Source organism: Rhea pennata, chromosome 1 (assembly GCF_028389875.1).
Source record: "Rhea pennata isolate bPtePen1 chromosome 1, bPtePen1.pri, whole genome shotgun sequence".
Taxonomy (NCBI): Eukaryota; Metazoa; Chordata; class Aves; order Rheiformes; family Rheidae; genus Rhea; species Rhea pennata.
Window position 1 is genome coordinate 122,708,147 of NC_084663.1, and position 144,179 is coordinate 122,852,325.

Genomic DNA, 144,179 nt, shown 5'->3' on the forward strand with positions numbered 1-144,179 from the left:
ATGTCACCAACTTTATTTAGCTTAATACATTTCTGAAAGAGGGAATGTAACTGATGATTTTGGATTCTTTTGTTTATACAATATAGTCTTGTTGCCTACTGCCTGGGTACTACCCTTTGCAATGCTACTTTTTAGAATAAGATCAATATTTTTAGCAACATTGTTGCTCCCACCTCCTCCTTTTTCTCCAGAAGCTCATGACTGATATAGTGCAGCTGGTCGTCCCAGAGAAATGCACTTCTGGGAATCTCAGCATCAAGTCTTTTGCAGTGGTTCAAAATGGAGCTTCTAACTGTGTTTCATCCAGGGATGAAACGGATGAGGACAAGCCCCATTTTAATTGTGTGGACATCCTTAGGAATGCAAACATCCTAAGGGCCCTAGCTGAAGTAAGTAAACCACCTCATCACGTCTTTTGTTTTAAAGCCTTAATCACTGCTGTTCCTATATAGTCCCCTTCTCCAGGAGAGGCGAAGGCTTTAAGGACTGTAGGGTAGGGTGACGTTGCACACCTCCCCTCCCAGCAACGTGCAGTCCAGGGCTCGTTCTGGCTGGGACAGGTCTTCTTACATTGGGGAGCTGCATGAAGTTGGGAAAAGGCTCCCTCACGTACATTAGTAAAGGGAAGGTTGAAACTCTTTTTTGTTAGAGCACATATGTGTTAAAAATGACTCAGCTCTCTTCTATTTTGCTGCAAATAATTATCGCTATTGGGTGTTTCCCCTTGAGCAATCCAGCAATTTGACTAGATTAGGGAACAGAGAGATGATTTATACATAACAGTGAACATAAAAGAACTCTCTTTAAAAGCCGGTATAGGGGGTCTTCAAGTGGGACCTCTGCTCTCCCCAGAAAGATGACCCTGCCCCGATGAGAAAATGTAAAATGAACATGGGCTGTGTACATGAGTAAGTGATTTCCATCTTTGATCACCTGCCGATCATGAGGTGCTGAAAAAATTATAAAAAGAGATGGTGCAAGTCCTTTCAGGACTGGCATTTTGAGACCCACATTGCTTTGCCATCCTGGGAAAGCAGGATGCAGTGTTTCTTTTTTCCTCCTTAACCAAGGAACTGTGCTTTTTAAAGAGCTCGCAGGCTGAATAGTTTTGCCTTCTGTGAGTAAAAAATAAACATATGTGGGATAGGGATAGGGGTGGGGGTGTTTCTATCTAATTTGTAATGAAGGACAGGGTGAAAAGTGAGTATTTGGGCACTTGTTTGCTGCTGTCTAGAAGGCATTACACTGGTCTCTTCAATAGGAATGGGAGATGCAGAAGCATGAACTACTTCAAATGAAGCCCTTATTTGGGAGGGCAGCTGGACAAGTTAAATAAAGGCTAGAATTTATATACTGGGGAAAATAAATCGTGTATATTAGTATACATAAAACAAAAGAAAGAAGAGACATGATAGTGAAATCGTACGATGAAAAAGATGTCTCTGTAAAAGATAGCCTGTTTTTTAATTCTATAAAAATGCACTAAATAGTCACGGTGTTGCCTGCTCTCACAATTTCATACAATATATATGGTGCTAGAGCTTATCTGCTGATGTCATGTGATTGTGTGTTCTAGGCTGTTTTTATATAAACAAAAATAAACTTTCAGGTTTTCTTAGAAATATGAACTATAAAGACTCAAAATTAAACAGCTAATAAAAATAACCCACTTCTCTCCCCAAATTATCTTACTTTGCAGTCCATACTTTCTCCATCACTGACCTTGGGGAGTCAACTGTAGGTACCAAAGGTGGGGTACTCTTCTCACATCTATTTTATGCTGAGGCAATTTCTTTGGTTTCAGTGGTATCTCTCCTCACTTCCCATGGTGTAAGTGAGATAAGAATTGGACCCCAGTCTCCAGCTGCAGAATAGTGACAAAGAGCAGAGAGTCTGGTTGCTTGTAGTTAATCAATGTAGTGACACTGTATCTTACATATTTCTCTCTCCTGCAGTATTGTCCAATGTAGGAACAAGCAAAATAAATAAATAAATAAAAATAATGGGTAGGAAAGTGAAGTTTCACATTTCAGTTACTGCTTCTGAAAATTTCTGGTATTCTGTTGGCAATAGAAAAATATTTGCTATTTTGCTGCTTTTAAATGTTAGACTAAAAATAATATTAATGCTGAGCCATTATATTATATATTATATTAATTAAATACTTAATTGTTTCTAGTTGCTGTTTCATCTGATGCAAGATAAAGGGATTTATACTAGCTATGCATATTTATTTACAGATTTGAGAGTGAGGAGGGTTTCTACCTTGATCCATGTTTCTAATTGGATGCATTTTATAAGAACCTGATTTCCTGGGAAAAGATGATGACCTCAGATTTCTTTAAGCTTTTTCTTTTTGAGAACCCAAAACACTGACTGCTCATCAGTCTTGCATGTTGATTTCTGTATTTCTTTTAGCCATTTATTGAAGGGAATATAAAATAACTCAAATACAATATGGGTTAATGTTTTTAAATGATTATACTACTGTACTTAATTCATGAGGAATTAAAGTAAATAGCTCATACTGATCAGCATTCATTGAAATAAATTTCTGGAAATAACAGAGGCCAGGTGAAAGAGAGAGAGAAAATTGAGACTGTCTAAAAAGTGGCTTGCTGGGACAGCTGCTTTCCCAGAAACATTTATTCAGGAAAAGCAACCACAATCTACAACCTAATATGTGCCTCTTACAGGTTCTTTATGTGGGAAACAGAAAAGAGGTTAATTTTAAAAGGAAAAGCCCATACAGAGGAAGTTACTGTCTGCTCTTGCATCCTTTGTATATGACAACCCCTTCTTTTGACCTCCAAAATTTTGCTCACCTTGCAACAAATTTGGCAAATGGGCAGCTGTAATTCTGGGAGTGAGGGGAGTCCTCCGGAGTTCAGGTGACTGCGGTGCGTTGCCGTGATTCTGGCAGTGAGACAGGCTAGTTTTATGCTGAAGAAGCACATATGAAGTATGTATGTAGCTAAGAAGTTTTACAGTTCACAGGGGAAGGAACAATGCCATGTTTTTAAAAACCCTGATGACAGCACAGATAGGTCAGTTCATTAGCTAGTGCTAAATACTTAGGAAAGAGCCAAGACAAGTGGGCATTTTAGAAACTCATTGCTGCTATATTATTGAATTTCTTTATTATTGAATATTTATTACCTTATTGAATATCTTGAATAAATTCAGACAGTCTGAAGACTGAAAATAGCTTGTTTGTTTACACTGCAGGAACATTGCAAAGGCTGTCTGTTCCAAAATTCAGGGTACAAATTGTTTTTCAGCTAAGGGTCAAGAGGAAAATACCCTCTTTTTCCCCTTTCCACATCCTGCAGGACACTATAGAACAATTAGGTTCATTGGGAGGGGGATTAATCCTTTCACGGAAACATCTGGAAGTGGTAAATATCTGAGGCAGGAGACCCTCTTAGAACAGAATATTAGGGATTTCCACTGTGGAACAAACCATCTTTTATATTCTTTCCTCTCTACTGTTCTCAGCTCTTTGTTAAAACAAAGATTTTAAGATCTTAAGCGAAAAGTGTGCCTATGCTTAAAAAGGAGATTAGAAGGAAGGACTTCAGCCAAAATGGATATTATGGACCAGACAAAGGATTTGTTTATTCTGGGTGGGATGAAAGAAGAAAATGTATAACAAAGAGTATGAGATTGCTCAGTCTCTCAGAGACGAAGGAATAACACTAGCAATGGCAAAATAGAGCTGAAATTTCTCCTAGAAAGTTAAAAAGCAGGAGAGGAAAGGAGTTGGTGTATCTCAGGAAAGAGGCTTCCATAAATGGAAGTTACTTTTTTGTTGCTTACTTGGAAATAGCACCTTTTTTGTCTTTATTCCTCTACAGTGGATTTCAAAATACAGGTAACATTTATGTATTCAAAAGTGCTGATTTTTTTTCTTGACCCTCATAATTCCTGATTGAGAAGTTATTTCAGAGAAGAAAGCTTGAAACTTCTCAAATCTCAAGCAAAGCAGAACTGCATAAGAATAGCTCCCCTGGTACTGTAACTTCACAAGGATAATTTGACTTGTGCTCACTGAGATTTCTGCATGTTTTTCAGATGAGTCTGAATAGTAGAGGTTGGTTATGTGATAATACTCTCTTCCAGTAGAGAACAATTAGTCTTTGTAGAGATATACCCAATATGGTAATTTTCCTGTTGGAAAATGGTTTATCTTGATGTCTTTTCATCCAGGGCAGGTGGTAAGAAAGAAACCGAGTTCTGTCTCAGCTGATGTTCTGAACGAACTGAAACCTGCATACCAGACTTGGGGAATTTATTAAATGCTACTTGTGTGGTATATACTATACTTCTAAGGTTCCTGCATATCTCCTGCCAAAAGCAATTTCAATTGGAGAACTTCATTCCAAAGACTTCCATCCCACCCTTCTTTTTAATATATTTGTATTTTACAGTGGTATTATTTTGTAAAATATACATTTCAACACAAACTAAAACTGAGCTGATGGTTCTGGAAAAGCTAGAGTTTTGTTTATACATCTATTAAAAGCCTTTTTTATCCAAGAAGTTATGAATTTGATCTCTGCTGAAATTCACTGTATGTGAAGCCACTGTATATGGCTTCAGTGGTAAAGAGACTTGGTTTACTTTGGGTTTGTTAAATAGTGTTTCATTTCTATTGAAATTGTAATGCTGGATGCAGCCTGGTTCTTAAAATATCCTATTCTCTAACTTCTATCCACGTGTTTATTATAAATTACTGTCTGTTATCAAATTAAGATTTTACAATATGAAAATGTCAAAGGGGGGGTTTATGTGTAATATAAAAATTGTGGTAGCTCTCTAACTCTAGCCATCTCCATAATTCTCATTGTGGGATGCCATATTAGTGAGTTTTTTTCTGCCTCTAGGTTTGACTTCATGAACATAGGGCTGCCCTGGTGTCTGGCAGGATATAGCTATATAGCTACTCAGTGGCCGGGCTTACTCCTATTAGCTTGGGCACAACACCTGGCTGCGCATGTACCACCTCTGGATGGGAACTGACTAGGGGCAGGACAAGGAAGTTGGTGCCTATCTACAAAAGACCACGAGGACACGAACAGCATCTTCTCCTGCACATCTGCTGTGAGATCCTGTGTGACACATGCCACACTCTGTCAGCTATGACTTCTGCAGGGGGTATAGACATTTCTATCTGACTAATGACAAGGCTTTTGTGAGCCTCTTTGGCCAAAGCTCTGGCAAGGATGTTTGCTCATCTGAGATACAGCTGTAAGACTTGACTGATATCCAGTCACGTAAGACTCCAGCTTGTCTCTGCCTCCTAGAAGCTTTGCTTAAAGCACTTCAGGAAAGAAAAATACTTTTCTAAAAGATTATCTGATCCTCTGAAGACCAACGGGTGTGGTATCAGTAAAGGGTGGTTAACTGTAATTACTCCTTACCAGCTCAGTAGAGTATGAAGTCATATCTCTGTTTATCAACCATTTTCAGAAAAAGTGTAGTGATAGAAACAAGCTGTAAAATTGCAGTGAAGTAAAGTATATGTATTCTTATTTCTGTGCCTGTGAGAAGTCCTATGGATATGGAAGAGAATTTTATATTCTTAGAGATACAGTTAAGTCTCCGTGCATGTTTACAGAACCAATTTGTCCATTTCCAGATACCTCTGTTAGCTGTGATAGAGACTCTTGTGCCCACTTACAAGAAATATGATCATTTCAACCTCATTGAAGAAAGAGGAAAGCAGTTCAGAATAAAGCAAACAGCAAATGGAAGAATACAACTGCCGTTTCAAAACAGTAGCTAGAAGTAAATTCCTGTTCTGACTGAAGCATTCTAACCCAGTCAGTCTGAATCTGTGGGGCGAGACGAATGCTGATAACTAAAATCTATAGTGACTGAAAACCAGAAGTAGCTAATAAAACATAATTATTGGCTGTGGTTTGTTATAATGTCCTAAAGCAGCAATGCTAATCTGACAAGCTGAAATTCCTTCAGAAACCACCTATAATCTTTTTACATTCCCACTAACACTTTGCAGTACTTAGCTAATAATTAAGAATTCCTCTGGTTTTCACTGCCATTCTATGAATCATTTGGTTTTAATGGGAATACCTTAAGTAGGTCTGTATGATTCCACTGGAATCAGCAAATTAACTAGACCATTTAATCTTCACAACCACATTTACATGGCTGTAGGAACCTGTGGTACAGACATTCTGAATGTTAATTGGAGGCTTATAAAAATGAGGTTCCTCTTACTTTTGTAAAGATCAGCAAAAAGAATGGTACGATTTATATCACTTGAAAAAATGGAAATCCTTTTAAAAAGTGTCACAAGTGAAAAAAAATTGCATGGAAATGAATAAACATACGAAGGAATTGAGTGAAATCAATATAGAATTTTGTCTGAGGGTTGGGATGAGTGACTAGTGGAATTGGTACAAGGAAATCTTCTGAAAATGAGGAGGTGAATCTAGAGCAGGAAAGCTAACTCTAAACAGACAATTGCTCTGTGATATCTCACTTTTTGTCTTTAAAGCATATGTGGTTGTTAGTCAGTCAGCATTTTTGATGAGTAACAGTATATATTAGACATGCTAAAAAATCCATTTGTGAGGCACAAACAAAGTAAACCTTATGACTATGTCCTGAAGGTAGAATATGTTGATATATTGCTAGCTGCAAGGCATTGAAATCCCATCACTTTTGAACTGGTGGTAAAATAGGTGGTTCTGGCAACTGTGTGAAAGAATGAAATGTAAAATGTGTTGAATTATTATTTAAGTATCTATTTCAAAGTAATTACCAGTCTTTCATTTAATATGAACGAACAGCTTTTCTGTGCTTGTCTTCTGACAAATCCCTTTGAATGTAACATTTTCCATTGGGTTCCTATTTTAAAGATTTTTAAAATCATGCTTGAAATGTTAGTTCCCCAATCTTTCATGCAACTGCTTCCCTGCTACTTACCTCCCATGCTTTTTCCCAGTTTCTGCAGCATTTCCAGATCAGCTGTCCTTTGTGCAGGCAAACACAGAATTGCTGTAGGCAGCAGAACTGGCTTCTTGTGTGGAAGGAAATACTGCAACAGTTTATTGAAGCAGCTTACATTTCTCACCTAAGGGAGTACCAGTGATTAACTGGGTTCAGTCTAGATGTCTGTGTGGTTGGAGTCCTGCATTTAGTCAAAGAGCTCTTAACCAGAACCAGCATTTGGCTTTCTTGCTTATTTGAAATCTAGGACTTTGAGACTATCTGCTCTAAATGAATCTTCAGATATCATCATTGCTGAAATGTCAGCAAGGAATTTCACTCAGGATTGGAGTCCTCTTGCTCTAGATTCTGTGAAAATACATACAAAAAAGAGAAAATCCCTCCACAAAAGAAAGACATAGGTAAGAGACAAAGCAAAAAAAAAGCACCTGGAAGGGAAGGAACTTGGTTGCAGTCAAAGAGCAGATCAGTTGTCAGTAGATCTGGTGAGCGATCAAACCTCGAGGTCTCTTGTTTTGTGTAGTTCATTCCTACAATAAATGCAATAATAATTTCAATTAGTATCCACAATGCCAGAAATTCTCTTTTTATTTTTTATTATTAGACCATAGCTGTAAATACCCCTTCTGCTGTATCAAGAGATCTTGCAGACTTGCAGCCGTTCATAATATCTGTCATCTGCCCCTCTTCCTTCTTCACCTACCCTGTGATCAAGGCAACGAGTGAAAGAATATAGCATTTCTATCTTGCTTCAGTTGCCATTTATCACAGACAGATGAACTCCAAAGGGAAAAAGTGGTGAGATGCCTTACAACAGCCTAAGTTCCAGAGACTGTAACCCTTTTGCTAATCAGGAATTAGTCAATTTTCTTTAATAATGCATATTTGTTTCTTAACCGATCTTGTTGTCTCCCATGGTGGTATTTTGAAGAATTACATCTTTATGCAGGACATCTCTGCCCAGGTGAAATGAGTGGAACAGTAGAGGAAATACCACCCAACCTGCCTCCTGTTGAGACTTACAAATCCTACTGCCTTTGGCTCTGCCGTATTCCCTTATCTTTCATATTTGGCACCCTCTCCCTCCCTTAATTGTGTGGAAAGAAAATGCCTCGTGCACTGACTGCCAGCTAGGGAACCTTTACATGCTCTTGTGCTGTGTGGCAGAGACATGCTGTCAGGCACTTCGGACAGCTGAAGCTGACACAGTGGACTCGCTTCATAAGTAGTCCAAAAAGGGCTTTCCATCATCTCCAAAGGTTCCCATGGCTCAGTAGGAGAACTGCTTGACCCACACTCCTGACAGCTCAACCGTTACAAGCTAAAACCAACAGTTTTCCATAACACAGTTGAAACGGAATTTGGGGCCTGCTCCATGTAAGTGAAAATCTTCAGGTACCATCTACTTAGAGATTATAATATTCCCATGAGCATTTTAACATTTCTGGAAACAGTTCAATAGTAGTAACAAACTAGCCCTTAATTAAACAAGTTTTGTACTATCTGGGCTCACAGCAGCTGAAGTGGAGTAAGGCAGATGCTTCTAGTTTCTTTATTAAATCTGTAACAATCATTTTAACTTATGTAATCACAATAGACTTAGTATTGTGGTGCTTTGTCATATCAGTGACTAGTTCTGTCTGTTTTACAAACAGTCTTTCTCTGGCAGTGATCTGCATTTTCTATGTTAGTACAAGGCTCCACTTGAAGCAGTGAATACATTCAGTCATTTTTCAATATATAAGTGATGAGTTTTGAATTTAGCAGCACTTACAGGTCCAAGTCCAAAGTCCTGTTGCTTAAAAACTCCCAGTAAGAGCAAGCTTGAATGGAAATCTCTCTTATCTAAGTAAATGAGAATAGCAAAACTTAGGAGATGAAATAGCAGTGCAGAGATGGAACAGCATTTGTCATGTGTCAAGACAGTAGAAGATGGAAGAAACTTTTGTCCTCATTCAGTGCCTTATCCAGAAACTGTTGTTTACTATAATTAAACTAATAAACAGCATGATTAAATATTTAAAAGAAGACAAGAAATAAAGGAGAACTGTCTGTCCCAAATCAGCTTTCTGGTTTTTGTAATGGAGTTCCAGAATGAAGCGAGTAATTTCAGCTTAATAACGTTGGAGACTCTATGCTGACAATTCTAGGCAGCATGTATAGCAACGTCAAACCCAATGCATGCATGTTGTACAATTTCTTGCTGGACTTGAAACAAGACAGTGCCTGCCCTGTGGGCCCACCTGCCTGGCTTCAAGCCTGTTCTGCGCTGGCAGTGAGATATCAGGAGCACAGAAATGCTTTGTGCTGTCCCAGAGACATTTTTCCTTCTGTAAAACCTAACAGTAGTAATTGCTTGCATGAGTTACGTTAAGGCTGAATATTAAATTTTTCACAAGAAATATGAAGGGTTTAATTATAGTTTTATTAATGCTTTCATTTTAGTAGTTGATCCAACATCATTCAGCAATTTATAGTTGATGTTGAATACAATACATTCCGGCTAAGAGCAAGAGAAGACCACTTTCTCTTTTTCCTTACTAAAACTCTCTTAAGAGAATGATTTGCTGAGCTGCTGATACTACAGCCTGACTCCTGCCTTGTGCACATGCACTAACTTCCTGGCACTCCCCTCCAAATTTATTTTTTGGCTACAGCTGGGGTTCCTGCCTTGAAACTCCAAGCTTGCTACATGTGCTGCTTTCTGATGGGCTTAGGGTCTCTCTCTCTGAAGCTGTTTGCCTGGCAATTAGGCACAGAGCTGCTTTGGGGAACATGGCCTTTCATGCCTCTCAATTATGATATCTTAAATCTTCCAGTACTTTCAAGCCCGAGGCCTTTTGATTGCCTATCCATGTCTTGCTGATGGGAGAGCTCGCTGCTGCTTTGTTAGAGAACACGTGCTCTGCCAGGTCCTCACGTCGCTTGTGTAACTTGCTTTTTTTTAAGGTTCCAGCTCAGCCCAGCTGCCTGCTGTGGTGCTTTCCCCTTGCCATGGTTCTTTCTGCCTATGTGCTCAAACTTATTGGCCTCTGCTTCCCAAATACCCTCACCTGCCTGATGTAACCCACGTCTCACTGCAGACTCAGATGGCACCTTTTCCATTGCATATTTGCCGATTTGTTTTGGATCCTATTTCCCTTTTTTGTGCAGTGTCCTTGGGCTGGGGCTCCTTCACTGTAGCGAGGTGCCTGTGTTTAGGGCTTGGCTGGTGCTGGATTCTACACCTGCAGGTGACAAGGAACAAAATCAAGGTGCTGCTGTCCTGGAGCTGGGTTGTCCCATTCCCCCCAAGATGGGGTCCTAGTCCTGTATGCTAATTAAGAAAGCATTCCAATATATTTTACTGGACTAGCTTGACTCTCCCTTGTTTTTAGGCCTGGCTCTGCCTTCCTTTTGCTTTGAACGGCATCAGAGGTGGTCACTTAGGATTCTTGCCCTTGTTGCTCATAGACCTTTTTTTTTCTCCTTGCTTTTCACATCACTTCACATAAACTATGTTGTGGACTGTGGTGCCTCCAATCTCAACCAGTCATTGGCCCTTGATCTTGTTCTGTGCAAGTGTTTGTCCATATTATGGTCTCTTTCTGTGAGAGTTCAGCTGCTCTTGCTATCTTTGTGCCTTGGTTAGGTCTCAGCTGTCTGCTTTATAAACTCGAACCTTTCCTGTTGGCTGGAGTAAGTGAGCCACAAATGTTCCTTCCTATAGTTAAGAAAACTTTCACATCTCCAACTTACACATTGGTGTGTGAGTTCTTGGGTGTGTAATATGAGTATCCAGTTTATATTTTGCTGCTTAGTGTTTAGTTCAAGGCCTCTTTGCAGTCCCATTCGGTTTCATAGCACATCACAGCTGGTTTTCTGTTAACTCCTGGCAATACTGCTTGTTTTTTTGTCCTTTCTTTCCCCCAAAGATATCAAAAGCTCTACTTTTCTTTTCTTTTTGTGTTCCCTAGCAGTATCTTTGTTTATGAACATCATTGTTATTTCTCTTGTTTCAATGCTTGTACAGATTTGTCAACCTGGAAATGTAAGCACAGGTTGTTTGCCTGTTTAATTATAAGTTCTACCTTGATGTATTTTCTGCCAGGCTGACCCCTGCACTGTATTTCTCATATATTTATTAGGGAATAATAAAAGAGTCACAGCCTCTGAAACCATATTCTCTCATTTACAGAGATGGTGCAGCTGTACTGTTAGTTTTCCAGTTTTGTGTATGCAGATTGTTTTTTTTTGGCCTCTTCTATCCAGCTTTTCCATTTGGAGTTTTACAGTCAATACAGTAGGAAAAAATAAAGGGTCCTGATGAGTCCTTATCTACTGTGCATGGTAGCTCCTTCCTTTTTAAAACAGAAGAGGGTCTGAAACTACACAGGAGTGAACTAGTGGTGGCAATAAAGACAAAAATAGGAGCAGGAATACAAAGCAGAAAATCCTATGCAATGATGACTGTAACATGACAACTTCCAGAGTGTCAGCATTGCCAGCGTCTGATTGCCAATACCTGAATTAAGAATTGAAGGATTTAGGAAGGAAAATATTCCACAGTAGTTGATCATTATTTCCCTATGTATTTGGTTTCTTATGCTGAACTGACAGGTGCCTAGTTTTGATAGCAATAGTAGCAAAGCCAAAATTATACCTTTTCATCTACAGTTTGACATGTTATGTTTTGTTACAGCGCAAGTAACTAAAATAAAACAAAAATGTCTGCAATCATTTCTCCCTTTGAGTGAAGTTTTGTGTTGTTTTGTCAGATAGAGAGTACGATGATACAGACTTCTCCAAGAGCACTGTCCTTACACAATGCAAATGCTGAGGAATTGCTTCCAAAAAGGCATCTCTGGAGAAATATTGCCTTTTTTCCAACTCAGGAGACTTAACTATGTTGACCTTTCCATTGATGGCATTTTGGATTGGGTTTTTTTCCTCATGCATAGCCTTTGATACTTGTATGTCATCTGCTAGTTTCAGAAAAACAGGTATAGTATGGTGTAGATAGCCAGTATGTTACTTGACAAGCAAAGCCAGTCAGAGGAACATAATGTGCTAGAATTAAGAGAGAGTTCCATCTGGGAGTATCAAATGTGTTTCTAGTTGTTGCTCTCCGCTGTCATATCCATTTCTATTTGATTATTTTCCTGTACCCCTTGATTGCTGAGTGTAAAGAGGAAAGCTCTTATCTGGCAACAAGTGCTGCCAGGTCAAGGCCCTGCAGAACCATTCTGGCCAGCGATGTCTCATGTGGTCAATGATGAGAAAAATGGTCTTGATCTCTGTCCCTGGGTATGCTCTGGCAGCTTACTGTGTTGAGAGGTCCTCAGTGTGACTCCTGAGCTCTGAGCCTGCTCTGGTGCAAGCGGTGTCAGACCTAGTCAGCGTGCATGGGGGTATGAGAGCACTGTAACGTTCCTGACTGGCATAGACTGAATCTAGGCTTTATTATGTTCCTTTGTAAGAGTCATTAAAACAATATTAATATCTCACGCAGCCTGGATTTCATGGGCACTAAAACGAAGCAGACCAAAAGTAAAAGAAATCTTCTGTGGGAAACAACCTAGGAATCAGTTTGCCTTGCGTCCTCAGCAGCTTCTTCCTAAGGAGGACGTTCATAGAAACGAGCAGGTGCTGCTGGTACTGTGCTTGCTCTCTCCCGCGGTCACTCACAGTGGGCAGGAACACTCACCTTGGCATTTTATGAAATGTAGCTGTAGTGACCTGAAGAAATGCAAGAAAAGTGGATGCTACCATTATCAAGCAATCACAAATGCAATTGTTGAGACTCTGACAGTGCCAACTGAAAACACGTGTGTTCTGCCACCCGAAGTGTATTCACATGGCTTCAGAAATAAACAGATGTGATTGTGTGATTTCACAAACAAAAAGAAATGGGAGTTCTAGAGAGAGCAGGAAGCCAGACATCAGGGGTAGATCTGGGCTCTGGGGAGGAAGATAGGTGTTCGGGTGAGAGTGCAGCCGAGGCTGCTGAGCCCGAGCGTGCCAGCGCGCAGCACCTGCAGCCCACTTTGCACACAAAGACAGCATTTTGCCTCTCTTGTGGGAGCTGCATGCTCTGCCAGCTCCCTGGAGCAGCACAGACCTCTTCCTGGCAGAGCCTTAGCAGCCACCGGGCTTCCGGCGGCAACAGGAGGAAGGACCTGGGATTGTCCAGGCAAGGGTCCAGGTAGATACAGTATCCTAGTTCAAGCAGTGTATGATCTGAGAAGTAAATGTAAAAGACTGCATTGTTTGCCATCCTTGTTCCTTTTCCTCCTTTTTTTTTTTTTTTTTTTTTTTTTTATGTGTAATTTCCATGTCCTTTGGAGTCAGTCTCAAATGATGGGGGCTTAGTCATTTCATGTCATGCCCACCTGCTATTTTCAGCCATTTCAGAAAATGACTAGTTTCACAATAGAATTGCAACATATGTCAGAGAGGTCAGGGACATTAGGATAAAATTGGAGAGGGAGGAAAACATAAATGCCTCCAGAGCTGTTATTTCATGTTAATATGCAGGTGTTTTTTATTATACAAGACATGTCGAACTGTGCAGAACTTGCTCTCCTTACTCATTTTGTCCTACTTCTGTTCCCCAATTTTTTTTTCCCTGATTGTTGCATCTTCTTGTAGCCAAGACTCTGTATTATCTTTGAGGGACCATCTGTTTACCTTCTATTTATGACACAACACCATGGGACCTGGCAGTCATGGCCTCTGAATGCTCAGATAATGTATATTAATTGATGCAGCACAGTCATCCTGAGATTCCTCAATACTCCTGGATATAAAGGGTAAGTAAACAAACTCCAAAACAGGGAGCTCCGAATTGTTCTCCAGGCAACAGGAATTGGTGATGATTTGGAAGAAAGGTGAACATTGTGATAAGATGTTTTGATTGCTACAGAAGGTTTCGATGGAATATATTTGGAGAGAGTTTTTCTCATGTAATGTAATCTGAAAAAATGCAGTTCTTATTGCTAATTTCAGTCAGAAATCTGATATAGCTGTCTTTAAGATAGAACTGGATTAGGTCCTAAATCAATTATACTCCACCTTTGAAGTGTGGCAGGAATCCTGTTTTCTCTGATGTTTCTAGCCCATCATTAGTAACTCAGCATGAGCTTTTATAAATGCATGGTAAACTCAAAATTTCCGCATTACGACTTAGAAATGGCTTGTCTGAGCAACAATATTTTTTATCAGACAATTTTTCTCATTTTATTTTGCATAGCCCCAAAATCAAAGCCACAAAAGAGTAATCAACAATATCCAGGTTTTGTGGAACCCTCATTATTGTTGGTGTGTATGCCAGCATCCTTCTTTTCTGCAGTGCTGTAGAACACAGCTGAGGAATGTCTGAGGTTAGGCTTATCATGGAATCATAGAATCATAGAATCGGTAAGGTTGGAAAGGACCTCTGGAGATCATCTAGTCCAACCTCCCTGCTCAAGCAGGGTCACCTAGAGCAGGTTAGGCACGATTGCATCCAGGCAGGCTTTGAAGACCTCCAGAGAAGGAGACTCCACAACCTCTCTGGGCAACCTGTGCCAGTGCTCTGTCACTCTCACAGTGAAGAAATTCCCCCTCACGGTCAGGCAGAACTTCCTGTGCTTCAATTTCTGCACATTGCCTCTTGTCCTGTCACACGGGACAACTGAAAAGAGTTTATCCCCGTCCCCTTGACATCCTCTCTTCAGATACTTACAGACATTGATAAGATCCCCCCTCAGTCTTCTCTTCCCCAGGCTGAAGAGGCCCAGCTCCCGCAGCCGTTCCTCATAGGGCAGATGCTCCAGCCCTCTGATCATCTTCATAGCCCTACTCTGGACTCTCTCCAGTAGCTCCATGTCTCTCTTGTACTGGGGAGCCCAGAACTGGACGCAGCACTCGAGATGAGGCCTCCCCAGGGCTGAGTAGAGGGGCAGGATCACCTCCTTCCTCCTGCTGGCTACACTCTTCTGAATGCACCCCAGGAGACCCTTGGCTTTTGTGGCCACAAGGGCACACTGCTGGCTCATAGTCAACTTGTCATCCACCAGCACTCCCAGGTCCTTCTCTGCAGAGCTCTTCTCCAGAAGGTCAGCCCCCAGCTTGTACTGGTGCACAGGGTTATTTCTCCCTAGGTGCAGGACTCTGCACTTGCCTTTGTTGAACCTCAGGAGGTTCCTCTCCGCCCAGCTCTCCAGCCTGGCCAGGTCTCTCTGAATGGCAGCTCAGCCCTCGGGTGTATCAGCCACTCCTCCCAGCTTGGTGTCATCAGCAGACTTCCTGAGGAGGCATTCTGTCCTCTCATGTGGGCCATTGATGAAAAAGTTGAACAGGATGGGACCCAATACTGAGCCCTGGGGGACGCCACTAGCCACAGGCCTCCAGCTGGACTCTGTGCCACTGATGACAACCCTCTGAGCTCTGCCTTTCAGCCAGTTCTCAATCCACCTCACTGTCCACTCGTCTAACCCACACTTCCTGAGCTTGCCTAGAAGGATGTTATGGGAGACAGTGTCAAAAGCCTTGCTGAAGTCAAGGCACACAATGTCCACTGTTCTTCCCTCACCTACCCAGCCAGTCATGCCATCACAGAAGGCCATCAGATTGGTTAAGCAGGATTTCCCCTTGGTGAATCCAAGGGGAAATCAAAGAACTTAGCAGTTAAATAAAAATATATATTAAAAGAACAGTGTATCCTGAATGGAAGCTGAATTTTCTTTTTTCCAAGCTTCCCATTTCCTTTCAAAACTCCCCTGAAATTATAGCTATAAAAGTAACCAGGCAGCATTGTGGAGCCCTCTAGTAAGAGAAGAATAGGAGACCACTTGAGGGCAGCAAATACTTAGCTTCTCTCTTTCACAATCTAACAAAAAATCCTAAAGAGATAAGAAACTGTACTTTTCCCTATTTATTTATCATGTAGTTTTTGACTTGTCTTCAAAATTATGGTACTGGCAGAAAGAATTTTTTTTTTTTGATATCTGCAAATGTTAGGAATGATGTTCAGTTCTGGATATTTATTTTTTCTTTGGAATTCTGCAAAAATGAAAAGGTTCATGGAATTTTTTGAGGGCAGAAAAAGGGTTCTAACAGCAGTGGCTCATTTTCACCTAATGTCTGCTTCTGAAAGCTGTATGACAGAACTTGCATAAAATCTTTATACTAGAGTATGCAGGAAAGCATAGAAACCTGAAAAAAACCCTCTCAGTCAGTAAAAATGATAATATGAGTTCATATAATTTTCAGATCCATACAGGATGAAGACAATGTCAAAATAGATATGTGCAAGGATGGCAGATTAAGCCTGCACAACGACCTTTAATCCTACCATTCACTAAACTCCTAAAGCACTTGACTTTCCAACTATATCTCTTCCCATAAAATGCTCAGGTATAAAAAACAGCCAAAGGATGAAACAAAACCCATCATTTGAAACTAAATTTATGTCTTCCTGTTGCATTGGCAGGATTAAAATTTGGATGTAAATCAGACAATCTTTACTGTTTCAGGTAACAGAGTAACTGACCATGAGATTGTTTTGACAGTAATAGGAGAAGTACGTTTTGTTGGTGTGCTTCACCACCGTCTGATGATGATGAAGAAATAGTGGATTCCAGTCCAGGTTTGGATCTTCTGCCTGGTGCCATCTTCCCTCAGCCTAACCCATTTTGCCCATTCTCTTTTGCCGGTTGCTATCTTCTCTGTAGCTCCTTTGTCCTTGCTGAAGTTCTCTGTGCCTTCAGTGTGCGGCATGGCCTGGGCCAGCTCTGCCCCTCACTAGTATCTTGTCACTCTTTCCTTCTCCACCAGGCTGTCTTCTCCTCTGTGTGGCACAAGCACCAGGATGGGGGCAACCAGAGCGTATGGGCGAACTTCTGGTCTCAATTGCTCAGCACTATGCTGCACCATCCTTGGACTCCTGGAAGAAGTGACTAAGGGGGAATTCTCGCTCAGCCCCACCAGCTACAAGGTGCAGCGTGCTTAGTACGCATGAAAGCATGCCAAGTTTATATGACAGGCTCTCACATCTCTTGTGAGTGTGTGTGTGTAGCTTGGGACCTCAGGAGCCTCGCACAGCAGACATCGGGTGGACTTTCACGTGGGTTGTAAATACTGACACTTCATGCACATCTTTGCTGAATTTTTAGTCTCTGGCTGAATGCACAGAGTTACTGGAGAGTTTTTGTTTTATGGCTATACTTATTTTAATGTTGAAGTTAGAGAAAAGAATAAGCTGATTTACCATTTTCAGCAATGGATGATCTGTACCAGTTGAAACTAAAAATATATCTACATGCAAAAATGAGATTCCAATCCAGCTTAATGCAATTCAGCACTATAACAGACAATTTCAGTGCATGTGAACAAAGTTGTCAAGTCTTAGCTGAAGGCAGGCTCATGTAATGCAAAATGTAGAAGATAATCTTAATTGTAGGTATTGATACTTGTGCTACCTCTGTTCTGTTTCTCTTGGGCCTTTTATTGAGGGCCTTTGTCTTGTAAATATACATGAATATTGGAGGGTTATAAATTAAAGAATGTAGCTGTTTTAGAAGCAGCAAAACCCATACTTGGAGAGCATTGTCAATCAAAAATTTCGTGAGTTGGCATGTCTTTAAAATTTTAAAGCTTTCAGCTAGGTTATCCAACCTGAAAGAAAGAAGCTGTGTTTTCAGAGTGGCTTTACATTTACTTCTCACTGGAAGTAAACTAGGACTTCAGGTCCACCTTTCTTGTGAAGTTCGGGCCATTGGTGTTAGGCCTGCAAAAACTGGTCATTATTGAAATGTTGTTTTTTGCCCTATCTTGCACAGGAAATCTGTTGCAGAGCCAGAAATGCAGTTTGGATCTCAGGACTTCTACACCTTTGATTCAGCAACAAGACTATCTGTCACTTGTAATTCCTCCTATGAAAAAGACAATCTATTTAACTTTGCTGGAATAATTCTGAATTTAGAGGCTGCATTCTTCTGCTTTTTCCCTGTTTAGATTTTTCTCCCTGTATGCATTACAGAATTTCTCTCTGAAAGTTCAAGCTTAGGTGAAGGTAAATTCAAAATGAATAATCTGGTCTAAATCACTATTTCCCCAATGGACAGGATACAAAGATGCAAAACACATTAACCCATTTCAGCAAAATAGTCTTGACCTCAACTTCTGATTGGTGAGAATTCTGAAAACAGGTGAATTGTCTGTGATTTTAGATTTCATTAAGAATATGCAGAACTTTTGTTCTATTTTAAGCTAAAAAAATGTATTGGGAGGTAAAAACTACATAAGAAGGAGCTGGATATGTACTCAAATGTCTACATTTCAAGTGGCACCTGCATGTCAATACTTTTTCTCATACCACCGTTAAAAACATGGCTTGCTTATAATGAGCAAAGAAAACCAAGTTTCTTCTCCGGAGAGAACCAGATTCTTCTGGGTAAAGAATATGCCTTCTGAGATTGTAGTGTGTTCAGTCTTTAACATGTATGTTTCTGTGGCCTAAACTATAGATAAAATGCATGTGATAAAATTTCATCATTTCAGTGGCATTATTTTTCATGGCTCTAAGTGAGGAATATTTCAGGTAGCTCCTTCCATCAAGTTATTATCTTTCCCACCCATGTATACTTAAATACATTCCTGAGGCACAGACTCAGTTATGTTTGTATAGTTCAGAGCATGTTATCACTGTTAAATTTTAATAAAAATATGATTGAAATTCTGAGGATTAATGACTGGTTGGCAATAATTCAGCTGATATCTACTTTATCTGCATCAGTTCTTCCAACCTTCTTTTTACAATGAATAAGGAAAAAGCACTGAAGAACTGAAAGCTGTTTCTAGGATACGATGTACAGCACTTCCTACTCTTGGCTCACTCTAGCTTCAACCTCTCAGCTCTGTCATTTTTTTCTGTCTATGAATTTAGAATAGCTTTTTGCCAACACCTAGTTAGGTGAAAGCAATAGCATTTGTCCTAAACGTGGGTGGGATCACCTTGCTACCATGGTAAAACTGAAGGGATTGATCTTCACAAGGATTTTGCAGTAGAGTAATTTCCACACATTACTTATCCTGCTGTTTGAAGAAACACCTTTACTGCAGTAAATTCAGAGCCCTTGTATATGTATGCTGAGTGCATATAAGTCCATATGCAAAGCACGACTTCTCCACATTGGCATTCCAGCTGGCAGTTCCTGGAAAGCTGTCTGGAAAGTCACCATGTAACTACAAAAGCTACTGCAAAAAGAAAATCTCAAATGACATGGCCTTTGCATTGCTGTTTGTACTTGTACTGTTCTTGCTCAGTTCCAGTGCTTGTGCATGGGCAAGAATGGGCTTTTCCATAGCTCTTATTTGTGGAGAAAACAAATTGCTTTTAGGGTTGCTTTTTGGCAGGGGAGAGATGGGTGGGTGGGGAGGCATGGAGAAAAAGTCTTTAAACTGTGTTGCTACAGGTTGATCTGGATATAAACACGGTACATTGATCCATTGTAAACTCCTGGAACAGGAACAGGATGCAGGTATAACAGGCAATTATTATAAAACAATTGCTACTCTATAAACAGCCAGCTTACAGCTTTCTGGTGTCCCCAAGATATAGGTGTTGGTTTCACATTCTTGGCAGCCCTCCACTCTGTAAGTCAAGGTCCTTCTCTTTGACGAGCAGCTGGCAGAAGGCTTACAGGCCAGTGGTAAAGGGCTGCTGGGGAAAATCTGTCCTCAATCTGAGCCTAAGGCATGAAACACTGAAGAGATTTCTTGTCATTTAGGTTTGGGAGACAGATCCCCTTTCCAGGCATTTTGCACTTTCAGTACAAGGTTGCTATGAGATTTAGAAAGCAAACAGTAATCATTAAGAGCGGTATATTAAATGAAATAAAATTCTCTTTGTACTGTTGACTAAAGAGTGGGCAATTTAGAAGTTCTTAATTGTGGGGCTTTGTCTGGATTTTTCTAAACTGTAATGACAATTTTTATATACAATTTTTTGAGGTAGGCATGTTCTCTTCTAGGATTTTACACAAATGAGCTCTCTTACCTCTCCTCAGTCCACAGATGTAATGGTGTGCAAGCAACTGGAAATGGTGGTGTAAATCCCAGTGCTGCCTTTAGCCGCTTTCAGTGCTTCGAATACACGGGACATACCCGTAGACAGAGATCTGCCTTGTTGTTAAGTAGAGGGATGTTTTTTCTCAGCCAACTCAGGCAGGGCAGATGCACACATTCACTCCAGGCCTATGTTTGGGATGGTGAAATAAAATAGTTCCCATAGTTATTCCTAGAAGTTAATTAGCTGTGACAGTGGGAAAGTGACAACCTCATGATTCTTGGATATTTATAACAAGGCTGTCACTTGCTAGGTTAGTCAGGTCATATAGGAGACAAGTGTGTGAAGTCAGGTTTCTGGCAATACATAGAGCTGAACCTGCATCGCCGTGTTTCTTTGTTGACACTTAGATATTAGCAGAAAGCATCTCTTGGTGCCCCATCTGTAACAGTACACCAGTGTGTGATTCATATCTTCTGGGAAACATGGCCTCACTGTGCTGCAGAGCTCTGTAGGTGCACATGCACTGTCTTCTTCACATGCCTTTCTAGTTTCATCTGGGATTATTGAAATCAATGAATGTTTTCTGCTACTGCTTTAATGAGAGTAAGGTCAGGCTTCCAGGGGCAAAGCAAAGCTGTGGCATAGGAAGGTAATGAGAGAAGAAATGCTGCTGTGCCATCCCTTGGTGTGCAAGTTTGCTTACGTGGGTGCTCCAGTGCCTGTCGCCTCTGCACCATGGCTCCATTCTGCACCATGCCCCAGTCGCTCCAGCCCATCCCTCCTGACCACTACATGGTGATGTGGGCTCCTCATTTGGCATCGTCGGTCTTCTGCCTTTGCTTTGTATATTTAGCAAGCTGCACGGATACTATTGTGCTTTGGGACTCACTGTAACTATGGAGCTTCCTAATGCAGAAGGAGACATAAGACTTTGTCTGATTCTCCATTTTTACCATGTAATAAAAGTTTAATGTGCTAAATGTGTTCACTGTACACTGGTAGAATGTCAGATAAGCATGCCTTCTTTTTTTCACACCTGGAGAATTACCAGGTCCAGAAAGGCTACTGGGACTATTTCTGAGAGCCTTTCATGTATTTGTGAGTGTTAAATGAAAAAACGAGTTACTCTAGGGGGGAAAAAAACCTCTCAAATTTTGTATTTTGTACAAAACACGGGCTTTTTATTGGCAATGATAGGCTAGCTTGGAACAGATTATTTCTAAAACCTCCTCCATTCAGTGTATGTTCTATTAATGTTGCTACTGTTCAGAAAAAGAGTTATCTCACACTAAGAAATATGAATCACCACCATGATAAGGAGAGATCACAGAAGTTGGTTCATTTCTGTCTTTGTCATTCCAGTCCTTTGCTTGCCTGGCTTTTATTTGGAAAAACAAAACAAAACAAAAAAAAAACATACAACTTTAGAGTGATATCTAGAGCGTTATATCTCCGTGAAAATATCTCGTCCATAAATAGTGCACCAAATTTCGTGGTGGCTTTGTCGTCTGCCCAATATTCTTCAGAAAGAACAATTGAATGTTGGCTTTCCTATTTTTTTCCTTTTTTTTTTAGTATTGTTTCTTCAGAGATACTTTAAGGGGGGAAAAAAACCCACAAGCAACTAAACCCAGGCATTTTATTCAAAAGATGTAAAGCTTTGAGATGAACAAAAATAGTTTCATGCGAATGTATCTCTCAGAAATTCTTGCTTACTGGCAAGAATTCAGTAAGCATTTTGAGAAATATTTTCCTTCACTGAGATTTGGGACACTAGTTTTTTGCATTGCTGCAAACCCCCACAGGAGAGCAAAGCTGGGAAACCGCCAAACATCTTATACCTGCTGTGACAATGGGAAGCCATATCAGCACATACAAAGCCATATTTAACTAAATGAAATCTAATCTCTAGCTAATCACTAAGCTTAAAAAAACCCTCCCTATTCATGTTTTATTTCTGAAAAATACCTTTATGATGTAATGCAAATGAATGAATGGATGAGAGACTCAAGCACAATACACTATCTACAAAGCTAAATGAGGTACAAGGCTAATATTCTGCTAAATATTTGACCCGTGAAACTCTATGTTGAATAGCACCTATAAAAGGAGATTGTGAAGTCACTGAAGAGCTTTTCTTAGAGATCCTCAAGACAAAAGGTGATACAGAGATACGTTTTGGGGTTTGTGCTATGACATCCCAGTGAGAAAGCGTTCAAAGCCACTCCTCCAAAGCCTCTGAAAAGTATGAACCATCACTACTTTGTGTGCAATAGGTATACTTTGTATTTGAAAGAGAAATGCAGTCTCCTGAATGAAGCGTGTGTGTGTTATAAGGGATAGGGAGGCCTTTTGCCTTCCTTCTGCCTCCTCAAGACTATTAGGAAAAGAAGAGTGTGTGTCATCTCTGAGTCTTTGCCTCAGACTTGGGATCTCTTGTGTGAGTGCCAGTGTTCAAACTCATTTCTTTTCAGTATTTCTTTATATAAGACATTCTAAAAGTGAAAGGTGCTCCTCTTTTAACTTTTTCTGGGGGATATTTTGACATTAATAATGAGGGAAATGTAGAGTTAAAACATGCAGTCTGTAAGTCAGGGCTTGTAACCCAGGCTCTTGGTGTCATTTAAAAGGATGAAGGAGTACCCTGCCTGCATTTACCCAGGAAGTGCTAATGTTTCTAATACGAGCCAAGCCCCTGGAGAAGATGTCCAACCGTTACAGAACCAAAACACACAATAATCTCATGTGAACATGCTGTGGAGAAAGCGTGCAGAGCAAGACATTTGTGTCCAACCAGTTCTCAAGCACCACCCTCCCCCCACCAGGTCTTCCATACACGTGCAACAAAGAAAAGTATACCTTGGACCTTCTTGTTCAGTATCTGAGCTTGTCTTCTGCTTGCATTACCCACTCCTCCTTTTTACAGACCTGAACAGGGGTAGTCTGAGCTGTGCTAGTGTTTGGTTGGGACATCTAGCAAAAGTCTCTGAAAATTTCCCTTGCAGAGGCACCTTTCTGCTGCTTTTAAGAAATTCTTTGGAGGTGGCTCATTCTCATTCTGTTTTCCTATCCAGCACAGCAAGGCTGGGCGTATCCTTAATTTAGCCTGGCAGTGAGAAGTACTGGCATGTACTTTTAACTGAAATGACTCTTGATGACCCAGGTTTTATGCTTGTGTAGAGAACCTTTTGGTGAAAATAATTTTCCAGTGTCTTTCCATTCGTTCTGTTATAGTGTGTCTTCAAATCTCTACCTTTTCGGTGCAAACAGGCCAATGTGACCTTCCTACTAAATGATTATTGAAGATTACAGCTAACAAAGTGTTCTAGAGGGCTATCAAATGTCTCTTAGGTAAGGCATGCATAAAACATGAGCGCGTAGTCGTAAATAACCAGGCTCCTCTTCATTTATTTTAAAATAATGAAGGTTGTTTAACTGACTCAGAAGGGTTACTCTTTCACCCCTAGTTTGTTCTGAGCACCGTGGGAAAATGACATGAACACTGTTTAGTTTAAGGGAGGTAGTCATGCAAAACCTTTGCTATACTTGTGGAGGAAGCTGTAGTGTTTCAAGAAATAATGAAGGTGTGAATCATCACAATTCCTGGTTGTCTGATAAGAAAATCTTTTAATCTCTTGTAGTAATATAAGGACTCAAAGTACTGCAACTCTTTTTAAAAAATGTGCAATAAAATATGGAATAAATCATTGAAAAAGAATCCAAGATTATCAGCAGTCTCTTCCTTTGGTATCAGTATTTCTGAATGGTGTTCTTTGATGACTTTTGCTTGTTAGTTTGTATTCAGAAGACAAATAAACTAATTAGTTCATTTTTTTCACTTTATGGTCTGCTCTTGTCATGCTTACAAAACATTTGAGCCCAAATAGTCCTTTTTCAGTTGTGCCCATTAGTAGGAAAGATTTCCATTTTTTGAAAACAACTAAAGAAAACAGCTGGGAACAGATACTGCTTCATTAAAAGTAAAGGCAAAAGATGAGGGCTTCGAATATTTCCTTTATTTTTTTTTTTGAAATGCCATTCAAAATGCACCAAAAAAATCTTCAAGTTTATATGCCTGTGCATATGTTCAGTCAAAAAACCCTCAAGAGCTCCACTTTAAAAACTATTTTTATTTCTCATGGTTTCCAGAATTTGGCTCCATGTGGTTATATAGGATGAGATCTATGGTCTTTCACCAAGGTTTTATATTTTTATTTATACAAAAATCACACAATGCAGTAGGAAGCCGAGAAAAGTGAATAACGTGATAAGATTCAGGCTTTTGAGGTACCTTTTATGATCAGAAAAGTATAAAATCTTGCAAGTATTTCAGATTGGAAGCCCCAGAACCTAGCTTTTATATATGACTCTTGTCGTAATATACAGCTAGACTTTGACTACAACTTTATCATTTAAACTTCCAAAGAAGCAGCTGCCCATTGGCTAAAAAGGAAATCAAACGTTTATCCACTGCTGTCTTTGCCTGTGGACAATAAAAAGATATCTACAATGTACGACAAAGTCCTGCCATAAAAAGTTAGAATAATGGAGCTTAAAGGAGAAGATGAACAGCAGCAATAAAGAAGTAAGTTAAAAAGTGTTCGGGTCAGATGGTTTTGTGATTTGCCCATAAGCTCTGCAGGCTGCAGTGTGTGTCTCGTCACACACATAGTGCTCAGTGTAAGAGTGAGGTTGCAGCTCCTTACTGGCTGCTCATGGACATTTTCCATTCACACTGTTTTCACGAAGCTGTGCAAAAGTGGTGAAGCAGTTTTCAAAAATAGCATGCATGTCTGCATTTTGAATGATCTTGTTTTTTATCACTGCAATAAGTTTTATAAATATTTGATGAATGCCTGAAAAAATGTGAAAAGTCACATTAACGGGAAGATTGCTTACGACCAAGGTAATTGGTCTATTTACCTTCCTTAGAAAGTTATTAGGTAAAATACTTCTGTGCGCAGATTAAAGATACGTGCCATACTTTGGCTAATTGTCTAGATGTATAGCTCAGACAAGGGGAAGAAGCTGCCCAGCCCTTTCCCTGTCACCTCCCTCACTGTTTACACAGCTGTTTACAGCCAGTAATTGCTTGGGAAACAACATATAACAGAGCTACTGTTCTTTTGTCAAATATGAGTGATTTCTTTCCCTGTATAGCTCCCAATCTAGCTTACAAAGATGCCAAAATAAAGCTACTTGAGTGTTCATTTAGCCCCAGCTGCTTCCCTTCCTGGGTTTTGGACACTGATGGGAGGAAGACAAGTGAGTGTGAGTTACTGAGGGGACCAGTGGAAAGCAAGAGGGCTACTAGTGGTCCTGGGATGAGGCTGCCTCCACCAGAGCTCCTAGACATGTTTATGTCTCCAGGGCACGAGAAGTAGGGCCTGAGGCGGTCTGATGGTATATTATCTCTAGGGGGAGGAAAGAGGGCTCAAGGGCAAGCTCAGACCCTTTTGTAACTGAGTAAGGGGAACTCAATAGGTGATGGTGAAAGCACACTTCTTCAGCAACAGGAGACAGGTCTAAGGAGAAGAAGGAAATGAGTGAGAGACAGGTCCTAGCTGTTCTACAAGGTGCTCATAAACTGAACCCAGAGGACTTGATGGGCCTCAGCAACAGGAGACAGGTCTAAGGAGAAGAAGGAAATGAGTGAGAGACAGGTCCTAGCTGTTCTACAAGGTGCTCATAAACTGAACCCAGAGGACTTGATGGGCCTCAGCAACAGGAGACAGGTCCAAGGAAAAGAAGGAAATGAGTGAGAGACAGGTCCTAGCTGTTCTACAAGGTGCTCATAAACTGAACCCAGAGGTCTTGATGGGCCTCAGCTCTTCTCACAGCCTCCCAGCTGGCGACATGGAGAACAGTGCAGCTGGACGTGGGATCAGGGAGAGGTAGCTCCATGTTAGCCTCTGCGTAGATCTTGACTGCTCCCTGATGAGGCAACCTGACCCCATTTGGCACTGTGTAGTGCTGGTGCCAGAACATGAACCAAATAAATAGTGTGTTGTGGTCCCTCTAGCCCAAGCTAGTCAATGGCAGGAATTTAAAATGTCACATTGATTTATTTTTCATTTTCGTGGCCCTCTGTTTTCATGTGTCACCCTTTCTGTCCTCCACTTCTAGATACATTATTGAACATGTGGTCCCCACCATACAGAACAGTGAAGGAGTTGTGTTGCTGCACAACTGATATGAATATCCATGTGTGTGTGTGATCATATTCCAGCTATAATGAACTTCAAATATGTTATGATTTAGATATAATCTAATACAGAATTATGGACTGTATGTGAACTGCTTGATTTCCCCTTAGATTTCCTTAAATATGAGGCAATTGCACAGCAATCTAGAGATAACCTATTGTAGAAAAATAATAGAGATGCTTCTGTTGTTCCCTTGCTATTTTAACATCCTTTCTTTTTCTTGGAAGCCATCAGTTATTTCCCTGTAGAGCTATGCAGTAACAGGAAACAAGAACCCCCTAGCAAAGCAAAGACTTCTGTAGAACTGCAGGAGATCATGTCCTATGGAAAGGTTAAAGAGGAACTGAGGTCTGTGCATGTCAGGGTAAAGAAAATCACTCACTTTTTAGTGCACAAGAAATATTAGTGAAACATTTCAGGAAATGGCCTAATGTATTTTTAGTGTAAGATAAAGCTAGAAAAAGGTTGCAAAGTGCTGAACCATCAGACTTGGATTTGATATATCAGAAACTCAGCAACTCTATGTTCTTTGCTTCTTTATTTCATTGAAAACTAATGCAAAGGACTTTAGAAAACATACTTTTTTTTCTCATTTACTCATCAGACTCTCCCTAGATGATGCAGGCATCTCCCTAGATGAATGTCAGCCAACGTGTGTGAACCAAGTTGGTGCTGGAAGTGGGACACCAGGCAGAGAGTGCAGTGTGGCCCTTACTTATCCATGTATAGGATGATCTGTACTGCTCAGTGCCTGTTTCCGTTTCCCTGCCTCCCTCTCCTGCTCTATGGTGGCTGCTTCCGAAGCTGGTAATTTGTGCCTGTAGAGATTTTTTTTTTCAATCTCTACATTTTAATTACACCTCCTCCATTTCAAAAGGCTGAATGTTCTGAGGTAACAAAATGTTTCCACAAGTCATGCTGCTTTCTCTTCCTCTGGATGTGCTCGCTCACAAAGCTACTGGTTTCCGGAAGAAAATGTCTTGATTTCTTTATAGCTGAATCTGCTCTCACTGAAGCCATTGGCAAACCTTCTGTTTATTTTTCAGTGATACAAAACTAAGCCAAATGCCATCAGGCAGAGATTAGTGCATATATTGAACTGTGAGCAAGGCCTGGGGAGTCTAGTTAAGTCATTCATTAGAGCTACTTTGAAATTCCTCATTAAATAGATTTAGGTTTGTTTTTTGCCTAAAGTACTGACTCATTAAAATGGAAACACTTCATGGAAATGTATCAGTTTTTGTTATCCAGAAGGTTTTCTTGGGTCTCATTTTACGGGGAGCAAAGGAAGCAACAGGAGAAGGACTTATCTGTGACACAATACTGAGCAAATATAGCTACAGGGCTTCTGGGCTAGAATTGCTTGCAATTGTCTGAACACATCGGGTAGATGGACTTAATCCTTAAATTCAAGTGCTTAAAAATAGATGTGTGTGTGTTTGCAGTGTATAATTTTAAAAGGTTGCTATTTACATCTCAGTTCTGAAAAATAAAGTAGGACTCGAGAGGACCATCACCTTGTAGAAAGTAGAAGCAACAGTTAAGCTCATGCTTTTTGGAAGGAGTTGGCATTCCATGTCGTAATTAAGTGTCAAAGGGCGCAATGGATGCTCAAATCAACATTCAGAAAGCAGTTAGATGCATCATGGAAAAAAAGTTTGTCAAGTACTCTCAAGTAAAGACTATTTGGGGCTCAAGAAATTTCAGAAAGCTGGGAGAGCATGTTAAAGAAATAATCAGGTAACTTTGCTTTGTTGTTATACCGTTCCCTAGGCACATTGTCACTATCTGAGCCAGGTTACCAGGCTGGCTGAATCTTTAGTTCAATCTGGTATAGCAGTTCTTTTTATACTATGTTAAAGTAGATTTGCAAGATGGTACTAGAGAAAATCATTCCTGTCTCCTTTCAGCTGTGCCTGCTCTGCAGTTGGTCTACTGTGCCTGCAGCTTCATTGGCTTTTTCAGTTGAGATCTTCCACAAGGCTTTGATGTCTGCAGTGAAGGAAAAATGATGGAGATGTGAGAGGTGCTGAGGCTGGAAAAAGACCAAATACCCTTTGACATTCCACAAGGGCAGTTTCTGATCCATGGCTGTTGGTAAACTGAACTCAAGGATCCATATTGTTAAAGGCACTCAAATACCTAAAGCTCTCTGAAGTCTCTGGGAATTAAGTGTTCAAATACTTTTATAATCCGTGTCATATGAATAGTGTTTGTGCTAAATCAGAGGGGTGATTTGATTGACGCTTGACCCTGATGCAGAATAATGATTATTCTCAACATTTAGAAGAGTTCACATGAATATCTTGTATTCAAAATGTCACTATAAGCTTACTTCACTGTTGTGTTACATTGTGTTGGTGTCACTAGTAGTGCACAGGCATAAAAATGAGGTAACAAATGATGAACACATCCATGATTCTTGTACTCCTACAAAAAAACAGACCAAGATTTGTTTTGTACCTTGATTACAGTTTTCTTTATAAATAGGGCACATTCTAAATATTGTTAATATTAAACAAGCTAGTCTGTTCAGCACTATAAAGTTGTGGATTTTTACTTAAATCTTGAGTCCACATCAGTTGTATCCATGGTGATAGTAAGACTCTTGTTCTGATTTCTTTTCAAGTCAGTGCTGTGATTCTTAGTGATTTTGAAACTCCTTTTCAGTAATTTCAAAAATTAATGGTTAGGCAAATATTCTCAGCTCTAGCTCAGTCTTCAGGGTGCATGCACCAGTTATTAAGTAACCATCTACAGCATCAAACCCTTTCATTGTGGTTTGGGTTCTTGTGTTGTGTTTGTAGGGGAAGGATACTCTGTTCAAACAAAATATTATGATATTGCACCAAAGCTTGTTAGATGCTTTATTGGGAAAATAAAGGTCGAGACTGCTGACTTTATATAGTTTCAGTAGAAGTAGTTAAGAATGAGAATGAAGCAATGGGGAGATAAATCAGAGGAACACTTATTTCAGTAGATACATCTGTCTTCTTACAGTAATCTACTCTTGCTAAGATATTTAGGATTTATTTATCTTTGTTCCTTTTCTGTAGGTCTGCAGCCTGGAAAATCTGGAAAAATGCAAGGCAAAAAGATGGGACTATAGGGAGAAGGCAGGTTTTATAGGTAGGCTTGTCTATGTCTATGTTGGAGAGGAGAAGAGTAAGGAGTGCTGGTGAAGGTGCAGGAGATATAGTAGGATGTGCAGAGGCAATACCATGGAGAACAAGTGTGAAACACTAAACTTAGGAAATACTCTCAATTTTGGTAGCTCCAGGATAGGGGAATTTTGGTTGGCCAGCCCAAGAAAAGGGGCTATGGGGCATTGCCCCAAAATGTACCAACAAAGCCTAGGTAGCTCTAGTGGATTTGAAGACTGCTGGGAATGCCAGTGGGAAAGTGGGTGCATGACAGCTACCAATCTGGCTCCTGGTGATAGCTGGTGTGTAGAAACTCTTCCCAAAACTTGGACTGAACCAAAGTAATACACATCTCTCTGGAAGCTTGAAAATCTTCCTGGTATTCATCAGGAGCTGCAAGTTTCCACTCTGTGTTGCTGAGCTCAGCCTGAACAAAATATGGAAGTGCTCCAGAGGTTTGCTGTGCTGTGCCCTTGAACAAGGTGAAGCTTAAAAAAGCTTTAATTGACCTTTGTGCTTTTCAGTGCTTATCTGGAGCTTCAGCCTCCTCTTTTGCTGCATAGACTTGAGATGCACCAAGAGAAGAGCCGGCACCCTGATCATTCCCCTTTGATGAGGACACATGGACAGAATAGTTTTTGATAGGAAGAGCGCAGTGAAGGGTCTGTGCTGATGCTACCTGTATGCTTTGTCATTAATATACAGTAATAATGACTTACAGTTACTTGGAAGTCTTATTTGTTTCCATGATTATGCAGCACTTTTCAGAGTTCAAGTATACAGCTGAATGTTCTCTTTTTCCTCTTCAAGTGAATGTGCAAAATGTTCAGCCCCGGCAGTTGCTCACACTCGCTGTGAATGAACTCCCATTTAAGCCAATGATGACAGAACATAGTCCATTTTTTTAAATTGGGGATTTGCAAACTCGAACGCTTTGGCAAATCAGACTCAGTCAGAGATTCCTTACATTCTTGCCCTGAATGGTCTCCAGAATCTATGAAAAATATAACTTTTCTGCATGCCATATGACCACATTTCTTTTTTGTTTTGCTCATGGGAATATCTAAAGATAAATGCTGTCAGACAGTTTCACAAATGCCTAGAAATTCATTTCAAAAAAGAGAAGACAGTCAGTACCATCAAGCTAGATGGCATCTAACACATCTTATGGTACTTCCCGTGTAAAATGGATGCAAAGATGTCTCTCAGTTTTACAAACAATTTAACTGATGGGATAGATTCTTATAATATTTGACACTTAGTTGGTGGTGTTGCAGGATATTTTGAAGGACATGACCAGAGTTTGGAATGAACTTAATTAGACAGAGATGAATAGAGATAAACAAAAGGATGTTCAATGTATCAACTGTTACATTTAGGAGGGGGAAACGAATTGCCAAATGGAGTGTCTGCTAAACAACCATGTAGTAGAGAGAGATTCAGGGATGAGAGGGGAACAACAATATGTATTAGTAAGCAACATGATATTGTTGCAAAAAAATGGAAATATCTCTCCAGGATGATGCTGAGATTTGAATAATTCAGTAGACTTGGAGGCCTTTACAAGTAATTCTGTGACAAATGCCTCTTTTAGGTCTGATGGCCAATTATTCTTTGCACAGTTGCTCCATTTATTTTTACAAATTAAGCTCATTCATTATAGCTAACACTTATGTACTAAAGTAAGATGAAGCATTCAGCAAGGTAGGTTGGCTTCTGAAAGTCAGCTCAAAGACGTTCTCAAATTCTGTCTGATTCAGGCCAAATAGGCCCAAAGTAACAGCTCACAAAACCTATTTGTAGCATAGAGAACCTAGTTTCTTTAAATTTACTCTGTGAGAGTGAATTGTGCAGTGGAGAGAGGAACATTCTCCTACAGACGACTGCTCCGGGAGTTTTTGTATGATTCCCACAATCGACGGAGGAGCCCAAGGAAACCGACCCAGGCTAGGGTAATGTTTTATGGCTGCTTACATCCAAATGATTTGGCTAACATACAGATTGATTGTGAAGATGTCTTGTTTCAGATTCTTATGTTAAATTCTCCTAAATCTACACTCTATTAACAGTAATATGGACCACGTAAGAACAGACTTGCAGTAACTGATCCTAACTGATACATAAAGTCTTTTCTTAGAGTGCAACAAATACAGTTATCTCCCTTGGTTTCCCAGGTCTTTCCTTATCTGTATAGCACTCTTCAGCTGATACATACTTAAAGAGAAAAAGCTTCTTCTCTGTGTACCGTGTATTACACAGATCTGCCAGTAATTTATTTTTTCATTTTAGTTTCTCCGAATCTGGTTGAAACCTTTCCACATTAGCACTGCAATCTACTGAAAAACAAAAAGCTCCATCACAGCTACAGATGCACAAATTACTTGTCAGGCATGTCACATAGAAGGTGTGCTGATGTATCATTTGCCTCAAATGATGCTAGTGATGGAGCTGTATATCTGGTGTAAGTTATACAACTTTAAGAAAGTCAAACTGAACTTTGAGAAAGTCAAGGGGAGAACAGGAAGACTGGTGGGAGGATTAGCTAAAACGGCCTGTGAGAGAAGCTGAAACAACTGGCTTTATCTGGTCCGGAGGAGGAAAACCAGAAAGCAAGGGGCAGGAGAAGTTATAAAATTTGTAAAAACTTTCTATAAAGAGGATGGTGATCACTGATTCTCCATGACTACTGAGGAAAGAAGGACAGAAAAATAGCAGTTAGGTTTGCAGTGAAAGCAAACTTAAAGTGGATTTTGGTGGGGGCAGAACACATGCACAGTTAACAAGACATGAGAAAACAAGTGAAATAACTGAGATATGAAAAGCTAATGAAAAATCATTGCCCTCAGTATGGTTCTCTGTGAAGCTTTAAAAGCATGTTTAAGTGACTTTAGCTGACAAATCCCCCATTCATTCCAAATCTTGTTCCTGGTGCTTTTACCCTAGTAACCAGGAAGATGTTTCCCAGAGAGATTATTGTTCTTTTTTCTCCTACCAGTAGTGCACAGATTAAACAGACCTGCAACACTTCTGTTCTGAACAGTCACCCGAGGTCAGGAGCATAACCTAGTCCCCATTCCCCACAGACAGTCAAAGGCAGGAACAGCTAGCTCTTGAAACGTGTTGGGACCCTGGGCAGTGCCAGCACATCGGTTATGCCAGGGCTACTGCGCATGACTGGCGGCAAGGCTGTGCTGGGTGGTGGCTACGGGGTGACACCCGTGCCCAGCTGTGGGCAGGAAGTGAGCAAGCCTGGCAAGAGGAGCAGCTGAGGCTGATGTTCCTAGGCTGTCCGTGAGCCCCATCTCACACTGGACCGGCCAAATCCCCTGGAAACTGCAGTCATTTCCTGCCTCGGAGCCATTCCCAGAGCTTCCCCTCACACACCTTGGCTTTTCAAGGTATCAGAAATATGTCTTGTGGGGTTTTTTTTTTTTTTACCCTGCAAGAGAAATGTGAGATTTTTCTGAGAGCCTTTAGCACAAATTATTACTTCTCTGCAAAGTGCAACTGGTTGGAATATTCTTAGGGTCTGTGGTATATAGATTGATCCTCCCCAGATCAATCAAACCTCCTCTCTGCGATTCAACCCTTCCAGTCTGCAGACTCCTAGCCAATTAATTCTTGAGCTCTTTGCCATTACACTTGTCTGAGCACAATAGCCATGGAGAATTCTCTTGATATTTTGGATAAATTACAAGTACTTTTTCCTATATTTTGAAATAAGCATGAATTACCCCTAAAACCAAGACTTCTTTTGTTTTCCCCAAATGCAAGTTTAATATTTATTGAAATCTTCTGCTGATTAAATGCTCTGAATAGTGTATCCAGAAAACTAATCGATATTTTAAATGCACTCAGACATATTAGCTGCTTACTAGTTACACAGAGAAATAATGAACCTGCTATATGAGAAGGTAAAATGCATGAATAATTCATAGCTATTAATTTATTCAGTTTTGCCTTTTGAATTGATTTGGCAATTATTCTTGTACTGCACATCATTTACAAATGCTTAGATATAAATATTTACAGTTGCAAATTTGTGGTCGAATCACTTCTATTTGCTGTTTGAATGGCAACTGTGCCATTCACAACCATTTGCTGTGAATGGCAACCATTCACAGCAGTGCAAACTGTGAATTTTACTGTTAAATGTACAGCTTTGTAGAATGTAGGTGCTTGAATGATCAAAGAAAGCAGATATATAGTGACTGTAAATATCGTCAAACAAATGTGTTTCCAATCTGAATAAATATTTGCAGACAGGTTTTTCTTCATCACTTACTGTAGTAAAAATGAGGGAGAGATCTTGTGGGTCACAGTGCCACAGACAACGGTCACAGCCCACTGTCCTTTGGCACTGTTATTTTTGTTGTTTATTCAGCTCTTTTCTCTTTTTCCTTTGTTTGCAAATTCTTTCCAGCTGATTGTGTTCTACATATTTCAGGGATGATTACAACCTTCAGAAAAATAACAGTTCACCCAAAATGTGGAAGACTGGCCAAAAAGTCCTCTGTTTCCCTTAATCCCGCGGTGGGGCTGTGTAGCTAGAGGAGCCATAAGCACAATGTTACAGATCTTTGAGGGAATTGATGGTCTCAGTGAAAGGGGCAATTCACGGTGGCTTACTTCAGCCAAGGGAGCTGGCCTCCTAAACTCCCTCTCTAGTTACTGGAGAAGGAGAGACTTCTCTAGAGGGTGATTCAGAACAGGAACTGATTTTAAGTGCTCTGAATCACTCTGCTGGTTTGCTTATTTTGAATAGTGCTGTTTATCTTCCCTCCATTTCCTACTTGCTGCCCTGATTGATGAGTCAGGATTTATGCAGAATGAATGAATTTCACCTGTTATGAACAAAGCAGTTTAACATTGCATTGTAATCATTTAGAGCACTTGACTTCAGACTAAACTAGTGAAAGCATTAAGGTGTATTACATATATATTTCACCCTCTGAACAGTTAGAAGAATCTTGAAAAATTCCAGTTTTAAACATTTCAGTCATTTGATACTTAACAATAATTCAAAGTCACTTAATGTGATTTTGAGTTTTCTTGGAGCACTCTAGAAAATTATTTTCCCAAAGTTCCTGCACTCTGAAATGCTTCCACAGAAGCATTTGAGGCTCAAAGTAGCATTACATAGCGCATTCAGAAAAGTACAAGACCTATGAAACTACATACAGAATATATTTCAAAGAATAAAGATGAACTTGCATTAACATCCTAAGAAATCCTAGAGTAAAACCAGGTGTTTGGCCTAATCTTTCTAAGCAAAGTTGAGAAATAGGAGTGGATGCTTGGGCAACCTTAGGGCCAGGGGTTAAGGCACCTGTGTAGGTATGACAGGGATGCTCAAGGGAAATTTGTTCATTGTGTACAGCTTATAAACAGGAGTGAAGCCACATTCAAAGTTTGTGGCTATTCTCCTCCTAGGATGAAGTGCTGCTATTCAGAGCACTGTTTTGCCACTGCTGCAGAAACTACTGCAGCTCTGCTGTCACTGCATGAGAAGCCGCTGCTCTCTGCCCTTCATGGCCGCTCTCACAGGTGAGTAGCTTCATGGGCTGCCTGAGTGTTTCACACACCTGACTGAGTACCAGGCTGCCCTGTTAGCTGGAGCTGACACTCAAGAAGGCAAATCCTGACTGACAGCCTCCATGTAGACATAGTACCTGCTGAAACTTTTGTACACAGCCTTGCTGTTAGTGATGAATCGCTTCTCTTTCCCAGGGCAACACTGTGAACACACGGCCCTCTGGGCAGCGTTGTTCTAGTAGGTCAGTGCTTTGGGACAACCATGGTTAAGGGCTTTGAGTGCAATGAGATGACTAACAGATGCTCCTAAAGGTGTTGCAGCTAGGTAGAGTGGCCCATGCTGCCAGAGGCTGCTCTGCATTGACCGCCTCCTGCCCCAGGTACCTGCAGGAGGTCCTGCTTCCCATCCTTGCTGCCTGCTGCCATCTGATGGCTTTTTCCAGTGGCTTTTCTGTGCCTGTACTCTCTGGGAACACAACAGTATCCCCAATTGTCCTCCTGAATGGCATATCATAAAATGACGTCTTTGAATAAGACTTTGGTCATGTCCCAGGTTCATACATGGTTACTTCCAACGTAGAAACGTCACAAGAGGGGGAGCAGAGAATGAATGCCTTAAGGCTGTGTCAGGGGCCATTAACATACGTGCACTCCCTTCCTTGGCAAACATGAATCATGAGGAGTTGAGGCTGAGGGAGCAGTACACTGAAGAGAAAAATTCTGTGCTTAGGGACTATGAAGGATGTCTGAAGTTGGCTTCCTGCACATGCTGTTGTACATTGTGGGGTAGTGTGTCTGTGATTAACTCTTCCTCCCCTGGGTAAACAGATGGAAGTGATATGTGCTTCTTGGTGTGGTGATAAAACACTTATGTAGTCCCTTCACATTTTTATTCAAAAAGCAGGAACAAAATTCTTCTGTCAGTAAAATGAATTGCCAGAACAACTGCATGTACTGAGTTTAATTTCATTTAATATTTAATGACTAGCTAGCTTTTTCTGCAATAATGATTTCACAAGAAGAGAAAGATCAGAGCAGACCTCCTGCTACTGTAAGACAGCTACAGCAAGAACTGGAGTAATGCAGGGTCGATTCAGAGGAATGATATTCTGCCATCTGCATGTATGCTGAATATCGCCTTATTCCTTGAGCATCTGCACTTAGGTCAGTAGGACTGCTGTAGAGAGAGAGAGAGAAAAAAAAACATTCAGTGTGCATGAAGGCACAGATTTTGACCCTAACTGCAAAATGTTCCCTCCCTTGGTAAGAATAAGCAGGACAGTTTAGGACAATCCTTTACATTTTCCTACTTTTAATAAGAAAGGGGTGGGATGTTTGCTCCCAGATCTCACACGTCACAAGACTGCCCTTTCCACCGTCACTCAGCTGTGCCATGGTGATGTTATTTTATATAAAGCGATTTTTTCTGCAGTGATTTCCACAACAAATTTGGAACCACAGTCTGGCTACATTTCTGCATGGCAAACTCAATGTTAGTCACTTTTGACCATCCAACAGCATCTGTATGGACTTGACATGAATGTCAAAGCTAATGTTGCTATACTCAGCAGGTAGCAGATGTAGGTGTTCATGGACCACATGGCAGAATAGGCTGTAATTTGTTTTCTCACAGTTGTATTGGCTCTGCAGTGCTAACAGCCTTGTTAGTTCTTGTTTTTGGCATCCTCAGATGCAATCCTCCGAGTTTCCAGAGTTAGAAGAACTATTAGATACAAGGAACAAGAAGACCCACAGCATATGTTCAATCTGCAGGCGAAGAGTACTGCCTGTGCTACCCTTAATCCATGTGTATAAAGATGGTTTAGGAAGCTAATTATGACAGAGGAAAAAAAAAAAAAAAAAAAAAAAAAAAAAAAAAAAAAAAAGAAAGAAGGACCTGTAGGAATTTTCTCCAAATGACAGCAAATGTGGATGGCAGAATAACTGAAAGTCGGTCCCTGAGGAATCCCCCGAAGATGGGTAGCTTTCCTGATGCAAAATGAGTGGGCTTATTAGGGACAGTCAATCTTTAGAGTCATTTTCTACCCATGACTAGACTAATACCTCTAATTCTTCTCCCTACACATACTGGGTAGGGACCAGCTCTGTAGATCAGTTGGATTGTTTGTGTTTTTTTGATGGTAGATGAATTGACTAATAGTGTCTTCAGAGCCTTGTGAACCCAAGGATAAATTCACAGGCTCTTAACAAAAGAATTGTCTTGTGCCTGTCATCTCTGCTGAGCAGGCATTACTCCCTCCTCCCCAAATTCTCAGAAAGGCTTGAGGTTCCTTTTCCTTTAACGTGTTATCTTGCACTAAACTACACCCAGGGGTTAATTTTCCTTCTTAATTTGCAGCTTCTCCTCACCAACCTGAAGAGTTATGTGGATATATTCCATTTTCAGATCTCTCAGGTTACCAGGCTTAGTGTGTAGTGAGAAACAATGACACAGATTTTAGAGCATCTAACTACTTTCTCTCCCCTCTGCCACTGTCATTAAGGGATAAGTATGTGAGGATTGGTACCTGTTCATTTTAAATAAATCCCAGATGATTTGTGAGGAATCTTGCGAGGAAAACGATGTTTTCTGGGTTTTGCCCTTGCTTGCCTACTGGATGCCAACAGGGGGAGTTTCAGCTCTGTCTCAGATTTTCCTTCTAGCAGTATCTTGCCTTTAGTGATATTGATCATGAGGGATAAAAGTTATTTATTCTCCCACATTTCAGTAACATTTCTTAACGCCTCTTTCCTTTAAAGAAACACTTCTGTAGCTCTTCTGTAGATTGAAAATGAAGGCACAGTTCATATTGCTTGTTCAAATCCCTTTAAAGAGAGATCAGCGATGGAATAATTCTACACCTTGCATTGCTAGAGTGAAAGAAAACCAATTTGTCTCTAAAATGAATCAAAACCAGATTTTGGAAAACTATCTCCATTCTTCCCTTTCCCCCGAAAGCCCTGATGATTGAAGCATGGTTGAATTCTGTTACTCATTTTGTATAAACCAAGATCTGAATGATAAAATCTTAGAAAACCAAAAATCTGCCTCTGGCCTATCAGTTTAAATCAATTAATTCAGAGCCAGATAGAAAACAAATGTAGAAAAATTCTCTCCCTTTGGTTGGTTGGTTTGTTTGTTTGTTTAAGAAGGAAGTAAATGGGGAACAACTTCATTTGTGAGGAGGCAGAGTGAGATCTTAGGAAAATTAGGCTCTGTATTTAGAAGGGGGACATAAGTCACATGTTTGTAGTAATGAATGGAAGAAGTCGTTTTGGAGGGACATTTTGTATCCTTACAAATAGGACAGAATATGTCTGTGCAGTGCTGCAGTGCAATTCTGCCAGTTGCTGGTGATGGAACTGCAGTTTCTTTTCTTTTCCCCAGATTAATCATTTTATTTCTTAAGTAAAAAATTGTTTTTGAGGTTGTCTTCAAAGTACAAGGACTCCATCTTTTCTGTGGCATGAACTGCTATTTTCAATTACTGCTGGAAGAGGTACCTTCTGTATATTGAGCCTCTAGGGTTCACTCAAGTTGCATTTCAAGCATTTCATCACTACTAACCAGACTAGTCTTCAACTTCTGAATCTGCTTGCTCTTTGAAGGTGAAAATATGAACTGTTAAAGCCAGGTGCTAACACTCTTCAGAAGAAAAGTGAAATATTCTGAATCATCCATTGAGATACAGCATTAGTTTCCATTTTTCAAAATCTTATTGTTTCCCCTGACTCTAACCTTCAAAGCTTTAGCTGCTTTCAATGATGACATCTCAGGTGACAGGTCCAGAGCTGTGACTTAGCCATGAAGACAGGATGGAATAAATTTACCTTAAACAGTCTATCCTCTCTGGAGGAATCCTACAAAACTGACCTCTTCCCCATTTGCGGAAGGAGCATTTTTAAGGCATCAAAAATTCTTCGGCTTTCACTTGGAGTCTGAATCCTGTATTCAGAAGCTACATCATTCCTCCCATAACCACACATACACACAGGACAGCCATGCTCTACTCAACATACAAATACATATAATTATAATACAAAAATATAATTAAATATATACAAAATTTCTTCAGAAATCTGAGTGACAGTTTATGTCTATAGCAGTGATACTCATCATTCCTCTCAGTCCAGTTTGACAGACTGCTGAGAACCTTTTTAGTTACTAGGTATTAGCAAATCAGCGAGTGGGTTGCTGGAATGGAGCAGGTTAATGCTGTATCTGGGAGGTTAGTGCCATGTCTGCTATGTCAAGCTACTACAATAGAAAGTAGGACATTTTCCTTGATTTGTTGAAATCCTGTTGGAAAGGAATCGATTGTGTCTTGACATGGATGTAACTGTGTTGCATATGTGGCAACAGCTCACAGCTTGTTGTGACGAGCTGATCCTGAGCATGTACCAGAGGTCAAGGATGGCCTGGTATGGCATGCAGAGATGCTCTGTCTATTTACATGCCAGCAGCCCAACTTGAGGGAGTGAATGGCCCTAGGGGTATTACAAGGGGTGCCAATATCAATCAGGGCTGGAAGGTTTTGCTAGGACAGTTGCAATATTGCAATAATATCACTGCGCGGGCCTGGCTCTTGAGTAACAAACAGAGACTAAAAGTGATTCCCAAGGAAACTGAAGTAGGTCATCTCCATCACTGACAGCAATGACCCAAATATCCCTCAGTATGAAGCCTCATTTCACACTGTAGCTAAACTGTGTGGAGATGGTGCTGGAAACCCTTCTGTTTCTCCTGCATACGTACTTCTGTTTAAAGTCTGGATTCTTGCAGTTTAGACCAGTGGCAGTGAGCGAAACAGAGGAAGGACATGGGGATTTAAGGAAGATGTCTAGCTGAAGAACAGGATTAAGGGTGTTAGCACAAGCTACCATGAGTATTTCCACCTGTATTTTCCTCAAACCTCCTCTGAGAGAAGATTATTGTCCTAAACATAAGGACGGTATGTACATTGCAGAGTACATTGCAGTGTACCTCACAACCATAGCCCCTGGCTGCTACCATGCATGTTGGGACGTAACAGAGTTTGCACCATCCCAGTGTGTGCTCCACTTTCCTTTAGAAGGATACTTGTGTGCACATGGACAGAGGAGGAGCCGGGTGCAGTGCAGTAAATACGCTGCTCTGGGTGGCTGCAGGATCACAAGGTGCACCAAAGTTCATATGTCCTGTAGGTAGCATGCAGTTAGAGGTTTTACCTGGGGACCAGGGTTGTGGGTGCACCAATGGCACAGTGAACATTACTCAGAGGCAGTGCTATTATGGCTGTATGAATAGATCTTCCAAAATATAATTGCAGTTGTGGGATCTTGGCCCTGACCTGTGTTTGGGAAGTGTATAAAATGTTATGACTGCAGTAGGACATGGGATATGTTTTCTGTGCCTTTGACGATCAAAATATAACTGGTGGTGTTGTACTAGTAAACACTGTATAAAGCACTGAGGATCACGATGGTGTTTAAACAAGATAACTAAGTCGATGAGTAGGCCGCTGGGTACGTCATATGGATGACTTGCTTTTTATACAACAACATTCAAAGCCTCGTCAAAGACTAAGTAGGAAAACTAGAAGACTGAGATAACATATAGTATGGAGGTAGACATTTGAGGTGAAGTACATTAAAAACGTTTTACTGATAAATGAAATATCAGTGGGAAGTGACTTATATCTCTATCTGTGACTTCTAAATAGGCTTACATGGACATTAAATAAAAGTGTGCTTTCCTGGAGTAAAACCAAGATGCTTTCAAGGGTCATATATCCTTTAGCAAAATGTGGTGTAAGAGCTCCCTGTCTCTCAGGAGAAAAGGGCTCTGCAAGTTGTGGAGTGGAAATGTCCGTAAAATTGTTAGATCTAAGAGCTTTGTGTTTAAAACACAAAATCTCATGAAACAGCCTGGAATGGGAATGGAATGAGGGGCAATGCTTTAAAAAGCAATAACAAAAAAGAGGCAAATAAGAGTTGTGTCTACTATGTGATTAAGAATAATAGCACTGAGTCAAGACCTGCTGGACTCCATTGGGAAGGCTGTGGTTTAGCTAGCTCAACAGAGCTGAACTGGAATGCTCTTTTTGTCTTTCAGCAAGGCTGTGAAAGTTGGCAGAGATCTGATCAGCTGTTCGAGCCCTGCTGAACAGTCCTTAGAGTTTAGATATTATATCTTGTTAGCGGGCTCAGTAGAAAAATTAAGGGCTAAGCAGGTCTTAGGCTTAGCTGCCAGTTGTATCTGAGAGGTATATGGAATAAGACTTTTTTCCTGCATGGAATAAAAATGTTTGTTGACTCGGAAAGATGTGTGCCCTGCATTCTTCTTCTCCAAAGCAGGGGCTTACTATATAAACAGAAATGTGAGCAATAGCTTGGGGAGTTATTTCATACTTGTGGTCTTACACAAACCAGTTTAGCTCTTTTAGTCTAAGAATACGTTTCCAAGGCAGTTTAGGTCTATCTAAATCGGAATTATCATGTTCTGTCCTGCACCTTGCTCCCGCTCTCCTTGCCAGTACTGATATTTGTCTGATCCTGTCATGAGTCAGTTCAGGGAGCTCAACTGGTTGAAGACTAATGTCCTGTTCTGCAGAGTTACTTTTTACCTGGTTTAACTCCCTGAACCAGCTCACAGCAGGGTCATTGCAAGGCCTAGTGCTGGCATGCAAGAGCTAGCTGGAATTTGTGACTAGGGTGAGAAGGAAATGGCAGGACTGAAGCTGCCTATATGTAGATCAGTGGAGCTCTTGCGGAACATCCCCCTATGGCCATTTACCTGTCCTCCTGCCTCACTGCATCTGCTTGGTGACCTCTGATTCCCTTCAGCATTTTATATAATGAATCTTAATAACATCACTCTGGGCAAGGAAGGTTATGTAGTCTTTTCCATTTTATGTTAGGATAATGGCTATGTGAAAGAAAGTGATAGTGTTCAGTGTGGTAATGATTTGGCCCTGTCCTCTCCTTTAAGTGATCCAGAAGTATCCACAGAAATTTATACCTTGAGATTACTAGCAGGAAGCAGTACTTTAGAGCGCAGATTCTCAAACTGTGTTCCCCGGGAACTTGCTTGACCAAACACTGCTGACTCTTTCAGTTCAAAGAATGTAAAACTGTTTTCAGGATTTGGCATGTACGTAATAGCTGCAGTTGCTGCAGAGCTGTTGAGCAATTACAGATGAGCAAGAGAAGTGGCCTGTGAAATCATGAAAGGAGGGGAAAAGTCCCAAGAAACAATTTCTTTCCTAAGTGTGGGTTTCACATTTTGTAAAGTCCTGAGAGCCTGACTGCAATTTCACCTTCTCTAACAGTTTGACTTCTATTTCCACCTGCCAGTGTCATTTTAAGCCTCTGTCTTTGAACTGTTTGCTTTAGCAGTTGCTGATAAATCTAGACCAACCTACATGTTTTAGCTACTAACAGTTTCAGAGAGAGATACACAACGTTCCTTCCATAATGTTTTCTCAATATTCCTTTGTTGCTAGTTCGGGATGTGGGATCTATTTTTTTTTTCCTCCAGAATGAGACTGTAGTTACCTGAGGGTTGAAAAAAATGAACATTGTAATTCAAGGCTATAGCACATAGAACGTAAATGGTGATTTTCACTTAGCCTAGTTTCTTGCAATCTTGCACTCTTTCACCTGAAGCAGATAAATGAGTATTCCAATAATTAAAAGGAATACACCTAGAGAATTAGGTATATAATGAATGTCCCAGAAGCTGAAACTCCAGCTCTCTGATTGTACATTCAATCCCCACAGACCTAAAACAGAGAAGACAAATTCCAGTTAGAGCTACTGCTTTCAGATGACAGGCTAGGCTCTTGTATCAGCACCATGTAAGAACATCTTTTTCTTCAACAAAATATCCTTTTTTTTTTTTTTCTGCATACCTTAAAGTGACATTTCATGGGGGCGAGAACAGTGCATAAATAAATGCTAAAATGTTGTAACATGTATTTTATGTGGATTATCTATGGTCAGAAGAGGAAGTAAAGATCTGATAAGGGTTTCAAGTTCTAATACCTGCAAAAAAGGGAGAGGAAAACTCCCACAAGGGGGTTATCTATTGCTAATCTGGGGCATATGGGAAATACGTGGGTTCTGTGCCCATGTGCGGTAGGACAAAATCTAGTGTAGTTGTTCTCCTTTATATAGCTGTAGTTCCCTCTTATTTAGAAGATACTCATCTTGCTTTTTAAAATTAGAATATAACCAGGGTTGAGTCTCAGAGAAAATAGTTGAAGATCAGTAATTTTCTTTTTTCCTGTTTATATAGCTTTGGACAGCCTTTTGCGAATAAAACAATATGGCAATCTGTGAAGTAACAGAGGAATTGTAAGCAGTGGCCAGCACGTGGAAAGTCAAAGCTATGTACAGCTGAATACTGTTCTTATTAGAAATGAAGGGCAAACAGGGATATAATTGATTACTGCCCCTCTATGTGGCCTCAGAGATCACAAAATCCAAAGTAAGAAATGGCATTCATGTGTTCCCAAAGATATTCTTCAGAGTGGAGGGGCTATTTATCAAAACCTTATTTCCTGGTAATGAATTTTAAGTAAGTGCCCAGGGCATCAGGTCACTGATGTTTCCACTTTGCAGACTGGGTGGGCTACGAAAGCCCCTAGAGCCCTTCAAAGGCGCCTTAAAAAATCCCTAGCTTTAACTGACCAAACTTTTCAAGAAAAATACCTGAAACAATTAGGAGAATGAAAACCAGGAGGTCAGATTACTTGGCCCATGGCTGAGGATTTACATAAATAGGCCTAACCTTTGACTTGAAAATAAAAGGTAAGTACAGAGCCCTGACAGATCAGCAGGTCATTGGTATTTGCTCTGTAAAGTACTGCCTCTGATGCTATGACAAAAATGCCAGGAATTCCACTGATCACTGTGTGCTGATAGGGCTCAAAGGTATGCAGGCAGCTAACAGAAACCCAGCCTACCTGACTGATCGAAACTGCAATACTCCCACGCATTTATAACCTGCAATCTGTGAGCGTGGGAAAGTGTGCAAGGCCTTAGAATAATTCCTAAGGGAGGAAAAAAAAAGAAGAAGAAAGTTGCTTTCTTGAAGATTATTTTACATGCTTGCTGCTTGGGCACCATATAAGAAAATTAATAACAAGTCCCCAAGTTAGTATCTCAAGTAGTTTTCAGCATTTTCTATATTGCTCTTCAAGAGAATTTAGAATTGACATTGAACATGTAAGCTGAGATCAGTACCACATTCAGCATCATGCAGAAGTGAGACTTTGTCAAAGATGGTCTGTACTTGCAAGCAGTCTTCAGCTGTGGGAATGGTAACACACTGTAGTAGGATAGTAGCCTGGCTTGATTTTTATCTGATGAAACTCTAGGCAATAAACCTACAGGAAAAATCGTATGCTATGTGTTTGCGTTGCTTACACTTTGTCATGCAATGACTCTGTGCTCATCAGTCAAAGAGAGAAAGTGGCACCAAACAAAACAGTCTTTTGCATTTTTATGTCTAGCACAATAACAAAAAATATGTTAAGTAGTTTTTTCTTTTCTATTTGGATAACACTGTAAAGGTGGAAACAATAATTGTAAAAAGTTTTTTTGTTCATATTTTATAGAAAGAGAGATGCAGTTTCCTGTTTCACTTTGTGACACAAGCACACATAAAGTATCCTGCAGACTGTTTCAAACTTGTTTCTCTAATTAATCAAAAATGATCCATTATAGAAAACCTGCAGGAATGTCAAAGATGGATACTTCTGTTTGCTTGGCTTGTTGCAACAGAGGGGGAACTGTTAGTACCTGCCTAGTAAATTATTGAAGGATGGTGTAACAGGGCCTCCTACTTCTCTCTCCAAGGGCCAGGAAGCCTGGGGCTACCCAGGGCTGTGTTGTTCTCCCTGTCTGCTAGACCTGGACTGGGTTGTGGAGAGAGGTGAACTACCCTGCAACAGGGGACAGATGAGGGAAGAAGGCAGGCTGCCTCTGTGCCCTGGACACAGACTTACCAAGCTTCTCAGCTGGGCAGGCAAGCAGGCGATGGAGCAGCATAAGGAGCTGGAGGAGTGGCCATTGGAGAATGGTTGAGCAGTGTCTTGCGTCAAGGAGCCTGACGTCAGCCCCCACTGTACCTGGTGAGCTCGTATGCACTGCATGAAGCCCAGCCCAGTGCTCATGTCCAGCTGGCATGGGCTTCAAAGGACACCGCTTGGCATGAGTTCCTTCCCTCACCTACCCACAAGCATGAACCCACAGTAGATTTTTGAATGGAAAAGTGTCCAAAGTGGTGACATCTCTGAATGGTTCATGGTGACATCGACCCCTTTGGTACTAGTTCTGGTGTATCTCTCTGGTGTATCTCTTGCTGGACTCAGCCCCCTCATCCTTCTGTGACTGCTGACTGTCCCAGGTGTCCCTGGGTAGAATAGGTGGCCAAGTGTCCCCTCCTTTGGCTGGGCAGCTCTCTCCTGTGACATAGCTGGTGTCATTCTATATCTCTTTGCAAAATATAGGACAGTCTTCTTTTGCCTTCATTTTAGAGTGGTGCTGTACTATTCTGGCGCTGTTTCACCAATGCATCAGACTCAGGGTTAGCAGGGTAGAGTAGTCATACATCAAGTTGCAAACTGCACTATGAACTGCTCAAGTTCTTGCATGCTAAACTGTGTCTGTGTGCCCTACTCTGTCAGGCTGACTGCACCCAGCTAAAAGAACATGATATTTACAGATTTAGCTGTAATCTCAGGGAACTGAGGGCAAGAATTCATAAACAAGACACCTCCAGGAGGTCTGCAGTACAGGACAGAGTTAGGACCTGTCATTGGTAATAACAAAACCTTGCAAAACAAAGTATGTTAACACTCATCTCAGGACAAGTAAAGAGTCCTTCTGTCTTGCTTGTTGGTGTGGAGAGAAGGTTGGGAGGTCTAGACTATTTTCGGTGGTTTGTCTTGCTCAGGTCAATCAGCATTTTGTATATACTGTGAACCTTAAGAGCTCCTTCATTACTGATCTTCAACAAAACCCCTGTAAAATCCCCCTTTGGATCTTCTTCATGATTTTTTCAATCCTCAACCATTCTCACTGCTATTTAACTGTTTCTTTCCCTAATCACCACTCCATGTCTTTAAATACAGCCCTGGGTACTACTGAGTACTCTTCCTTAAATGGATAGGACTGCTCAGAGCATGCTGTCAAAGCCCTTGCACTAGCAGTCTGGATGGCTTTCTCCAAAGTCTTGTCCTCAGCAGATGGCATTAAATGTTATCTGTGTTTCCTTCTGAGGCTGAACAAGGTTTTTCTTTGTTTTCTTTTAAACCGCTATGTATATAATCTGGGTTGCAAAGGTTGCTTTGCTTTTGACAGAGCTGGAGGAAAGAGTTTCCCTAATGCAGTTTACATGAAGACTTCCTCCATAGACAAAGAATGATGTGCATCATATCAAAATGGTGACACAGATTTGACCATTTGCATGCAGAAGAGGAAATGTGCCTGCAACCCCTTTGACTCTCCCAAAATTATATCTGGACAGATAATTTTTTCTCTTTAATATATGATTTTGAGACAGTTCCAAAATAGTGCAGTTAGGTATTCTGTGCTTTAAAGAAAGTATTTGTGGCCAAAGGATATTTTGCAAGCTTCCATTTGTGATTCCTGTATCTATAGTTTCAGGAGAATACAACCGAGAAGAAGGTGATTTGCTGGGTTCTTTTAGTCAATAAGCAAGTCGTGCATAGTCAATTCATAAATCAGGGCTAATGCCCCCTTTTCTCCTTGAACATGTTGCTTATCAGTTTTTGTTAGCGAGTATGAGGTAGAAGATGTCACCTCCTAGTTTGTCTGTAAAATTGTGGGAATATGGAATTAATAATGTCCTTGAGGGGCATCTCTGTGAATAAATTAATGTCTTTATTGCCATTTTACCCCCAAGTTCCAGTGTCTTCATCTGCTTCTGTTTTTCAAAGAGTTTTTTAAGATTCGCACCCTTTGTTAACTGAACATCCCTGTACAGACTGCTCTCAGACTGCTCTTGAGAGTTCTCAGACTGAAATTTTGAGTGGTGAGATAGATTTTGTGGAATAGTGTACTTCATATACTGCCTTTGACTATTAGGGCAACGGCCTTTGGCTGTGCTTTTCTTCTGTTTCTCCTTTTATTAAACTATTCTGTATGTAAACCTCATTATACCATCAAAAGTTTGTCCTGGTTTCCTGTGAAATGATTTAAGGGCAATATTGACTGAATAATTACATAGTCTCTGATTGTAGAGGTGTTTTATTAATGGCATTTGTGAAAATGCCACTCTTGCAAAAGCACAGGAAAATACTTAATGTGAGAAGATGATACTGTGTTGAACATTTTCTTCCTTCACATGATTTTGGGGTTCTTTTTGATCCATCTACAACTGAAGAACTCCCCTACCTTCCTGTAGTAACAGGAAAGTTCACATACTCAGTAGTTTCTCCTACTGGCTCTGTAACTTATAGAGCAATGAGCCTGTCCAACTCTTTCAGCTTCTGCCTTAAAGGGACAATTAAATTTCCACTCCCCAGAAAGGCTAAATTTCTTTGAGGGAACTGTGTTGGGGTTGGGTTCTTTCACCACTACTCTTTGCTTGCTGGCTGTTTCTCTCCCTCCTGGAAGTCATCTTCAGTCTCTTCCATCTCCTCCAACATTCCCAGCCAATGTCTTCTGTGCCTCTTTCTCCAATAAAACCAAGAATTTGACACCGTTTTAACACCAGAGTGATTATTTTCTTCCTCAGCTTTCTACTGAGGGAGAAATCCATCCATTCATCCATTTATCAATATTATTTATCCATCCAGTTAATCTCTATATTGCCTAAGTGGGGTAAGACTGTTCCTGTAAAAACCCAGGTCAATCCAGTTCACCTTCTTTTGCCTATAGACTTTCTCTCAGATCTAATAAGACTGCAGCTGAGACCATACGTTCAGGTACCTATACGCAGTAGAAAATTAAGGTATCCCTTTTATTCTGGTAGACTGTGTGTTCATCTCTAGGAGCAGTGCTGTCCCCTGCTTTGTCAGGGAACTCTTTTGAGTAATAGTGTCCTCTAGGGTTGCTCTGGAAGCATTTTCAAACTCTCCCCAAGTGGCCTTGGGGAGCTTAGGCTTGTTAGGTTGTTTCTTATTGCATGAAAGACCTATTTCAGATATTCACAGATAGGTGGGAAATAGAGGCATTCAAAGGCAAAACATTACTCAAAGTCCTAAGGAAGGAAATTTGCCTTTGTAAAATTTTGTGCAGAGAAGCCCCTCTTCTCTCATGAAGAACTCTTAGGTACCATATCAAGCCTGCGTTTTGCTAAAGGAGGTATCAGTTGAAACTGCAGCAGCCAAAGGCTTTGATTTATTTCATTTATTTTTAACTTTCTATTTGAGACGTCATAGGAAAAAAATAATTGCTTCCTTTGAGAGCCCTTCAACTCTGAGAAAGACACCTGCTATAATCAGAAATGCTATAGGAAAGTTTATTTTGGGAGTATTTTTGGTCTATCTCAAATAAGAAACTGAGCTTGTGGCCTTAGAGGCAAAACCACTATCAATTGTCCAGCACGATTGTTAGCTCTAAACCAAATAGGCTTGTTCTGAGAACAGCCTGGCCAAGCACTACCCAGGGGGAGCTGTATTTTGTTCTTCCCTTTTTTTTTTTTTTTTTTTTTTTAATTATTTTACCTCCGAGCACATTCATGTCTTTTGAAGGCTGCTGCTGCCTGTTTTGGTGAGGACTTGAAGCTGGCTGGAAAGCTGCAGCTCCCAAGAGTGGAGCTCAGTGGTAGCTGGGAGAGTCCAGGAGACAGGAGCCCTGAGTGTGCAGGCAAGCCATCATGAGGTGCACATATCGTACGGTACTTTTCAAAAAAAGATCCCTTCCTTTCTGTCTCTGGTGGGTTCTCCATTAATGGGAGAACTTTGTCCTTCAAACAGAAACTTCAAAGGTTTTTTATCTCTGACTCTTTTTATGGTTTCGACAGAAATGCTATAGGAAAGTTTATTCTGGGAGTATTTTTGGTCTATCTCGAATAAGAAACTGAGCTTGTGGCCTTAGAGGCAAAACTACTATCAATTGTCCAGCGTGATTGTTAGCTCAAAACCACAATGATTTCAGGTTGCAGTTTACTTCTGATTTAAATTTAGAACTACCTTTGCCTCAAGAATTGGTGTTACGTATTTTTGGCAAAAATGAGAACAAAATCTTTATTCCAAAAAACTTCTATACCTAATAGAGGTAAGAAATTTATGTAAGAAGATTGCAAGTGAAAGAACAGTACTAATTATCATGGTGAAGCAGCTCTACTTTTTTTTATTATTATTATTATTGAATTATTTTTTCTAAGATAAGATTTCACTGGGGGCAGGAATAAAATTTCTAGGTTCACAGCTGGATAGTTTTCTAACAAGAAATGAATGTAAGACAGTGAAGGGATCAGGAAAAAAGCCTAAGTGAAAAGGGATCATCCGTAGGATGGTGTAGCAGTAAGAATGTGGAAAAAAGTACAAATTCAAAAAAGAAACAGGCAGCAGTAATTTGAATTTTTATCTAGCTGTTCAGTAACAAATACTTACAGCATCCACTACAGTGTATTAGCATGTATACAGTAATTAACAGCAGTCATGGTCACCATCCCAACTTCCCAGATGGAACAACAATTTCTTGTTTGTGGATATATTCTTCTTTAAAGGGAAATATTTTACACAGATTTAAAGACAGTAAGATGCATGGCAAGCTGGAACTAGACACAGCTTCCAGAAATAATGTTTAAAAACAAAGCAAAACTGAAAATGGAGAGAAGTACATATTTGTATTCTAGGATAATACTTGAGGTTGATAATGTTTAACTGGTGCAAAGTAAACTTGTTTATGAAAGTGAACTCTGTAAGAGAAATGATTTGGACTTGCAGATTAGTTAGCTTTGCTGTTGTTGGTCAACCAATAGGTCGCTTCCCTGGGTTAGGGGTAGTGCTCTACCAAGCAGTAGGTTTTTCTAGCTGGTCCTACATTGATAAGAAATAATTTTCTGTTTCTATATCATAGGTCATCAGTAAAATAAGAAATGATTACATACTTCAAAACTGCAAAATTGCTGCGTTCTCTACTATTAGATTTCTTATTTTTTAAAATAAACTGGTTCTTTTCAAGTATACTAAAAAGCCCACCTCAGCAACATGTTTTTGCAAGGGATTTTACAGAATTTAGCTTCCGAGTTACATATGAGGTGCTGTATACTAAGTATGCTAGTAGTTAATTTAAATTCAGTATCTAGAGTGTGATTTTGCCATAGCTAACTCCCTTCAGGGTCTGGCTGGGACACTCTGAAGTATGATGGCCACAAAGACTTTTTCCTCATATAGATGCAGTTATCTCTCCGATCTTTGTAGTCGTGTTTGCGTTGAGATCCATAACAGTGAAATAACTTGCCAGTTTTAAATATTGCGTGTGATGGACAAAAGTCAGCTCTAATAGTACTGGAGTTTCATGAATAAATCTGTATTACTGCCATGAATTAAATTAAACATTAGCAATACAAAAATGTTATTTCTGCAGTTTCTGGGGATTTTATTATTCCCTCTGAAGATAATAAGACACTAAATTCCTTATTTTGGAGGGAAAAGAAATGTTTTTACTTCTGAAATGTCCTCACTTCTCAGGAAGTAAGTAGCACAGTATAAAGTACCCAAAATTTAGTAAAATGACAGCCCTCTGCTCTACTTTCAGCCTCAGCAGAAACAGAATTTTGGCCAGCTACTGGTATTTTTTAGGAATTATGTCTGCTCAGTTCTTTATTTTTATATTGCTGCAACTTTTTATCCTCATTTCTGCAGAAACAAGGCTTATGCAATCATGATGCCAATGCCTGGATCTCCGTTAGTTCCACACCCGTGGTATCTTTTGAGCCTACTGACAAATTGCAACCAACTGATGCCTCAAAGAAAGTCAAGCTCCTACAAGCTTTGTGAAAAAAAATGCAGGACAGTCCTTTCACAGAGAGTTAGGCTGCAGTGTAAAGAGACACCATTTTAGACACCAGAGAATCCACTTCTAAGAAAGTGTTTGTAGAAGTCTGACCATGGGGAATTTTCAGGGAAAGCCTGTTCCTTCCTTGGTTTGAGGGCAATCAAGTCTGAGGCACAGACCTTTTGGGAGCTGGGCTTCGTAGAACTGATCTCCGTAGCACATAGGGTTGTTGTTTTGCAGCAATGATTTACTACTTTAACTAACTTTAAAGCAAATGTTTTTTATAGCCGATTAAATTTCCATTTCTTTTTTTTTTTCAAGGATCAACAGCTACCCAATAGCCTTTCCCTTAAGACCAAGACTTACTTTGTCCATCACCCTAGAAGTCAACTCTTGACCTTCATCACTGTCACTTTTCTCCATGGATTCTGTGGGTTTAAAGTTACAGGATTGTTGAAACAGATAACAAAGTGCAGCAGGCTGAAAAGTGGCTAGGACGAACCTTCAGGGACAAAGTTTATCTGTTGGAGCATTTCCTGTGTGTACTTTGAAACCTCTCAATTTAACTTGATCAAAGCACGAGCCGACACATTTCAGCTACCTACTGAACAAACAAATTTGCTGCTTATCATTGTTGCCACCTCAGTCTTTAATTTACTTTACTTAGTAAGCCAGTACATGTTAAATGAACAACCTGCTCATTTCAAATGCTAGTTTCTGGTCTTAAAAATAGGCAATAGTTCACCTGACGTTAAAATACGCAGCATATCACAGGCCCTCTCCTTCCCCAGAATCCCTATGTAAAAGGAGGTTTAAGCCATATAGAGTTAGCGCGGAAAACAATTGGCCTCCTTCGGATCACTATATCCATCAGCATCCATTGGATTTATGTATATACATATATATATATATATATATATATATATATAAAAGACGTCTTCTTTCCTTTTCATTAGCTTCCGTAGGGCATATGAGGACTGAGAAATTAATGGTGGTGTTCTTAAAATGTGTTTGTTAACTCACATTAACACATTTCAAAACACAGCTTAGCACATATGGATTGACAGATCACTTTAAATATCGCTATCTTTGTCAACAGTAGTAACTAATACTTTTTTTAATGTTCTGGCAGTTTGGGAAAAATCATTTTTTCCCCATGAAAAAAGTGTTTACCTATATTAATAATAATAATAAAAAGACTATTATGAGGGGTTACATCAAAGAAGCATGGCCTGGCCTGTAGAAAATAGCAAAGTACAGTGACAGCCTTCCTTTTTATAAACCAAAACAATTTGACCAATGTTTTTAGTTGATGTTCTAAAATATTTTGATTGTTTCCCACTCAAAACAACTGGCACATATTTTCCAGCTCATGTGGTCTCCCTTATTCTCAGGGAAATCGAGTCCAAATATTTTGATTTTAATGGTAACCGCTCATCAGCGATAGTGTGTCGTCCCAGAACGAGAGCCTGCATGGTGCGCTTCGGGAGCCTGCTCCTGCCTCAGGAGGCACCTGCAAGGGAAGCTGAGTAGCTCTAGGCCTCCAGGCATGGGCCCTGCCCTGGCCCTGTGTGTCTAACGCAGCTCTGGGCAGCAGGGATGTGCTTCCTAGGCGAGGAAACTGCTACTATCCCTCCAACACATGTATTTCTGGGAAATTGCACTCCAGACAGCAGCAACAAAATGCCCTGGGTTAGGGAAAACAACAACCTCCCCAACCAGCTTTGCTGCCAGATCTTTACGTTATGGGTATTCTTACTCATAAAACAAAATGGAATGGACTGTTCGGTATCAGTAGATATAGACACAAGTTACTCTTCAGTACTTCGAACTATGATTTACTGTTGTACACTGGCAGCTTGTTTCCTTCTTTCAAGTAAAAATAACATCTCAAAACATTCTGTAAATTCAAATATTAAACATAATGAATTTTTATTCTACTTGTGTGTCCTCACTCATTGAAAATACAAAGTGCTTACACAAAATAATTTATGACGGAGATTAAAAAAAAAAAAAAAAAAGTGCAGAGGACGTAGCCACATGTCTCCTCTTTAAAATAATGGAAAATGCATGACTGTTCCCGTCACTGCTTTGTAAACTGCAATCAGGGACTTCAGAGAGTGTGTGTAAGAAATGACAGAACAGCCAGCTGCATATGATAGTGTCTATTGACACAGATTAACCTCCACATTCAATTCTACTAATAAATGTAATAAACGTACGATATCTTTCCCCAAAAAAACACAGAGTAGGGGTAGTAGAGTTTGAGGTTTTGTGAACCTTGCAGACTATATTTTTGCTAGCTTGCTAAACTATTCAAAATGCACAAAACTCTTGCCTTCACAGTTATTTTCCTTCTCTGATGTCATTAGTGTAAACAAGTAAGAAGGCTTATTCTTCTATTTAGATGAAGCCTGTACCAGATAAGAAAAATCTTGGCCTAAAAAGTAGATTAATGCAAGAGAATGTCCTGCAATTTTAACTGCAATGACAGCAATTATTGAGATTATTCAGGATTTACCATTACATCACCCTTATAAATTTACCAAAGGAAATACTAGTAGAATCATGTTGACATTTTCAAGAACAAATTTAGATGACAGAGCTGAATAGGAAATGTTCCTGTGCTGTACTAGGATGAAACAGACTTCTAGAGGTAGTCTCAGACAGGGAAAAGAGAAATATTGCTCTGAACTGTGTGGGAGCTTGCTGCTTGGACTTCACACCAGGGATATGGGAGAGGAGAGTTTAAGTCCTTCTTTTGCTTGAGCTAGTTCCTCACATACCAGGAGAGATTCCCTGGACACCTGTCTGTTGGCTGCTCTGTGATGGGTCTCTCTACATATTCCTGATCATATACGATTTGGTCGTTCTTCTCTGAGAGTGGTTGTCTGTTTGGGTGTGGGTTTGGACATTCCTCTGGGATGTGGGAGAACCAGATTTATGCTCTGGCTCCAGGTTTTTTTCATTTATTGAGAGTGAAACCAACCTAGTGGGCAGACTTGAGAAATGAAGCCTTTTCCCTCCCACTACACAGAATTTTGCTGGTAAGCAGCACACTTAAGATTGAAATCATCGGTTCACCTCTGGCAGAGTAATTAGGTTGCCTTGAGCAACAGAAGCTTTTGTTTTTACTTGAAAGTTTCATTCTAACAGGTGTATTTCCATAAAAACATCTGTTTTTAACAAATTAATGTTTTGTATCAAAAATTACTTTGTCAAAAATGTCTTACCAACTCTAGAGAGCAGGAGGAAGAAGGATGTGTTCCTGGAGCTGATTTGGACCTTCTCACTTAGTCCTGAGTAAAACTGTGTCCCTGCAGCTCCTCAGGCCAACTGCTTTTTGCAGCTGTCACATCAATGTCTTTCCTAGCCAGGCAGTCTTCCCTGTGCTTGCAGAATGGCAGCTTCTTCACTGAAACTCTAGTGAAAGCTGAGAAACCCCCAACCCCTGCTTTTTAATCCACTGAACAATTTTCCTTTTCCCTCCTTACCCATGTAAATCCACCTATATGTTAGCCTTTTTTCTTCTACTACCGCTCCACTACCACTGGAGCAGCTGGCCTGGAGCTCCAGGGAGCCGTCCCTACCAATGCCACCTCACTCGTAATCGCAGGAAACCAGAGCTGATGTTGTTGAGAGCATGTTGCTAATCATGGCAAACCCACTTTCAGGTCTCCCCAGCTGCGCTGAAGCAGCCAAACAATTTGAGCCCCATAAACAAGTAGAGCAGGTTGTGCGGCAAATAGCATCCTAGAGGCAACACGTCTGATGTGGGGAGCCCTCACGCTGTTTGTCTCTTTGTTCAGAGTGAAAACAAAATATTTCAAATCCCTCATAAAAAGGAGTGGCTGTCCGCTGCTGAGCGGCACTGAAGTCCTGTCTCCATGGCAGTCTGGTTGGACTGCTGGGAAGCACAGAAACCCTGCAGTCCCGCTTGCTAAAGGGGTGGGAGACTTCCACCCTCCTGAGTCCTCCTCTGCCTGCTGGATATTGCTTACACTTTTCTAGACAGTTTTATGGATGGGTAGAGACAAAAGAGAAAGTGGAGAAGGGAAAAAGTCTAGCTGTTTCTGTGATACAGCTACCTGCTATTCTCTTCGCAGGACGGCCACCTCATTGTGTGTACTATTCTTTTCCTCTACAGTAAGCCAAAGTTTTAGATGTTTTCAGTTTCCCAAGGACAAGTTATATTAAATTCAAACATCAGTTTCAGTTTTCAAAAATTAATCTTGCCAAAGCATCTATGTCAGGAAAACTGCTGTCCATTAGTAGGAAATTATTCAGAAAAATGAAGACAATTTGATTATTTATGTAAGAAACTGCTGTACAATTAAGCACAGATATAGGTCAGTAAAATAAGCGCTTTGATCTATTGCTACAAGGAATTCAATGTAAATACGTTTCTTGATAAGACTCACTACTGCGTAATTGCATTTTACAAACTACGTAGTGTGCTATTACTCAGGAAATGTGTTTACTGATATGCATGTCTCCACTCAGCCTCATGGTTGAAATGTTTGCTTTTTCTGATATTTATAGTTCTTGCGCATTTTTAAGTAAGGCGATTAAATTTGTGAAGGAATGGAAGAGTATACAACAGGGAAAATGATTCTAGAGCATACAAAACCACTATTGAAATAGAGACCAGCTGATTGTTTTTAAACAAATGTAGGTTAGTGGCATTTGAGAAAAAAATGCAAGACAAATATTAAGAAGGATTAATTTATACTGTCATCTCTGACTGTCCTGAGCTTCATCCTTTTCTTAAAGTAGATGGGAGTAAGTATAACTCCATCACAACTGTAAAAAGGCTTGCTTTTTGTGTAGTTTTGTCCTATTTTAGGGAGAATAATACTCCCAGTAGAATCTTAACCTCTTCAGAGCTTGCACAGGAGTTGCTAACTGAATGACTTGAATGCTTACTAGTTAGTTACCTAAGGATAGACTTGACCTGGGCTTTAGGAGGATTCCTTGTATATGGTGGGGGTCAACATAGTTCTGTTATAATTCTATCACAATTCCGTATTTTTTACAGATTCTGAATTATAATGAAGAATTCTAGATAATTCTTTCCAAGTGTGGGTTTTAATCACTGAGAACCTATCAAAGCAATGGCCTACTGGACAGAAGGTGTTCAGCTAGGCAGAGTTCAACTTATTAAACATTGCCTCTATGTGAAAATATGTATGTTAACATGTAGGTTGAACTAAGCCAGCTCAGTTTGGGAAAAGTGAAAAGACCATAGCATAGCTAAAAAGAAAGGTGAAAAATGTGTCCGTAATTTGTATTTCTTTGTTTTGAAGAATACATTATTGAAGCACTGCAAGCAGAAAACTGCTGCAGAATGAGAAAGCAGCCCCTGCAGAACAGGAGTGTGTCTCTGCACTCTGGCAGCAGAGACTATGATTTGACTAGTTGTGGGCTACTGAAAAATCTTTGTTTGTCAAAGCATGATATTCGTAACAGAGTAAATAATCCATTTAAGCCTGGAGTGGGATGTCTATCATTCTCATTGTCTGTAGTAGACAACAGAGGAAAAACAATGGATCGTTACTGAAAGAGAGGATGTGGTTTTGGATTAGCAGCCAGAGTGGGAGGCAGTTCCTGCATCCTGCACTATCTTTGGGTTCTGGAGCCAAGCGTGTTGCAGTGCACGTAATGTTTTTGCTAATAAAAAATGATTTATACAGCTCTCTTTGCTGCAATAGTTTCAGAATGAGGCCTTCCTGGGGAAGCCTCACTTGCTCTAAAGGGGAGCACAACATGCAGTCACATGAGAGATGGCCTGGGATTCCCTTTTCTTAGCAAACCCAGGATAAATACTGGACCAGGGAATAAAACTTGCCTCTTCTCATGATAAAAGACAGCCTCATTGGTGTGAAGATCTGTGAAATTACCTTGGAAATTGAAACTGAAATTGTCTTTGCTTCCCAGCTATGGGGGAGCAGTGGAAGTCTTCCCCACATTCTCTGTGGTAAATGTGTGGGAGAAAGAGGTGATGTGGTCAGAGCCATGCCTTGAGCATCCTCAGGAGCCCTCTGTGATGCCTTAGGCAGGGCTCTGCAGTCATGGGCTAAAGGTCCAGCTGGCAGGAGCTAAGTCAGAGCTATAAACTCTCAGAGTTTCATTGGTGGTGGTACCATTTCTTTTTAGTGATCTTGGCTGTGCTTTACCTGTAACTAAACTACATGGTGGAAGAAAACTGTTTGGGAAAGCAAAAGGTCTCCAACTTGCTCTTCTTGCTTTAACTAGCAGGGCAATAAGGTGCCCTCTGATGATGGAAAACACCATAGGAGGCAACATGATCCAGGGTGACACCACTGGGATGAGCTGGGATTTAGGTGCCCCAGGTGCTTTTCCATGATTTAACTGCATTTGACCTCTCTTCACAAGAGATCTCTCTTCATCTTTCTGGAAACCACTACCCTTTTATGCATGACAAATAGAGATGATAATACCTGTCTTTCATCTCACTTGGGACCTGCTAGTGGAAAGCATCTGGTGGGCCAGTCCAGGTTTCTGACGGCAGTTCAGAAGGTTAGAATTAGGTTCTATGAAAGCTAGAAATGGCTGTTGGTGGTGTCATTTTTGGGTAGTTACAATTCCCAGAGTGTGCAGAAGATCTCTCCTGCAGATGTCCAGAGGTGTGTAGGACTGGCATTGCCTAGTTGTTAGTCAAATCCTTTTCCGTTTTTTTTCCTTCTGCATCTTTATAATATTGAATAGAAGAGAGGAGAGAAAGAAACCTATAAAACAGTGCACTAGGAATGTATTTTAATCAAATATCAGGAAATAAAAATGTTCAGGTTGCACGTAAAGTCTGAATTTGTCTCCCTTGTGACTCCAGTCACTAATTCCATAAATAAATAGCATTTCCCAACTCAGAAAATATAAAAATATGGACTTTTTAATACCTTAGACAAACAGGAAAGTACCACCAATGATGTTAAACTACTGTTTTATTGTCAGTGGTCCACTTTATTTTTATTGTCATGTGGGTATGATTCTTATTTTCTACAAAGATTCACTGGCAGTACAAGGGGTCTGCAAGTGAGTGCAAATGTTCCTGTTAGAGGTGCTTTCTAAACTATGATAGACTTAAACAGATGTTAAAATACATTCATGATTCAGGCCCATGCAGACTGGCAGTAAGTGCACAGCTGGAAAGCAAGGAGTCTTGGCTGGGAGGAGGATGTCTCCTTCCTACCTACTGGAAGAAGAGGACTTACCTCTTTCAGGCTTCCGAAGAGAATCCTGAGAGACTAGTTTGGTCCAGAAGAAAAAATGTTTTCCTGATTTGTGGGAGGGATCTAACTTGACCCATCCTGCTTAGAGAAGAGAAGCTAGAGGAAAGGGTCCAGACACCAGAACAGGGTAAGACAACCAGTTATTGATTATATACATGAAAAGCACAGAAAGGAATTAGATAGCTACATTAGACAGCTGCATCAGGCTTCTCCCCTATCCTACTTAATCCTTCCCAGCAGCATTGCAAGGAGGAATTCTCCCCTCTGTACGAGCAGTTTTTCTAGTGGTTAGAGACATTAATAAATGCTGAGACCTTTACATCTTGTTTCCAGCCTACTGCTCACAGGCTGTATGGACTCAATCCCATTGTTTTAGTTTTCTATATTTCAATTTACTTATCTGCAAGATAGGTGTCCACATTATGTACTTCACATAGTTTCGTGAAGGCAGTTTTTTTGTAAAGTAAACAGGGATCTCTTGGGAAGAAACGTGGTGTAATCATGACATATTATAGTAATTATCAGTAACCATGAAAAGAACTGCAGTTTTCCATGTGAGAAGGGAAGAAGGAAAGATGTTCATTAGTGTCTTCCTTCCTATGGCTCTGAGTTTTTACAGGCTTCTCTCCGACATGTGTCTACAGCTGCAGACCCATAGCAGCCTGAGCTGATATAGCAGCTTGTTGCTGTGGTCACACTATCTGCTCCTCTCTCACAGTTCGCCTCCTTCCTTTATGTTGGCTCTGATGTTCTCTGATCCTTCCAAGAGCCATTTCAAAGCATTAACCTGCAAAAAAATTGCTCCTTACTTTTTTAGTGGGATTAGTTTCTGCTAGATGAGTGCTCTGAAGCATGACAGCATACCATTGGAGGAACCACCGAGCTCCTTCTGGAAAGGAGCAGGGTAGTGTAGCAGAGGACAGGGCAGAAGAGGTCACCATGATGGCCAGCAGATTGATGGATGGGGACTGAGACTATCATCACCTGTGTTGTCATACATGCCTACAAACACTGGTGCTACTGCAACTGATGGGGCAGTGCAAGAGTGAAGGTGTCATGGGGAAAGAAAGGGAGTGGGGATACTGTAAGGTGGTACTGCAGTCAAGAACAAATTCCAGAAAGAGACATGGAGAAGATATTGGCTTTTGACTCAGTGGGTCTCAAAAAAGCAAACAGACTGTTTTGGACTGTTACGAGAAGTCTTGAGAACAATCTATCATTATCCTGTAATAGCAAAAGCCTGGTTTGCTCACCTCCTAAACACTGTGTAAAGTGCATAGGTCCCTCCTCCCCACCTTAGAAAGGATATAATAGAATTTAAAAAAGGTTTGGAGAATGGTGGCAAAGATGAGCAAAGGTGTGGAGCACCTTCTAGTTGGGGAAATGCTAAAAAAAATAGCCCCCCTGCCTTAAGTTTGGAAAAGAGATAGCTGGCAAGAGCAGAGATGGATTGTTGGTTTATAGTGGTTTATAGCATGATCAATGGCATGGTGAATGGACAAGGAGAAACTGTGATTCATTATTTCTCTTTAGAAAAGGTTGAGGACACCCTGAGAAGTTACAGAAACACAAAATAATTTAGGTTAAAGGGGGCTTCTGGAGGGCATCTGGTCTAACTCCCTCTTAGAGCAAGGCCAACTCAGATCAGTGTCTTGTCTTTCCTAGTTTTAAATATCTCCAAGGATGCAGATCCCACAGCCTCTCTGGGCAACCTGTTCCAATGTTATCAGACAAGAGGCTTGATACAAACCAAAGAAAGTGTTTTATGCATTGTATGGCCATTAAATGCGTTGAACTCATTACTGCAGGATGTCATGGGATGAAAAGACCTTGATAAAGTGACTAGACAAACTTCTAGATCTTCAAGAGCTAATAAAATTGTGGACAAAACATCTGCCCTAAGAACACTGTAAGCAGCAGACTGCAGAAAGATGGGAATATACATAGGGAGAATTAGCATGGTTTACTTGTCCTCTTCTCTCCTGAAGCACTTATTGTTGGCCACTGTCAAAGATGAGGTACTGGATTTAATGGGCCTTTGGTCCACCCAACATGAAGGTCTTCAGTTTGATCAATAGGTACTTAAGCCTGGCAACACATCAAGTTGGGGTAAACATGCTGTGGAGCTCTTAATGCTGCTTTAAATTTCACAGGACAGCTGCCCAGACAGGCTTAGACCCAATCTCATGATACTTTAAAAGCTGGTTTCATAACGGGTGTTTTTCTGTCAAACTTTGTGAATAAAACAGTGCAGGAAGATGTCGTGACTAACATAAAGCTTTTTATTCAGGCAGCAGATGAAGTGGGTTAGTTTTAGAAAGGAGTAGGAGTCAGAAGAACATTCAGCTTAAGCAGACACACCAACCTTAGTTAAATTGAAGGGAAAAGCAGTGACACTGGGTCTTGCGTATCTAATATGAAAGAGTTGGAATACAATACTGGATTTATTGTTCAAGTTATACATTATCCTAGAATACTGCATTTTTATAGTGGTGAGATATGACCCCTTGCTATCAAGAGATAACTTAAAAGTGCCGCATGATAGAAGAGCTGTTCCTTTCTTGTTGCAGTTATTTTTATTGATGAGCTTTCAGACACTGTCAAAGAGTCCATGGGTACACAGCAGCAAATACCATGCAGAACCAGTCAGAGTAAGAGTGAAGGTACGAACAATAAAGCGAATGAATATCCTGCTGTTTCTCTGCACACATAGCTGCTTATTCAGCCTGCAAAAATAAGTAAATAAAATGCACAGATGTTTGGATTCAGAGATGACATGATCACATAATGCAGCGAGCTCTCACATTTTTTGGATACAATGTGGCATATCTTTGGGGAGAGGTGGATGTGAGCAACACTTCTTTTTGCAGTATGTCATTTGCAACATAACCCCCACATATTCACATGAGGTTTCTCCTTTCCCACTCAGGAGCTGATAACCTCCTTGTTGCAGAAACATTAATTACTTACTTGGAAAAAAAATATGACTTTGAGAAGGAATGCAATGCTTTATTTATAGGCTTGTTGTTACTTTTCCTTCTGTGAAGGGCTTTCACTTCTGGTGGTTGATTATTAAGGAGAGAAATGGTGTGTTCACACACCCTGGGCAAAGCCTTTCCAGTGTTTTTTTTTTTTTTGTTGTTGTTGTTGGGTTTTTTTTTTTTTTTTTTTTTCCAATTTGCCCTGTCCCACACAGAATTCAGCTGAAAAGAGGAGCTGTGCACCAGCTGCAGAGGTGCCTGGGGACAGGGCCTGAGCTCTGGATGCCACAGAGTGGGGTATTGTTGGGCAGACGGACTTGGTGGGCAGGTCCCAGGCAAGAGGTCTCCCAGGAGATCTGTGTCTGGAGCCATGCCTGTGTCTGCTCAGGCTCTGGGGCATACCCTTGCTGGGACCTGGTGGGTGGCCAAATGGACTACACTCAGCCAGGTGCCATCCCAGTTTGAAGTTCACCAGTTAAACTGGATGATGCAGTATCCAAGCCATTTATGAGCTTGCTAAAAGATTTATGAGGGTAAAAGATACCCTCATTCCTGCTCTCCATGTATTTCAGGGGGAAGGGAGAAAGCGTGTTCGGTGCCTGAAGGCTTACTGGAGCCAGCACCTTGTGCGGTAGCAAGAAAGGAGAGTAAGCTCACCACCCAAGCCAGCACATGGCAGGGATCAGGAGACATTGAACAGACACATTATGTTGTTTCTGAGGCCCATACCTTGCTCATGACTTTTTAGTGATCTAACTAAGAACAAGAGAAATGGCAAAGCTTTTAGTAAGATCAGTTTCTCTAATGACTCACCAAGTGCTACAAAGTCAAAACAGGTTGCTTATACTTGTATAAAACAACGATACCACTTTTATGGTTACTGTACAAAACAACATATATGCACACAAGGGAATATTTTAAAACCTTGTACAGCTTTTTTGCAGCTAGAGGCTCCTTTCTCCTCATTTTTATTCATGTGTCATTCTTTTTATTAAGGGTTATTGCTTTAGCAATTAAGCTAATTTCCTCACTGCAGTCTGCCAGTCAGAGTGCTACTCTTTTGTATTCCTAAAAGAAAGGAGAAATTAAGTGTAGGTACTAGTGACCCAAATCTGTCCCTGCTACAGTCCACTAAAATTCTCCTATTGACATTAGCAGGGTTAGTGAGTTTGGTGAGCACTGGGGAATGAGTAATAAATACATCTCACTTGCAGAAACATTCTACAAGTCCATCTACTTTCTGTTACATAAAATTATTTTCAACAACAACAAAAATACACCTACATTTCTGTAATGTCTTTCATTCCAAATGAAAGACCACCACCATAACATTTCAGGCAAATGGGCCTTTTTTGTAGTTACACATAATTTGACAAGAAAAATATCCCTTGCAGTGAAGTCTGACAGAAAAATGAAATTTCAGGGAAATAAAATATCTTGTAATGCAATTAGAGATTTTTACAAAAGAACTTTTTAGAAAGATAAATACTCTCATTTCCTCAGAACAAGACAGCCATCTTAAGCTTTTCCAGTAATTTCTCAATCTTTCTTCTGTAGTTCAAGAAGGAAGAGGAAGCACCCAGAAGTATTCAAGCCCCTAGAGGATATAACAGAATATAAACAGTATCATGTGATGTTTGCTTGGGTGGAAAATAATTCCTATATATTACATTCCTTCTGCATGTTAGGGTATGCCTCTGCTCCAGCACCTGGGTAGGTCCTGAGCTGGTTAATCGAGATCAAGCTCCCACTTCCACAGAAATCCTTCTACCCAGTCCCCAACTGCTGGTTTACAGCTTGCCCAGGCATGCTACAGCAAGTTGCAGGTAGAAGATGCTCTAGACATTCCCAGATTGTTTCTGGAGTCACCTGAAAAGGATTCTGAAGGGAGCTTTTCTGAAGAAATAAAACTGCGAGGCATATGGAAAAAAAAAATCAAATCCTTGCTTTGTTGTTGTGCAGAGCTACATTTTAAATCCCCACTAGGCCTGAGTTAAGGGGTAGTGTGCACTCTACAGTTAAAATTGTCTTTTCCTCCTCCTACTCCATACTGGCAAGTTAGCTGTGCCAGCCTTTTACGCAGTGGTACTTCTCCTTTCCATGCTGGTTGGTGGGTAATGATTGCTGTCCAGAGCATGGGGATGGAGTCAAAGTTTTAACCGCACTCTGCCATTTCAACACCGGCTTCACAAAGGCACCTCCGTCGCCAGTGCTGTGACCTGAGTAGGTGGTTTAAGAGAAGGCAGAGGCACATCGCTCCTGTATGGATATGTGGAGAAAGGCAGCTTCTGAGGCTTTTTCTCTGAATTGTTGCTCAGTCAGGAGCGTGTGAGCTGTCAGGAAAATGAGGGAAAGAGTTAAGTGTGAAGGCTCATGGGAGCACCTGCCCAGCTTGAGGCAGGTATTTCCTGCCCTACAGCTCAAAAACAGTAATTCACAGAACAGGATGCACATTTCTTTCTGTTTTCTGTTCATTAAAAACAGTCAATGATGTCAGGCACTATCTCCAGTGCAGCTGCTCTGTGCCATGCTGTGGGTCTTGTCTGCCCCAAGCACGGAGGCTGGCTATTGGGAGGTACCGCAGCAGGGCTATGGGGCCGCATTTGCTCTTGTCCCCAGCTATAGGCACAGTGGGCACATGTAGAAGCAGCTGGGATGGCTTTGGGGCCCATCAGTCTCCCACCTCTATTCACATTTTCCTGCAGTCACAGGACCCCTCAGCTAAGGAAGGCTTTGAGTTAAGGGAGAAACCTGCCAATCTGGGGCTCGCACAGTGTCATGGTGTGGGAGACATGGCCAGCAGGAAGCAATTGTAGAGGCAGGGCAATGGAGAGATGAGCTTGCCACCAGGAATGGCTGACCTGAGTACCAGTGTCATAGGACCATCCCAGTAACTGCTCTAGATGTTTGCATTTAGTACTTGTGGGTCCTCTTCCAGGACTCCTGAGCTGTTCCACTAATTTGGTCTTTTTAAATTTGGATTTCCCCACAGTCAGACCTTTCTCAAGCTGCCTAGCTTTTTTTTTTTTTTTCTAGTACACCCACATAATTACTCCAGCACAAAGAGTGGGCTCGTGAAGCAGCAGCATTTTAAAAAACCACAAACTCTGATCTCAAGGCAATCTTTTCCTCCCACTTCCTCCCCCTTCAAGCAGGGGTGTCAGCCGCGCTGTTTCTTTCAAACTTTCTGAGTCATCTCATCAGGCAGCTTGCAAATACTTGAATGCATCCATCAATGTCAAGTCAAAGTAAGTAAGTAGCAGCATATGCTGTGCAGTGGAGTTTCCCTCACTTGCATGTGTCTCTTTTTGTAGGTGCAGAGGATTTAGGGGTGGCCTGATCTCCCAGTATCATTAATATACATGTATAGATGTCATCAAAGATTCTTGTCATGAAAACCAGACGTAAGATGAGCTTTCTACAGCCAAGAAAACTTTCGCTCTCCTAAAACATCTATTATTGTATGATCAGGATTGGCATATCTTTATGCAACATGCTCTATTCTTTTCAAGCTTAAAAACTGAAAATTAGAGAGGCTGTTTGAAGAGCTGGAGTACTAGCAGCCCTTTAAGAAGGTACCTTTGCTAACCATTGCTGATCATCTGGTCAGAGCCTAATGAACTGTTGATAGAAAAATAATATCTTTTTGTTTTACAAGGATGTAATTTGCAGCGTCATCATTACATTTCAGCATTTAAAAAGCAGAATGTATGAGTGATTCAGCTGCTGTATGGAGAACAAACTATCTTTTCAGTATGCAAAAATCTCTGTTGAAGAGCAATAACATTTCCATGTATGACTGATAAGCATGTGATCTTCATCTTGAACTAAATGGCAAAATATGAAACATGCGTTAAGGCATTGCTCAGTATGTGGCAAAATTCACCAGTTCATCTGCTAAAAATATGGTTTATGGTAATGAAGTCATTACAGTGCAAAGAAAGGGAAAGTCTTGCAATATTCCTGAGTTATTCCCTCTGGACAGTTTGAAGGTGAAATCTGGCCATTGGGATATTGTCCTAGTAAATCTGAAGTGGTCTAAATTGATTTGAATTGATGGGTGCAGATGTGCCCCCCCCTTGCGCACCCCAAGTAGGTAAGTTGTCTATAAGAATTAAACTGGGAGCCAGGAACTTGCTGGTTCTCATGCTTAGTGCTACCTGAAGAAATTGTTCAGAGTAAACCAGCTCTTCTGTGCAATGGGAGAAAAGATGCCCTAAAAACTCTTCCTCCCCTCTGCTGTACCCCACAGTAAGAGCTTAGCAGAATTGATGGTATCCTGTGGTGTATTGGGAAGAGTGTTGCCAGCAGGCCGAGGCAGGTGATCCTGCCCCTCTACTCAGCCCTGGTGAGGCCTCATCTCAAGTACTGTGTCCAGTTCTGGGCTCCCCAGCACAAGAGAGACATAGAGCTGCTGGAGAGAGTCCAGCGCAGGGCTACAAAGATGATCAGAGGGCTGGAGCACCTGCCCTATGAGGAACGGCTGTGAGAACTGGGCCTCTTCAGACTGGGGAAGAGAAGAGTGAGGGGGGATCTTATCAACGTGTGTAAGTACCTGAAGGGAGGGTGTCAAGGCGATGGGGCCAAACTCTTTTCAGTGGTGCCATGCAACAGGACAAGAGGCAATGGGTACAGACTGAACCACAGGAAGTTCCCCCTGAATATGAGGAGGAATTTCTTCACGGTGAGTGTCAGAGCACTGGACCAGGTTGCCCGGAGAGGTTGTGGAGTCTCCTTCTCTGTAGATCTTCAAGGCCCGCCTGGACGCAACCTTGTCTAACATGCTATAGGTGATGCTGCTGGAGCAGGGAGGCTGGACTAGATGATCTCCAGAGGTCCCTTCCAATCTTACTGATTCTATGATTCTATGATGTCATGAGGATCATCTCATTCATATTTGTTACACTTTTAAAAAACATAAAGCACTGGGATGTCTCCGTTTGGATTTAGTGGGCCTCCTAGAGTAAGATACTGGCCAAGGTGAGTACCAATGGTAGAAATGATGCATAAGCAATTTTTTCCTACCATAACTGAGGTGCATTTCTAGTACTGCTCTATTCTCTTGTTTTTCAGGGAATACAAGTTGAGAATCAGGATAATCGCACTGCAAAAATGCTTTCCATCTCACTCCTTTATTTACTTTTTTTCATGATTTCCTTCCACTCCCAGGTGAAGGAATGTAGGCTGTTTGAAGAGCAGATCTGCTAGGGTGGGGCATGAACTTAATTTGAAACATTGCTGAATATTTAGTCATGTTCCGTAGGAGTATTAGAATTATAAAATTCTTGGATTCCTAACAAACTGTGCACGTGCACACTATCTCCAGAAAGAGAACAAGTGTTTAAAAACAAGACTCTATATACAATTCTAAAGTCATTTAAATACAAGATATATATAATTCAAGTTAAAAACATATTGCAGTACTACATTACTGACAGCTTAAAGTCAGATACCAACTGTGATAGCATAGAGCTGTAAGCTGCTTCAGGGAAAAAGTGCTAACTGCTATAAATCTGATTTTAAAATAAAGATAGTATAAAGGGGAGTTTGAATTCATTTAAATAGAAACATGTCATTCATAAATAAAAATCTTTTCCCAGAGTCAAATTGGTCAACGTATGGTGGTTTAGGAAGGTAGTTCTCTTCTTTTTAAAACCTTTAGCTTGTGCTGTGGCACATGGGACCTTACTTTTGTGACAAAAGTCTTCAAATTAGAATGTCTCCCCAAGTATGCCAAGGACTGTAGCTGGATCAAAGCCAAATTTCACCTTTCTCAAAGATTTTACGATTTCAAAAAGTTTTCCCGTATTTTACAAGGATGAACATAAGAGCTCAACTGTCTTATTCAGTGTTTATTGAAACGGTTTCGGTTAGAATCATTTCATCTCCCATTTTTACCTACCACAAAAATATGTTGCCATTCCACCATTCCGATGTGGAGTTCCTGTCTTTGCAGTGCTTATGTGACACCTATGGACAAACTCTTGGAGTCTGTGAAGGCCAACAGTAGCTCTATTTCACTAGATTTTTGTCTGCTCTGCCATCCAGGCCCCTCACTCCCTGAAAGAGGATCACTAGGAGAAAATTCTCTCAATTGTTCTCCGAGTAAGAAATGTATGTGTTTTCAGTAGCATGACTACTTGGTGGGGAATGATTTTATAAATCATGTGCCCATTTCTAATCCTACAGACTCAGACTATAAATCATATTCACATGAGCAGTATTGGAATGACGTGCAATCAGAACTGGGTCCATCATTCTCAGTGCAGGCTCCACTAACAGTTCACAAATCCTGGCTTTTGGCTCTGTCACTACCAGACTTCCGAGGAAGGCAGAAATTATTGTAAGGCACAAATATTTGTACGGTGAAAACACCTTTATTCTGAGAAAAATTATAACAAATCTGAATTGACTGGAATCTAGAATTGACTGGTTTATCCAACTTCCATCTATAGTTTTCCAGCTGCAACTCCTAAGCCATACTTAATGATATTTAGTCATCTAACTACTTCCTTGATGGGCATAATGAAGTAATCAGCTATCTAAATGTTGTCAGATATACTTGCCTCTGTGTGTCCACAAAACTGCTCCTTCAAAAGTCTAAATACAAAACTGGAAGTGACTTCAGACCTTAATGCTGTATTTACAGTAAAAGTGAGGCAAAGACAGCTACAGTATCAAAAATTACCCTGACTTCCATTGCCAAAGGTAAATTGGCTTGCAGATCTTGATTAAATATTACCAAATTCATAGTCATTCATAGAGATTGAGACCAGCTCTCCTGCAAAGCCGCATGAGCATCATTCACTGTTACATACCTTGTTGACTTCAATACTGAGGTACATCTCATGCCCTGACTTATCTTTGTACATGTCGTCTCTGAATAATTCAGAACATCTCCAGACAAGTTTACTGTTTCATTCCAAATGAATAAGCACTGGTAGCAAATCTGATGTGAAAGTATGCAACACACTACATAGCGAGTATAAAGCAAGTAAGGTTTCCATGGACACACTTTTGCTCTGATAGGCCATTTTAAGGGAGAAATATTGTATTATTGTAGCAGGTTAAGGACATAAAAGGAGACAGACTGCTCTAGTAGTGTGCATCAGTTGTGTTCGACCCGTTGGTCAGACAGGTGCATTTAATGAGTGTTGGAGGCAGTTGGTTATATAAAAGATGCACGATACGCCAGTGCCGGTAGTCCTGGGCTGCTCTGAGCTCCGCCAGCATGCTGTACCAGTTAATTGCTATAGGCTGATGACTCGTAAAACTCCTTCTGTGTTGTGCCCTGCACTCTTGGCATGGCAGGGGTACTGCAACTCAAGCTTTGGTGCCACGGCACTCTGTGCAGGACACAACCAGATACAGACAGACATATGTATATGCATATCCTTTGTGAGTGTAGATTCCATATTATGATTTTATATTGTTGTTGGATATTGATAGTTTGTTGAATTTTTTTTTTGTTGTTGTTGTAGCCAGAAATCATAGCAACCAGCTTAGAGGCTTTTGTTAGAAACAAGCAGAAGTTTTGTGACATGTGTTTGGCAAGGATAACACTCAACAGATTCCAAGGACATCTTGACAAGGAACTTTTGAGTTACATTGTCAGTGCTTTGAGGAGAAAGAATATCTGCCTGTTAACATGTATCTAGATTCTCTCCTTGATTGTCTGGTTAATGATCCCAGCCTTGGTAGATACTATTGAGGAAGATGCATGAGCTAGAGATTTGAGATGAAAATGATGAAGAATTGTAGATTTCTAACTTAGAAAAGCTCAAAGGTAGAAACAGATAATAAGGAAATGAGAAGAAAAATCTTTGTGATCATCATCCAAACTCTAGAGGGAAATAAAGAAATTTGCTGAGGATATGAGTTACACTCCACTCAGCCCTTCAGGTCAAAGGGCTTTCTGAAGCTTCCTTCTTTCATTCTTTCAATAAAGAAAATAAAAAACACAATTTAGGAGTATGGAGGAAAGCTCTAAATGCGAAATGGAAATGGCAAGATTTGGAAAGGCCATTGTATTTGGGTCCTAGTTAACCTTAATCAGGAGGGAGGCAAATGCAATCCTTTGGGCAGCATAACTTTACCCTGTCAAAACTTGTCATACCCTGACTACTTCTATTACATTTGTCCTCTCTACTAGCTGAATAACTAAAAGCCTGAGAATACTTTGTATGTGGATTTGTGATTTTATTTGGGGTTTGGATTTTTTTAACTTTTTCTTCTCATCTTTTTCAAAACAGTTTGCCTGTGTCTTCTTTCTGCTGTTTTCTTTGAGTTCTCCGAGCAAGGGTTATCTCCTACACTAATATATCCTCCCTGCTATGATGGGTCTTGCTCTGGGGCAGGGATGCCTCACTTGTACTGATGATAGCTAACTTTGTGTTTTTACAACCAACTTTTAAAGCACTTGCTGTCTTTTATCTGTTACTTAGATAGAGAATATACAGCAAAGAAGCCTATAAGTCTTCCCAGCTATATGCCATACTAATTGAAAAAAGACTCATTAATTTCTTTTGGGCCATTACTACATAGTGAATAATGCAGGAAGTCACTACAAGCTCCTGTATAATGTTTTCTTGCTTTATGGGTTGATTCCTACCGTGCCTACAGCTGAGCTGTTTATATTGTTTTCACTTTGTAATTTTGTGCATGAAGAACTACAATAAACATAATTAAAACCAAATTTCTTTATCTAGGCTTTTCTCCTACCTCTCTTCCCATGACTCTTCCCTTCTCTTAACCTTCTTCATTTTCTTGTTTCCCTTCTCTTAAATTTCTTTCTTTCTTTTCTTTTCTTTTCTCATTTTCTCTTTTGTTCTCTCTCCCTGCTTCCCAGATCATTTTTACCTTTTTTATGTTCTGTGTTTCACAGACCTCAAAGGGCCTGCACTTTGCATAAGGTGGAGTTTCCAGAGATGACAGGTCTGTGGGCAGAATCCAATAAGATTAGAGACTAAAATACAATCACATAAAACAGAACTACAGACTCTTGCAAAATTGGCTTGTAGAGACTCATACCCGTGAATGACATATGAGCAGACTGGCTACATTGCTCGTATTTTCCATTTAAGGTGATCGCTTGTAATCTTTCCACCATTCATCCACCTGTCCTGTTTTGTATCGATACAAATTGTTTATTTTTTTAGGAAATAGTTGTTATGATGTGGAAAGAAGAGCTGGAATTTGTTCCCCGAGATGTTCCTGGTAGGAATCTGGGCATACGACTCTCCAGGCTTTGCTGATGGGTAGACGTGAGTCAGTCAGTTCATCTTTGGTCCTCTGCCTTCCCGTTTGCGAGATGGAGATATTGATTCCTTTATAAAGTGCTCGGACATATACAGATGACAGATACCATTATTATAAAAATACTTTATTCTTTTATTTACGCTGAGAAAGCACCAAAAAGCTCTCGATGGGCATTCAGTCCCTGCACTCAGAACAGATGAAGGATGGCCAGTGTGGAGAGAAAGCTGAAGATTTTTCCATAAGATTTAGGAGTTAATCTGAGCAGTGTGACTGATGAGCATTACCTTTTCTCTCTCTCTCTCTCTCTCTTTTTTTTTTTTTTTTTTTTAATTACTTCACCTTCTACCACTCAGGAAACCCTGTCAAATCTCATTATGCAGTTTCTCTTCAGTAAATGAGAAAAAATTTGCTTCACGAATGACACTACCTCAGATAAGCACTGTCCATTACGCTGTATCAGAAAGGGTGTCTTGTCAGAAGGAGATGACATCTCGCCTGTACTTAACATCAATGCTAGTTTGCATTATGCTATCCTGGTAAAGTGTCTCTTTAGCACTAGCTTCAAAATTATGGCCATTGGTAAAGACAGCTGGACTCTGCCCTTAATGCAAATGATAAGAATTTCGCTGTGCCCTTTCAAAAGTGTCATTTTTCCTGTTTGGGAGGAGTGCTCCTGTTCAGTACAGGTTTTATTCTCGTGAATCCTTTTCTGACAGACACAACAAAACGTAGATTATCCTGTCATGCTAAAAGACTCATACGTCTTTGCTCATTTTGAGTTAAAAAAACATGATCCAAAGTTGTTGAACTGGGCCAAATTTTGTTCTCACAACTGCATAGCCTGCATGTTGCTTTAATTATTATTTACTAAAGAAAAAAAAAAAGTTTTTTTTTCCCGTATCTTCTACTCTTACACAATATCCCAAAGGAAAAAAATAAGCCTATCAGCCAAAAATGCTCAGCTGCCGTTGAGGAGTTTAGTAGCTACCCATGGGAAAGCATTAGCCTGTTGTAAGCCCAGAAGAAGAAAGGACAGCCATTCGTCTGCCCCAGGCGACTGAGAGCAGCATGGGCATGGCGTATTTCTCTTCTTCTTGATGTTGTTCCTTAGTAGAGTACAACCTGAAAAGGAACTTATTGAGCACAGTGGTCAATTTAAATAACATTTTCCTAGATATTTTCCCAAACAATTAATTCAATCAAGAAGACAAGCAGCTCATCTTCTCCTCACAGATGCTTTTGGTTTTAAGTGCTAACTCCTGAATAAATCCATCTTGGATCATTGTAGCAAGCATTATATTTTAGAAAATGTGTAGCTATAGAATATACAGAAGTTCCAAGACTTCCTCGTTTTTCCAAATCAGAACAAATTGCTGGAATTCTCAGCAAGGCAAAAAAATCTGAAGAAATAAGAATACGAAAGAGCAGCTCAAGCACTTCATTTTCTCATTGTTGTTTTGACTGTTAAGCTTAAGATATTTTTATTAAGTTAATTTCTAAAATGAAAAACAGTTGTTGGAAATTTTAACAAAATACATACGCTTCCTCAAAATGTTTCATTTCTGTCACATCAGCATCTTCTGCCAAAAAATTGCTGGACAGCTATTGTGTTGCTAAGGAGCAAGAGAAACCCTCATTCAAGCTCCAATTTTTGCCAGGAACTCCTTAATAAATCCTCAGAAGCTAGAAGAAGTAGACATTTAGCCATCGCTCCTCCGGTATGGCAACCACCCTTTGGATGCAACTGAAAACTACAGCCCCAGTCTTTCAAAGTTCACCTCTTTGCTTAGGAAATGAGGCTAAAATTGATTGTATATCAGAGGGATACGATGAAGATAAATTAATAATTGGGGCTTTCAGACACAACTGTGAAGAGGACTTGGAAAGCACCTAGAGAGCTGGGAGAATTAAATCCTGTGTTTGCCAACAGTTTATTGAAATGGGCCCACTTACTTGGAATTACTACCATTAAAATACCTGTTTTTTTTCAAATATAGAGTATCTGTACTTGTAAATAACATGGTACAGGTGGCTTGGTGTAAATACAGATGCTGCTGTTTCTTAAAGATGCTATAGGCATTTAAAGACTTTCTTAACACCAAATATAGCAGCAATCTTCACATGACACACTTAATTGGAGTCACCTTGCTTGCTAGAAAGCAAGAGCTAGGGCTTGATCCAGAACCCATGGAAATCGGCAAACAGATTTCCTTTGACTTCACTGGCTCAGGGCCCAGGTGACGCGTACACGTGAGTTTTAATATGGACATTATGTCTCCGATCCAAACTGGGTAAGCTGGTTCTCCGTAGAGAGGCAGCCTGGTGGAGCGACCCAGCCTGGGTCTCACGCCGCACCGAGGGCAAGGCAGCTCGTTGTTTCCATTTTCATTGTGTTGCTGTTGAGCCAGAGCTTGTGTCTGCTTCCTCTCTCACCCCACAAAGGGAAAATGTGTGCCAAAACGCTTCCTGTTTTTCACTGCCAGTTAAGTCGTATGCTCTGGGTGAAGCTCATTAAGGCAGCGTGAGGCATTAAAAAAAGAAGTCAACCTCCAGTAGTGGAAACAGTGATATCCCAGCATCCCAATCCTGGCTGGAAACAAATGGAAATGAGGCTGTAGAGTACAGTCAATCCAGAGCAAAACCTGTCACCTCTTCTGAAAGAGGAAAGGCAGTCACATTTAGCGATCCCGACAAGCCAGAGAAAGCAGGCGTGTATTCTACATAAGCAACACAGTTGTTCTTTGCTTCAGCCAAAGTAGGAAAAAAGAGCTCAAAAGGAATTCCTAATAGTTCAAAATCGCTTATATGGGGGAGGGTTTCTCTACTTTCTCACAGTATGAAGGGACTGTTTCAACTCTTCTCTAGCTGATAGTGTCAACATGCATTATAAAAATATTTGCCTGTTCATTAACCTTCCTAGAAAAAAATCTATTTCTTGACAAAAGCACATATCTGTGTTCCTAGTACACTTCTATTTTTTCTCCCCCAGCTGTGATGTTTCTTCCTCCATCCCTTTTTCTCAGCTACCTTTTCCTATGACCATTCAGGCTACATTGTTTGAATAATCGCTGGTCATTCTGTCCTAAAAAGGTTTATTTTTCTCCCAGAGCAGGTTGCAGGGCTGTTATGTCTAACTCTGTTCTCACATGTGTAATAGAAGACAAAGGAAAGCTGTCTAGTGTTTCAGTCTTTCCCCCTTCTTGGTGCATAAAATAAGATTTCATAATAATGTTTATGTTTAGAATTTCTGCAGTAATAAGCAGATCAGTATCAGTGTATATGTAGTAAGTTTAAAGAACTGCTAACAGACAGTTGCATGGCTCAGGAATTCAAAGTCTTTGTTACTCTGTCATCAGTTCAACTCAGTCAACTCAGATTATCAGGGATCCCTGAAAGCATCAGTCTATCCTTCTAAGATGAAGCTGGAGTGCTTGCCCAAACTTGGGAATCCAATTCCCCAGTAAATTCAGAAGTTGCTGATTTTCCACTCCAAGCTTTCCTACAAAACAGCATTTTATAAAAATAGTCTTTGGTCTATTTCTTATTTCAGTTTTTCTGTTTATAATTTTATTCGATTTATGAAATATTTATTAAGAGTCAGGACTAAAATGTGGCAAAAAGTAAAATGACATAACAATAAAAATAACAAAAATATATTTTTCTTGAAGGAATATATTCTAAATATTTTCTTCAGTTATGGTCAAGAAAGAACTAATCTTATCAAAATTTGTCATTTTGATTATTCTCCCAAAGTGAGATCATGTTGAAAGGCTCTATTTTGATTTTTTATAGAAAAATATATCTATCAAAACGTCTCCTGTAAAATAGATCAAAAATTCAATACAGCAGTCAGCATAAAATGAGTTGATAGATTGCTTTAAAGTAGTTTCTCCCTCACAAACCACCTCTAGAGCAGGGGACTTGAACAGTTTCAGTGGAGCATCTGACCTAATGAACATAGCAGTGGAATCATCCCACTGCAAAAATGATGCAGCAAGGCCATGACTGGGGCAGTCTTATAGGAGAATTCATGTTGTTGCTTCTTTTCTCAGTCTGATTTTTACCTACACAAAGCCTTTAATATAGACATCCTATTCAAAGAGCCCCTTTCACAAGCACTACTGTACTTAAAAGCCAACATCTAACAATGCCTATCTATGGGAAACTTTGGAAAAGAAAGAATGTGGAGATGATTCCGGTTAGTGTGTTTTCACATCCTTCTGTTTTCACTTTTGTGCAAATTCTTTTGGATGAGGGGAAGGGAAAGAACTGGTTACCCAGACTATTTCACTTAGGATGTCCTAATAACCTGCTGGTGAACTTGTGGTCATTTTCCGCAGCCACCAGCTGTGATCTTACAAAAAAGACTAACAAATAAGCAAGTAAAACAAACAAACAAAGAAATATACCACACACTTTGGGTTTTTTTAGTCAAAACCCCAGGAAATGCAGCATGGTAATTGTCTATTACAGCCTGCTTTCTGGCCCAAATGCTCCATGAAGAGACAATGGGTCTTTAAAAATAGATAGTTTCATGTCTTAGATTTTTGTCTGTAGTGTCTCACCAAACAAAGCCAAAGGGTTGAAGTATAACATATCATTTTTCCTCTCATTTCCGCCACGGTTAGCTGAAGCCAAGAGTTATCTATAGGTGATCAGATTCTGCTGTCCAAAGGGAAGCGAAGAGTCCAAAGATGTCGATCCTTTTCTTGTCCTAGAAAAGTCACTTCACATTAGTCTCTGTTGCTTTCCCAAGGAAGGATTTTTTTATTAATTTGATTCTGATAGTGAGAATGGATGGGATAAGGGTGAGATGAGTCCAGTTTTCAGTTGAAAAAACGCTCAGTATAGTGGGAATGTTTATTCCTCTATCAAACAAGGAGACAAATTCGTTGTCTCCGACTCTACTGTTATCAGTTGGAATGTAGGTGCTAATCAAATATACATAATAATAAGGGACGCAATTTTCTAAAACCACAAAGTTTGAATATGGAAAATCTCCACTTTCATTCCTGACAAATGACTGCCTTTATCATTTTTTATTGAAAATTTCCTAAGCTTTGTATCTTTCATCTAGAGCAGTGGTTTTCAATTTGTTATTTGTGAATGCTTCATGTTTCAGAAACTATTCTAGGGTTCACCAAAAGGTAACTAAGTAAAGCAAGTTCAGAAATACTCTAGAGCTACCTATATAAATAGACATTTTGGAAAATGTTTAGAGATTTGTAAATCAATAAAATGTTCTTGAAATCACTGGGAAGTACAGGAATCCTGCATATGGATATCTGGGAATGATATGTTTCAGACCAAAAGACTTTCCCATAAACTACTTTGCAAAATAAATTGGGTTGATATAAGATTGTTTCATGATGCTTTTTAAAACTTACAGTGAAGCTTGTAAAGCAGGATGCACCTGCAATAAAGTACGTAGGAAAGTCAGACAAATCTGGAGTTTCATGAAAAGAACATGTAGGACTTGCTTGCCTTACACGAGAAGTTTTTACTTACATACTTTTGAGTAAGTATGGACAGAAAGAGTCTTTTCTTAGAAAATCTCATCATTAAAGAAAATACACAGTAAACCAATTCTCTTGTTAATATTCTTTCAAAACAAGAAGGTAGTGACACAAACGCTCCATCCCAGCCATCAGAGTGTAGCTTCCTATTTTTCCTTGTGTATTTTCCTGAACTACTATAGTGACATCTTTCTTTCTCCTCACAGGGAATCTGTCATCAGACTTAGCTGAATGCTCTGAATGCCTGGGAAGTCTGATGGGTTTTGGTCATCTTCTGATGTTCTTGTGTATCATGGAGTCAGAAGCGTGCCTCACCTCTTCCATGGTGTCACACCATACTGAAACAGGCACTAGCTGCTTCACATGCTTCTGTACAGTAACTGCCCTTTAATGAGATAGCTCTGTCCCATTGATGAAAGAGACTTTTCATAAAAATAGCAATTACTATTTTTCATTTTTTAAAAAAGAAAAACACCACACATTTTCTGTAAGTCTGCAATTTCAGTGCATCCTTGTACTAATGATTATGTAGTTTACTTGCAAACACACACACGCACATACACATACACACATGTAGATGTTGTTTTATTCATATTTAAGGTAAATATTGATGTACATAAGGATAAAATGACTCCCTTTCCCAGTGGAAATGAATGTCTTTCTTCTTATATTAAACAAGGAGACATCAGACTCTCTTTGGCTATACGATAGCAGTGGTAAATTGGATTTATAGTCTTATAGTTTACAGTCAATAGGTAAATTGGATTTATAGTCTGGATTTATAGTCTTAAATTCTTTATATTAAGTTACTGTATCTCCAATGATATAGTATATCTGACTGATTGGAATAATTTAGAGAATGTCTACCTTTCTTTGGAAAAGCCAGCAGTCAGATGTTGTTACTGAACAATGATTGAGTTTACTAACAGGAGGAGATAGCTCTCAAATGGGACATCATGATGAGGTGGAAGCTAATTCCCCATCACTAATTTTTAATGCATACTAAAGAAGGAAAAGAAGAAGCAAGGCGGCACATTTGCTTCCTCAGTGCAGAATGTTGCCTCTGCTGGACAGTTTAGCAATCTGCTGCAGTGTAACTTTAATGCAAAATCCCAGCTTTAACTTAAAATTTTTGGCCAAGATTTTCAAAATTTCAGATTGGCACCTGCATCAGCAGTCTGATAGTTAGAGATGCTAAGAAACAGAGATGTTGGAGTCAGTGAGAGTTACATGCACTAATCATCTCTGGAAATCAAATTACTTGGGCCTCCTTATCCTACAAAAAACACGTATATGTGCTTGATGCATGAGCAGTCTTGTTGACTGCATTGGGACAGCCTACATGCATACAATGAAATATGTAAGCCTTTGCAGGACTGAGATATTTATTTTATAATTTAAGTTTTTTGATCCTAATTTTAATGCACTGAGGCTTGAGAATATTGTCTTTTTTTCTTTTAAGAGGTGAGGCTCTAAAAAAAATCTTACTGAAGTTATTATTTATACTGTACAAATGTCTGAGTAATCTCAGGACAAGGTGAAACAGTTAAAGCATTCTTTAGAATGCTTAGAAGAAACCAAATACTGTAGCTGAACTATGAGTGTCAAGTGCAGCATCCTAGAATTTGCAAATTCCTTTAACTTCATCAGGACACAAGCTGAAGCTTGAGCTTTTGGCACCCTTAGATAATCTTTCTTTGACAAGGAGGTGATGATGTTTTTTAGACTGCAGCATTGTTTCACGTGCTTGTTATTTGCAGGTACACACAGGGAAAGCAGTGTGAGTCAGTTAGACCTAGGAGAATCACTCCAGTGTTTGTATTTCCAAAGCATTCACTTACTGATTGCAAATCATTGTGATTGTACAAGTATCTCTGCATTTCTTCTCACTTACAATTTTGTGAGGGCAAAAAGACTGAACTGGAAATCAGTCAAGATATGATTTGACACACACATTTAGAGAAAACGGCACTGTAAAATGGATAGAGAGGTTGTTGAGTGGTGCCACAGTTTGCATTTCAGACGCTTTAGTGCATTGTGCTTGGGAATCTCCACTGTGAGCAGGTCGGGAGTCCTCTGCCTGGCAGACTTGTACACAGAGATTTTGCGTGAGCTGTTGGTGTGAAACAACTGTACCCTAAATCCCTCCTATGAAGACTGAGGCTGGGAGGAGAGTGCTACTGATCATACTCTTTCCATTAAAACATTTGTTCCCAAAAAGTGAGAGCTCAGCTTTCCTGGGCAGAGAAATGATCTGTTTAAAGGCAACTCAGAGAAGATGGTATGAAATTCCTTGTTCCCCATTGACAAATCTCTTTGTCCCCAAGGGCCCCTTTAAGCTGTATGTACAGAAAAGAGCTTGTGTTGGTTATTTCAGTACTTGTACAATAGCAAATACATATCACAATGAGTTTTATGAAATGTTCTCTGGATAATATTTGGAAATTAACTTTGCAATATGAACACAGAAGTTCCCCTCATGTTTGGAGGATTTCGTGAAAAAATGGATCTCCCACTGACAACTTCAAAGACCAGTTTAAAGGATATCACCCTTTTGTTTGTTTATAGTAAGACTCCTGTCTAAACTTGAATATTCAGGGATGTTTTGCCCTGGAGTACTTTTCCTGGCGCTATTCATAATCTTTTAAATTCCAAGCTAGATTTTGGAGGAGAGTCAACGCATTACTTCATTTGAAAGCTATTATTCCATATGAATAATCAGCACTCCATTCTGCAGGATGGTGAAAGTGGTGCACAGTGCTGAGCTGCTGGTGGGAATGCTGACCGTGGCATGCATTTATAATTTGCAGTCCAGAATGAAATACACCATGGGCTTGGGCTGGCTGAACCATCGTGCCCAGGTCCGTCAGCTGCAAGCTGGGTGAGCGTACTTCAGAAGAAAGCTGATGGAAGCCCTTCTGTGCACGGGAATCTCTGCTCTCTTCAGCCGTTCTGTCCATAGCAGTGTCACTGCAGTTTATATCCATCCCCAAAGAGGGCAGAACCTAAAATAGCAAAGGCTGAGGGACAAGATCGAGACAGGACAGATTTGCTTAGACCATATGTTCCTGGTTGCCAACTCATAGATTTCTACGCCATGAGGTAATTTCTGGTCACAGTTAAAGCAGTGTCTTTGTATATTGACTAAAATTTAATTACACCTATTTTCTGAAATAATCTGTCATAATGATCTAAGAATATCAGTTGGTTGCCATAACCTATATAATACAGCCTAGCTACCTTTATAGATGATTAATTCTAATGTAAACCATTTACCCCAACACCAGGGAACTTGCATGTGAGACACTCAGTATTTGACTCTTCCCGGAGCATGGGACCGCAGAAAAGAGTTTAGCGCCAGCCCCTTGACACCCTCCCTTCAGGTACTTATACACATTGATAAGATCCCCCTGCAGTCTTCTCTTCTCCAAGCTAAACAGACACAGCTCTCACAGCTGTTCCTCATAGGGCAGGTGCTCCAGCCCTCGAATCATTTTCATAGCCCTACTCTGGACTCTCTCCAGTAGCTCCATGTCTCTCTTGTACTGAGGAGCCCAGAACTGGATGCAGTACTCGAGATGAGGCCTCACCAGGGCTGAGTAGAGGAGCAGGATCAACTTGTGAAGGTGATCCTGCCCCTCTACTCAGCCCTAGTGAGGCCTCATCTGGAGTGACATGTCCAGTTCTGAGCTTCCCAGTACAAGAGAGATATAGAACTACTAGAGAGAGTCCAGCGCAGGGCTACAAAGATGATCAGAGGGCTGGAGCACCTGCCCTGTGAGGAACGGCTGTGAGAGCTGGGCCTCTTCAGACTGGGGAAGAGAAGACTGAGGGGGGATCTGATCAATGTCTGTAAGTATCTGAAGAGAGGATGTCAAGGGGATGGGGCCAAACTCTTTTCAGTGGTGCCATGCAACAGGACAAGAGGCAATGGGTACAGACTGAACCACAGGAAGTTCCCCCTGAATATGAGGAGGAATTTCTTCACTGTGAGAGTGTCAGAGCACTGGACCAGGTTGCCCAGAGAGGTTGTGGAGTCTCCTTCTCTGTAGATCTTCAAGGCCCACCTGGACGCAACCTTGTCTAACATGCTGTAGGTGACCCTGCTTGAGCAGGGAGGTTGAATCAGATGATCTCCAGAGGTCCCCTCCAACCACAGCCATTCTATGATTCTGTGATTCTGTAGATCCCTCTGAAAGGTGACTGTAAAAATGGTACTGTGCAGTTTCACGTTTACAACTTTAATGATTTCTGTACAAAATATTTTGATTTACCAGTTAAAATACAGTGTGACTATTTGCCAAACCTTTCACTTTTATCATAGTCTCCAAGAGAAGTTGTGGCATTTGCATCCTATCCACCATCACAAGCAGTAAATGTGGATTAAATCAGAGCAGGAACTGAAGGCTGGTGCTGGGGTCCGTGGCCTACCTCCCCTTCTCTTCAGAGGAAAGATGCCACATGCCAGATGAGATCACACACTGCATGTCACACGATGTGGCTGTGAGGTTGCACAGCCTACCCTCTCCCCTCTGGCCTTCCTCATCCCCCCTTCCCTCAGGAGCTGCACCACACTGGCAGGCACACGAGGTCAGGCTGTACTGCTCCACATGGTGGAGTCTCCCACAGCCTTCGGTGGGTCTGCACCAAGGCAAGGGACACAAGATAGATGGCTCTGTTAATGAGTCGCAAGACCGAACAATGGTCGGAGCAAACTCCCTCAGCTGCATCTGTTCTCCATTGCTAGTATCAAGAAAAGAAGTACACTGCTCTCCAAAAAAATCAAACAGCCCTTAAGGCAAAATGGGGCCGTTCTGCTCAGTAAAAAGCTCTCACTTTTACATAGTCATTTTTCATAGCAAAAACACACTTTAAGCAAAAGAACTTTCCCCCTTGCCATGTTGCAGTTGGTAGGTGTAAGAAGGAGAAAATTTCCATACTTTAAAGGTAGGAGTTACAAAAGTAATGGATTAGGTTGATGACTACAGGGAGGAAAACCTAAATGGAGGGAAGGAAGCCTAAAAGAAGGGAAAGTAAAAAGGAAGAAGAAATTGAGGAAACTAAAAAATATGTTTGAGGGAAGAATACACAGTATTTCATTTTCTATTATTCTTTCTTCCCTCTGCTTCTTCTAATTCAAATCTTTCTTTTGGTTGTAGGCATCAATTCAGCAAACTATATGAAGCAAGTAATGAATGTTATGTATGGAAATAGTCTCATTAACTTATATGACCACAGTCAAGATCAGATTTCTCTTCTTTTTTTCTATAATGTACATGTAGAATTATGTTCCCTGTGATGGAATATTTCTTTTGCAATTTCTTAATTGCTTTTTTTATTATCAAGAGAGTTTGCACTTTGAGAGCTACAAGAGGGCATAAGGTGCCGGCAGCATTTAGAAACACAGTCAGATGTTCAAGAGGAAACAGAGAGGCTGAAATGATCCCCAGATGATTTCCTAGCCCAGAACACAACTACGAATGCCTTTCACCAAGTTAACTTCTCCCTAAATGAATCCTCAGTGTCAGACAGGTAAACCTCAGAATGTGCCCAGAGATCAGCAAATCCAGGTTTTCATGTAGGAGAGATGCAAGTGCCAGACTCAGAGGTGCGACAAACACATACAGCTTTCTTTTAACTGCTGGGGAGCTGGAGGCTCACTCTCCAGAAACCTCTGTGCAATTCCTGGGTTTGCCTCAGCTGGCAGGGTAACTGTTGCAACACCAATCCTGCTAGTCTGTAAAATGCTGTTAACCTCTTTCCTAAAACACTTGCAATTCAGGCTACAGTGAGATCCTGCATCAGGTGTATTCATCACAATCTTTCTTCTGCCCAATGTTTTTAATATATTGAAGAAATTCCCAACTAAATGTCATGATCTGTGTCCTTGCCATTATCATTAATGATATTTAATTCCTGAAGATGTTTGTAATACATGTCTGCTTAAATATTTAGTATAGATAAGTCTGTATTATAGACTTATAGTTAATTTTAAAATGCAGATCTCCAGAAAAGAGATTTAATACAGATCTTTTGTAATATTTATCAATTACAACTAGTTTCAAAGATTCAGAGTTGCATAATGATTTATAAATAAAAAATAATACTGGAAGATGTGTTTCATTTGAACTTTTTATTTTTGTAATTCAGCCATATCCAATATTTTTGTAGTTAAACTGAAATCCAGCTATATAATTTACATCCAAGAACATAAATTAACATATAATTTAATTTCATCTTATTTAGAATAAATACAAATTATATTCTGTAGATGCTTAGGAACATTGTATTTGTGGAATTCAGTATAATTTCGCTTACCACAGTACAGTACAAGAAATGCAGGTATAGTAGTCATTAGCAATGACCATGATTGAAATCTTGGAAAGAGATCAAGACTCTTATGGGTTTCTTACTAAGAAAAAAAGGACAGGTCATCTGTATTCTCTCTTACATGACCTCTCCCTGCTCTAGGCAGTGTAATGCCCTCACTGACATTCATGTATGCTATTTTCTGAAAGCTCTTAGTATTTGTTGCAAGTCTTGGCCAGACTCGGCCTACGTGAGTTCTAACACAATTTGGGTGTCAAGCTGCAGTGTTTTGAATGAAAATAGCAGTTTCTTTCTTTCTGCAGATGTCTGAAACGTTTGCAGAGTTGACATAGCCAGGCTAAACAGAAAAAAAAATCTCATAGGATTTACCTTCCTGTCCATATTAATTGGAAAGTTTTATATTTATTAGTTTTTTGTTTGCTTTGTTAATTATTTTTTCCAGAAAAAAAAATTAAAAGGTTGATATTGATATATAGAATTCATAGGATATTTGGAACTTTGTTGAACTTTCAGGGAATCATTATATCATAGATCTATCTACAGATCCAGAATTATGCCCTGGTGTTATCCTGTACTTCAGTTTGCTCTTGTTCCTGGGTCCCTCTGTCATTTCTTATCTCAGTTTTACATTGAAAACTCTTTAAGGCACAGACCACCTTCTGCTTCTGATACTGTGTCCATAGTAACACAGTCATGCCTCATGAAGGTGACTCATGAGCATTATGATAATATAGATAATCATAGCAGAGGGCTATTTTGATCATCTGTTCAGATTTTCTGTAGTAAAATAGATCTTAAGACTCCCTTGAATTAATTCCTGTTTGAATCAAAATGAGTCTTTTGGAAAAAAGGACCCAGTTGTGCATTAAATATTTCCAGTGATGGAGATTCCATCACGATCCTCAGCTACCGATATATGTTAATTATCAACAACAGCAAAAGCTGTGCTGTATGTTTACTCAGAATTACTGGTGAAAAAGAAACGACAAGATGAAGGTACCTTTATGTTATATTTCTTCATCCTGGAGAATATCCTATTTCTCTTCATTTAACCCAGGAAGCATCGGAGGCTCCTTGGGAAGATCACTTTTCTTCTGTAAACAGACAGCAAACCATAGGACTGAACAAACAACTTTCAGGGAAATAATCTACACTGTGGATTTCACTTTTTCCTCCTGCAAAACGTCGATGAGCAGCTCATCCATTATTTAACATGGGCTTTCCAAATTACTCCATGGAACTGTACATTTGTGTGTGTTTGAGAAAAAGAGAGCAGAATTACTATTCTTTCTCTATGAATTGCTTTGGAAGTTCCCTGTAAACATTTGAGTCTTGAGAAATATTAACAGTGAAGGAGCATGTTGGTATTATTTCTGGACTTGACGGGTGCTTCTTTTATCATTAGGAGGAATGTATTTGGACTTTGGCTCTGCCAAGCAAAGATAGCAGACAAACACGAGCAGAAAATTCAAAAAAAAAAAAAAAAAAAAAAAAAAAAAAAAAAAAGACCCAAAACAAAACAAATCTCCTCTTCCTGGGCCAGTCAGGCCTTAACCGAGACATCATTATTATAAATCTTCTGTTTACTAGTGAAACCTGTGGACGAACCATAAAATGTACATGCATTCCTGGAGACAGGCTCAGCCTGAGCATCAGCAGCATGTAGCGGTGTGTCACCTCAGGGAGCTGAGAGTGAGCTGCCGAGAAACTGCGCTGGGATGGAAGAGCAGGTGACAGGTTTGTGCGTCACCTCTCCTCTTACCCTTCATGTATATATGCACACCCCACAGCGTCACAGCCTTCAGTGACCAGTGAAACCCCAAGTGGGCAGTAGAGCAGAGCAATCCCTCCAGGTTGTCTTGGACCATCCAACACCTTCACCTAGCAGGGATGGGTCTGGGAGCTCCTCGGGAACAGGAACCTGCCCTGGATTCTTGCTAGGGACACAAGATGAGATTTAAAGGTGTTAAAGGAAAGACAAATAATCCTTTGCAAAATTATATGCTACTTCTTTTTTTAATTGTTTATTTGTATGTTAGTTAGTACCTGAGACTGAAATGCAGCTAGTAGCCGCTCTCGGTGTGGCTCGATATAGCAAATCATTTTAATTGCTTTAGCAATTCCCTTCCCATAGCTGTAAACATGATGTGTTATTATATGAAGACTGCACTTAAGTTTTCGTCTTCTCAGTGCTTATTCATGATACTGTAGTTAACTAATGCTTGTAACTTACGAGCTTAAGAAGTCTGTATTATTCACAAATAAGTTCTGTTCTGAGCCTGTGATAACTTCTTCATTTATTTACCATTCAGGTAAAAAAAAAGTATAAGATGAGGAGAGATTTTATAAGACATTTCTTGGCATAGAGATGACAACATTAGGACTGTTTTTTTTTTTTTAATTCATAATTTTCTGTCAGCTACACTCGACCAATATACAGCTTAAATAGAATAAGTAACAAATAGATACCATTTAAGGGCTGCTGTAAGGTTCTAGGTACTGAGAGAAGTATGTGTTTCTCCTTAATGTATGTGTCTTGCATGACATCAGTGGAATTGCAGAGGGGTAGAGGAAAATTGACCCCGGTCTGAATTTGCTCATAAACCTAAGAAATCCTTTGATAGTATTACATACACTTACTAATTAGGCAAAAAAAAAGAAATACCTTCGAACTGATTTGTGTAGTAGATGATACAGCAAAACTAAACAAGATACTTCTCAAAAATGCATGGTGAATATCCTTGAATTTGATGTCAAATGTTACTGACAATGCAGAACAAGCTGGAACCCTGCAAACTAAGAACTCTTTAAAAGGTACCTTTTAAGTAAGGTACCCCTTACTTGGGTAATTTGCAATATTTCCCTAGGCAAAATCTTAGCAGCAGCAGCAGTTGGGATATAATATTGGTTTACTGTGATGGCTGTGCTTATTTATCCTGAGATAAGGCAGAAGAGCTGTTCTTTGTAATAACTTCTTCCATGCAACTTGTAGCCTGTACTCTTCTCCCCCAGGGATAAGCATCTAGCAGTCCACATATTTCAAGTTACTAATCATTCAGACACTAATGTGGGCTTTTGTCCCATAATCAATAATGATCCATCCTTCATTTTTATTGCTATTTAGCATAAATAGATATGGTGAGAAGTATATACCATTGCCACCACTAAAACAGCTTTAGTCAACATCCTGCCCATGACACTGTCTTTTTCTTATCCTTTGAAAAATTGTTTGAAAAGATTAAGTGGATTTGCCCTTAAAAGCCTGCAAACTGTGGTGGGAAATCGCATGCAACTAGTTTAGAGGAAATCTTTTCACTTGCTCTTTTCCTAATTGCTTATAAATCACAGGCCAAAATCTGGGCTCTAGATCTGCACAAATGCAGACTCCAGAGGCTTATGATCTAAACTGAAGTTTGGATCAGATTCTGAATTATGCAAAGGAGTCTTAAAATTCTGAATCCAAACATGCTCATATTTAGAAAGTTCCAAATTATGTGGTACAAATCCACCTCTAATCAAAAGCAAGAACTTGGAGTTAATTAGAGCTAGAGCACAAGAGTCAAGAAAATTAGAGTTAATTATTCAATTATTAACTATGTTTGGTTCAGATTATTAGCCTTTACTTTCTGTTTTTCAATTGTTTGCATACCTATTCAGCTTATTTAATTGGCCATGTAGATTGAATAGGATTGATTTTCTTTATTTGGATTGCCTGATGCTTTTAAAACAGGAAAATTATAAGCAAAACACTTTGACTTTGAATTTGCTGGTACATGATCAGTTTATCTAAAATTTGTAAGACTCTAGAGGTTTGTGAATACTTAAAAACCACTCTGCACTTTTGAATACTTGTGGCATTAAATAATAAGATCTTGTGATTAACATTACTCCAAAGCAAATGGAAAATGTTTTTCCAAATATACCAATCTTCTATGGAAAATAAAATGCCATATTAATAATTTTGCTAATTTCTAGTTGGTGACCAATAGTAGGAAACCATAACTATTTAGAATTACTCTGTTTTTATATTCAGATTGTTTATTATGAGTTCAGAGCTTAAAAGTTGTGCATGAATATTTTCTTGGTTTTAATATGAATATGTGAATAATTAATATGTGTTCCACCTTCTGAATTCTGTTCAGATTTCTGAAGACCATTTGCTCCTTCAAGTTGAATTCATCCAAAAGCAGGGACTGGATTACATGTGAATAATGCGGAGATCAAATCTTGACCTTAAATTTTGGGTTTGTTCAAAAACAAAACCCAGCAGAAAACACTAGGTTTCCTAGCTTTCTGTCAAAAATGAGCACTATTGAGGAATCTAAGCTACTTGGGTGCTTTCGAGAAGTTCACAGTGCTGTCAAGGAAGATAATGTAGTTTTCAGGTTTGCAGGTTTGAACTCAGGAAATTTAAAGGAGATTAAACTGATGATCTTTTAAGGAACGCTCAGTGGCATCTCCCAAATAAAGATTTAGATGGTGTATCAGATTTTTCTGTAATTATCCATCTGCAGACCAAGAAGCAAAGTCCCTTCCTCAGCCCACAGTTGGGGCAAGTTTAGCTCAGTTGGTTAGAGCGTGGTGCTACTAATGCCAAGGTCACGGGTTCAGTCCCCATACAGGCTATGCTGAGGGTTGGGCTAGATGATCTCCAGAGGTCCCTTCCAACCTTTCCTTTCTATGATATAGAGTAAACTGATAGTAGGGAAAGGTTGAGAAAGGTTTGTACTTTGGTTGTACTGGGGATGGTTGCCTCCAAGCAGTTCTCAGCAGGTCTGTGTTGCAGCAGTTCCCAGGCTCTTAAAAATTATTATCACAGCCAATTGCATTGCAAACACTCAAAGCACTGAGGAGATTGTCACTGAACTTTATCCCTTAACTTGCTAGAATCTGAGCCTTAAAATCTTGGAACTTTAATACAATGGATAAGATGAAATTATTCAAACATGCTAGGGAAATGGAGATTCATTATAGCTCGGTTCACTACAACGAACTCTGCCCAGCACTGTGCAGATTGGATTAGTACTTCCTATTTACTTTCTGACCATGGTCTCAACTTCTACAATAAAATTCTGCATTTGGAACAAAATTCTCTATCTCATTTAAAATAACATGTAAGTGATCAAATTAAAATCTTATGGGTATACCTCACATTTTGACCTGGTCTATTCAGCACTCAGTTTTCAGATAATCATGCACACCAGAGGACTTATACATCATTTCAAATATGACAGGAAAAACACCAGCTCTTGAGTTACCCAAACCACCCCAGTGAGGTATCCCTTCCTTTAAGGTTCAAAGTATCAAGTTGCTACATAAAGAACAACATCCGTCCTGGAATGCTCCCCCTTAGGGGGAACAACAAGGGAAAAAGAAGAGGGAATTTGTACGTGAGGCACCGGTATGTCTTTGATTCACTGATCCTAGTAACAACACTGAAACATCCACAAGAATTTAATGGCTTTGGAACCTGAGTTCAAGCTTGTCAGTGTTTTTACCAACCTAAGAATTAAAAGGGAAGACTTTTTTGCTAATATTTTTGGGAAAAGTTGGAGAGTTTTTTTTTCTTTTCTTATTTTCTGGCATTGGAAGTACTGGTTTAATGTTTTTCTCCTGAGCTGGAAGGATAAATATTAGGCCTTCTCTTGATGGTCTTGTGTTCAGCTACACTATATCACTGTGAAGACAGTTAATAATGTTGGTACTAAAACAAAAAACAAAAAACAAACAAAAAACACAGTTGACTATCAGCTACCTTTTCCTTTCCTCTATTTGAACCCTCTGTGGATTATATCCTTGCAGCTGCACTGAGCACCAAAATGTCCATAAAGGTCTACTTAGTGTTTCCACCATAAGTTCGATTGCACCAAGGGGTTAAGTGTAAATATATTAAAAAGAAGGTTTCTAAGAGCATGGCCTATCACTCTTTCCAGCAAATGTAGAAGATAGCCAGAGTCTTCTTTCATTTCATCAGCTGTACTGACATAATCTAGGATTTATTTTATTTTGAGAATAAAATAGATCTTAAATGCTTAAATTCATGAAATGCTCTTTGTTTATTAATGAATAGTGCTATAAAACAAGTGATATTTTAGTTTGAAATATACTTAAGCATCTTGAAATTAAGTGGTAAGATCCTATTCAAGCAGTCTCTACTTTCCTTCAGTTCATTCAAAAACAGAGTCTAAGACTTCCAAATACAAACAGAAATGCATGTTAAATTCATTGAAAACATCCAAACAGCTCACGGAATTTTTGCCTTGGGGAAGCATTTGCTTCTCCTGTTTGGTCAATTAAACACCGCGTTTCCTAAAACAGGGTGTGTTGTAACACCAGGTGCAATAAAAACCAGAAGCACCAATGGATTGTTGCAAACAGTTTGGGTTGATCTCCATGTTCCAGTGATGCATTTGGAGAGTTCAGGCACTCAAGGGAGAGAAACAGAAAATGAGGAATCTCCTCCATATTTTTCCATGAGATTATTCATAAAGAGGAGCTCCATACACCTAAGAAACAGCTTTCTTATGAAGACAATGGTGCTCTAATCACAAAGAGCAACAAAATTAAGCTACATATTATTTTTTCAATGTAAATAAAGTGAATTTTAGAAATGTTACAAAAAAGCTTTTGTAGTGCCATTGAAAACATTAAGAAAGCTTTCCTAATGATAAGGATATAAAGAACATACAAAGTCTTAAATTAGATGAACACATACAAGTGCTCTTCCAACATAAAAATGGATGAATTTGACAGAACAAACTGTTTTCAGCCATGTCTTCATGACAACATTAATGTTTCATTTCAGTACAGTTGATGCCTCATATTCAATTTTATGTTTTTATTTTCATATTTTATGTTTGTCTTTATAAATTTTTTACATTACAATAGGCAAGTCAAAATAATTTGAGGCTGCAGTGAGACATATCTGTAAATCTGAAGTGAACCAGCAATTTTAATTTATTTGAATTTCACACAAATTTTGAAATCTCGGAATTTCCTGTGAAGTGGGTATGAGAATGGAAATCATCTCCGTTCTGGGCAGCATTTAAGCCCATGTTCAGTTGCTTGTCCTGGAGAGGGAGACAGGCAGCATGTACGTAAATGCTGTACTTACCTGAATGCTCGGACTGGTGAGTAGAAGGCATTGCGAAGGGAGCTCAGCCTCTGAGAAAGGCACCACAGGAACCATCTCGCCTTGCTTTAAGCCTGTGCAATTTAAGTGTCTCCAGTTCTTTCTCACCTACTGGGAGAGGAAGGACAATTTACCTATTGGAAACCACTATGTCAGAGTGAGCTGAGCTGCACACAAGAGGAGCCTCACTGTTTTCTAAATTTTACACATGAAAAGTCCATCCACAAGGGAAGTCTGCCATGTAGTACATCATCTATTTATAAAAAAAGGTCCTCTAAAGTTTTGGAGGCATATAATTTCAGGCTGCATATTTCCTTTCTTTGGTATCATTTACAGATATTCCCTTTGGTCACAAACACCCAAAGTCAATCCAGCACTTGCTCCTGCCAAGAGATCTGGGTGAGGAAGTGCTTTTAAGGTGATCTGTCCTATTTCTCTGTCTTTACTTGAGCAGATTGTTGAGTGATTTCAAACAAGATATAACGCGTATTCCTTACAGATTCAATATAGTCACCAGTGAGCTGCTGCTCTTGATTTTCTACCTCCATTCCTCCCCACCCCCAGTTCATTACATTAAGGATGACAGTGGAGTCAGAGGTGCCTGGAAAATCAGCCAGGTAAATGCTCCCTCCTTCTCTCCCTCCCATCACTGGGGTGGTGAGAACTTGCCGAAGGCCTGACCCACCATCCCTGGCAGGTCTGTGGCATGTGATAAGTAAGCCCTGGTAACTGTAGCTCTCTCACAGCCTCCTTATTAGGCTAAGGACAGATTTTACACTCATTCTTCCTCCAGGTTGCTGTGGGAGTGTAACTGATGCGCCCTGTTATAGACCGAGTAGCTTGTGTGAGTAATCCTATTGTTTTCCTCACTCTGTGTAAAGTGTGTATAATCACCCAGCTTCCTCCCGGTGCTATGAGTAACCTCATTTTATAACAGTTTTTTTTTTTTCCATATTCCCTACTTCTCTTCTTTAAGCTGTGATTCTGCTTCTGTAACTTGGGATTGATACAGATGCGGGAGGGGGCTGGGAGGTGGGAAGGTGGAGGGATACCAAGGGAAAACAAAAGCACGTTTTGCTTCCTCACCTGCAACTCTTACAGTTCAGTTTGACTGTGGGCTAGAGATCTGACGATAAGCAGGAGGAAATCACATAGACAAAATTCACGTGGCTCAGCCTGCGTTCCTGCCAAGAGCAACGCGTTGCCTCTCTGCTGCTGCAGGAGCAGAGTTTGGGTTTTTGTCCTGCTGGGGGCCTGGATTGGGTCTCCTGCTGCACGTGCCCTGGAGGAGCCTGTGTGAGATAATTTGCTCCCTTTTTCAATAGGAGTCCAGGGCAAATTGGACTCAGCACCACCCAGGAGACCAAGGAGGTATAAGCAGCAATGTAGCCCATGCACTCTGGCAGGCGCTCTTGTGAGTGCTGGGGAGGGGATGGAGAGCCTCACGCTCAGCAGTCCCTCCCTCTCCTGCGGGGATGTGAGAAATACGCTGAAGGTCCACTCCTGGGTGCCCTCAGCGCACTGCTCAGTTGATCTGGGGTGGCCAGGGAGGGAACCCCAGCCACTCTGATGCAGCCCAGTCCTCCCTTTCTGGTTCATTGGAGAGTAAGGGAGAAGGCAGAGTTACACAAATGTTTCTCTGAGCTCCTTTTCAATGCCAGGGCAGCACCACCTGGCTTGCAGGGACAAGAGTCTGCTTAGGTGATGGGTTCTTCACACACTGTCTTCAAGATCTGTTTTTCTGTTCACTGCTGTTAGTTGGGAAAACGCATGTAAACCTCCCCCTAAGAAGAAACACTCCTCGAAACACACTCCTTTCTGACCAGTACCATTCTTATGAACTTCTCTCCTACCCCCAGTCTTTTTCAATCAACAACAAAGAGGGGCATGCTAGCACCGAGGGGGATCCAAGCGGCTGTTTGCAGCAGAGGTATCTTGCCCCATTTACAGCAAATGGAAGTGGTTATTTGGTGAAGGTATCACCACCCTAAGGGCCTTAAGTATGCTAGTTCTGCCCATGTTGACTCCTGCTAGTGGTGATAAACTGCTGAAATGGGAAACTTGGGGCCAAGAAGTCAAGTGTCAGCAAAGTCTTGAGTTTGTTTACAGCTAGTTTGCTACCTAGATGAATCACAGTACCCGTTATTACCCACTAATAGGGTATATAAATCCAGTCACTAACTGACCATTATCCTGATGTCCTGGCTAATTCCAATTTAAGTGATTATATGACTCTGTCTGAGTCCCTTGCACAGTTAACGATGCTATGCCTTACTTCTTATCCTCAGCTACCAGGCAAAGTTGCTCTGCTCAATCCAACATCTTCCATGATTCCCCTTGCAGGTGACTCTATTTTGTATACAGATGCTGTTTCCCTTTTGAAGTTCTTTGAGGTTCTCCATGATAAAGACTCTGAAAAACAACTGGCCTGGTATTGAGCAATGGGATTGTGTTGCTCTTTACTAATGCCTAGCAAGTATTCAACAGCATTGGACATGTATTTAACTTAACTTCACTATTTCAGATGACATGTTCATCTTCCTCTTGCTGCATGTGCCCTGTTCTTGCTGCTGTTCAGTTTTCAGTAATGCCAGCACATCCAGCACACTGTGTTCAGTATCAGTGCATTCCTTGTGTTCACTTCCTCCAGCCAGAGAAAGTCATATTTGATGCTACAGTCATATGTCCTTTTCAGTATCCCTCTGACAGTAGTTTCCATCAGTACTGCGTCCGTCTCTGCTGTAATGTTTCACCACAGGAGATGGGCAGTTTTGCTCAGAACATTTCCCAAGTGCTCAATAAGCCTTCTTGTTCCTGCAATTTAAAGTTTGTTATATTTCCTGGGGATGACACAGTTCACAGTTTCTCGTAAGCGCAGGAGAAGCAGGCTTACACAAGTTTATGTGAGAAAGGAGGCAAAGCATCAGCCACTGGATGGATAGATAGGTTTGCTTTGCTTCTTTCATAATACATGGTCATAAAACAAAATCTTATGTTTTGCACTTCTGATATTGCTGGTAAATGTGAAATACAGACCAACACAAAAACAGGAGCTCATACTAGGAGTCAGTCCCACAAAATCAACTTTTTCTTACTTTGCTGTCGCAAAGTCCTAATCCCCACCTCTCTTCTTTCCTCCTTACAACCCATCCCACTTGATAGCAGGTCCACTTCTTTTTATATTGTATTTGGGACACCATTTTTATCTGAAGGATGAGAAGGGGGGAGGTCCTCTGGTGACTTTCCTGTCACTGTGATGCAGAAGTTGCTCAGAGGCTATAATGATGGGCATCTGGGCATTTTTGTGTTCTATAGTACCTGACATGAAAGAGTCTTGATCCTTGTTTTGCCACAGTCATGTATTTGGCACTTGTCATTAGCAACATATCACCACTTAGTTGATCTTAAATGATTGTTGCTGCTACTAGCTGGATAACAGAACAAGTGGTAGGTGAAGTGTTCCCTGGGAAAATATCTATTGCTGTTGCAAGATATTGCCACAAATGAGATACACAATAACTACACTAAAACATTACAGTAGAAGTTGGTGAGGACAGCATGTTCTGAACTATTTTCAACTTTGTCTAGAATATTATTGATGATCTATATCCAAGGAGAGTTGATTTCCTAAGTGTTTTTGTTATAGTTTCTGGCTTGCCTACAAGCACAATAAACAGTATACCTTGTCTCAAGAACCACTTATGGTCTCTGGTCTGCCTTGCCCTTGAATTAAAACCACCTTCTCAGAGACTTCCTAGGCCCCAATGTCATCAGTAGACAACAGAGTTGTGTTAGAAGCAGAAGGGAATATTAGGTCATGGAAACTAAGTGAAGGGACTTAATCTAGTCCCTCCATTCCTAGATTTTTTCTTTTTTTAATCTTGGTAAATTAATACTATTTACTGCAGGAAGAAAACAGTATCATTTATATTAGTTTCAGGCTCATGATGTCTTTGCCTTATATTCTACTTTTTCCTACTGATGTGATTTTAATATGCACAGTGTATATTTACTTCAGAATATATCCTACTCTGTTTTTCATGGACCTGTGAGTTATTGACAGCACTGGAATGAAACAGTTTAGAAACTCCTGGTAAAAAGGATGGTGCTGAATATGATGATGGGCTGACGAGATGATCCGAGAATAGTAGTGATGATCTGTGATCTCAGCATTTTGGAAGACTACAGTCTAAGAGCAGAACTGATTGAGGCAGCTGTAAAAAATTAGAGCTTTTATTTTAATTGTTAATGAGAGATGATATAAGGCTTTCATTGCAAACTGGGGTTTATCAAAACATTGGTCATGTAGCAGTTCTCATACACTGGCACTGGCTGCACAAACAGAGCATCTCCGAGTCTGAGGATGGATTGGGGTAGTTTCCCAGCTGCCCTCAGACAGATGGATGAATGGACGGATGCCAGATCTGTGTGTGTTTTTTCTACAGGCTTTATGTGACCCAGCAGAGCATTACTGAAACAGCAGGTCCTGTACCACTCATGTAGTAAACGCTAACGGTTTTGTTGCTGAAATTCTTAGGTTTTCTGGGTGCAGCTGTAAGCATCTCATTTATCTAACAGCTGTCCTGTTGTTCTTTGTGACCACTGACTTGAATGAGTTAACAGGAGCTGTGTTCAGAAGGGGCTCTCTGCTGCCTCTGGCTGCTTTTATCTGTACTCTTGTGTCCCTCAAAAAAAGATAGACCTGAAAAAGGTGTGAGTCAGCACAGTTGTGGCATGTCATTTAGGATTTCTTGTTGAGAATCTTGGGCATTACCTCAGTAAAATTAAGAAACAGAGCCTTATTTTGGCTAGTTGGGTATACAAATAAAGTGAAGAGTAGTCCTGTTACAGATCTAACAGTATAATGAGAAATCTCAGCTATAGACAGCAAAAAGAGTGCAGAAAAAACAGATAATATTGTAGCCATAAGTGGTTGATTACTGTGCAACTGTCACAGATGAAAGACAGGATTTCTAGTCTGCAAAAAGCTCCTTAAAAATGCTCCCATCCCAAACCTTATATGGTATAGATGAGTCAAATAGAAACAAAAGTTTTGAAAAGTATGTTTTCAGAATGAATGAAATTGAGAACTAGAAAATCTTAATTTGCTTCTCACAATCCTTGCTGCTGAGGAAAAGGTCATTTTCCCTCCCTGGATACTTGTGCCCCCAGGCCTGTGCTCCCCTGGCAGCACACATCTGCATGACATGGTCAGCCTGAGCATCCCGAGCCTATGATTTGGTACACAGAGCATCTAATTTTGTTTTCTTAGATTGAAAGGAAGCAACTAAGGGCCTGAGCATTAATATCAGCAGGCAGGTTTCCATCGACTTCCATGGCCATATCTGAGATGCTTCTTATCTCTAGAAGAAGAACATGGTATATATTCAGGTCTGATCGTCCTGTCATCCTTCTTGTCTCTGTTTTCCTTTGCCAAACTCCAGCAAGGTAAAACGCAAAAGCCTTGCCCAAGTCAGGACTGAAAGAAAAACGGAAAGAAAAGTCCATTTCAATCCTGCCCTGCAGAGCTATACTTGATATAAAAGTGCTGACTACTTCTAATTATATTTTAGGTAGCTATTAATTTTGCCATTTGCAGCTATTGTAGCTATTTACATTGTCAAATCACTGGAAATTTAGGAGATATAGGATCTTGAAAGCAAAGCAGAATGATTTTTGAATCTTCAGATTGAGGTAAATGGGAAGCATTCCTCACAAATAAATATCACAAAGTAGAGAAAATATAGCAATGGAAGACAATATTTCATTGGGGTTGAGAAAATTTGTATCCTTTCTTGGAGCCAAGAAAATGAATGGAGATAAGAGCGAAGTGTAGCAAAATAACAACTCTCCTCCTCCCTTGTGCCCCCCATCAAAATCAACTTTAAAAGGGAAGGGTGGGGAACAGGAAAGGTGTGATAAGGAAAATAGGCATTGGAGAGGCATTTAGATAAAACAGCTCATTGCTCACTGCAATGAACTACATACGGAAAATTTCCAAGGAAATGGGGTTGTGTGTAGCAGGCAGAGTTAAGGCTTGGTTGGGAGGACCCTAGTAGGGTCCATCAGGAGGTGCGAACACTGAATCTACACTTTTTGCTAATTCTTTGCCAGTTAAAGATAGCCTTGCCTCATAGCACAAAAGGGTATTTCTTTGGTGACTGCTCCCCTGCAGCAGCTGACTGGTTGAAAAGGCACTTCGTCACTTATTTAATACAATTAAATAACCCCTGACTTCCTCAGAAGGAAGAGATGAGGTCCTCTTTGTAGCAGTGTGTACGACCACAGGCTGCCATCCCCTGGCTGGGAGCCATATACAGTCCCCTGCACATACCATAAATTTGTAGCCACTCTGCCGCATCTTTTAATTCACGTTCTTAAAGAAAGGAGGCCTGCATGTGTGTGCTGTGAGTAACCAGTGAACTGAGTTCACGGTTATCAGCAGCAGAGGAAAGGGTGGTTTTGCCACCTGAGGGATGAGGGGCTAGGACATGGCAGCAGGGTAGCCAGCCATGGTCTGCCATGGGAGGAAATCATCCTGGACACCTTGGTCCTTCTCTGGGCAGCTACAACCACCATGGCCAGTGGTGGTCTCCTCCACCTACTTGTTTTTACTGGCTTACCTCTCTGTCAGACTGGTGAGTGGAATTGCCTTTCTGAGGGGTCACCCAAGCCGCAGAGCCAAGACAAGGAAAGCAGCAGCTAGCACAATTAGGAGCTAGGACTACTTTTTTTGAACTGTAAAGGTACTTGTATCATTAAATGGCTGTCAGCAATTTGGAATTTGAATGCATTTAACTGAAACCATAAAATCTGAATAGAGCTGGTCAAAGAAGAAAAAGAAAAAGGATGTGAAAGAGAACATTACAAAGATAACTGGGAGGAAGGAGAATAGAAGAAGCAAAAGAAAGTAGGAGAAAGGCTTAGTCAGTTGTACAATGTATTCTGAACACCTAAGAACAACTGTGAGCTCGCAAAAGCACACAGCTTATTGGTAATACCTGGGGTGAGGGGGATGTATGAGAGATGACTGTCAAAGCTGATGATGTGATGATGTTAGTGACACCTGAAACAGGATAAAGTGCGGTGTACTGTGATCAGCCATTAACAAAAAACATAGAAATAATGAATTAGAGTTTTGATTAATAAGTGGGAGGAGATGCTCAAATCTGTCATTTTTTACATCTCATCATGGTATAACACTCTTTCATATTGATCTGAGAAATCAAAGAGCTTCCCAGCAAACAAATTTTTCCCTGTTGTTACCGCTTGCTTCTTTACAGTCCTCTTCTCAGATGTTCACAGGACCAGCTCCTGCTGCTGCTGTATAAAGCTGTTCAATTAAAGTCTGGGAGGCCATGCCAAGCCGTAGCAACCGAGTATCTGTCCCGCAGGTTGTCTTTTCCCTGACGAGCAGCTTGGCCCAGTTCTTTGCCCCGCACACCCCTGTAGCTGCCAGGAAGGCTGCACGTGTGAGCCAGGCAGGCAGAAGTCTGGCCAGGAGAGCCCTGCTCCTGTGTCACGTTTGCTTCTGTTCGGTATGTGTCTACCACAGTAGTAGGCTCTGCTGGAAGCAAACTGCACTGCTTTGCAATAATAATGTTTTTAAACGGAACATTAGGAGGCATAAAACAACCTTGCTAGTACTTTCAGAAAAGCATGAAGCTCTCTTTTTTACATCTTTCCCACTCTAGGAGAAAATGCCCAACATATTTCTTGCTCCACACGGCCTGTTTTCAGGGATGCAACAGCGTGGCCGCAAGGCTAACGGCAGCAGCCCTGCTCTCGGGGAAGCTCTGCTGCTGAGCTCCCGTGGCCCCAGAGCTCAGCCTGGAGCTCGTGCATCTGCTCAGGACTCTTCTCAAGGCAATCAGCCCTATGATGCCCCTGCCCACCTCCGAGCCACCACACTGCATCCTACTGCTTCTGTCACTCTTCCCTTGCTATTGATGGCACAAGCTAATGGACATAGCCTGATTTGCCAAGATACCGCATTTTCCACATCTTTGCTGCATGCTCCAGGAGACTGAATTTGAACTAGTGCTCAGAAGCACACATTTTCTATTCCCTGTTCACTTTTTGGAGTTGCATTTGTGCCATTCCCTCTGGCTTCCAGCTGCAAAAGCAGTAGGAGCAAAAAAAAATTTTTTTTTTTTTTTTTGCTCATCAAGATGAGCTTGCATGTTTGTTAGGGAAATGATTCAGTGATATTTAGGAGTTAATCTTCTGAAGTCACATATCGGATCTATGTAACAGCACCCCAGTTCCTCATGAACAGTTTGAAATGACATAGAACAGCTCTACAGTACATTCAGCTGGAGAGGTTGCAAAATGAAGATGTAATTTTGCAGCTCTTCCCTCAGTGAAGCAGTTCTTTTTGAAAATAGGAATTACAGTTTTGCTATCAATCAATGAAGTATGAGTTGGTGACTTCTCTGCTGACTACAGCTTCTGAGCCACAGCAGGGCTTGGAAGAAAGTCAATGGTTTCCAGGCCAAGAGAAAGGTCACGGTAGGGAGGCAGGTCACCACAGGAATGTGTACAAGCTGAAAACTGATGCTCATTTTCCAAGTAGCATCCTGAACTGAGCATGCAACAGATTTTCTATGGTCAGTTATGCAGTGCCAGAATGTGTATTAACCTGGGAATAAGGGGACATGCGAAGATGGAGGAGGAGATGTAATTATTCTGATGTGAAGAAATATAGTGTTTGCAGGTAAGTTCAATTCACAGAATTTTAGGAAACAATGTTAATTTTGGGGGTCAAGGAGTTTGTAGTTTTGTAATGTTCGTCATAAAAATGACAGGAGTCTCAGAGGGATTCTACCCCAGTGACGTAAGCAAGCTCTTCTTCTGAGTGAGCAGTGCAGAGGTTTTCATGCTGAGTGGCTACTCTGGGAGTCTGAAGATGCCAAGAGTCTAGACTCTTTCCTCTCCAGGAGTTTATACATTCACAGTTGTCCAATCAAATACTATAATACGAAATTAGTAGCATTTTAAAATTAGACTCATCAATAAGAGCATGTAATTCATGTTATGAAAAAAATTGTTTCAGATAATTTAGCAACTGGCACCTGTGTCTTTGCCAGCTGCAACTGGATCTTGATGGTATCCCAGCTGGGGATTTTCCTTTCAATTGGCGCTGTCTTTGAAATTGCTGAGACACTCTCAGCTCGGCTCCAGACATCTTAACTTTCTGGGTTTTGCTTATTTTAATGGTGACTGATTCTCCTGGATTCCCTACTCTCATTATTAATTATACATTGAAAAGATAACAAAATATTACGAAGTAGTGTCATTTCTGTGGAATCCAGCATATTGGTTTTTTTTGCCTGGAGTGTCAAGCAAGATTAATTATTCTGATAATAGTTGGATTATTCCATTTATCATATACAGTAAAAAGACACTGTTAACATTCAGACTGAGTTATTCTTGGTCTTAAGAGGCACAAATGGCAGACCTGGCATCCAGAGGGCATTTGTGTCGTTGAAAAAACCCCATTCCCCTGTTACCTTCTCCTGATCCTTGGGCCAAATTCTTGCCGCAGGGCTGGCTGTTACCATGGTGGCAGAAGGCAGTCCTGCAGTGAGTTGTGTAGGTATGAATTTTTGGCAGAGCTTGAGGATTTTAGGTAGACAGTATAATTGCTCTGTCATTCAACACAAAAATGTGATTTTGTTTTTCTCTGATTGCTTTAGTTCCTGCTTTCCTACTGTGAGATTGTCAAGATCTGTTGCACAGCTTCTGAAAGCTAATTTGAGGTCAGCCCGTGAGTCAAAATCGATTCTTGATTTTTGTCAACTGTGAGCTGCAGACGCAGGGGTTCATTTGGGAAGGGAGGGAGCAGGCGCACTTCCTTGCTGACCTCGGTGGGAGCCGCAGCCCTCAGCAGCACCAGAGCTGGGTCTTCTGCTCTTGCTCTTCATTGATGAAAGGAGTTGAAAAGGGGCAGGATCCTTTCAGCTTAAATCTCTCCTGTTCCAAAATTTCTGCTATTTTGGTATTACTACAAACGGAGAGGGAAGGAAGTTTAGATCTCGGGAATGCACCCTCATCAAAAAGAGGCTGGTAACCAGCCCACAGCGAGGCCAGAGCCATGTCAGCTCCTGCATTTGTAACTGAAACACCTCAAGTTTCCTTCCGGAAGACTCTAAATGGATTGCTTTCAGTTAGAGCACTACAGACATTATAAAAACTGCAATTACTTTTACTGTAGGGCCATAAAATATATATCTGTTGAAGTCTTGGGGTAGGACGCATGGGCGCCCCACAGTTCCAACCGGCACAGATGAGAGTCTATTAGAGATGATGAAAACAAGGCACTAGAAAATCCATTAGAGCTATTTGTTGCCACTTGCAATGATATTCCCTGTAACCACATTAAATCAAAGCATCTCTGGGGCTTCATTACAATTTTTTTATATCAATACTGTATGCTGATATAAATAATAGTGCTAACAAAATCAGGGAGAAGAAATTATATGATATTGTATAAATTAGGGATTTGTGGTCAGTTATTTAGCATTTATATCAGAGAAGCACTTAATTTTTCAATTGGGATGGGATACTATTGTACTACAGACTGCACACACATTAGGCAAATGAGAATCACTGGTCCAAAATGCTGTGACCATCTAAATTTCATTAAGGACAAAGAGTGTAAAATGAGAGAGTAAAAATGATTCAACTTCTCTCTAGATACCATTGTTCTGGGATTGAAACCATACTCATATCCAATAAGAGAATGGAAAGAAACATCTGCTTTTGAACTCTAGGAAACAGCAAAAAGAGACTGACAGAAACCTGCGGTCACCATTTGTAACACTGCTCTTTTCCCTTGCTCTTCAAAGCCCCCTGCTTTTCTCATATGCCATCTACAAACAGAAACACAGCCGGCCTCTACCTCTTCTGGAAACAGCCAGAGTAGTTCACTAGAAGAAGCAAGAACAGTACATTTTCTTGGTAATAAATGACACAAGACTGTCATCACACTTCAGACAAGTGTCTAGAGGGGAAACTAGCCTTGTTCTTCCTGATTCCTTCAGAGTTTTGCATTTGAGTTTCCAGGGTCTATAAACACAAAACATAAAAAGGAGATACAAATAAAACATGCCAGTAAAGTTCAGTGAAAGCAATATAAAGCCAAAACAACGATTCTCCCCCCCCCACACACACACACAGCTCTGTTTGCAGTATGTATGTAATTATCACAAGTTGGTTGGCAGTCCTGCAATAATTAGGCACAACAGCATGAGTTAAGAATGTTTCATCAATCTTAGCCTAGGATTTCTTCTCTTTTGTTGGTTTATGCTAACCTCATCATACTTAAATAGTGGTAAGTATCTTTGTAAAAGAATCTTTTTAATGAAAGAGCCTAATTTAAAATAAGCAAAAATGGATTCCTCCATTTCTGGTGCAAATACATCATTTTTTAGAAAGTTTTAGAAAACTAAGACTTACACAATCCCAAATTATAACCATACAAACAATGAATTTTTGGCTTTGATGAGCAGAAATACCTGCATTATAATTCATGGATTTCAGAATATTTTTGAATAACAAATACGAAACCCAGTCTTGCAAAATTCCATGTTTGTAGTGACTGCCTTCGTGGGGACAGCTAAGACTATGAGAGCAGAGAACTGAAGTACCTAAAGGATGTGAAAATCTGATTCTTACCCAGACTGGCTTTGTAAATCTCAAATCTCAGTAAACACTCAACCTATTTACTTCCATGCATCTGTCTCTGTGAAACAGATGCGCCAGGGGAACACATGTTCCTGTTCAAAAGAGTGGTATTGCTGGTTAGGAAGTAGTTAGGAAGACAGATTTTCAGGGATTTTCTCTAAGGATGCATTTATGGGAGATAGAGCCATGCTCTGATCTTCCGTGAACCTCAATGGGCAGCTTTGTCCTACTGCAGGGCAAAAGCCCCAGAGCCCTTGTGCAAACTCTGGGCAGCTGGAGTTAGTGCCATCCTGTTGGTGCCTGGACAGGAGCAACACCCTTGTTAGTGTGAGCAGGATCTGCTCCCCACTCAAGTCCGCAGCCTTTCCATTGGCTACATACAATGCCAGTTTGTCAGCCCAGAGATAGTCAGCACCAAAGGATGCTCTGCCATTCCTTGGAGCTTGGGATCCGCTCTGTCATCCTTATCCTTTAAAAAGAAAACTGGAGGCAAGTGCCCTAAGGAAACAGAGCTTTGGGGCAGTTGCTATTTCTGTTTTGCTCCCTAACCAGTCGGATCTCGCAGAGGTGCTAAATACAGCCTGTCTGCGTTTTTGGCATATGTATGGAATGTGAGAGACTCCACAGGTGCATGCTTCAGTGTGAAGGCTGTGTTGCCCCTTTGTTTTTTCCACTATAGAGTGGTACCAGAAAAAGCGGATCTATTGATTACTTACCAATAAGCTAAAGATTAAACAAACATACAACTCCCCACTGCACCAGCTGGTCACTGTGGGTATTCCAAACTTTTTGACCATATGCCATGTAACAAAGTCAACAGTCAAGAAATCTTTCTTTCCTCACACTGTTGGCATTGCACAGCTAATGCTCCTAATCTCAAGTATCCCCCAAAAGAAAAATAATGATGTACTCATCCGTTAGCTAACAGTCTTGAGAACAATGCTTGACACGGCTTCTGGAAACCTCGAAGTTACAGCTTTTGTATGTGTGTGTGTGTATGTGCGTGTGTATGTGTGTGTGTGCATGTACGTATATATAAACATAAAAGTTGTTAATAATCCAATTCACCTTCCATTCCTGGCAAGTGGAGTATTTCCATTGGGTTTAATAGGAGAATAGAATCAAATCCCAATTCAGGGAAACACTTTAGTTGAGCTTAAAGGAGGTGACTCGTCCCAGAAACTTCAATTAGGCATGTCAGCAAATGCTTTGCTGACTAAGGACTTTCATAGCTCAGCTGGTGTAGAGGGTAGCTTCCAAGCTGGATGCTATAGGATGTTGACCTCTCTTGAGAGCCCCTTGCAGCAGCCAACCATCTGCAAAACACACTGAGTAATCATAATAATTCCCTTGGCAGCCTCTTTCAGGGAGGAAAGGGAAAAGAAAGAGTAGAGAAAAGAAGGAAATACATTTTGTTTAGCATTAAAATACTCTCATGATTATTGTCTTTGCATTTTTGATTTGGGAGTACATGTTAGAACTTTTCTACCTTTGTCACACAAATGTTATAGCAAGGTCCTCAGTGCTAATGACTGGTAATAGGGAGGAAGAAAATGTATTTTACTAGTTTTGTATTCTTACCCACTGACAAATGTAAATCTTGAGCCTAAGAGGATGTATCATTTTAGGGGTAGTTAGCACTGTTTATCGGTTGCAGCTCACTTAAGCCGAATAGTTTTTGTATCTTATTGTAGGAATGGCTAACGTCCCTAATTCTATGAGCAATATACCTAAATCTTCATATGCCTGAGAGCCTGTTGTCATAGAATTTATGCAAATCCCAAATTAGGAAGGTAACATATATTAGGGTCATGTCTGTCTTCCTTGCAGGTAGCTTTAGTAAAGCTTTTGTTTGTTTCAATGAGGAAAGATGGAGGGGAAAAAAGGCCGTGTTTTTCCTTTTCCTTTCGATGTCCTGGTATATGTGCTACACTGCAATACTTCATGCTGATACAGTGATATATATGATACTGCTCTACCTGATACCCTGAACCCATTTGCTCCTCTGGAAGCTCTGATAATGGTGATCATTGTTTTATTGAATAGCTGCCTCTGGTTAGTGACTACTGAGTAATGAGCTGTGTGATCAGGCCCAAATTATTTAGTGTGGGAGGCCTATTTACACAGGAGAGGCCATAGTGCGGTGTTGTTCCCCATATGGAAGTAAGTTTGTGAGTCAGTGAGGCTAATTTTTAAGCAAGATGCACTTTAGCAGGTTCAGTTCTGAACTACATTGGACTTAAAAATGGAGGAACAGAGAGTAAAATGAAAATATTTTAAGTATGATATGTAATAATGTTTTAACTACTTTGTGAGCCCTCTAGTGGTGCTCAGCATGTCCTGGAAACCTCCAGGAACCTTGGCTGGAGCCAGGTGGCCCTTTTGCCCATCTCATTAATATAAACACAATTTCTCGGGGTTCAGTATGTTCATCTCCTTATTTCAGATCCTTATAAAATCATAGAGATGAGAATTTTATTTCTACCTACCCATGATAAAACACTATTCAGAACGTAAGAAGGAACTCACTGAAACAGTTTTCTCTATTTAATTGTCCCTTTATAACAGCCTGTTAGCCTGCAAGGGATTCCTGCTCCTACGCATGTGCTGGGGAGGTCCACAGCTCCCACCGCACGTTCCCGTGGCAGGGTTTAAATCTTGAGGTGCTCATGCTGTGCTTCTGCAGAAATGGCATTTTAATGAGCATCTGCACTGTTGTCTCTACGGAGTGGAAACCACATCTGAGCTCCTGCCCCGTGCTTGGTGCTGGCGAGGCAAGCTGAGGCTGAGCAAGGGCTCTGCTCGCACACGGGCTCTTGGCTGCCAGAGCCCTAGCAGCCGTGGCAGATGATTAAGACAACATACTGCCTACCACGGTAGCTGCAGGTCTATTCTTCAGCATGCCAGACTGTCTGGGATGTGCCAAAGCAGCACGGTAAGGATATAGTGCCGCAAACAAGGATTCTCTGGAAAGGAATGATTTGGCCAGAAAAATCCTGAATGTACTTCAGAAAGAGCTCAGCTCTGGGATTTTGCTGCGGTGAAATGCATCGTTCTGCTTCTCTTGTAAACACATTTCCGAACGCTCCTTTATTCTTTAGAATTGGCTAATAAAGCCTACAGGAGGGCACCGATAAGTGAAATAAGCCTATAACATTCAGTGCAGTGATTGCCATAGGATCGCTGTTTAACAGCCTCCTTGCTAATCAATTCTCTTCAGTCAGCTAAATGCCATAGATGTTATGTAAATAAATGCAAGTTTGAGGGTGTTCTTCACTGAATGGTTAAAGCTATGTTCCTTCGACTCCACTGTAAAATCAGCATGCATGTTAACAGATATCAACTCCACCTCATACAAATGACTTTCCTTGTTCATTTTACTGCTGCAGCTTGGTAAAAACAGAAACAAGGAATAACGATAAACTGCCTGTTTTTCTTGAGTATCATTTAAAAAAATCTGATCCCTCTGCAGAGACCCAGCCATAGAACAAAGATGCTTATTTTAGACTTGTAATGACATCTGCTATTTAAGTTGTTATAGAACTTCCATTGTAAATTTTAAGCCAGACTGCCACTCTCCAGCTTTCTGGATAAAAGGTCTGACTCTCCCAGCCTTCCTCATGAATAGTATTCACCCAGAGGAGGCTTTCTGCCCTACAAGTTGATGTTTTGGTGACATAGTAAGTAAGAAAATGTGGGGTGCAGAACCCTATTAAAGACAAAAGGATCCCAAATCCATCAAGGACAACAGCAACAAACACAATGTCCTTGATGAAACTAGAATTTCACTCCTAACGTCTGAGATGTGGGTGAGCAGCACCCTTTCACTAACGAAACCTTTATTTCCTAGCCAGGGCTACCAAAAGCTGGACAACGGTGTGTATTTGCCATTTATCTTCTGCTTAGTCCTGAGGCAAGAGCAGTGATACTCAAGAAGCGATAATCAAACATTTAATACCTAGCTCTTAGCTTATGCTTTCAGTGCTACATTCCAGTATCCTGCAACAAAGAGATCAGTGTGTTATCTCCAGGAGGAAATGAAGACACAAGAAAATGGAGTAACTTGCCCCAAGTTACCCAGCAGAACTTGAAACCAAGTCCAAGTCTTACATGTTTATGGAACTAAGCAGAGATTCAATATAAATTAAATAAGCTGATGCCCTGTCCTGCAAATTTCACTGACTTTCTCATATACCATTCTCCTTTCTGTCTTCTATACTGATGTAAGACAATAAATTGTGAATAAATAAAATATTTTGCTTGAATGTCTAGCAGTTAAAATTTTTGAAAAGCTATAAAGTTCCATTATCTTGCCTGTGTAGGGAAATGCATCCTTTCCTCTTTTTTTTTTTTTTCATGTGGGCTTTTTTATTGTTTCCTATGATGCTGTGTGATACATACCACAAGCAACTTCAAACACTCATTGTTTTACAGATAAACAATCTTAATTGTCTAAGTTCCTTTTGTATAAAAGAATGTTTAAATCTATTAATGCTTTATACATTAATATTAATTAATTTGCATGTATATTATTTATCAACATTTTAGCACATGGGACAGATGATAAACTTTCCCCTCTGATTTAAAAGGTGAGTAAACTGAGGTAAGCCATTCTGACAGACTGAAGCTACCTGAGATAAGACTGTTGAAATCCAGGAATTTGACAAAGCAGAAATGAGTGCTCTACTTCTGTTGCTCCCCAAATTTTACCAGTTTAGGAGCAACTGCTGATTTGCTCCTATACACATAAACACACAAAACTTTCAGCATTTTATTCGATATAGAGAACTGAACCTAACAACATATTGCACATCCAAAGCAATCTTGAAATCTCTGGTTTAACTGATAGGCAGCTAAATGAATTCAGAATACATTTACAAGATTGCTTAAAGAGCAATCTTTCTAAATTCTGTAATGTAGGAGATGACCCTATGACTATAGTCAAATGCAAACAGGTGGACACAGGACTGGTTATGTGAAAACCTAGAACTGAACAGAATTCAGTGAGGCCTGGTAAATTCCATGATAGCAAAATATAATAATCTCTTTGAAGACTATTTGAGAGATTTTTTTAACTTATTTTCAATTTTATTTTTAGCATCAGTTGCTTAGAACTTTGATTTTTTTTCTCAACTTATAGACTTATCTAGACCCTTTTCATTGGGGGCTTTCTCTCTACTTTGCATTGAACTGAAAATAATACAAATGTCTAGTATAAAAATAGTCTTCAAGTATGTAGCACATTTTCATGCCAAAGCCCATGTCTGTAGTTGTTACGGATAGCAGTCTGTCATAATAAAACATACCAATTGTCATGGGGAAAGGCAAAGGCGAGTGTAGTAAAAAGCCATGGATTATATTATTTAAAACCAGTTATCCTTTATTTTTAAATGCAAACATTCAAAAAAAAGCAACTTTGATTCCATTTACCTTAAGTTCAATGGCAGCAATCGTGTATTACTACATGGGCAAGCAAGAGCCATTATTGTTCCTTCTTAGTTTCTGCTGTCCTACCTGTGCTGAAGGAACTGCATAGGTAGTTTTACGGGGTAGTAGGTCTCTGTCTGTGGTCCACAGACTCATGAGTTCATGGATGACTTCTGTGGGGCCCTGCAGCAGGCAGGTGAGCCAAGCAGGCCCTGGTCAGTAGGCTAAAACTCATTTTACTGGGCTTCAGGCCTCCTTTCAAAACTCTTGGGATCTGCAATGAAATGAGCTGAAAATCATTGCTACAGAAAATTTTCATAAAGGCTGCTTTCTTCCTAAAGGAGCTAGTGTCTCCAGGCTCACTCCATGGTCAAAGCTGAGTGAAAGGTGCCTGGAATCACTCACCCATAGGAGTCTATCTCTCTTCATTAATTAGAGGGTCAGTCTGGGTAGGTGACCCTCCAGGGGTCAAAATTTGCCTCTATAAATTTTGCCCCTAGTTGAGCTCCCCTGCATGGAAACTGAAGGCATCACAGAGCTGGAGGGGTAGCTTCACATTAACTGCAGCTCCGTCAGTCTAACACCCACCATGTACTGAAAAAAGAGGTCCTGCTTCTTCTCCCCAGCCCTTTCCCCAGCTGCAGGTACCCTCCTCCCTCATGTTGGGTTTGGCAATTGCATGGCCTTTGGGTGAATTGATTCAGTTGACAGGTTGACACATCTGGCAGCAAATTGTTCTTTTATTTGCATATTTATTTATGTGCATTTGGTAGGTTTCCTTTGGGTCAGTTCTCTGAACTGATTTGCTCCAGGGCTATCCGACTGCTAGAGCCACCCCAAGGGGAACGGGGCAGGAGTGTGTGGCTGGGGAAGGAGAAAGGATGAGAAACGGGATCCCCTCCTTCTCTTGAGACAGGACTCAGCGGGACGTGAAATTGTACCCAGAAGGTGAAGCTCGGTGGCAGGTTAAGTTGATCTGAGCTGGCGCTGCTGCTGCTGCCCTCCCCACTCCCTCGCTCCCGTCATGCACTACCAGCTTGTCCTGGCACCAGCACTGGTGCTCAGCCGCGTGGGCAGTGAGCTGGACATGGGAGCTGACTTTGCAGAAAGCTCAGTGCTTCTTTGCAGTGTTCACTGGCTGAAATGTATTTTCCCGCGTAGTCTTGCTGCACATGCAGACAAGCGCCCATCCTGGCAGAGGGGAGCATGGGGCCACAACCTCCAGGACATGGATTAGCTTGAGCTAATTTGGAAGTGCCCCTGAAATGCCCATAAGAAATGATTAGCTCCCCGATCTAGCTTATGAAGAGGGCCCAGCATTCAAGGTCTCACTTGACTGCTATGAGCTGTTTCCATTTATGTTGCTCCGACTGTGTCCTATCTCTTTCTGCTCTTTAGAAACAGAAGTCTCCTATGGCAGAAGTTGTGGATAGATTTGAAAACACATAAAGCCAGCTGAATGCAAAATGCTTGTGACAGCTATCACGAAACTGCAGCTTTAACAACTATCACTGATGACAGCCTAGATGTCAAAAGAGCACGGAAAAAGTCAGATGCACTGCAGCAGCAGTAGTCAAAATCAGACATGATGAGAGGTACTCTTTCGATATGTACAAACATGCATGTCAGAAGCCAGAACGGTCTTTGTGCATCTGGGCTATATAAAAAAAAATCTCACTTCATGTTCTGCACATATCAGTTCAGTTTCTGTTTGCTCCTACACGATGAGCAAATTTGAGCACTTGGGTATAGTGCTCACAGCTGTGAGATATCTTTGATCAGGAACTTGCAAAAACAAATTCCCCAGTTTGATGAGCATTCTCAAAATGAAGCCAATTCCTGGTTTCTGTAAACTGCAAGAAAAACACCAAAATAGTGGTAAATTGCATAGATTTTCACAAGGTGTAAAAGACTGAGGAACCAGGACAGTAATTATAACTAAAAAGTCAAAAACAACTATGAGAGAAACTATGAGAGCAACTAAAAGTAGCTGTAAAAAAACAGAAAGGAACTCTGCCTTCTTGAGATGTGAAGGATTAGATATCACTGGCCTGATTTATCACTGTGTTGTACCATTTCATGCCAGTGTAAAACCAGGATGATAGAGTTGTGTTGAATCCCACTAAGTAGCATCCCTTCAGTTCTGTCACGCATTCTCACAGGCACAAAAACAAACAAGAGTTGGGTGAATCAAAGAAAAACCTACTGAAAATAAAACGGTAGAGATGTCAGATGCCGGGAATGATAATCATTATACTCCATTATCAATGTAGTTTTATTGTGGCAGTCTGGCCTAAGGTGCAACAGGAATTTATTGAAAAGATAATTTTCAGTAAGATAAAGACCTCTTGCAAAGCAGCGTTAATTTGTCTTTAATAAGTCATTAAATCTGACTGAAAGTTTCCAAAACACTCCAGAGTTCTATACATGCCTTAGGTGCTTGACTGTCTCCATCTTACTATGCTGTTTAATGCTTACAGCTCTTAGAGTCATATTCTGAAATTGTTGAGCTTGTTGTGTTGTACATTATTACTTGAGGAGACCCTTTGATTCATGGTGACTTACTCACAGCATAATATTCTATTCGAGAAGAGTAACAGCACCCCCTATAACAGCACCACATTCTAAGCGGGCACTATGCCACACATGGCAAAATTTGTTTTCTTCATCTGGATAAAGTTTCATGTTGGGGGAATTTGTATTTCTTCTTTAAAAATACACATAAGGTTCTACCAGGCGCAAAAGACATGAGGGATTGCATTTAAAAAATTAGGATTTGCACTCTAAAGTTCTGAAAGTGCTGAATAACCTGATTTCTAAGTATGTCTATTTGAACAAAATGTTCAATACGCACAGTGATTGATAGGCTGGAACAATACAGGAAAAGAACTTGCAAGATGGGGTCTAGTATGGCTGGGATAAGCATATTGTGAGAAAAGTACACCTTGTGTGGTAGCAGGACGTTTTAATAATGCAGTAACAAATGGCTTGGTTTAATTATATCTGTGATCTGTTACTTTTAGCTATTTAAAATATTTCAGATGTATTCCTTATGTGATTGTTTCCAAATAAATGTTTCAGAGGATTATTTGGTTTACATTCAGTCAGTAATAATCAGTGGCAATGTTACTTTTACAGTAAATGTACGTGAAGTTTATGAGCAACTGCACAGTGGGAAATAAAGATATCTATTTGGCATTTCCAAGTTTACGAGCTTTCTTCACAAGAAACTTCTGAGAAGCTTATTTACCCATGTGCATATCTGTATACAGTCATTTACCATAAGTGAAGGCAGATTTGTGTCATCTGTTACATTTATTTGGTTGACTATAGATTGTTTGCCCTTTGATTGCTGCTTATGTTCTGTGAGGCCGTTTGTTTTCCTGCAGAGTAAATGATATTAAAGGAAAAAAAATATTAATTTCTTTTTTGTTTAAATTTTGTTCAAAGGAGGAGAAAAAAAGAACGGGTTGCTCATTCTCTCACCTGTCCACTTCAGGAGTGTTCAGACACACAGACTCCTGGGACACAGAGCTTATGACAGATTGCGGGAAAATATGTTTGTGAGAACCCTTTTGTTAAATTATTGGCAACACATCATCTGTCCCTCAGGACACACAGCACTTAGGTTTCTACTGGCAAAAGCTGGAGGGAACCTGCTCTAAATTTGCGTATTATTTATCCTGAAAAGTTTTAGTAAAGGCTTAATTGTGAAAGGGTTTCCAAGTATTGAATTGTGATTGGTGAAAGTATTCCAGTCTAGGGAAAATAATTATTCTATTGCATATTTCAGAATCTTTGGGATTAAGAATTTAGCCTTGTGGGATTCACAGAAAGAAAGATAAACAAACACATCAAGACGCGATCAGTCAAAGATCGTCCGTGGCTTTTCACAGTGGCGCCCTCCCCTCCTGCAAGTGAAAACCTCGCTCTCCTCGGTGGCGCGGCCCCTCCTGCGAGGAGGCTGCAAAGGCAGCTCGGGGAGCCGCCGGGTGATGCCACCTCCGGCTGCTGCCTCAGCCCTGGCGAAGGGTCGGACCCGGCTCTTCCCACCTGGAGTCCTCCAAGGGCTGCCGACCTGGGGCCTCCCAGGGCTCGGAGTGGCCACAGAGGGGACCTGTCATGAGGACCCTCCCAACCAGCCTTCGTGGGGCAAAGGCAGTAATGAGCACGCCGTGTTTTGTTGTCAGCATTAAGAGAAGAGAGGTGTCCCACCTGACATGGGCATCGAAGAGCGGGGCCTTCCCGTGCTCCGTTGCCCATTGCCTGATAGGGCTGTTTGGGCTTCCTTCTTTTGCTCTCCATGGAGGACTTCGGTGACAATCTTTTATTCCAGTTGAACGATGGAAACGGCTCTGCTATTCATGTCGCCCACTGGAACTTTTCAGCAGCAAATGTGCACAGGAGAGTTTGAAGAGCCCACTGCTCTCATATCACAGATACAGAGAAAGGCATGTGGGCTTGAAAAGCCTTCTAAGAAAACCTTGAACCTCCACTTCATTGCCTTTGGGCCCTTTCTGAATGAAAGTGAAGAGCTAACCAGTCTTAATGAGACTGGTATTAGGGCACAGGGAATTTAAATCCTAAGCATGCTTTTTGCTTCCAGATTATGCAGATTTTCCCGTTTGGTCACTGGTCTTTTTATTGCAGAGCTGTTCTAGGAATGTAAATTCGGAGTAACAATGAGCGAAATTGCTTCTGTGCCTGACTAGGTGCTAAAGTTATGGCCATCAGATGCAAGTTTTAATTATCATTGAGGGACTAGAATAGTAACATTTCTTCTTTTGTTTCAGGCTATAATTATCTAATTTTACACCTTTATGGTCACTGCTTGTTTGCTTGTTTTCATGGACAGACTTTGTGCAGCCCTTCATGCAGTGACAAAAAAAAAAAAAAAAAAGAAAAAAAAAAAAGAATCAGAAAATACTAGCACCATAATTAGGACTGAAGCTAGGAGAAAGCTCTTCCTAATAATTGCAGATATGATGAGCAATTACAATGTACAGTGGCTTTTTGTGTCCCCCTGGGTTCTACAAAAAGCAAGCAAACAAAAACAAGTGGAGAAGCCTCTCCTTCCTTTTGCCTGATCTCCCCCTTTCCCTCCTGGTTTCTGTGAACTGTGGCCACTCTAAGGGATAGCTATGGGCAGAGCATAGCTGTGTACCAGGTATTGCTAGACCTCTCCAGAACGTAATGTAGGCATGAACCCATTTGGAGCTCATTTCTCATACACCCTCCTCACCCTGTGCTGCATCCTCAAGCAGTGTCCTGAGACAGGAAGAAAACTACAGGTCTAAGGAAAAGAAGTAGTGCTCTTCTTCTTTACCTGGGTAAAGTTGAGCTCTTTGCTTTTTTTCCTGCTCTCTCGACATGGGCAGGAAAACCTGCAAAGCAGACAGGTGCAGCTTTTAAAATAATTATTTCCAAGTAAAACTGAAAAGTGCAAACAGTCTGAGATGTCTTCCTTGGAAGGTCTGGGCTCCTTCTCTTCCTGCTTTCTGCCATCTCCTGTCCTGAAAAGTGGCTTTCCCTGGCTCTGTCCCTTGTTGCCTCTGCCTGCCTGGCTGCCTGGCACGGGGAAAAGGAGCCGTAGGTTTCTGCCTGGTTCACGGGGAAAAGGAGCCGTAGGTTTCTGCCTGGCAGCCAGCAGGGATGGAACAGCTGTGCTAGCCAGAGCCAGAGGGCCCTGGGAGCGGGAGCCCACAACGCTAAGGATATCGTGGAGCTACAAGATGCCAATGCAGCACCACTTTCCGCCAAATACTCCCGCAAAGTATGTCCCTGGGCAAGGAGCCAACACAGCCTCCCTGATTCAAGGCAGCACTGGAGTAGTTTCAGCAATTAAAAAATTATGAGAATGTGTCAAAAATAAGGGTTTCCACTGGGGAGGGGTGCAAGCCTGCTGTGTCTTTTAGGGGCAAATATCTAACAAAATACGTGTTTCACATTTTGATCACTTAGTGTACAATTTGAGGTCTGGTGCCACACTCAGGCATAGAGGTTTGGGACCAGCTGATAGATCAAGTAATACTTGTTATCACTCTATCCTTTCAGTGATGACTCAGACATCAAGAATTTCCCACTTTTACGATTTTTCTTTCTATTTGGGTTTACATGACATGTTAACATACCAATAAAAAAGTAAAAAGTTAACAGAAATATGTGCTTATCATTAATATCAGTGTTGAATGATTTATTTAAGTAAGGCAAGAGTACTTTTTCTCTTTCTTTCTCTCCTCCTCTGCATTTCTGTGGAATAAGAATTTGGTAATATGCCTGAAAACCTTCTTTTAAAATGTTGCTTCAGAATCAGTGACTAGAAAGATCAGAACATTTCCTGAAAGCCTGTGGTTTGCATAAGGTCATGGTAAAGATCAAATGGAAAAATTACAGTGTGTGTCAGCTGAGATGTCTTTTGACCACTAAATTTGGTCCTTTGTCATTTTGATTATTTCCTGGGAAAAGAACATAATTAAGACACTTCTCTATATTTTAACATGCATATATGTGCATACTCATGTAAATAGTATGTGTAAAGATTTCTTTTATTTCACCTGCAACTACAAAAAATGAAGTTACTTTGGAAAATTAATATGTAATAAAATGTGATTTTTGTGAAAGACAAGAAATGGTGAATAAAGTTTGGATTTTGAAAAACAAAAATTCATCATTCTGTGTTTCAGTTCTGCTGGATAGTTACCTACAGCTATGGACATGTGGCAGTTGTCCTTTTATACTACTAAGTTTTGAAAGCTACCAAGGTTTGGTGCATTAATGGCTCATGCATTTTTCAAACAAGTTAATTGAAATATACAAGGAGATAGATTAAATAAAGGGAATATAAAAGTACTGCTCAATAATACTTTGGAAGCTGGCACGCTACAGTTTGTTGTCTGCCTTGTAGTGTATCTGAAGTTCATCTGAAAGTTGGAAGGGACCTCAGGAAGTCATTTAATATACTTAATAGATAACAATGTAAATCAGTTTTTGTGGCAATTAAGATGTGTGTGGTGAAAGCAGAGGCAGATGTGTGTTTAGATTAGTGAGTTAGGCTAACTATTGTAGGTGTTGAAACTTCAAGATCTCATTGCCAAATTTATTTTTATTTACATTATGGGCAAATGCTTAGGACTATGAGGAGAGTCATTAAAAGCACTTCTCTCAACACGTATCAGTGTAATGATTAGCAAAACATCTGAAAGCATGCTATGCATTCCTCTGAAAGCTGGCTGCTTCTTTGACCCAGTAATTTTGTCTTACATTTTGGCATATATTTTCCGCTCCTCCACTCAAATTCTCCTGGTCTCTTAGAATGACTTTTCCTCCTCTTCTTTGTCCTAAAACTGGGGACTCAAATGATGGAGCCTTCAATTCTTTGGATCAGGAGGGATAGTCACTTGGTTAGAGTTAATTAAACAGGAGAGTTTTGTATTTTGTATTGCCATTTTAACTAACACCTTTGCACATACCAAAGAAAATGGTTTTGGCAAGGATCAGTGTCACTCACAATGATATCTTTTCTGCTTTGTTTATGGCAAGAACCTATGAATATAATTTATCATAGTTCAATTCTGAAGTCTGGACTTGTGATGTAAAGCCAAACAGAGCAGATGCTGTTATGATGACAGTGATTAACATTATTATTGATGTTATTTTTAATCTGAAGCCTGTTCAGGAAAACACTTACATACATGCTTTAGTCTCATAACGCTGAAGGGAACTCTTGAGTTATCCAATGCTTGTTTAAATGCTATTCTAGATAGGGATGGACCTGAACATATGTGAAAGTGCTTCACTGAGCTGAAGCCTATTAGAGATGAACTTCTCATTTTCTTCATGGGGTGGATCTTTGTTCATTCCACCTGGACTATGCAGGCATAAATCATACTGAACTACCAAAGAAGTACTTTCCTGCATAAATTCCTGAATTGCTTAAACTTAACACCTAATTACAGAGCTGGTGAACCTGGATATGAAGGCGGTTTGAACGGCTGCCTGAAACATCAAGAGCTGAGATGCCTTTGTTGAGAGCATTGTGCAGTGATGTGCAACGTGGGTAGATTCCTGTGGGATGTTGACAGTTTGTGGGAAATGCATGTAGGAGGAAAGGGGTTACTAAGACCAGAGCTTTTAAAATACATATTTTTTCTCTCTCATTGTACTGCTTGTGGGCTTGGGGATTTTGGGGGGTTGTTTGGTTTTGTTCTCTTTTTAATGTAGGGGGAAGGAAGAGCTTCTGTTTTTTTTTTTTTTGAAAAATCTGGCCAATAAATGTAGTATGTAGTGAGTCACTTGTTCCTGGAGATTCGAAACTACTCGGGTGCTTCCCTCCCCAAAGGACACTTGTTGATGCACCTGAAAGCTGTAATGTTCCTTTTTTTGTGCATGTAATTTATATGGAATGACAATCACTTGATAAGCCATGGATTTATGTAATAAATTAATTAGCTGTGCAGCATTTCCTCAACTCTTTGCCTGCCAGTCTGTGTCCATTGGGATTTGTTTGGCTTTTCCAAAGAGTTACAAATAGCTATCGGTATTATTATTTTCCTTTAAATCAGTTGATAGGAAAGTGCTTTCTTCTCTTCACAACAGAAGTGCAATTTTCCCGTGGGGCTTTTCTGGCCTCTGAGGCATAGGATGGACAGGATTCAGTTCAGCATCAGCAGCGGGATTTCTGCATGCAAACATATGGAGTTTAAAGTTCAGTAGTTTATAGCAGTGCAAAGATAGGGTCAGAAGCTTTTGCCATTGGAAGAGGGTGAATCTTAGCTTCATGAAAAACTTGTGACTCTTGCATTTAGTATCAGCAGGGCATGAGACATCATATTTGAAGTTTTAATGCCTTTAGGTACAGCAAAACTATTTTCATGCTTCTCTTCGGATATCAGATCAGGATCTGTTTATTCCAAGGACAGTGTATATAACTTTTAGAAAAATATTGTTAAACTTAATGAATTCGCATATTCTAATTTTCTTTAGAAACTTTGAGTCCATTTTTAATCCTGCTAGAACAGAGTTCCAGAGAGTAATTTTTTATTTGTGTTGCTTGAAAAAAGGCAGTCTTTTATCATTCCTTATGGATTTTTATCATTTAATGTTTCCACTTTTTGAATGAGGGAAATGTTGAATAGGAGCACAAGATTTTTCATTTCTATTAGAGTCATCATATTGCAAACCCTAATATATTCCTCCTTATTTTGTCCTTAAATTAAATGGTCCTAATCCCTTTTATCTTTTTATAAAGAAAATTCTTCATTCCTTTACTTGTTTTAATTACCTTTTATCTGAACCCCCTCTATTACTGTACTACCTGCTATAAACGCAGTGACCAAAACTGAACACAGCATCCCAGTTGGCAGGGTATTATTCACTTACCTATCACATTATGCTACTTATAATATATTTTCCCACCCTGTTTTTTATGTCTCATAATATGCCATTTGCCTTTTTTGGTCCAGATGATATACTGTGCAGAAGGGTTTTTGCTGCACTGCCATCAGGAGTCGCCCAGCCCTTTTGCAGCCTGTCACAGTTCAGAACTCAGCACAATGTGCACTGCTTGCAGATCACTCTTGATAGGGCTCTTCACTTCTTATTCATCAGTATGTTAATCGGGACTGAGTTGCCATTCACCTGGCTTTGCTAGGTGTCGTACTTTTCTTCTACTTTAGTCACTTCTTCTTCTTCTTTTTTTTTTTTTTTTTTTTTTTTTTGGGGGGGGGGTATATTCTGTGGATTTTCCACTTCACCACTTAGCCCTTTTTCAGGTTCATTCCCATCAACAGCACTGCTAGAGGACAGGGGGTTTCCCGTCTCAATTTCTGCCAAACCATCAGCGCTGTTTGTTCTTACTCCCCGCTTTGGGCCTCTATACAGCGCTCCTGTTGCTTTGCAGAGCGGTTGCTGTAGCTCATGCAGGCACATCTGAGCTTGCCTTTGAACTTGCTAGCTCTGGTACAGCTGGCCACGGTGGGCAGCGTGGGAGTTGTGGGCAGCGTGGGAGTTGTGCAGACCCTGGGCAGGCAGCTTGCAACAGTCTCTGTGCCCATACCCTACCCTCCTGCTCGATGGGAGTAGCTGGTCAGAAGTGACTTGTGTAAAGCTCCTCGACCTTCAGCCAGACCTCTGAGTGCAACATATTCATAGCCATTGTATCCGAATTACCAGCAGGGCTTCTCCTCCCTGCCCTCCCCCCCCCCCCCCCCCCCCCCCCCGGTAGCTGCATGTGTTAAACAGCCTCTGGGCAAGCACTTTACTACAGGCTTATTGACAGCTCCTGTGCTTATATCAGCGGGTGTAACTCCACTCATTCCAGCTTTAATAGGCCTCCATCTAACAAAACTTGTAACTGATTGCTTAATACTAAGCATTTGAATAGTCCTGCTACTGACAGTGGGGTTTCTCCCATGCTTAAACATAAATGCATGCTTCTGTTCTGCACTCTGCCAAAGCTCTGCTCAGGTGCTTGGTTGAAGAATTAGGCTGTTTTATTGGGACACAAGTCTTTGCACTTTAATTTCTAAAAAGCTCCTTTCTGTAGTGTAAATAGAAGATACAGATTCCACCGTACTGTGTTAGGAAGCCTACCAATAGCTGGAAATACTTGCTGTACTATCTTTATACAGTCAAGCCAAAAGAGCATTCATGTTAAGCAATAATTTGAGCAAGATTAAGAGGAAGAGAGACAACACATGGCCAGTTAGTCACAAAGGTACACACATATACATAACATAAATCCCCAAACTGTTATAGTAATGTACTTAGTTACTGGAAATGCAATACGAGCCCACTTTCATGAGCAGGGATGAATGAACTCGTTTAACCTTTGTACAGTGTTTTCCACCCACACAAAAAGTGACATCAGATGCTTCATATAGTTGAAAAACAAGTCAGCACTTTGGAGCCTCCAGAAGAAGAGACAAAGGTATCTCCTTACCATTATTAAGATTTGGTCACTTAATTGGCTACCTGTTTACTGTGGGTCACTCCAAACTCCTCATTAGTTATTCGTCGTTCCTAATGACTCTGATGTAGAAAGACAGCCCTTCAGCGCTGTTCGTGAAGTTCTTGCTGCAAGCTATTTTACCTTTGTGTGTGTAGTATACTGTAAGGCTTTTGCAGTAAATGAGGATTATTTTACCATCCAGTATGCCACGGAGAGAAGCAGTGGCACTGAAGAAGGCTTTGCATAAGGTTGCAAGTCTTGCTGCCATTGTGGTTAGGTTAGAAAGTGTTTCTGAGTCAGGCAAGCAGGCACTAGTTGGCCTTCAAGTAAAAGCTTAAAGCTTTGAAGAAAGATTTTAAATGGGCATTACTGAAACTGCTAAGTAAAATGCAAGCTGGACCTATCTACCTTTGTGCCACAGCCTGGGTGGATTTCAGCCCATTTCAGCATCACCTAAAAAGTACTGCAGGTTTTCTAAAGTTCAGGGTTTATAATCTTTGCAGGGCATCTCAGTGCTAGTAATTTTGTGCTACTTTCAAGATAGCTTGGGCTTAGTGCCTGCCTGTCCCAGCGTACAACACAAAGGGACTTGGTTTGAATCAGCTTTTTTGGCCTCTGCAAACACACTTATTCCTCTTTCCTCCCTCCCACCCCCAAAATTGTTAGAGAAATACTCTTTGAAGTCCTGGGAGAACTAGCAAATGTCTGCAAAGGGAGAAGGTGGGGGTGGTGGAGGTGGTGGAAGGAGTTCAGTTTGTCAACACGACAGCCAGGAAGCAAGTTATTTTTAATGCTTGTGGTGGAGAGGGGGGCAGCCCACATGCTTTTGAAAAAGAGTTTAACTAATTGCATGGTACAGCTTCTTCTGTTATTTGTCAATATGTTTAATTTTCAATCTTGGCTGGCAGGAGGAGTGTGAAAAGAGAATCGTGGCACCAGGCTCCTGAGCTAGCCGGTGAGGCACAGTGAGTCTGCGCCTAGGGCGTGCCACTGTCCCCCCAGGTCACCCTCCAGCTTCCTCTGACTTAAGCAATGATCGTAAAAGGGACTTTGCTGTCCCTAGAGAAGTCATGAGCAGAGGCACCAAGGAAATGACTCTTTTTCAGAATTCAAGAATTGTTTATTTTAAAAATGGCTCTGACAGTGCACAGCCTAAATTTTGAACTAGTTCTTAACCCACAGAATATCTCATTTTTACCTTAGCTTCATAACTCTATCAACAAGGAGAGGCATATGACTATGAGACTGTACTTGACTGGACTTCCTTCAGAAGAAGTGAATTTTGGACACACAACATTTTTTTGAAATCACTATTTCAGTACAGTCATATTTAGATTTTTTTTCTTCTGCGTAGTTCATACAGTGAACAGTTCTTCAAAATCTCTGCACCCTGTTGATTGAATGAAGCTCTCTAGGTCCCGTAACGTATGCATGACACAGGCTTGACACTGCTGCTAGATTCTCTCAGTTCAACAGCAGTGTGAAGTCTATATTATCCCAAGCTAAAAATGTCAAAAAATAGCTCTATCCCTCAAGAAATCTAGCCTGTAATTTAATGTGTGGCCATGCAGACTCTGATTATGTATGTGTACACACATATATGTGTGCATGCATGTATGTGTGTATACACACACACACACACAGAAATATATTCCTGTATTTATATTATTTATTACAGTTATATATAAATTCCATTTTCATACAGTTAAAAAAAAAGAAGTGCAAGCTAGTCCTTCTCTCTTTTTCTTAAAGAGTAATGAAAGACCTAATCATGTAACATAGCATGCAGACTGAATCCTGGGGAATATGCAGGTATTTGTTCCTTGTGTTTGAAAACAAGTAATTAGATAGAAGATACATTTTAAAATAAAAAATAAAGAGCTAGAGATCCATAGTAAAGTCCAGCTTGTTCAAGAAGAGCAAGAGAAAAGATAGATGTGACAAGAGGTATTGCTGCATCAGCATCCCTGGTTTACATACATTTATCAGGTAGGAAATTAAAATTAGTTAATGCTCTGCCCTTCTTGCTCCGGAAGTTCTCCTGCAGGGATCCAGTACACCTCTGACAGTGCGGCAATGAGAGGGCCACCTCTGGAAATACTTAGGCACACCAATACCAAAGCTTCGCAGGTAGTCCTGGGTGAAGTTCTGGCCCCGTTGAAGTCAGCAAGTGTTTTGCTACTGGCTACCATGGAGTTTAATTCTCTTTCTGCAGAACAGAGGCTAGGAATGAGAATTAATATCTGTGTACAGAAGTGTATGTGTTTTGAGTTTATAGTATCACAGACCTGCTCTTAGCTCAGAAGATTACTGGATGAACTGAGAACAGGAATAATGGAACAAAAATCAGTGCTTATTTTATTGATTTCTTGGTGCTTCAGAGAAAGCAGGAAATCATGACCAGTGGTAATTTGTATGTAACTTGTTGGCAAGATTTACTAGAGCTTTCCCACATAGGAGACTGAGAAAATGCTTTTGACCACTTTTGCTCTCATTAAAACAAGACCAAAAAAAAACAAAACAGAACAGTCCATAATCAAACTTGGAAAGCTGCCTTTTGAATGGAAAAGTCTGAAAAGTGACAAACAAATGGATAAGATTTCTGTGGGATTTTGCCCATGTTTTGGACCATGCTCAACATATGATAAGTTCACATCATCGGCAGATCCTATTAGTCTAGTATGTCATAGTAGCTGCACCTAATTATTTAAATTTATTGCAAATAATTTTATAAGGCTTATTTTTCATGAGTTTAATTTTAAATGATGCACAATTAAACTAGGAAAAGTGTGAAAACTGAAAAGTAAACTAACCGAGACAAATGTCTCAAAACAACAATCTTCTTCCTGGGAGAGGAAACGCTGTAGTAAGATTGGCAGTGGATGAAAATTTATAAGATTTGTAGAGTTCATTTACTTTTACCCACAACCCATAATACTTTTGCCAGCATTACACCATTTCAAGCTGGCATGTCCTTTCTGCAGTGGGGATAGATCCAAACCAGAAATCTTTTCTCAGTTCTTCCTTAATTTCAGAAATGTTTGTTCTCAAAATTCCAGTTCTATATCTATCTCATGGCGTTTGAGCAGAACTGGATGAAAAAATTCCAAATAGAACAGTTTTTACATCGATGATTCATATACGAAGTTGCGTACTAGCATTGATCAGGCTGCATTGCAAGTATTGTGCAACTGGAATATTTGTCTTTAAAAGGTACAGCTCCCGAAGCTGGAAAGTCTCAGCGCTTTTTTTTTTTTTTTTTTTTCCCAATTAACAGATTATTTCTAGCACTAATGCACCAACTTATTTTTTTCTGTACAAAATGTGAGCTCGACTTCTTAATGGAAAAGTATGAATAGAGAGCTTCAAATACATATTTTCTGATTTGTATAGTGGTAGAGCCAGAAGAGACACTTAAGGGGAACAGGAGGCACCCTGAGTTTTTCATTCTCAGCCTACGAACCCATGACACTGTCTGGCTGCCCTACCTAATTCTCTGTCCTATCTGCCAAGCACCAGGTAATAACCACCAAGCCCATTAAACAGCTCTTTCTGCTAAAATGACCAGCTGTGTAACAGTTAATCCTGACTTTTGAAGAAGAACCTACAATTCAACAGTACCTTCAACAGCTGTGAGAGAGTTCATTATGCCAAGGGACTGTACTTACAATGTACACTGGAAGTGAATTTAGGAGGCATTTGAATAAAAAGGAGACTGTTCTGCGTAGAGCGGCAATATGGAAGAACGAATGGAGTTTGGAGCGTGAAGGCTGTCTTGATGTAAATCTGAACATATGAAAAGAGATTATGGATGAGAATGAATCTCACCAGGGAAGTGGTCTCCCTGCACACAGGCACTGCAGGCTAAGCTTTGCTCTCTAACTTAAATTTTGCCAAAGCACAGCACAAAGTGAGGAAATTTCAGGCAGGCAGAGCTATGGTACAGAGAAGCAACTCAGGAGGCCAAATAAATTAAGACAGTATTAGACACCTAAAGAGAGCACAACTCTCTCTTTTTTTCCCTTCCATTTTATAGGTCCTAGAAGACAAACCCTCTGTTCCAGGCAATCTATCAAAGCAGATTTGAGCCGTGCTGTGCTGGCATCTTCAGAAAGTGCTTACTTGGATATTAGTTGATTCTTAATATCATAAAATGTGGGCACCCAGTAGTGGGCTGCAGGACATAGTCTTAAAGCCATAATTCAGAACTCTATAAGACAGTGTGTATATATAAGCTATTGGACAAGATATACGGTATCCTTGTGGTGCATGACCTAGCCTAACCAGAGATGCATGCAAACAAAACATGCAGGTAGAGTCCTTAGAAGGCAAAGAGCACATGAAACCACATCAAGGCCTTTGTGAGCTTATTCTAAAACATTAACAAGCAGCGTGTTTAAAGAACAGTGGTAGTGCAAAAAGGGAGAGAGTAAATGTAACTGAATGAAAATAGTTTTACTGCTGAAGTGTTCTTTTAAACTGCTTAGGATAAGTTCATAACAAGTTATTTGTAATTTCAGACTGTGTTTAGCGAAGTTTCATTTGAAGCAGGAAAGTAACAGCATACATAATCCCATATGTCTGGTAGCCAGGCAGAACTAGCTGATGAGTGGAAAACGTGACTGGACCAGTAGTGTTACTAACTTGTGTTCTTTTGGAAAAGCTTGGAATGGATGAGATGAGATGGAGGGTGTGAAAAGGTGTCTCATGGTGGGTTACTGAATGTGTGGGGGTTTTTTTTTCTGCTGTAGTCATTTTTTAATTTTAATTGTATTAATAAAATGACTGCAAGCATGACTCATATACAAGTGACCTCCTTCCTGAGCTGAAAAGAGGAAGGCGAGTGAGTCTCACCTGCAGCCCATGAGCTCCCATTGGGGTCATAGTAGAGGTTGGTGTGACATGCAGTTGCATTCTCAGGGGAAATGCTGAAGCTGAGATTCTTGAGGGCATCATAGCAGCCTAGCTTCAAAGCAGGCAGTAAGCTGCAGTGGCCTGCTGTGCCAGAGCTGTGCTCTAAATGTTTGTATCCTAATAAACCTTGACTTCCCAGAGCTGAGAGGGACCTGTGGCAGCACTGGTGAGCTGGCAGCTTTGAGCTTCACGTGCCTCCCCTTCAGGCTGCCTGGGTGGGAAGGTGGCAAAGTGAGTGAGGATTTGGCTGAGAGGGAGACTCACGAGCTGAAGAGAGATGTGGGAGGGAAGAGCTTAGCAAACTGAAATAAGCTCTGAAATTTAGTCCTGAATAGATATCCTTCTCCTCATTTCAGGCAAAATTCATTAATACAAATTGATTGCGCAGATTGTTCTGTATCCCAGACCAGATCTGGCAAAGGGTGCGAATAGCATCTGCATGTTTCTGAGAGGGCCAGGACAGATTTTCCCTTTGGGAAGGAATGGTAATTTTCCTCCACAGCCCAAGGAATGTGCTCACAGATGGGGAGGGCTCTAGGAGTGAGGCTACCTCACACCCAGTGAGATACCGGGAACAGCTGCTGCTGGTGGACGATGCTGTAGAGCATGGCTGAAGCTGGCCATTGTATCACCCCTCTGGTCCAGGCTTTGCTCTTCCAGAGTGGGAAGCTCAGCTGGCCACAGGTGCCCTGCGGCTCCTCAGAAATAACCTCCCCATTTCAGACCAGTTATGAGTATACTTTAATTAAACGCACTAATATTGTTTGAAAGACCTTGTGACACTTCAGCCATAGTTGGTGCAGTGAGAAGGTGGAGAATTATGAGAACAGGCTCTCACAGCACAGTTTTTTTCATTGTTCCCTGTGCAGCTCAGAGACATCGGAGAGTAACTGTGCTGATTTTTTGTTATTAGCTATTATTATATTCAGTGCAATCTATTTCAGAATTTCCTCTATTTTTCAGTTTCTGCTGCGATGCCATTATTTGTACTAAGGAAAAGTCAATATTTTTTACAAAATATCATAAAGTAAATTATTATAGGATTAATTATTAATTCTTTTTAAAAAATAAAATCTAATCATTCAAAAATATTGAATGTGAATATTTTTGCAGCTTGCTGGGTGTAGCAAGCTAGTAAATGTTTGAGTTTGTGGTATCAACAGTAAAATTGAGGATTTCTTTAATACAAACTAAGCAATGCCTTGATTCAGACACAGTTTTAAGGTGAAGATCTGTAGCAGTACTAGCAACTGGTTGACACCGCGCCTGTGACAGATGAAACACTTCCTTTTCAAAAATGTAGAAAAAACATAGAGAAAAATGGTATTTGTTTACTGTGAAGTTAAATAACGAATGTTGACATTTCAATTATTATTATTAGACCTCAGTCTGAACACCCTACTGAGATAGATGGGATGAGAATATAGTCACTCAGAGAGCTCTTCTTTCAAAGTGACTGAAGACTTGGGCATAGCTTCCTGGGCCAGGTTACTGTGCAGTTAGCATTGAGAAGGTTGCTTCCACACTCTGCAAAAGGCAGACTCTAAAATAGGATGCAAATAATGGTTTAGGTCATGATATAGCCTCACTGTCTCACACTGTGAGCCGCTTCCAAAAACTGTGTATGCCGAGAGCTGCGACATCCTGTTGCACTCACTGCCTTTCTCCCAGCTAGAGCCACGTCCCACTGATCCCAGCCTCTCCCGCTCTCACTAGAAGTCTTCTCCTCTGCACCTGGCCTGTATCCCTGCTGCAAGCCCCACTTCGCCTCTGCATCTAGAGGCTGCTGCTTTGCACAGGAGGAAGTGGCCATCTGTCAAATTGCAAGTCTGGTTGCTTTATTTCCGCATGAACTTCTGCAGCCTGGGCAGCATGTAGGCACGCAGACAGGCATCGTACCAACCCCAAATTAAGATGCAGGATGAAACCAATCCTGGATCCCAGTCTTTTGTCACTTTTCCCCACAGTGACTTACACCTACAGCAGTCCTGCCTCACTTCTCTGTGTAGTACCCTCTCCTTAACCTGCATGCCAACCTTTGCTCCAATACGCAGCTCCAGCATCAGGTCTGTGCCCAAAAACATGGCTGGTGCCTTTGCAACATCAGAGCCTTGTCCTACTGGTGCTTCCCCGGTTCTGCAAGATGGTCTGCGGCCCAGGATGCAGCTGAAGCCACCACCTCTCCTCTGCCACGTGATAAAGTGTGATGTTCATCCACGATCAGGTCTCCTAACAAAGCAATTGCACAGTGAAAAGAAGGGCACTGAAGCTGGGGGAAGAACAGCCAACTGAGAAAGGGGAAGGTGGCACACCCAAAATAGAGCTGGCAGCTTTGTAAAGAGGTACAGTCAACACCACTGATATAAATGTCCCAGACAGATTACTCAACACATTGCAAAGGTTTCATCAAGAAAAAAGGTTATAAGAAGGGAGCAGTAGAGCAGTTTTGTGCTGTATAATTGGATTCTGCAGTCAGGAACACAGGTGCAAAATTTCAGATTTCTTTTTATAAGGTAGTTAATGTTTATGCATCAGAACTGAAGCTACCCCTGGGTAGCTTCAAGCAGTGCAAGTGCTCTTCCCAGCTGTGGAAGGCATCTTCACATGGACATTGGATGAGGGACCAGTGCGGTAAAATATCCCAGAGCCTTCAGGCAAGCTAATGCAGGAGCACTCCAAATAGTTGTAAACCATGGTCATTCACGATTCCAGTCATTTTTCTTCTTTGTTTGTGGCTTTTTTTCCCCCTTCCTAGTTCCCCTCATGGGCTGTGGGATGAGTATTGACTGACTACATATTGTGTATGTTTTAACAGTGCCACTTGGGAGATTTTACCGCATTACTCTCACAGACAGCTATCTTTTATGTGAGGTGAGTAATCCACATTGTGTATTGTTGGGTGAAGAGATATCCAGCGGCTCTGTAGGAATCATTTGGGTTCTAGATACCCTCTTTGGCTCCACCTCAGTGCCAGGTATACAGCAACAGTGTGAGTATCTCCATGTCATGCTACCCAATACCTGAATGACCCCAGGGCATGAATTGTCCCAGCCCTGATCCTAGATAATTGGGAATTTATTGTAGCACACAGCTGTACTACAAGCTTTGTGCTGGCCTAATTGCCCGTGTGGAAGATCATATTCAAAATGACAATAGCCTCTTCTTTTCTCTACCTTACAAGTATTTTTCTCATTTCACAGTCTGGCAAAACTGATGCAGAGATAGTATAGGTGAGTTAGACAAAGTCACTCATCAGCAAAGTATCAATCAAAATATAGACTAAGTTTGAATAGTCTGAATCCTTTTACAAGCAGTTTTTATCTCATATTTTGGCCTGACTTAGCATCATCTCACATTCCAAGGACTTTCGAGCATATAATGTCTTGAACAATGCATGACAGCAGCCATGTGACATTTTTCAGATTTCTGAGAAGTTAATGCAGAAATCTACTGGTGATTTTGATATGCTTTTATGTACACATCAAACCAAACCTCACTTTAGTATACAGTTACATTATAGTAAGTCAGATGTATCCCTGTCATAACTCCATTGACTTTAATGAAGTAGCACCGGAAACTAGTTTTGTCCATGAAATGTCAAGAGAAATTTCAAAAACACATTTTTCAGCCCATTTTCAGCCCACGTTCAACTATTTTCCAGAGTAGAAATAGTAGCTTATTTGGCCATTGGATTAGAGTACTTGAAGGAAATATAAATACCATGAGTTTGAGTATAAAGTTGAAAAAAGTGAGGTTTTTCTTCATCTGTTCTCTTCATGTGTTGAAGAAAAGCAAACTGACTGTGTCTAAAAATGTGGCTAAGCAATCCAGAGTAACATACAAAATTAACCAAGTGCAAAAACAAGGAAATTTTTGACACTAACATAGATATTAAAACCATCTACCAAATACTGAGTAAGTAAACAAACACAAACTCATCTCTAAAGTTCCCATTTTCTTTTCTTAATTTCTAGACTGCGAAGGAAGATGAAACTATGGTTTTAAATCATAACTAACTCTAAATCTAGATAGATTTTTTTTTCAAGTCCAATTCTGGTTTATCAGAATGTGGCAGGAAAAAATCCTATCAACAGCATTTTTTCTCTATAAGAGAGGTCATGATGGCAGAAATTTCACAAGAACAATTGACATCATCAGATTTCCACCTTTCAGTTGGTTTGAGGCCAAAATGGTCATTGATTTTTCACTTACAAGCTGGAACTGGTAAATAATACAGTGTCTTTTTTGCTGTAATAAAACTACTATGAAACTAATTAGATACAACAAAACTAGTTCTGATGAATTTTTAATCTCTTTTTCTTATCCATTAAATATAGCCATCTCTGTATTTCACATATTCAGTTATACTTGAGCTTATCATATCTCTTTAATGAAATATTAAATAAATAACAAAGTTGTGTGCAGGATTTTTTTCGTATATTCTTTATTATCAGCAGTAAAAACAAAGCAAATAAGTAAATTGGTATTCAGTTCCTCCGTTTAAATACCTATAGGAAACAAGGTAAATAAAAATATATTTAACAGTGAATATGTCTAGTGGGAACACTTCCTTGTGTTTTACTTTATAGTGGCTAAACATTAAGTCAAGCCTTTAACTTGAATTTAATGTATTAAAGCAGTAACAATCAAGGCACAAGGCATTTCCTGGGAATTAATGACTGACTGGGAGAGCTGATGGGCCAACGTGAAGCTGAGGACCATTAACCTCAGCTAGTCATTAATTTCCCTGAAATTCCCTGTGCTGAACTTGTTAGTGCTTTTTTATAATCTTCTTATATATTAAAATATATATATAAATGTTTTCCCTCCTGTCAAAGCATTTTTTTTAAAAAAAATACCATAAGAAGGAGATATTTGAGCAATGAAGTTGTTTCCCTTGGCTTTTCTAAAAAATTAAAAATGAATGGCAAAATTGAAAAAGAAACAAATTCAAACTATCTCAGAAGCAAGCACACTTCCCCAGCAGCAGAAGTTATCAAGATCCTTCCAACTTAATTTTCCACCTGAAACATAAAATGGTGATGCAAAATTGAGAGGTTTGACCACAGAAATGTTTATTTCTCTTGACTCTCCATGAAATCCTGACGGGTAACTGTCCAATTTCCAATACATTCCAGTTAGATAAAGAAACTGCATATTGATAGATTCATGGAATCTGAGCCTAAATTAGCCCATTGACTTTAAAAACAGAAAGGAATTGTTATAATCCTCTATTCTGACGTGTGATATATATCCTTCATATATAGCTTGTCAGGTTATTTTGTGCATTATTAATTATTATTAATAATGCTTACTGCAGTAATATCTCAGGATCAGCTGGAAATGGTATCCTATTGTGTCAAGGGTCCTAAACAGACAGCAAGATGTTTCTATGGTGTTTACAATCTTACTTTTCCTACAGTGGTTGAAACTTAATAAATAAATAATCCGTAGAAACGATAAGAATGAAATGAATGGTGATGGCATTCTTTGATCAGTTTTCATTTTTTGACTTGATGGTATTGATTCATCCTTTATGAAAATTCATCTCAGGAGAGAAAAAGAGCCCAAAGATTTTACTTTTAAGACTCACAATTTCCAGGAGCAATTGCAAGTTGTTGCTCCTCCTGTTTTTGTGGATTGATTTTCTTATTTGATAAAGTGGTTACCAGCTATCGCCTTGTATCTTGGTCAACCTGTTCAGAAATCATTCATTCATCTTATAATTGGCAATAAAATGTTCCATCTCCTACAATAACTTGTTTAAGAATCAATTATTGCTAAGAACAAATGAAAACTCAGCATGTAGAAGCATAGGAAAAGGATGTTGCACCATGTGTAAGGGTTTTTTATTGGTCTTGGTATTTTTGTGCACTTGTGAAGTAACTGGGGCATATGAGTCCATGATTAAGTAAATGTAGGTGCTTAAATAATTTCAACCCTGTATTAGACCTGCTGATAAAACTACTCACTTCACATGAGAAACATCCTCTATATTAACGTATTTAAAATATAACCCTTCAATATAGAGAAGTAAAGAAAAAAACTCTTGATCTGAAAGGGCCATTCTTAAATCTGAAGCCTAGCTTCTATTGAGGAGCTTTGGTATGTGTTTTTCCATAGCTATGTTGATTTTCATCCCTGATGCAGCCCCCACAATCAAGCAAGGCAATGGAACGCTACCCTTGTTCTATCTGATCAGAACCAAAATAGGAGATCCCACCTCCCTCTTTGTCCTGCAAGTAGGAAGAAGGAAGTGTAAAGAGGATCCTAAACCAAAAACACCGATACAGCCATTCAGCAAACTCTTGGAAAGTTGGGACCCAAATCAGAATCTGAGTTTCATGGCTGGTGCTTCCCTCTTGGAAGGGCTAAAATAAAATCTAAGATCCAGAATGAGACTGAATGACGACTGAATGGACAATGGGGAAAAGACAATTTAAAAATATACTGTATTACTTCAAACAGTGGCAAGTTATTCAGTATGAAACTATAAAAAGCTGTTTCAGTGCTTTCCTTGCATAGCATGATGCATTTGACAAAAGTCTTTCCACTAACCAAAACCATGGCCAATGAGGAGGTGGTATTTTATCATTTGAGCTGCTGTCCCAGCCGTTAAAGATTTATGAGATTGTCTTGTCTGAGGAGCATCATTTAGGAGCATCAGTTAGGAGCATCAGATTCTGATCACTTGGAAGATGCCTATTGAATGGTGACAAGTGTTTGGTGCTCACACAAGTGAGATCTCGGCACTAGATTTAATAAATTTCATCCTTTGCAAGTTCAGGGAGGTATCACAGATGGAGCTGGTGCTTTATTTATATCAGATTGACCCACAATTCAGTTTGGCCTTTGCTTATATAAAATTTGGGATTTCTCTAGTATTTTCCCTCCAAGATGTTCTACAGCTCTTGCTTAGGTAGTTAACCATGTGAATATCCTATTCCTTGCTATAGCCACTTCATCAATGTGTGTATTATATTGTTAGTTAGAGGCAGAGTCGTCCAAAATATGTCCTAAGAAATTTTTCTAAAGCCTCAGAAAGACTTCTAAAGTGTTAGAAGACAGTCCACAAAAAGAATCACAGTGTTGTAAGCTGTTGTTACAATTTGCAGAGGGCAGAAAGAGGGGCTCTGTAACATGCCTTCCACCTAGCTATGGAGTTGTTGAAGAAGTGTAAGCAGGCAGAAGCAGAGGTTGACAGATAGCTGCAGAGATTCAATATCATGGCAGTTATTTGATTAAGTAATTAAGAAATAATATTGATTTGCAAAGCAGTTTTTAGAAATATACACCAGTTTTGTTGCCATCACTTTTAATAAGGAATTGTGTCTGAAGGTGGGTCTGGTCCTGGAAAATGGTTGCATTAGAAAACAGACTAATAAATGCAGAGGTACGTATGACTTTAGCTGTTTGTAGACAAATATGGACATGGTTCTCAGGGAGTTAGGTGGTCATGGCCAACCAATTTGTAAATCCATAGTGAGCTACAATCAAGTGTAAAGCAGATTAAAAAAAAATCCTAGTTTGCTAGAATAGAGTTCTTCTATTTCAAGTGAAAAACACAGTTCTTTTAAAACCGTTAATGAAATGTACATGCAAAGTGTATCGCTTTTGTCTTTCTCTTGGAGATGGCACCAGCATAACCCACATAACTATCCATGCAAAAAAGTGACTTAAGGTCTACTGAAATCTAGTGGGAGAAGAGCATGGTGAGGGCTTGAGCAGAACTCTGGCAAAGACTATTGTAAGAAATAATACTGATGCTATTATATGTGTTTAATTTAGAAGCTGCACTGGTTGTGAACCTCTAACATACACTGCAAAGAAAACACTTTTAAAGGACAGTAGATGAACTAAGAGAGTATTATTAAAAGATTGTGTTTCCATGGAACAGGTGTTCTAGACTTACTTTGCTTGAGCAGGATGTTTGCTGGTATGATCATATCTGCTATAAAGACACCGGAAGTAGTAAATAATGAAGAAAGTGATAAGAATGAAAAACTCTTTCATTCTTGAATCAGTAAGCGGAGAGTTTGTGTCTCCAAAACAATGAGTCTGGGAAGACTGTAAATTAATATCAAATTGAAACAGCCAATTTCAGTGAAATCTAGTCTCTTAAAATGTTGTCCAGTCTTTTTACCATATTATGACTATGTATGACTTTCAGATACTATTTTCAAAAGAAGGAGAAAAATGTTTTTCAGGGCCCTATTAATAGAAGAATGAGAATTTAACCTGAGAGAAAAGATGAAACGTGCGGATATCAGTTGCTGTTATAGGCAATTGCTATTCAGCCCCAGAGATTTCAGATAAGGTAAATTCCTTGAGGGAGAACTTGTTCTGAGTGATCAGCCTTTTTCTCCAGGGTTTTCTAGTCTTAGATGGAAGCAGTGTAATTTGCACGTAGTATTTGCACATAGTATGTGTGATTATAACATCGTCCTAGCATTATAGCAGTCTGGCTACGCTTCTCCCATTAACACCATGAATCATTCCTTCCCACTCCTAGCTGATTTCCCTCTGTCTTTTGAATCCCATGTCAAGGAACTTAATCTCTTCCCCACTTCTGAAGCTCACTGAGGTGAATTTCTCTGCTTATTGGGAAATTAATATTTCTAAGTAAATTTTAATACCAATTTAATAGTTTTAACTAAAGCATCTTTTGTACTCTTGACTAGTGTAGCAATGTCCGTTTCTCTTTTGTCTTTGATACTCACTTAGGAATTTTGCAGACCTTTCATAGAGGTTCAAAATATTCAAGTAACCTTCTTGGATTGTGTTGATTTTCACTGTGCATAGATGAATGTATAGAATTAGTATAACTTCCTAGCTGCTTGTAATATATTTGGCAATGTATAGTTCATAAGGGCTATTTAACACAGATTTCTCATTAGCATAATATTCTTGCATGTTAAATGTTTTATATGATATTTCCATAGCTACTCTGGGCAATAAATAAAGTGGCTTTCCTGTGAGAAAATACTTCATTGTTAAATTTAGTTATGAAGGAGTTTTATCTCCTTACTACTACTCATAGTTACAGTCATTATGAGCTATCCTAACTTTGCTTTTGACTTGCATGTGTTCATCTGTAAACGTTAAAGGACCCACACTGCTACTCTTTCTCAATAAGCTGTTAGCTTTATTGCACCAAATTCAGATTGCCATTATATAGACCGAAGGCACACCTTTGATTTTAAATGGAGCAAAATCTGCTTCATCGCATCACTAACTCTTGTAAGGGATTTTGCATGTATAGAACAAGACACTATTTTTTCCAGCAGTAGTTTCTAGAAACTACTTTGACACAAAGTGAAAGAGCTCTGTGCCAGCTGCTCAGATGTGTTCAGCTAATAAAGCAGAAGACAGTCCAGGTTGGGCAGAGGAGGCAGCAGCATTTAAGATGATCTGGACTGCCATGTTCTTAGAGAAGCAGGCACTCTTGAGTAGCAACTGAAATAAGGGACAGATCTAGAAAAACATGAGGGTAGAAATGCTTCTGCCTGGTCTAACACTGGACGGGGGGTGGGCTAGGAAGAACACGGTGTGGTAGATTAGACAAGCAAGCACAAAATTCTGTTTAGTATGCTTAGGTGTAAGGAAAGAGAGACTTGATTTACCACCACATAAAGTAAATGGATGGTGCATTGAGCTACATCAGTAGGAGTACTGAGATATCAGTATATCAGTAGGAGTACTGAGAGAGCTCATCATCTGGAAAACTGGAAATTTTCAATACTACAGGCACCTAACAATTGCCGTGTTTATTCTGGGAGCATGGGGAAAGCGACAAGTAATGCTTTTTGGAGCATGATATAAATGAAGTGGGTTTAATCTTCTGGATGTTTCCATCATATAAGTTTTCCTGTGAGATTTGGGAGAACAGTATTTCACTTGGTGTTCAGTTTGTCTCTGAGTTATCGTAACAATGGAATTTATTCTTCCAAACCTGAATTGCTGGGGCGGGGGGGGGGGGGGGAACAGTTGGTGGGCAAGGGAAGAAAAGGGAGGAAGAAAGATATTCTGGGCATGCCTCTAATCTAATTTTCTATATCTCACAAACTCAGGACCTATATGACCACATCTAACTAGTATTCATTGTGAAGTGACTAAATGCTTGTTTTCTTGGTTTGAAAATCAGAATAAAGAGAGCATTTCTCTTCTAACAGGCTACATTTAAGGGCAACTTCATGTAAGGTATGAAAGAAGTGATGACTTTTTTTTTTCTTCTTTTGTAAAGAAACATCCCATGCAGTGGACATGCTTCAGTGAAAAAGACAAGAACTTTCTTCTAGAATTTAATACATTTTGTAACAGTTATAGGAAAGACACCTGCAAATGAAACAATTCATGCATGGAGGATTTAGTGGAAAACGACTTAATTCTTCTAGGCTGGAGGTGTGTAAGTGTTGCCCTACTGCTGATCTGTTGTTGAAAAGATACAGTTCAACAAGCCAGTCCTTGAAGTCACTGGCAAACTTCATTCTAGGTAACTATGGAATTTCAGCACACTATTTACTTAACTTGTGATAGCTGCTAGTTAAATTTAATCAAGATTCCGTTGAAGAAGGACAACTGGAAAATCTATCATATTTTGAATGTCTCTTGTATCATAATTTCAAAGCGGAAGAGGGTAAACCTTAAGTCTAAAGATGAAATATTCTGATATTATTACCTATTACCTATAAAAGCTAATGCTGTATGTTTAACATTTATCTTTGTAAGCCATTATGGAACCCAAATTTAAATTGTTCACATTGTCTTCTAAAGTATCATATCAGCATGCCACTAGATTGTTACATTTTTGGAATGAGAGACCAGAAGCATCTTCTGGGCTGGAGCAGAGTCAAATGTTTCTTCTCAAAGCATGTATCAATTTTTATCCTCTTCTCTGTAAGATTATTTATACTTTTTTTTGATGAGAGCTTTGTTTGATTCTGATCTTTGTGCGTTCTGATTAGCTCGTAGACATGCCGACATCGTATCAATGTTTATTATTTCTGTCTATGAGTGAATGAATGAATAATGGCAGAGCAATCAATTTTGCAAAATTGTTTAAACTTCTTTCAAATAAGTACCTTCCCATGTTGGCATTAAAATGATATAATGTTTGTTATACATGCTACTTTTACTGCAAACAGACTTCTGGTTTAGTACCATTAAATATTCAGAGGGCTGGCAATGGTTTGGTATCTCACTTCTGAGACATCTGAGAAGAGGAACTGAAAATAAGCTTAATTCGGCAAAAGACTAGACAATGGCAAGTTAGTTTATTTTTGTAGCTTACTTCTTAATATCAGCAGAAAGCAGCTTGATACCATAATTTATACAATGACTGTATGGGGTTTCGGTTTACCTTGAAAAGTTCAAGTCCCGAAATATAGAATATGAGAAACATAAAGATTGCTTTTTTTTTCTGTGGAATCTGTTGCTGTGACAAGAATTAATGTAACAGATTTTTTAATAAAGTCAAAAAATAGTCTCATAGCAGTCAATATGACTCTGCATCAATGCACTAAAGTTCTCACTTTAATATGCTTAATAAAGCATATTCTCTTACTGTGAGTTTCACAGTGGGACCCACTTGATCAAAAAAGATGCAAAACCCAATATAATTTAAATACACGATTTGCTCCCAAAATCAAAGTGCATCGAGCAAAAGCCAGGGAACGAGCGACCTACTAGTACGGCACAGGCTGTTCTTCAGTTAGTGCAGGAGCCACGACAGCACGCGCAGACTGAAGTTCTGCGGCAGCTCTAATTACAATACTAGCGTTTTCCTAGCGCTTATTTTTATTTATCTACTTGTTGGTTCGGCAGAATTTGCAAGCGCCATCAGATGCCTACGAGCCACCGAGACCTGGTGGTTTCCAGCACATTCTTGAATATGTAGATTTTTTTTTATTTTTATTTTTTAATTTTATTTGTAGCGGGCCAGGACAGCGCGGGTATCTCTCCTGCGCTGCAGGGAGGCACTCGGCGCTCCCGAGGCCCCGCAGAAGCCCTCTCCCCGCGGCCGCTGCGGCGGGCAGAGGCGCAGCCGGGCCGGCAGCGGTGGCGGCGGCGGGGCGCGGACAGGTGGGCCGGCGGCGGCGGCGGCGGGGGCGAGGGCGGCGGCGGGGGCGGGCCGGCCGCGTGTCGGCGGCGGCGCGGCACGGAGCGGCGGCGGCGGGAGCCTGGGCCCTGCGATAAAAGGGAAGGGGCAGGGAGGCGGCACCGGCGGCAGGAGAAACGTGCCTGGGAGGGAGCGGGGGGCTGTGCCGAGCGACGAGCCGCCTCCCGCCCGCCCGCCCTCCCTCCCGCAGGAATCCCGGGCGGCGCGGCACGGCTCCGCTCGGCTCGGCTCCGCTCCCCCCGGCTGCGGCGGGAGGCAGCCGCGCTCTGAGGAGGAGCCGCCGCCGCCTCATCCTGCGGCAGCGCCAGGAGCCCGGCGAGCGCAGGTGGGTGGGCAGCGCCCGCCACCGCGGCGGCGCGGCGGGGCCGCCGGACCCGCTAAAACGTGTTTGGGGCTGAAACCGCCGCTGGTTTTAGCCGTGACTCTACCGCCCCCCCCCCCCCGCAGCCCCCGGCGGGAGGCCCCTCGCTGCGGGGGGGAGGGGGCTGCGGGAGCTCCGGGCGGCGGCGGTTGCGCGTGGCGGGCGCTAGCGGGGCGTTGAGGGGGCGGCGGTTGCGCGTGGCGGGCGCTAGCGGGGCGTTGGTGGGGGGGGGGCGGTTGCGCGTGGCGGGCGTTGGCGGGCGCGCACCTGAGCGGGAGCCGGCGGCGGCCGGGGCGAGCGAGGGGGCGGCGGCGGCGCGGGAGCCCGGGCGCGTTGGCGGTGCGGCACCGCCGTGGGACGGCGAGGGGTACCTGGAAATGCGCCTCAGGGCAGGGGCAGGCGTCACCGGCGCTTGCGATTTCTTTCTTCCATTTATTTTTTTTTTTCAACTTATTCTTGGAAAAATCGTGTTTAATTTCGGTTTCTATTCCAGTTTGTGATTTCTGGTAGATGCCGTGATTATTACTTGGCGTCGCGTTGTAATGCGAAACGCTCCTTGATGGGCGCAGGTGCCCGGGCGGCAGTAGTCATAGCCGCGCTCGCAGTGGCGGGGTGAAATGAGTTGGTTTCAGTCTGTTAATGACTTGGTAGCGTTTTCCCAAATAGAGGCAGCCCGGGCCGCTTCCAGAGAAGACATGAGCAATCCTTAACTGGAAGGAGGGGGAGTACGCGCGCACGCCGAAGCGCCTATTCTGCCCGAAGCTCGTCTTCTGAAACTTTGTCATGCGGCGAAACCCCTGTTCTGAACACACGCAGCTTCTTCAAGGAAGGCATTAGTTTTCTACTTAAGTCCTTTCCTGAAAATGTGATAAGTGCATGAGGCTTCTAGGTACCTCATGGGTGGTTCTTGCTTTGGTTTTATGAGAGGCTTTAATTCTGCGGAACCTGTGGTGTATTGCTCAAACTGCAACAAGCCTGGGATAAAGCTGGCCTTTTTATTATGCTTAAATAAAAACTTCAGCATCGCTTTTACCTCTGAGATGTTCTTCGGAATATTAGCTTTATTTTTGTATGCATTTCTTTATAGCACCTGGAAGGTAACTAAGCTGAGCATGAAAATTGTCAAGTTATGTTCACTTTTCTGATGGAAGAACAAATTGAAGTAGTTCTTTGTATTTATCAAATAATGAAGTGCTACTTGTATTCTCACTTTAGAAATTGCCTTGCTCTGCCAAGGCTATAATGTGCCCACCAAGCAACAAAGATAAATCAAACAAAAAATCTTTAAAACCGTTATCTATCTTTCAGACACTTAAATCTTCTCTTGGATTAAGTTAAGCAGAGTTTGGGATTTTTTTTTTCCCTTTCTGAAACTTATTCAAGAAAAAATTGCAGATAATTTGGTGTAAATATTTTAATACTCATTTTACAGAAGGGAACGCTATAGAATGATGGTATAGAAAAATAAGTGAGCTGGAATACTGTGATAATAGGGTCTACAGCATAAAATATGGCTAATTTCTCTTATATGACTACAGGTGGCAGTGTAGAAGCCAAGAACAAAAATTGGCAGAAATTATTTTCTGTGTATGAGAAAATGAAGAGAGTGTACTCATGACTAAGCACAGGAACCTGAAAAACCACAGGTATGTGAAGTGATTCATACAGCTGCCTATGGTGCTCCCAGTATTTACTGTATTCTGACATTCCTGGCTCACTAGGTATTTCTGGACCAATTATCACTTAATGTATTCACAGTGAGATCCTAATCAAAATGTCATGGAAAATCTATTTGATAACTAAAACGAACAGAAATACTCTGAAGGCAATATGTAAGGACCCCCCCCCCCCCCGCCACACATGCACACTTCTCATGGTTTATTTTAATTATAAAGAATTGGAGCGCTGAGATGTAAAATGATTAGATTCTCTTTTATTAAATAAAGGCTTCATACTGGTAAAGCTAGCAGTATGTTCTACATCCAGTTACGGTTAAAATGGAGAACCTTGAGGTACAGTAGATTAGTAGTACAGTTCCTATTTCTGGATGTTTTTGATGTCTTTCAGTACTATTTTTGAGTTCTGAAGAATCAGAAGCATGAGGAGAATTACAGAGATAAGATTAAGAAGATGCCATTTGAAATAACTTGTCCAGTTGTGAAGCACATGTGATATAAGGGAAAATAACTTTATAAGATTAAAATATTTTATAACATTGATTCAGATACAAAACAAAGAAGCAAAAATAAGCAGTACATAACTCATGTTTAGCACTCTTCTGTTTCAAAGCAAAGGTAAATGGACTACTTAGTGATTAATTTTTCTCATTAATTAACAGCATTAACTTAAGGCAAAGGCTTTCCTGTATGTTTGCATTACATTCTACAGGCAGAGCCTGTAGAAATTAGTCCATTGTCCACTTCCCAGAATTCCTGGGAAGCCATGGAGGACAAGACAAACTCAGAGCTAGAGCTTGAGGGTTTTTTAGAAATTGTATGAATAGGAGGTTACCCTGGTAAGAGATATCAAAATGCAACTGCCACTATATTAATATCTTTGCATTTGGCTATTCCTGTTCTAATCTAAGAAGGCCTTTTGTCTAAACCTTTAAATTGCTTCTGAGGGAACATAGTAAAAGAACAAGTGTTCACAAATGACCAAATTGCCTTGTGTCAGCTGCCTTGCAGTAAACAAACTTGGGCACATTTTTAGTTAGCCCCAATTGGAAAGTAAAAACACATCTGCAGATAAAATGATTTATTTCAGTTAGAGATGGCTAAGAGTATATGTCATGTCAGATATGACCAGTGAGCTGATTACAGTAAACTGTTAAATTATAGTAATAGAGGTGCTTGAGATTCTGTAACCCAGGTAAATTTTTTTTCTGTCCTTTTAGAAAACATTCAAGGAATTGCATTTGAGGTGTAGCTTCCTGGGGATCTAAACCCTGAAACTGTAGGCTGTCTGCAGATCAACTGTTCATGAATAGCAAGACTGATCTATGACTGAGGCTTGTGTGTGCTGTCACAATGCTTTCATCATAATATGCTGTGTTTTGTGTAGAATATCCTGAAAAAAAAAAACAATCACAATTTCTAAAGTGAATTTTTAAGAAGTGAATAAGCTTAGATCTTCAGGGCTGTTCTGAAAAGAGGAGTTCTAACCATCCTTGCCTGGCCATCAGCTCATCTGTTATTTCTGAGTGGGGACCTGCTTAGGTATAGCTGGATGAGAAGAAGGAAGGGTCTATATGGCTCTGTAGTATGTGTTTGTGTGTGGGTTTTTTTTAAACTGCATATTGAGGAAAGCAGTTAAGTATGCTCTTAAAATTTATGTGAATAGCCCTGTTCAAGTCAGTTGAACTGCTTGCATAGTTCAGGTCAGTATGTGCTTATGGCTTTGAACATTGAATTCATTAGTCTGTGCTAACATACTTAAAATGGAAAATTAAAATTGCTATATGTCATTCATACAAAAATTTAATGGAGTCTTCCATTACATCAAGTATTCACCAAAATATTAAAAGGAAACTGGCAACTAAGCAGTGTGATACCCAAGAGTTCAATCTACAGACATTTCTCTGTGCTAATTATGAAGTACTGACATAAATGAATGAAAGTACTTGTTAAAGTGCCTTTTTCAGTGTGTAACAGTTGTGTTCACAAGACAATTCATAGTATTCAGCAATTTGTGATGTACTTCCCTGCCATTACTGGGTATTACTAATTATCTAGTGTATTTGCACTCCAATGACTTACTTTAAATTAGATTTGATAGTGGAAATGAGAACAGTTTTCTATCAGCTGAAAATCAGGCTGTACTAGAAATCAACTACTCGGTATTAAATTTCTCTTTATTGTGCAGTACAGCCTGTCTCTTAAAGTAAAATACAAATGTTTAATCATCTTGTCTGAAAAGACAGCAACTGTGATGGTAGTGGAGAAAAGGATTTCTTTTGTTTTTGAAAGTTATGTACATAATAAACTAATAACATAGCAAACTTAACATAATTGAAAGTAGAATTCATAGTGAGAAATGTAAATTGGAAATCTGATTATGTACAAACGTACTTTGAAACAGCAAGTCTTGGTTACCACTTAGACTACCACTTGGTTTGATGCAGGATGTATTTATAAGTATTGTTCTCATTGAAGATACAACAGATGCTGTATTTTGGCAGAAAACTGTCCCATGATTCCATTCTGAACCAGAAGTTGGCTGGTTATGTGTTCTCTTGTCCTAACATAACTGTTTAAGCTCTCATACAACTGACCATTTTGCAGTATGCTGAAGATGGGTGTAATAGATTATACCTGTCAGGCAACCATACTTTATCAAATTGAATATTATCTGTTAATGATATGTTTTACATTAAAAAAGAAAAAAAACAGTAAAACAAATCTTTTTAGTAGTTGTACAGGATTATCTTGAAACTGTTTGGTGAGAACCTGGAAAATGTATTGGGCTCATGAGTTTTTTTTTTTTTGTTTTTTGTTTTTTTTTTCCCTCCCCTTTAACCTTAACAAGCACAAACCAATTCAAGAGCCAAAGGGTAGGATGTGGTGTTTCTTACATTCTGGCTTCCCAGAATTGAGGCTATTACCAAGTCACCAGTCAAAACAGTAGCACTTTCTTAATCTCAACTACCCTCTTAGTTTAACAACTTTATTTATGAGTTATACCACTGGATGATACCCGTGGTAGATTCCTATAACTGAAGTGAGCTTTAGGAAGAAGCAGGAGTACATCCTGTTAGCTGCAACATGCACAACATATGTTTGCTAATCAAGAATATCTTCCTTACATATGTAAAGTGAATCTCCAAGTATGTGGTCCTACTGCTGTCACTAGGCTGGGTGAAGGGTAGGGTGTGCAGGTCAGGATGACACAGCTTCTGAGACTGAAGCAGTTAACTTTGTTACATGTAATATATGACAAAGGTTGACAATGCTTAGGTAGAGGAAAGCCATCTGAACAAATTAATCCCCATTTAGATTGTAACACAGAAGACTAGGTAGAACAAATCAGAAGCCTTTCCATGTGAATGTAAAAGATAAGATGGAGGAACTGACATAGCTGGTTCTAAAGTATGATAGTGACAGTGTAGGTCTACCAGAGAGAGGGTAGTTAGCAGGATGCTCATTAGGGGGGGGTCTATGAAATGAAGCCTGGTAAAAGGAACAGCCAAAAGAATAAAATATTTGCAGCCAGTGTGGAGATAAGATACTGATTATATGACTCAAAACAAATGCATGCTGTATAACAACTGTTTCTCTAACTTTTTTCAAAAGAGTAAAAAAGCCAAAGGTTTTTATGCCATAAGGTAGAGTAGGTGGTAAGGAGTAGAAAGATGTCTAACAACTAAGAACTAAAGTACTTGAAGATTGCATTTTAGCTAAAAGGCTGGGTTATCCACATCCATACTCACAGTGTAGGAGTTCAAAGATTAGAAACTCAAACTTTGCTCTGTGGGGAGTAAAGCAGAAAGATCCCACTAGGGAATCTGTTTCAGATCAAAATACTTCTAAGACAAATTTTAGAACAAACCAATAAAATAAGTTATGACAAATTTCACGATCAAGAGCTCTAGAAGAACTCAAAGTGTGAAAGTTGCTGACCAGATAAATAGTGTTTAATCGATCAATTCTGCTTTGACAACAGAGAAATTAAGGAGGGTAAATGTGATGCTAGTTTTTAAGACTGTCAGGAAGCTTGCAGGAAAGAATAGGGCAAGCATAAAAGGCATTTGTACTGGTCAATTTGTTGGCAACTCTGCATAGAATACAGCTAGTGGATTGATGGACAAATTTGATGTAATGGGAAAGAGTCAGAACTGCCATAATGGAACTGCTTCTTAGGGCTGTTGGAGTTCTTGCATTTGGAGTTCTTTGAAGCTCTTTGAGGCTGTGATTAAGTGTAATCTAGTCAATGTAGTATGCGTGGATTTCAAAAAGTCTTTTAGAATTAGTCACCCAAAACACTTAGCAAAAAAAAAAACTGTTATGACTTAAGGAGAAAGTGCTTTTGTGGACTAATGAGATGGGATAAGAGTAAACAATCCTCTTTCACGATGGAGCTGGAGGTCACCAGTAGTTTCACACAGATCTATGCTAGGGCCTTCAGCACTGTTCAGCATAAGTACCTCTGATCTTGGAAAAGTGAATGCAGAGTGATTATAAGTTACTTGGAGTAGCAAAAAATGAAAGCCCATTATGAAGAGCCAAAGAGGGGTCTTGTGATACTTAGTAACTGGGAATGAAGCAGTAAATGAAATTTGATGCTGATAATACTAAGTAATGCATGCAGGGGAGAACAATCTTGTTGTGTTACTGAGTCTATGAACTAACTTGTCATTCAGGGAAGAAATGTTGGATATACTGTGATAAGTTCTCTACAGGCATCAATTAAATGTCAGGACTGGTTTAAAAGAAAAATATATATTAAGTATTATTAGGAAAGAATAGCCAACAGAACGGAAATCTGTTATGCCAGTATATAAACTACCTATGCTTATGTCTTGACCTTGAGGTGCAGTTCTGATGACTTATTAAAAAAAAAAAAGTAGTAGAACTAGAAATGGTGGAGAGAAAGGTAGCAGTGATAATAGAGTAATTAAATAGGTTAAGAATCTTTAGTGTGGCAGAGAAACAGCTGAAGATGAATATGGTAAAAATCTGTAGTCATAACTGTAATGGAGAAGATGAATAGGAATGATCATTAACTGTTTCTTTTAGCAGAAGACCCAGAAGGTATCAAATGGAATTAGTAAGTGGCAGATTCAGAACAAGAAAATGTATGTGGTTTTTGATGATGTGGGGTATTTTTTATTTATTCATTTATTTTTAACGTAGTGCATGGTTAAGCTGTGAACTGCTATGGATGCCAAAAGATTATCTAGGTTCAAAAATCTAGTAGAAGAATTCCTGGAAGAGTCTATAAAGGGTTTTCTGTGCAAAAGCACTGTCTTTTGCTTAGAGGAATACAAGCTGCAAGTCTATGTTGAAAGCAGGGGAGGGATCTTAAGGTGTAACACTGCATGCTTTCCCTGTTATGATGTTCTTCCCCAGACCTCTGATTTCAGCCTTTGCTAAAGACATAATACATGGGCTGGATGTGTCTTTGGCCTGACTGAATAAGGCCATTCTTAGTAAAATGAAGACAAATTGTAGTCCTTTGAAGAAAATGCTGACCTTATGCCAATCCTGATGCAGAACAGAATTATTACTGGAAAAGAAGTGTTAAGAAGGACAATCTTCTGCCCCTAATAACTTCTCAGGGGAAAAAATAGTTTTCTATTAAGACTCTACTAGTCTTCATTATACCACATTGATAAGTTTGGTACCTGTATGAGAGACCTGATATTCTTCTCTTTATGTTTTGATGTGTCTATATTCAGGTTTCATTCTGTGCTTTCTTATGGCATGTGGGCCACTTCCAATTCTTTGCAGGCTATCTTCAGATGGACTGAATTAAAAATCTAATTGCAAAAATAAAACTTACTTTGTAAAAACTTGGTACAGACTTACATATATAACAAAATGCAAAACATTTTTCAATTGTGAACATGGGAGATAAAGTTTCTTTTTCTATAAACCTGGTGAAATTACACCTAGATTCTTCCATTATCCAGACATACGCAGGCTGAAGTTACACTTATTTAGAGTTGGACTGAGTGAGGACTTGGAGAAAGTAGGTTATTAAGAATAACTTATGACTTGATTGTTAAATGTAAAAATTGTGTTTAATTATTAAGTGGATATAAAAGTTATGGAGCAAGAACTATTCAGAGTAATCCAACCCAAGTAACAAATGAAATTAAGGAAAAGTAATATAATGCAGTTAGGAAGAGAAATGTCTGAGTGGTAAGGGCTGTGAGCTTATGTAAATGCAGCCAGATGTCCGTTACAGAACCAGAATGGACAGAATACTATAATCTGTAAGGAGTTAAAGGGACAGAGGTTGGGATATACCCAAAGGTTAATCCTATCCAAGGAAAATTAGTTGTCTTGGGTTTCTGGGGCCAGTAACAACAAAACGTGTCCTGGGCTGACACAGCCTCCAGAGCTGGTTCCTGCTCTGAATCACCATGTACAGGAGTCTCTCTCTGGCCCCATTGGCTAAAGATTGCTGCAGGCAAGGAACACCAACCGCTCTCTCCCCTCACTCAGGTAAAGCTGGCTTTTGTGATATTCCCATTCTATATGTTAACATGAGATCTGATCTTATTAAATGCTTTATCAGGCTACTTGGTTCCTGTGGTACAAGAATAAAAGTACGTAGAGAGACGGTACTGGCTAAATACATTTTTCGTTTTTTGTAGGGAAGTGGATATTTCACATATGAACAATTTATACATAAAAAGATAAGTTAGACATGTAGTAAGAGATCATATGGAATTTTTCTTAAATTGAGAAATTGTGGGAGTACAGCCTGTCTGAAATTAACTATTCATGCATAATTAATAAATTAATCATGCATTCCACCACTCAGATACTCTGTGTTGCTTCACAAGAATAGGAGAACGATCAGTCCCCTACTTAGGTTAGTTATTTTCATTATCTCTTTGAGCATTCTCAAGGGTTTTACTATTTGTTTAACAGTAACAAAACTTCTGACAGTTTTAAATTTTATTTTCTGTAACAAGACATACCAAGAAAAAAGATATATTGATTTTCTTGTTTTTTTATTTTGTAATTTATATATAAAGGCTGAACCACTGGCAGTCTGATGTTAAAAGAGATTTTTCTCAGCGTAGATGGTGGTAGGTTTTATTTTTTTTTCCCCCAAACTAATATGATACCAGACACCAAAGAACTTCACTAGTACTATACTTAGGGGTTAGACTTTCACATCTATTTAAAACCATATTTTAAACCATAAATCACAAATTTTCAAATAGGAATGAGTATGTTCCAGCCAAGAATACTTCTCTTAAGCAGTATTTATCCTGAAGTTCTCATTTAAGAAATGTACACTGTGTGTTTTCATTGGATGAAAACAGTCCTTTGGGAACTGTTTCAGGTAGATTTTTTTTTTTTTTTTAATGGGAAATCATCTCAGAAGACAGAATGCTTGGTGCAGTGTTAAGGAACTTCTGTATACATACTAAACTTTTTCTTTTTTCATAGCAAACCGTCTTGATTTTTTTTCCAGTTTGAAGGGGTGACTGACTGAAGTTATCTTCTAATGTTCTTACCTTACAAATAGTTGATTGTACTTGCTAGTTTTTATCTGTTTGTTCTTACTGTTCCTGATAACAGTGATTGTGCACTGTGTAATAAAAATAATAATAATTCTGAAGTCAAAATGAAAGTCACGTGCTGTCCTTGACTCAGATTTCAGTTACGTGAAGTCTGCTTTGCTCACCAATAAAATTGTAATCTCTTATGAAACCTTATATA